This window comes from Nuphar pumila, chromosome 4 (assembly GCF_984573655.1).
Source record: "Nuphar pumila chromosome 4, dmNupPumi1.hap1.1, whole genome shotgun sequence".
Classification (NCBI taxonomy): domain Eukaryota; kingdom Viridiplantae; phylum Streptophyta; class Magnoliopsida; order Nymphaeales; family Nymphaeaceae; genus Nuphar; species Nuphar pumila.
In genome coordinates this window covers 22,037,073-22,154,870 of record NC_143252.1, presented here as the reverse complement: position 1 = coordinate 22,154,870, position 117,798 = coordinate 22,037,073, and the positions used below count along the sequence as shown (strand labels likewise).

General features: G+C 37.3%; 3 protein-coding genes across 6 annotated transcripts; all 3 read right to left on the bottom strand.

The window, feature by feature from the left end:
- Window positions 1–8,285: 8,285 nt before the first annotated feature.
- LOC149839621 (zinc finger CCCH domain-containing protein 66-like) lies at window positions 8,286–11,272 on the bottom strand. Of its 2 annotated transcripts, none has more exons than XM_090002686.1 (2): window positions 11,074–11,272; window positions 8,286–10,602 (listed from the first exon to the last, which is right to left on the bottom strand). In XM_090002686.1, the coding sequence occupies exon 2, from the start codon at window positions 10,589–10,591 to the stop codon at window positions 8,549–8,551; it is 2,043 nt and encodes a 680-aa protein (XP_089858812.1). In that variant the 5' UTR covers window positions 10,592–10,602; window positions 11,074–11,272; the 3' UTR covers window positions 8,286–8,548. The 2 variants fall into 2 exon arrangements, with proteins under 2 accessions (XP_089858812.1, XP_089858811.1); XM_090002685.1 differs by having other exon boundaries at window positions 8,286–10,607; window positions 11,074–11,270.
- Window positions 11,273–40,654: 29,382 nt separating this feature from the next.
- Window positions 40,655–44,104, bottom strand: LOC149839620 (omega-3 fatty acid desaturase, chloroplastic-like). 2 transcript variants are annotated; one of them, XM_090002684.1, is made up of 9 exons: window positions 43,682–43,927; window positions 43,282–43,528; window positions 43,064–43,153; window positions 42,702–42,768; window positions 42,508–42,600; window positions 42,198–42,383; window positions 42,026–42,106; window positions 41,149–41,286; window positions 40,655–41,045 (listed from the first exon to the last, which is right to left on the bottom strand). In XM_090002684.1, the coding sequence occupies exons 1-9, from the start codon at window positions 43,761–43,763 to the stop codon at window positions 40,854–40,856; spliced, it is 1,176 nt and encodes a 391-aa protein (XP_089858810.1). In that variant the 5' UTR covers window positions 43,764–43,927; the 3' UTR covers window positions 40,655–40,853. The 2 variants fall into 2 exon arrangements, with proteins under 2 accessions (XP_089858810.1, XP_089858809.1); XM_090002683.1 differs by having other exon boundaries at window positions 43,282–44,104.
- Window positions 44,105–60,667: 16,563 nt separating this feature from the next.
- On the bottom strand, window positions 60,668–100,578 carry LOC149839619 (U-box domain-containing protein 43-like). 2 transcript variants are annotated; one of them, XM_090002682.1, is made up of 6 exons: window positions 99,921–100,540; window positions 99,044–99,835; window positions 98,371–98,677; window positions 66,087–66,566; window positions 61,327–62,031; window positions 60,668–61,177 (listed from the first exon to the last, which is right to left on the bottom strand). In XM_090002682.1, exons 1-6 carry the CDS (start codon window positions 100,356–100,358, stop codon window positions 61,131–61,133), a joined length of 2,769 nt encoding a protein of 922 aa, XP_089858808.1. In that variant the 5' UTR covers window positions 100,359–100,540; the 3' UTR covers window positions 60,668–61,130. The 2 variants fall into 2 exon arrangements, with proteins under 2 accessions (XP_089858808.1, XP_089858807.1); XM_090002681.1 differs by having other exon boundaries at window positions 60,668–62,031; window positions 99,921–100,578.
- Window positions 100,579–117,798: the final 17,220 nt, after the last annotated feature.

Below are 117,798 nucleotides of genomic sequence, written 5' to 3'. Positions count from 1 at the left end.
TCCTTAGTACAAATCATTATCGCTTTAGCATTTAACTTTCATTAGTGTAAATCGTTGTAATCTTTAGCGTTCTTAAGTAATGATCGTTGCATGATTTTGTCTTTTTTAGTACAAAGCGTTAGCGTTTTAGCATTTAACATTCGTTATTATAAATCATTGTAATATGTAGCATCCATTAGTGTAAATCATTTTAATATAAATCACTCATTAGTAACAATTATTGTAATATATTTAGCACTTGTTATTATAAATCATTTTAATATTTAACATTCATTAGCATGAATAATTATGTCTATACCTAAACCATAATCTCCAATGTACATGTTGTGTAGAGACCGTATGAAGATGGGAAGGACGAGGACCAAGAGGTTGTTGCTGAGGCTGCGATATTTGGTTGTTTAGTAAATCTGAAGCCGAGTTGCAGCTTGGTAGTCAAGTTCTCCTATAAGCTGGCTTGGGACAATCTACCCCAAAACAACATGTGAAAGTGAGAAGGATGATGAATAGTGGTGGGGCCAGGAACGTGAATTGGCACGAACGCTTCAGAGAACAATTGGATAGCTAGTACAAAGGAGGTGTTCGTGCCATAACATATAATTATAAAGAACGACAATATGACCCCAATTATTTAAAAAAATATTAGGAACCCATGCATCGAAATTTGGAGATTGAGAATAAGCAACGTGGAAATATTGAGAACCCATGCGTCCCTCCTATTCCCCATCATGTCGTCTTCAAGCATAGAAAAAACGTCAATCATTTTCCTCTGGCTACAACAATGATTCCCTCAGTTGCAGTACACGATGGGGAGCAAACACAGCTCACAAAAAAGAAGGTAGTCTCTGCCACAAGGTTAGAGATGTTGGAGAAGGAGAATAAGGAGTTACGAAAGCAGGTGAGAAATTTGGAGAGACAAATGCAGTTATAATATGGTACACTTGTAGAGATGATTACCAGTGGTTTTAATAAAATCAAGAGAATCAAGAGGCCACCGATGAAAGAGAGTTCACCAAGGAAAAGAAAGAGACGATTTGTATGTCATAGTCCATCTGAGTCGTCAAGTGCCACTGAATAAACATTATGTGATTTTTTTATCCCGATAATTATTTGTTGTAATTTTATAATTCTTTATTGTAATTCTATAATTTTTTTATAACGTGACATTCTATAAATGTATAATTTTTTTTAATAAGTGTAACACATAAGTGCTACCGAACAAATCGTTGTAATGTTCGGCCTTCATAAAAAAAAATTAAAGAAGCGTTTAGTGTTGTGTACTGCAAAAATTATGATTAAATATCGATATTACATATCGATAGCGTTCACAAATACAAACAAAGATATATTGTTGTTATCGTAACTTTATAAATACAAATCGACGTTCCAATAATTATTTTTTGTAATTCTGTAATTCTTTGTTGTAATTCTATAATTCTTTTGTGTAACTTGACATTCTATAAGTATATAAATCCTTTGTTGTCCTATCATGATTTGCTTTTACGAGCGTTGTCTATATGAACGATATATCGTATCACAATTTACACAATGACTGATTTATAAAAGGCGGAAAGGAAAAACAATAAACAAATCGACACGATGTTTAGACTTAGTAAACTATAAATTGAGGTAACTTCATAAATATAAATCGACGTAACTTCATAAATACAAATCAACATCGTTCACAAAGACAAACAAAGACATATCGTTATCACGATAACTTCATAACTACAAATCGACGTGATTTATAACCACATTCATTTACAAAAAATATGAGTATTTAGTTACAATACATCATGACCAATGGTTTGTCATAGATACAATATTTGACCATCATCATCAAAGAAAACAAATATTATCATTAGCATCACCCCCACGTCCAAATAGTGATGTGCTTCGAGTGCAATCCAGGTGCGTATGAAATCCAGCTTGCTAGTGCAGAAAGCTTCAAGGCAGAACTGAACAAGCTGCACAAGGTATGGATCCCAATAGGAAGATAAGATGCAGCTCGCACAATTAGCATATTTATCATGAAGTATATTGAATATTAGACAGATATTTTTCCAACTGTGAAGGATGGTTTGCGAACGATGGAGGGTACGACAATAGGAATAGATCAAATAGATGGTCATCAGCATCACTCCCTATCTATCATGCAGAATATCAAGAAGCAAAAGTTGCGCTGCCGCAGAAAAGATGAAGAGTTGTTAAATAGATTAGGGTTTTAGACATGGACCACGATTCGGGTTGGGTCAGGTCGGGTAGGGTAGGGTTTTACACATATTTATATTGGGGTTTTACATAGGGTTTTATGCACATGTACACAAATCAACACGATGTTTAGACTTAGTAAAGTACAAATCGAGGTAACTTCATAAATACAAATCGATTTACAACTTGAGACCGATTTAAGTAACAATTGCAAATCGATTTCACAGTTTCGTTCATAATATTTTAGTAACACTTGCAAACTGATATGAGTAAATCGTAATATTAAATATCAATATCGTTCACAAATACAAACAAAGACATATCATTATCGCAGTAACAATTGCAAATCTATATATGAGTAAATCGCTATATTACATATCGATATCGTTCAGAAAGACAAACAAAGACAAATCGTTTAGGGTTTAGGGTTTCGGGTTCAGGGTATAGGGTTTATAGTTTAGGCTTTAAGGTTTAGGGTTTGTGGTTTGTGGTTTGTGGTTTTTGGTTTGTGGTTTGTGGTTTAGGGTTTTAGAGGTTTAGGAGTTTAGGGTTTAGGTTTTAGGGTTTAGGATTTAGGGTTTTAGAGGTTTAGGCTTTAGGCTTTAGGGTTTAGGGTTTTAGGGGTTTAGGATTTAGGGTTTAGGGTTCAGGCTTTAGGCTTTAGGGTTTTAGATTTTAGGGTTTAGGTTTTTAGGGGTTTAGGGTTTATAGTTTAGGCGTTAGGGTTTAAGGTCCAGGGTTTGGGGTTTGGGGTTTAGGGTTTAAGTTTTGGATCTATTTAAATTTCAAATGGATCCTACTTAATATATATATATATATATATATATATATATATATATATATATATATAATAGTTTAGATTGTGTTTGGATTTGATGAAAGCTAAATGGGTCTCACAACCAACCCAATCCAATCACTCCCCCACCTAACCCATCAATTCAATCAAATGCATCCCATCCCACCAAATCCGTTTGAATATTCTATTGCGATTTACCTATTTGAGCTTTGTCTATGTGAACGATATATCGTATCACGATTACACAATGACTGATTCATAATAGGCAAAAAAGAAAAATAATAAACAAATTGACACGATGTTTAGACTTAGTAAACTATAAATCGACACCAGTTATATTTTTTTTTTTGTAAATGGCAAATGAAACAACGTTTTTAAATTAATGCGCAATGTAATTTATTTGGGCGCAGTTTTTGAAAATGAGCGGTATGTGAAATGACGTTTCCTTTATAAATGAATGACACATCGCACAAGTTTAAGAGAGTGTCGCTTCACTTTGCTTCGTTAGTAAGGAACATACAAACCGATGTTTTCATTATAAACGACGTGTTCGTGGGTCGAACATATAACCTGCTTCGTCACAAAGTGGGTATTGATTCAACTATAATATATGTATAACGATTTGTATACGTGAAAACTAGTTGAGACAATGATTTTTTCTAATGGTATAAGTACTGAATAATGACGATTTACCTACGATATCAAAATTGTAGCTCTGTAAGCTAGATGAGACAACGATTTATACATGTGAAGGATACATATTACAACGATTTATACATGTGAAGGATACATTATTAAACAGAATTCACACGCGATTCCTGTGTTTCATAACTCACTTTCGAATTGAACTAAGCCTGTCATGAAATAGAACAATATAAGATACTACATTTTACAATCACAAGAAATGCAAACATCCTCCAAACATTGATTACATACCAAAAGACTTGTAAAACTGATGCTATCGTTCCACTCAAACTGGTCGGAAGGATTGATGATTCCAACATTGTAGTGCACGTCTGTAAGGTATTGCTACATGTTGAAAATTACACAAGTTAGATATTGATAAACTACACGTAATGCAATTTACATGAAAAACAATATAATGTATTATATACCTGTTCATGCGAAGGGCTTGGTTGTTTCTTAGACCTTTTTTGCCAACCAATTCCAGTGCACCCTTTGTCCTCCGACGACTGCGATCAGAGGCAAGTTTTCTTTTGATAACCTTCGTTAGGTGAATTTTTCATCATAATCTACAACGTTGACTCCTGACTTGGTAAAGATGATGTTTACTCTTCGATACAACTTCTCATGAGTGTCAAGGAAAGCATGATTTTCACCTCCGCTGTTCACTCCCATTTTCTTGGATTGGTCTTTATAAGCTGCAACGAACTAATGGTGAATTAACTGCATATTTTTAAGTAACTTCCTTGATACTTTTCTCATGCATACATAGGCTTCTTCACTTTTCGATGCCAAATCTGCAACATGCATAAGTGACCTATATAGTTATGGGTAACGGGAGGCTATGTGACACTTCTCATCAACACCAGATTGACTGACATAATCTGTATCCAGCAGTTCAATCTTTGCTTGTCTCATCCATCTTCACATTAAATATGACTCAAGTATTTCTTGTATCTTCTCTTGATTAAGTGCCTTTAATGCATGATGACATAAAATACCTTTGAATTCATACATTTTGCACATACATTCAATTGTTCTGTTGTTAACATTGTATGTAACATGTGCTTCTTGCCTTTTCGGATGCTCTTCGCCCTCTCATATAATATGGTATTTATGCATATTCTCCTTCTATGTTGCAATTCATGACCTGTATAACCTCCTTCTTAATCCATTCAAATACAATTAGTGCATACAGATCTGCAGGTCGCATCAATATTTTCATGCCTAAAGTTATAGGGCGTGTATTGAAGTATTTCACATCATGTTCAAGTTCATTCTGTTTAAGACCATTTACAAATAATTCATATTGTTTCATGAAGTGAAACATTATTAAACATGGATACAAGGTTTTCTTTAGTGTGTCATGCATAGATTCAACTCTTTGTGTGCTTATCATACCTGCACAAAAGTATTATCTTCCATATGCTAATGCCCACTTCTCTTTGTCTGCATAAAATTTTTGTAACCGCACATAGTCTTCAAGGTCGTACATCTGAATCATTTCCTCTCAATCAGACATAAATGTGACATCGTCTACGCTCTCAAGTACACACATTGTAAACTTTTTGTCAAACCCTGTCTTCTAATTAAATATGTGTTATATGTTCTTTGCTGCATTTTGAAAGATATGCCACAAACATAGGCGATGTGCATCTATCCATACATGAGACACTACAGTCGCAATTATGTGATCACCATCTGTAAGTATAACTTCAAGTTACTTTCTATTCATTGCCTGTGTAAATACTCTGAACAACTGCTCAAAGCTTTCCTTGGTCTGATCATACAAAAAAGCGTCGCCTAATATACAACTCTGTGAGTGATGATTCACTCTGATAAACTGCGCAAATGACTACTGTTCAGTATTAATCTTCACTGTCGTATAAAAAACAAGCACATCATTGAAGTATTCATAATCTACTATTGACTTTGAATCCGCCCAAAACATATTCACAGCATATCCATCTTCATCCAGTTGCATTGCACTAACGAAACTAGGGTTATTGTTTGATTTCTTTTGTAAGTAATCAACCAAAGAACATATTTCTCTATTCTTCATGTTATCTGTCATCTTCCTTCTCAAATAGTTTCTTAGATCCATAGGTGTGAATGACACATTCTCGCGACCATCATTTATGTGCGTGAACAAATTATATGTCTTCCTTGGTGCAATGCCAGCACTATCAGCTATTTTAACAATTACAACATGCACTTCAATTACTTTACGATGTGACCTTAACATAAGAGTTATAAATGAAGTTGTTAATTCATGGTTATGATCATTGATTAAAGTACGAACTACATATTTCCCGTTCGGAAGTCTTCTTAACACCATTCTCGCTAGACATCCACATCTTAAATCCGGCTTGCTCCTTGTTGAATTTTTACTTGACTTCTTCTAACCTTCCTTAGAACAAACATGTCTTTCTCACCACGATACTCTGTGCATTTTTTGACCAAGAATACCTTCTAACACTGAAGCCAAGTTTTAAGGCATAATCATTATAAAATTTAAATGCATCTTCCTCATTATTAAATTGCATTCCTTCCATGAGAACAAAGTCAAGTGTACTATCATGTACATTTTCAGTGCCTGCACTTTTATTAAGTGTACTGTCATGATCGTCTACCTCATTATCGAATTGCATTTCTTCTGTTGGAATATTCAAGTTAAGAGTGAATCCAATGCCTGCACCTTTCTTATCATGTGCATCATTAATGCACATATTCACTTCTTCAGGTGCATCATTAGTACAAATGTTCACTTCTCCATAACTTTTCAATGATTGAGATACATCATCTTCACTGCAACCAGGTGATAAGCTCACCATTGTCATAAAGAAGATATCAATTTGTGTTAACTAGCACATACGTTTACTATGATTTATTCAAGATGCATATAACAACGTATACCGATAAGGTTAAGCAAGTCAAAGAAATGATTGAATGAATCACAGTATAAAAGCAACAACAATTTGTTATTTGCTTATACTATGCATCGAGTTGTTATTTACCATGCCAATAAAAGAAATGATTTATCATATATGTGTGTTGACGATAGCGATTCATGTGACAACGATTTAATTATATCTACGACGCTGTGAAGCGATTTCAATAGAAATCATTATATGAGCAGTGATTTGAATATGCAAATCGCTACCGCAAGCGCGCAACAATGTATTTCCGCATGCACATGTTTTAAAATCATACTGTAAATATCTTAAAAATCGATATTAGAAAATACATAATATCTTACAAATCGATATACATATCGCATAATATATTACAAATCGATACGATAATTCAACATAATAGCTTACAAATCGACACTACAAAACACATAATATCTTACAAATTGTTATACATATCGCATAATATATTACAAATCGATACAAAAATTCAGCATAATAGCTTACAAATCGATATTAACAAACAAAACAATATCTCACAAATCGGTAGTATGTTACTACAACGGCGATTTGCGTTACATTGCATATACTGAGTGAATGGACGATACCGGATGGGGTAGAGGCCCTTCCTCGCATATGTAAACAAGCATTCTTGCCAACATGTCCCAGCGTCTTACAAATATCTTTAATTTTTCAACCATTGAAAAGACAACATCTACCTGCAATAACAAAATAACGCCTTAATGACACTCACGATGACATACGTTCTTCAACAATAGCATGATGACATGGAAAGGTACTCACGACGCCTTAATGACACTTGTTGAAATGTTTGTGCGTCATTGCTTTTTTTCATACTGTCTAACAAAAACAAAGAAGAGAAGACTGTAAAAAGAGATAACCGACAAATGCTCCTATGATGCCCACCAATGATCGAACCAGTCGATCGATTTATAATTATCTCCACGAGGTAGGAACAAACTCGAAAATGTTTTATAACACAAGGCAAGAACGAGAAGGCGACAATGTGTTGTAACACAAGTTAAAAACCAAGGCGAGAACCTGAACTCGAGACGATGGCAAAAGATGCTCCGACGACAACAAACGACGGTAAATGATGCATCGTCAAAAAGAGCTCCTGTTACAGCAGATTGTGCGTGGACAAAAGGTAATTCATTGATAGCATAGAAGTTTAATGCTTAAGGTGAAAACAAAACGTTTAAACTTTTTGAATAGTTAAGATCATCCTCCCTTTTCTGAATGAAAGATATTTTTGTCTTTTTCTCAATTCATTGTTTCACGACAAGAATGGCGAAAAAGAGTACTTAAGTCTTTGCAACCACACCGAACTCCAACGCTAAGTGATGTCAACACACACGAAAATACGAGCCCCACGTGCTTATGTACATGACGCTCATTCGAACCCCCGAACACGTAGCAAAACCTGCATCTTCGGGAGAGAACACGCTAACACCCTCCCCACAATGAGCTTCTTCATTGTTTTGATGGCTGTCGGCCATTTATGTTTAACTCAAGGATCTCGCTCGCATCTCCGAAATAGAAAAGACAGAATAAATTTTTTTTAACATAAAAGATTGAATTATCAATATGTATATGTACATTTACAAATTTGCTAATTAATGAAAATACCGACTACATCCCTTGGTGATCAGCAACATACGGAATGAAACAAGCGCCCTAGAACAAGACAGAGCTATATGATATTTGACGAACAGCTACAAATGTTGAATAAAAAAAAGTAAAAAAGAAAAAGAAACACCGTGAACATCATGATGACCATGGGCGAATTTCCCTCCGAGACAATGCCCCCCACTTCCTTAAAAGGGCTGCTCCAGAGTTACCTATGTTCCCTCGGTAACAAATATTTTGCAATTGTAAAATTTAACGAATTGATTAAAAAGAAAAAATGTGGGAGACGGAAGGCCGTTTAAGCCACCATCTGCTCCTGCTCCATATACAACTGATCAACCCAAGGCACAAAGGGGGCAGCAGAAGCCGAGACACCCGAGCCATGAAAACCGTGCTGCAGCCCACTCTGGTTCAATCCCTCGAGCCCATAGCTTGTAGGTCCGTCCTTCACCAACGACTGCACCCAAGATACATCTGGCTCCTCTGCCATGGGTTCGTTAGCAGTAGCCCCCCCGCTGCTACGGATGGCAAACGACGCAGACTTCCTCAGCTTGTTGAGCTCCTCCCCCTGAACCCCCCAATCCAGTTTCCCATTGGGAGAGCTCCAATCAGACAGCTTCGATGATGTGGAAGGCGCCCTTACAGCAGCAAACCCCGCTGCTCCTCGATCACAGAAACTCTGGCTGCGCTTTGCAAACGCAGCAGCCCTCGACGAGTTCATGACCGCCGTGGCCAATGCAGGGGACATCGACGAAGAAGACCCGCTGCAAAGATCCACTCCTAGATGGGGCGAAGAAGTCCTCACAGGAGAAGAAGGGACACCGTAATTGAGATTAGGACGCATCGTCGACTGGATTTGGGCCATGGCAGCTGCTGCCGCTGCTGCTTTCAGAGACAGAGAAGAATCCACAGCGGCCATTTGGGACAGCACATCAGAGGTAAACATGTCTTCAAGGTTAGCAGATCCGGATGTGTTCCTGAACTTCCCACTGCGGCTGCCCACAGATGAAGCAAGCACACTAGCAGCAGCAAGAGAGCCAATCCTGGATTGTTGAAGCTGGGAGGAGGCCACAGCTGCGGCGGCGAGATCGTCAAGAAGTTGCTTCTGACCCTCCAATTCAGCAAGATCATCCATCGTCAAGTCACGAGCACTAAGCGCCGCCCTAAGCCTGCTTGCCTGCAGGCCACTAGAACCACCTAATTGCCAAGCAGAGCCAACGCTGGCGGAGGGTGACATTGGCGGAGTACCCAAGAGAACAGAAGGCGAATTAAGTGTCAATGGGCTCAATACGGGCGAGTCGAGTGCCATCGACCTCGGAGAAGGCAGGGCAGAGCCGGTGGAAGGATACAGGGATCGGAGCTCTTCTGGCTTATGAGCAAAGAAGCAGACGCGCCTGGTGCAGTTGGTCTCATCTTTGCACAACCTGGTTCGATACTGTGCAGGGTGGAGCCAGCACTCGAACACACCATGAGCGTATTCACAAGCATCACCCCTGCGACAAGCACCCTTCCTGAAGTCAGGGCACGGGACGCAGCTGTAGTGGTACCTCCTGGGGTCCCTCCGCCTCGCGTTCTCGCCCGGGTGCGCAAAGGGACACTCGGTCCAGTCGTGCGAGTAGGCCCTGGAGCAGGGTTTCACCTTGAAGGTATACATCCTGAACTCATCCGTGGTGTACATGCCATTCTTGATATCAGGCATGGAGAGATCGACGGGGTACTCCTTCTTCTCTGCCCCCGATTTGAGCGTCCGAGCCACCGGAGACGACTTCCCGTCACCGTTAACATTCAACAAGGAACTCAGATCATCTATCGAGTCCGACAGCACCGGGGAAGAGACTGCAATCAGGTCCCCTGGCCGGTTTCCATTGACATCAACAGAATTAACATCGGCCGAGGCCTCGAGCAGAAGCTTGACGATCTGCACAGATGCAGGCGAGCCACTGGCGGCAGCACAGTGCAGGGCGGTGGCTCCATCGGAGACAGAAGCGCGGTTCACGTCGATGCCGCAGGTGGAATAGGTGGAGAGGATGTACTTGAGAATATCGGTGCTGCCGAAGAGTGCAGCGATCATCAGCGGCGTCCTCTGCAGGAAGCCCATCTTCCTGGGGAAGGACTGGACGTACCAGAAGCTGGCCTCGTCGATGGCGGAACCGTCCTCTTCGACGGCCTGCTTGAACCCTATCAGGTCATCGGAAGCCGATAGCTCGAGCAGGGCGGAGCAGGCGCTCGCCTTGCAGGATAAGTCCTCCATCCTGCCTCTGTTGTCACCGCAGAATCCCATCGCGCCCTCCATCCCACCCTCAAACCCCTCTTTCTTCACAAACTCTGGCCTTCCGCACATGCCCTCTTACCCTGCACTGCAATCAACCGAAACAACTTTATGATCAGACCAACCACCAAACCGCACAAATTTCTTACTCAAACACAAAGAGAAGGAGCAATGAAGGGTGAGCCTTCTCTCAGATGGAATTTTACGGTTTTTGCAGGTGAGAGTTAGGATTGACAAGGGTGAGGAACAAGGGAGGACTGGTAGGGTAGGCAATAAAAGAGCCACCATGTCGGTTCGTGAACCTAATCCACACCAAAAATGACAGAAAGAAAAGCAAACGATAAAAAAAAGGGGAAACATAACACAGCCATCTCCTATTTATCCAATCCCCCTATCGAAGAAGCAACGTAATCAATCTGTCCACAAAACTTTACTTATAAGGTAAGCCCTCCATGCGTTATGATTCATGTAACACAGCATCACAAGTTCAACGCAAAAGAAATGATGGGTATCCACGGGAAGAGGAGGAGAGAGAGAGAGGAGTTGGGGATTACCTTGAAGGGAGATGACGGTCTACAAGCAAATCGAGAACGAGCGGTTCTCTCTATCCCTCTCTGAGCCTCTCACACTCCAGTCCACGCACACCTCACTCTCCACCTCTCCCCTTCTTCTACCTCGAGCAGAGGGAAGCAGGGAGGAAAGAGGACAACAGGACGAAGGAAGGATCCCTCCGTCTTCCTTTTCCGCTCTCGGTCAAAGAACTAAGAAAAAAAAAATACTAATAAATAAAAAAGAAAGCTTTTGGGGAAATTACAAATTATCTGATTCGTTGAGAAAAAGGTGAGAAAGAAAAAATGTAGGATGTGGGAAAAATGGGGTAAGGGGGACCGACTTTCTGAAAGGGACGGGCGAAACGAGGAGATGGTTTACTCGGGTGGCGTTTCGTCTCACGTGCGAGATGAGATCGAAGCACAGAGCAGGCAGCAGCCTGGTTCCTCTTTGAGGAGTGATTGAACAACGTGGTAGCGACCCACACGCGTGTGACCGCGGGTGGGCGACGTTGCCAGGCGAACGTGCGAAGGTTCCAGTTACACGCCTGATCGGGTTCCCGTCGTGCTGACGTGGGTGTCAGTATCCGCATCCCAACCCCCCGTGTGGTGTGGATAATGCCTCTCTCAGTCTTTCTTCAACCCCCACCGTCTATCATTGGGATACATATCTTATCGGCAGAAAATCGATAAGTTTTTATCTTGAAACTAAAAAACTATTTAAAATTGTTTTTTTAATATTGTTTTAATGACTTTAACATATGTTACAATTTGATTGACATGCAATATATTTTTATTTTTTGTCCCATTCAAAATAATTCACTTGAGTATCGGTACAGACTGATCATGCATGCGTTCCCATGAAACTAGGTTAGGTTCAGAGTTAAGTCAAAAAAGTTAATTCAGGTAATAGAGTAGGTTCGGTTTTTTAACCACAGCTTGCCTTTAAAAAAAAAAAATTTATTAATAATAAATGACTATGGATATATTTGAAAATTTTACATGACAAATTTAGGTACCGCCTGTATTTCAAAACTATTAGAGTAGGGTCCTATGTTTTTAGCATATGACTAGTATTAGGTTTGGTGGTTGTTAGACGTAAAATTTCCTTTTGTTTTATATTGCTTGGGACTTAATCACAAGTGAAAATATCAGGTGCGATATGATTGCACAAATATTTGTGCATTAAGCACCTGATCACCCTCCATCTTGGAAACAGGCCTGTCAGTTGTGGGGCCCCAGGCTTGATGGAGGGCAGTCAGGTGCTTAATGCACAAATTTTGTGCTATGTGATTGCATCTGATCCAGACTAATCCTGAGCAAAGCCAAATAGATTTTGGGTCTAGACAGGGCATGTGATCTAGGTGGGAGATACAAACAACATTTGAATCCAAAGTTTGTTGGACTGTTTTGGTTCAAGAATGGGTCTCATGGTAACACTAAGCTCACCTTCATCTTTGGATGAACTTAGGCATGGAAAATTACCTTTATCAAAGATAAAAAATAGAGGCGAGTTATATTTGAAAAATGCAATTTTTGGGCTAGTCGTAACTCGATTTTAGAAAAATGAATTTTCAACATTCTCAGAATTTTGAGACGCATCTAATGGTATACTTGTCTGAATTTAACCCGAAGTTTGCTTTATTTTTGCTTGATTTTAAAGGTTAAAAATAATTCAATAATAGTTAAACATAGATATTCTCAAACCAATATTCATTTCAAAAACCAAATGATTAAAGCATCAATTAAATGAATTGAATTTCAAATAATTCTTAAATAATTAATAGTCATTGTACATTTTCAAACTTTCACAAGACATAATAAAATCTCTAGTATCATGGTGCCACCCGCAACAAACTCTCAATCACTCTGTGTTGATTCTTCATCTGAAAAATCATAAGTATAAAGCGGTCAAATATACTAAGAATGCAAGTGATCATATAAACATTCATAGCATGTAACAATCACAATTCATGTGTGAGCAAAGATCATTCATGAATTAATTTAAGGCCATGCATACTGCATACGGGTGCATGCTTAAGCTTAAACCAAATTACTACACTACCACATTCACAACATCAAACCTCTCGAGTTTGTTATGCTTTATTATTTAATATACCCAAGTATCCTACAGAAGCTGATCCAATGAGGACAGTTGGTGATCCAGATAGTACTTTCTAAGACCAAACCAATTCAAAACTTTTATATAATCTATCACGTAAGACCACTCCAGACCTCCTAGACGTGAATAGGAGAAGAAACAAGAAACGAAAAAAGGAGAGAGAGAGAGTATTTTTTTTATCTTTTTTTTTTCTAAAATAGGAAGGTCGTAAGAGAGGGGGTTTATATAACCCTCCCACCTAGCCCAAAATCCTAAGGTGGTTAGAACTCTCTCCTCCAAAATCGAGTGGAGGGGGAGAGGAGTCCTCACCTAGATGAAAGTCTATCTCCTAGACTCCTTTCTCATTTGGTTATTTAATTTTTCAAAAGTTCTAATTGATTAGGATCCTTTATGTTTGACCATTCCACAATTAACAATTATCCAGCTTTAATCTATTCAAGAGGTGTGGGACGTCCCACACTCTTTATTATCTTAATTAATAATTTAATCTAATTTTCTAATTAAAGTCTTAATTATTTTTTTTATATTAAAACTAGATTAGATTTTAACCCACGTGAACTCTTGGATTCAAATGGAGTCCACATAAGACATCCCCTATGAAGGTCACAACCGTTGCTATTAGATTCAATTAATATTTTAATTTGGATCCCATCCAAATGTCACCTCATATCTATATTGGATCTAAATATTAAGATTTAGAACCAAAACCAAAGTTCAAAATCTAAAATCAATTACTTTCTTATTTAGTTCATATATTTTAAATTTTACAATTATTTTTTTATTTTTTTATTTTTTTATAACTCAAGACATAAAATCATAATTAGTCGAAATCAAAAAAATAAAAAATTCACACCATAGTTATAGATGCACTAATAATTCATCATTTCTTCACTTTAATTATCAAAGAAAAATCTCAAGCTTTACAATCTCATCTAAAAGAAACCCACCACCGACACATACACACCCACATGTTTACGATCCTAGACATTGTGTTGTTGACGGTGCAACATAGTGGCAGCTCATTTGGGGGCTAAGGTGGTCTGGGTCGATGAGGAGGGAGGAGGGAGGAGGTTTGCCTCTGGTGGGTGTTGCCGGATGAGATGAAGAGGAGGGCGAGCTGTGGTTTGAGTCGACGATGTTGGATTGGAGGCAGTAGGTCACCATGCTGTTGATGGTGTTGCCGGAGGTGGTGATGGCAAGTGGTCACAGTGCATTGTTGCTGAAGTTAGATTGTTTGGATCACCGGATCGTCGATGGGTGGTGGGTGGTGATGGTGAGATGGTGGGAGGTGGAGAATGTAAATCACTATTCTCACCAGAGGCGGAGCTGGGGGGGGGGGGCTGTAGTCCAGGCCTGCCTCCCAAAATAGTTAATTTTTTTTTTAAAAGCCCAGTCCTAGCCCAGCCCTGGTTGCAGCAAATAGTTTGATTTGTCCATATGAAATAGATTTTTATTAATAATTGTAGCCATTTTTTATTTTATCTCAAATTTTTTTTTCGAGGGTGCTGCCCTCAACCAAAAGCGTTTAAAAGGGTTGGTCTCCTTCGCTGGCTCTTCTTCGCACGTCGTATAAGACGGCTAGGGAAAAGTCAAAAGGTCCAAACTTGAAACCCATTCAAACACAGACGATGGCGAGGCACGTGTGACTCGGATGGGTTTAATCAATCATTCGGGTTAGGGTGGGTCCTACCCGACCCTGTCACTGGCAGGCAACCCAGGTCAGGGCTACCCAGGATTCACCTTAATACCCTTCATCTCTTGAACGACTTACAAGAAATGGATGGCATGCATTGACCAGGGGTGTCAACTGGTCGGGTTTGGTTCGGACTCGTGGATTCAGACTTTGAATCAGATTTTCGGGTATGGTATCTTATCCAAACTCAGGTCTAATCGAGTCTACTATAAAAAAAAATTTTATACCCGGACCCGATAAGAACTACATGAACCATACTCACTAAAATCACATTTTTTATCATTTTTACATTAAAAAATTATGGGTCAGGTTTGGGTTCGACACAAAATTCCATCGGGTCTATGTATTAATCGGACCTTCTTACATTTTTATCTCTGTTTTTGTTTCAGTAAAAATACAATTTACCCGATCACGCGTTTGAAAATTGGGGTGGAGGGGTTGCCATCACTTTTTTTCTTCTGCTTTTTTTTTTGTTTTGTTCTCCACTTGTCTTTACTTTTCCGCCCACTTTATGAATGGGAATTTTAGTGGGTCTTCCTTTCTTATTTCTTTATTTAAAGCGGGGCTGAAAATAGCAGCAGATATCATATCCTAGAAAGCTAACTAGGCATGCTCGGTTTCCACATCTTAGATATCTGTTATTTTCAAGGACAGTTACTAAGGAAATATGATTACTCGAGCACTTAGGTCATCTATATTGTACGATACAACCAGATTTTTCAGTGCTCTGGTGGGCCAAACAAGAAGAAGGTGAAAGAAACAAATAAAGTAAGTGCAAACTCTGTATCTGGCGTGTGGTTTTGATTGAAGACTAGCTGTAGAACAACCCATAGGTTTGGTCTGACCTGGATCCCGACCTATGTCTGACCAAAATGGTCAATATTTTGAATCCGGATCTAGATCCTGGTCGACTCCGGACAAGTTTCAGGTTTGGGGCAATTCAAACGTACACACACACACGGAGCTGACATGTTCTGGTGCGTAAAGTAAACAACCACCCCTTTATTTTATTGTTAATGTGCGGGTCGCCTAACTTGATGGGAGAAGGAGCGAATGTTGTCAGTATCGGTATAGGCACTGAATCTCGTTGGGTCACCGATATGAATCGTTCTCGCACAGAAAATAATAAAAAAGTATTGCATGTCAAATGTACAGTCTGAAAATATGATCCAGTCTGAAAATATTTCGATATTTTCAAAAACTTACTTTTTAATTTTTTTAGTTTTTATATTTTTATGTTATTAAATTTTTTTTTTTAATTTTGGGATACTGTTTTTTTTTTTAGACAAACAAAAGCACATGGTTTATCGCAAGATTTTGCCCTTGCGAGAAAATGCCAACACTACTGATATTTGTGATCTTGAGGATTCTCATTGAAGGTTTGCTGTGGCGCTCAAAGAGATGCAAAACTGAGACATGATTAGTACCAACTTTTTTTTTTTTTAATGGACGGAGTGCTCCACCCAAGCTGATAATCTCCAGGTGGGGACACCCAGGCTCTTACGAAACCCACCATTGAAAGGCACCTGCACCTAAGGATGGCAGTGGACCAGGGGAAAATGGGCCCCGCCCAGCCTCACCCTGTTTGGACAGGGCATGAAATGGGGATGGAGGCCGGGATGAAGGTTAAAATCCATCCCTGTGCGGGGATGGACTTATGCCTTCCCCTGACCATCCACGTCCCAAAGACAATATATATATATAATGCTATGAATCTATTAAAAAACAGAGACAATATATATATTTCATTATTTTATTCATGCAGAAAATCATATTCAAGCATCAAGAATGCAGAAAATATATATGTTATACCACTACAAGAAAAATGTTATTTAGCGATGAAAATTTGTGACGAAAATATTTTATCGCAACGTTACGACGGATTAACGAGAGAAAAATATCTGTCCCTAAAATTTAAATTAGTTGCAGAATTTGCGACAAAAAAAATTCATCGCCAATGCTGTCGCTAATTTGCGACAGACAAATTTTGTCTCACACTCCGTCGCAACTTCGCAACGGATGAGCAACACCATTTTTTTGTCGCTACTCTATCGCAAATTGGTGATGAACTTTGTCCATCGCTAAATAACCCGTAAAACCCTAATGTGAGCCCCTTTCTTTTCTCTTTCTGTTTCATTCTATCACCCGTCAGCCATCGTTAGTTGCCCGTCACCCACTGCCCTCTCCTTCACCTCCTCCTTCTTCCCTCACTTCATCTCTCGCCGTCGTGTGTCGTCGCAGCCGACCCCCGAGCACCGATGTTGTCGTGTGTCGTGTGCCACCGCCACCAACCCCAGATCACTAATACCACCGTGTACCGTGTGCCGACGACACCCAAACAACCCGATTCGTTGACAACGCCTCGTGGTACGACAGGGTCAGGACATGATTGGGCTCTCATCCTCTCCGGCGCCGTGTGCTGCCGTCGATGACCCCCGAGCATCGACGTCGGCGTGTGCTGTGTGCCACCACCGTCGACCCCCAAGCACTAACGTTGCCGTGTGCCAATGACCCGATTTCCCCCAAACAACCTGATTCGTTGATAGCGCCTCGTGGTGCGATAGGGTCCAGACACGACTAGGCTCTCACCCTCTCCGATGCCCCCGTTCAGGGGACTTGGGTCCAGTCCATCGGTGAAGACACTTCTACAGACTACAATTCGGTAGGCGAAGCCTACCGATTCTCAAACTGAGCTATTCCCGGTTCACTCGCCGTTACTAGGGGAATCCTTGTAAGTTTCTTTTCCTTCGCTTATTGATATGACTAAACTCAACGGGTGGCCTCACCTGACCTGGGATCGCTAAGCTGAGATGAGTAATCGCCTTTAGAGTTCCAGCAAACTTTTGACGCTTCATGTGAGCTGCGACAATCCACCACACATAAAGTGCACGACTATGGTAATCCCCAGCTTGCCTCACCACATCGTGCCGTGAGCCAACATTTCGGTCGACGACATACCGATAAAAAAGGCACTGCAGGCCAATCCTTCCTTTGTACATTTGTGCTTTGCAGGTGCGTAGCTGAGCTAATTTCACGATGCTTAGTGCTAAGCATCGCATGCGGCTAAAAATGCCATGCAAAAAGAAATAAGAAAAATGCAAAGGCAAAAACATGCAAATCGGGTAAATACCCGTGGTGAGTAAGTGATGCAGGCGCATCATAGGTTATTTAATTTTTTGGATGCAACACTTTTTTGATCACACACTCACTTAGTTGTGGATAGCTAAGACTGCTTTGATGGAGTTCGGATATCATGTTGAGCATGATTTGAATGTATGAAAATAGAAGTCTCTTATTTTTGGAGTTCAGATTTCATGCTAGTCATAGTAGTAGTTAGTTGGATATTGGAGTATGTTTGCCACAGATATATATTTGACATTGTTTTGATATGAATAATTTGAATGTGTTGCAGTGTTTGATGTGGATGTATCCATGCTTGCATGAAGTTATTTTCAATTTGATTATGCCTTCCATGTGAAATTGTATCATGAAAATATGCTTCAAATGAATGTATCGTGTTGATGAATGTGATTTCATCATTCTAAATATCCTTGTGATGAGTGTAAATATGATGTGATGATTTTGTATATGAAAATATTACGTTATCAACGTTTACATCATAGTTCTTATGATTGAATGACATCATATATATATATATATATATATATATATATATATATATATATATATATATATATATCAAATCATTACATCCACCATCAATGCATGATAAATTAAATATTTTCTTCATCATAGCATTCTTATAATTTTCTTTTAACTGGTTAGGATAATATTCGTAACATCATAGGACAAAATGACTGCAAACCGTGAATAGATGTACCGTAGGATAGTTGACAATGAGGTATCACTTGAATATATGAATAGTGTTGACAATTTTATTGAATTTGCAATGGCAAGTGCCAGTACAGTGAATCTCACTTGTCGGATGAGGTGCTCCTGCATGATGTGTAAGAATAATCGATTTGTAGAACCTCATGACGTTAGACATCACCTATACAGGAAGGGTTTTGTGAGTGATTATCAGAATTAGACGCTTCATGGTGATGAATTGTGTAACAATTTTGATGCATGGGTGGATGTGGTGCACAATAATCTATATGTGGATTTGATATGTGATGCCGCAGGACCAGAACTAGGTTCTGCTATGGGTGCTACTGATGTATCAAATTAGATAGAGGAAGAAGCAACAAACGATGCAGCTAGTAGATTTTATGACTTACTTAGAGATGTTGATGAGTCACTTTGGAATGGTTGCGAGAGTCACACTATCTTGTCTGCAGTTCTTTAATTACTGAATTTGAGGTCTGAGGATAATTTGAGTCAATCATATTTTGACCGTCTGTGCAATATTGTGAAGATTATGTTGTCTAAAGATGAGAAATTGCCATAAAATTTCTATCGTGTGAAGGTTATGGTCATCACTCTAGGTATTGGGTATCAAAAGATAGATGCTTGTCCAAATCATTGTATGTTGCATTTCAAACAACAAGAAAATAACAGTTCATGTCCGTCATATGGGCATTCTCGGTTCAAGCCAAAGACAAGAGGCAATGGTAGCACGCGGTCAAAAGAAGTGTCATACAAGTCGCTCTGCTACTTCTCTCTCACTCCTAGATTGCAATAATTGTATATGTCTTCGAGGACAGCTAAACACATAAAATGACATGTAAATAAAGTTCGACATGATGAAGACAAGATCACACATTCTGTTGATGCGGAAGCTTGAAAGCAATTTGATCATAGTCATCAGACCTTCGCAATGAAAGTGAGAAAAGTTAGGCTCGATTTATGTAGAGATGAATTTAATCCATTTGAGGGTAGATCAACTCCATACTCGTGTTGGCCACTATTTGTCACCCCATACAACCTTCCTCTAAGCTTGTGTATGAAGCGTCAAAATCTTTTTTTGTCTCTATTGATCGCTGACTCGACCTCTCTGGGCCAAAATCTTGATGTATATTTAAGGTCATTGATTGATGACCTGAAAATACTGTGGGATGACAGTGTTCTCACGTACGATGCCCACAAAAAACAAAGCTTTAATATGAAGGCTATTGTTCTATGTACAACCAGTGACTTCCTTGCATATTGTATATTATCTGGTTGGAGCACGCATGAGAGGTTAGCATATCCATACTGCGAGGATACAAAATCTTTTAGATTGACGCATGGAAGAAAGTTGTGCTGGTTTGATTGTCACCGTCGATTTCTACCCAGCGACCATCCGTTCTGACGATAAAATAATGTGTTTCGAGTAGGCACAACTGAAATAGAAGGTCCACCTACACGGTTGTCTGGCATAAAGATTTTAAGACGATTGTGATACTTTTCATATAGACTGACAGATGCCTGTAGTTCGATGCCCTTCCTTGGATTTGAGAAGGATCACAATTGGACAAAGAAATCTATATTTTGAGAACTACCATATTTGTCGACCTTATTAATACGACATAATTTGGATATGATGCATGTAGAGAAAAATATGTTTGATAATGTGTTCAATAAGGTAATGAATGTCAAAGAAAAATCGAAGGATAACCCGAAGGCCTGTATAAATTTAAAAATAATATATAAAAGACCAAAATTGAAACTCAAAAAGTACAATGACAAAGTATTGAAACCAAAGACAAGGTATATGCTTGGACCAGATCAAGTAAAGCAGGTATGTCAATGGTTGAGACAATTGAGATTTTTAGGTGGATACGTCTCTAACATTGCTCGGGCTGTAAAGATAGACGAGGGACAATTATATGGGTTGAAGAGCCATGATTGTCATGTCATTATGCAATGGTTGATTCTCCTAGCATTCTATGATATGTTAGACAAACCTATATGGGGGTATTATCTGAGTTGAGTAGATTTTTTAGAATATTGTGCGTATCGAAAGTTGTAGTAACTGAGGTAAAAAATCTTGAAGATTCTGTCATCACTATTATTTGTCAGTTAGACAAGATATTTCTGCCAACATTTTTTGATGTTATGAAACATATGATCATACATTTGCCATATGAACTTAGGGTTGGTGGTCCTGTGCAATATCGGTGGATGTACCTATTTGAAAGACATATTTTTTTTATATATTTTTCTCTTCGATGCTATTAGAAATTTATTATATTACGAGATGTATATTGTTGACAGATGCATGTTTGACCTCAAAAAAAGGTTTAAAATAAAGCAAGAGTAGAGGGTTCAATTTGTGAGGCATACACTTTAGAAGAGATTTCAAAATTTTCATCTATGTAATTTTAACTTCACATTCCAACATATTACACTTGTCCACCTCGTAATGACGATGGAGAACAATTTACTGTGGCTGACAAACTATCGATATTTCAACCACTTGGGCATGCCTTTGGCAGTTGTCGGTCAAGACTCTTGGAAGATCGAGAGCAAGATGCAACGCAAATCTATATCCTTTTTAACTGCTCAGCGATCGACCCCTACATCGAGTAAGTATACTTAATATGTAACACTAAGTTCTATATGTGCGTACATAGTTCGGTAATATAAATATTTATTAAGTGCAAACGATTTGATTTGGAGTTGCAAAGAGAAATTTCATATCTCACTGATTCAAAAGTACTGAAAGAACGTGAAAATAGGTTTGAGGCACGATTGAAAGAGTTGGTAAGGACGATGACATGCATTCTTTTTGTGTAAACAACAATATCTTACTTAATTGGTCGTGATTACAGTCATTATTCATGCTTGTAGGTCCGCCATGGTGATGTTAATGACCAAGAAATATGTAATTTACAAAATGGTTTGACCAAAGTTATGCAATGTTACAACGGGTATATCGTAAATGATTATTGATTCCATACAAAAGACTACAGTGCAAACAAGTCAACGATGAATAGTGGCATGTGTGTCAAGGGTAGCAGCTACGGTGAAAATAAACATTACTACTACAATATTATAGAAGAAATAATAGAGTTGACTTACTTAGGCATAAATAATAGGGCAACTTTATTCAAGTGTCATTGGTTTGATCCCACAACAACAAGATTCGACAAAGCCTCAGGCATTATGGAGGTGAATTATAAATCAAGGTTTGAAACATATGAACCATTCATATTAGCCTCGCAAGTTCAACAAGTTTACTATACTTCATATTTGAATACAAGGAAGTCAAATAAAAATGAATGGTGGACAGTTTGCAAGGTGAAGTCTAAACTATACCCCGAGTATGATCAGTTACAGGAAGACAAGATTGCTGAAGAGGGTGATTACTATCAATCAGATGATATATATGACTTTTCTTATGGTCACGATGTCGCACATGATTTGCATGTCACATCTCCATTGTCCAACGGCACACGTATAAAAGAATATAATCCAAATGATATACCAAGTGGATGGGTGCCCAATAAAGAAGAAGACGAAAATGACGAAGAGGATGAGGAGGAAGAAGAAGAATATGAAATTCAAACAAGTGATGAGGAAACATACTCGAGCTAATGTAATGCATCTTGTAATACATACCATATAACTTTCTTATGTGCTCTTATGTTTGTATTTCGAAGACCATGCTATTCACGATTGTAGTTAGCGGGATATTAGAGTGTGTTTATTGCAGGTATATATTTGACATTGTTTTGATATGAATGATTTGAATATATTGTAACGTTTAATGTGACTGTATGCATGCTTGCATAAAGTTATTTTTGATTTGATTATGTATCCATGAATATATAGAGTTGTGTAACTGATCCAAATAAATTTTTTATTTGTTACAATATGGTTCATAGAGGTCACAGTGGTCGAGCACCCGGTGGTAGCTAGTCTCAGCCTTCATCTTCATGGGCTGCTTCGATAGGTATATCATTTAACTAATTGTATACTTAATTAGTTTAAATGTTCATTGTGTGAATTTCTAACTCATTTTTCTATAGATGATGTTTCGCCTGCACATGACCCACCTACACCAGCTATTCATACACGTCACAAGACAATGTCGGATGCAGGGTGTTCTCAGTCTGACACACGATGACTCATTCAAATAGTGTGTATCGATAGTCGACCGTAAGTATTTTATTTTCACTTATCCAATACTTATCTTATAAATAATGTATATCGATAGTCGATTGTTAATATGTATCAATTCATGTGCAATGCGAGGTTCGAGCTATAAGAAGATAGGAAATTAGGCAGTCACTTGTTCAATATCTTTGAGGACCGGTCGCTCAATGAAATGAGTACCGGAAGGAGGTGTTGGACAAATTATGGTCTTCATTCATGGTATACAATCGTTTATTATAGCTAATGTGTTTCATATTTAATTTTTTGTTATAGTCATGTGTACTAACTTTCTAAAATTATTTATAGGCTTCGAATCACTTTACGAATGAGGAACAAGACGCAAGGCAGGTGTGGCAGAAGGTGGCTGTCAATCGATTTGCAGACATGCTACACAATATGAAGACTGCAATAATAAAAGCATCTGGTGGGATAGATGATCTACTGCATTGGAAGGGCTATGACCTTCCTACTATCTGGTCAGATTATTGGAATGTAATGTACGACAAGTGGGCGGGTCATGAATTTCAAAATCGCTCAGCAAAAGCTGCATAAAACCGAACAAAGATGCTCGATGACCATCTACATACAGGTGGATCTAGGACTATATATGGTAACTCATCAATATATATTGTCAAATTTATAAGTATTGTTGAATACTTTTAAATTAATTTTTTTTATCATTTAACCTTGCAGAAAGCATAAAAAAGAGGTCTTGTGCCTTACAAGGATGTATTTGTTGAAACACATAAATGTAAGAGCACGAGAGAGTTTGTATCAGAGAAGGCGAGAGCGACACCGATATGTATTTATTGTATTAATAAATATTATAATAGACAAGTTATCATGAATATTGTAATTCTTAATTATTAATTCATACTGTAATCATTACTTTATATGAGTCATACGAGCAACAGATGGTAGAGTGATATGACGATGACTCCACTCAGCATCTGCCTTTTGATCATGCAGCATGAGTGACTGCAACCGGTGATCCCAAAAATGGTCGTGTGTTTGGGTTTGAGAGTAATATGAACACCACACCAGTCATTGCATTCTCTAGCCAGGGCTCTCAGAGTTCTCCTGCCAGCATCAACTCCCAACGTCTGATTAACCCTGCTAATTCTTGAGATGGTGTCTGTCAACTTGTTAAGGACATAGTGCATGACTATTTACATGAAGCTATTTTTGACATTGTTCGTAATGAGTTATGCAACTTTTTTGGGGACAGAAGAACTTTGTCTGTAGGTGCCTGTCAGGTATAAAAGTTTCATGTCATTTGTTTCATGTCGTTAGATTTTAAGATAGTATATGCATGATTTTTTCACATATGAGCATGATTTCATCATTATGAAAGTTTTTTGACTGTCTTATAACACATATAAGCATAATTGAATCACTATGAAAGTTTTTTGACAACCTTAGAACACATTAGCATGATTTCATCATTATAAAAGTTTTTTGATTGCCTTAGAACACATATATGCATGAATTCATCACTATGAAAGTTTTTTGACAATCTTAAAACACATATAAGCATGATTTCAATACTATGAAAGTTTTTTGACTGCCTTATAACACATATATGCATGATTGAATCACTATAAAAGTTTTTTTGACAACCTTAGAACACATATATGCATGATTGAATCACTATGAGAATTTTTTGACAACATCAGAACACATATAAGCATGATTTCATCACTATGAAAGTTTTTTGACTGCTTTATAACATATATATGCATGATTGAATCACTAAAAAATTTTTTTGACAACATTACAACACATATAAGCATGATTTCATCACTATGAAAGTTTTTTGACTGCCTTATAACACATATATGCCTGATTGAATCACTATGAAAGTTTTTTGTCAACCTTAGAACATATATATAAGCATGATTTCATCACTATGAAAGTTTTTTGACAACCTCAGAACACATATATAAGCATGATTTCATCACTATGAAATTGTTTGACTGCCTTATAACACATATATGCATGATTGAATCACTATGAAAGTTTTTTGACAACTTTAGAACATATATCTGCATGATTGAATCACTAATTTTTTTTTACTGCCTTATAACACATATATGCATGATTGTGATACATAACACATTTATTTGACAGCCTTATAAACCATATATGCATGCTTGAATCACTATGACATTTTTTTGACAACCATAGAACACATATCTGCATGATTGAATCACTATGATTTTTTTTGTCAGCCTTAGAACACATATCTGAATTCTGTTAATGTATTTCACTTTATTGCTAGCTAGTTAATGTGTAATTCATTCATGTTGCTTTGATTGCCTTAGATTAGGTGCATTGTATACAATTTATTTCATTATATTTTGTTTATCATTACTAATCTTTCAGTTATCTTGTAGGATGCTGGAGATAATCAGTGTAGAGAAGTTGATGGAGGCATGAATGAAGGGGCAGATCGAGACAATGAAGATGATGATGCTCAGAATCTTGGCGATGATTAGATTCATGTGTTGAATTTGTTGCACCTTCTTGTTGTTTCAAACGAAACTCTTTGTATATGTTCACTTGTAAATAATTAGAACTTGGCGAGGATTATAATGGATCAATAATTTTTTTCACCTTGTATCTTGTGTTAAATTTGTTTCACCTTGTATCTTGTGTTAAATTTGTTTCACCAACTTTGTATATGTATTTTTTATGGGTACTTTATTTTTTATAGACAAGATATATAAATTGTATAACGAGAAATTTTTTCTTGATATTTATATTTCAAACATTTTTTTTGGAATAGATTAGCGACACATAATATCCGTTGCTAATTAGTATCAGCCGCCAATTTAGCGATGAATTAGGGATGGATATTTATCCATCGCAAAGCTGAATCAGCCGATGTTTTGCAATGGATTGTAATCCGTCGCTACAATAGAGACATAATTAGCGACAGATGTGTATCTGTCACAAAACCAAATATCTACGGATTAATGACAGCCTCACGATGAATCATGTTCGTCGTTAATCTATCACAAATTTGTGATGAAAGTATCAACAAATCAGTTTTGTCGCTAATTAGCTACCAGAAATATACGATGGACGCTATACATCACGAATCCGTCACCAATCCATCACTAAATTGTTTAGCGACGGATTAGCGATGGATAGCGTTTATCGCTAATCCACATTTTTCTTGTAGTGTACATGCAGAAAATTGCAAGTATGTTCAAGAACACAAAAGATCAGATTCAAGCATCAAGAATGCTGAATATATATATTTTATATATGAATAAAATCACAGGCATGTTAAAAAATGCAGAAAATCATATTCAATCATTAAGAATGCTGAAAATATATATTTTATATATGCAGAAATTGCATGCATGTTCTAGAACACAGAAAAATCAGATTCAAGCATAAAAAATGCTAAAAATACATATTTATACATATAAAAAATCATATTTGATTTTTCCTTAAACCCATGCGATTTAGGCCATGCTAAACTCTCGTTCTATCGGAAAAAGAGAAGAACCCATACCTTTTTACTGCAAATACGCGAAAAATAAAAGAATAAGAAGATGAAGAAGAAGGTGACTTCCCTCTTTCTCTCTTTATCAATCTTTCTTTCTCTCTCTATTTTTTCCTCCTTATAAAGGAAGAGGGACTCCTCTTATCATACTGTATCGCACGATACGAGTGTGTATCGTATTGCTTTTGCCCATAATAACGATATATATTGTATCTTAAGATAGATACTTACAACATTGCTTATGACTTTATTATGCCTCATTAAGTTATCTTCTTTGTTTATGAAAGGGTAACGTTTGTACTTTTATCATTCACTTAATGGTATAAATAGAATAGTCCATCACACAACCTCTCATATTGGCAATGTGTAAAGCCTCATTCCAACCCCATTTTCTCTTCATTTTCCGCTTTACATGTGTATGTGCTAGGGTTTTCTCCATTAAAGATACCAAAATCTATCAATGTGTTCCCATGCGATTGTCTCATGACAGTATCGAGTCAACTTCTTCCTTTTGACCCCGGTTCAACACAAAAGAATTTCTTGCCACCACCAAAACATATGAATCTCTAAAAGGTGATAAAGAAGCCATCTTTTCCTCTTTTGATCTCTCAACCCCCAATCACCAACCCTTGTGTGAATAGGTAGGATCCAATAAGTCTAACATGGACGTGTCAATTGGGAAAATACATTCAAATGGATGAGACTCTTAAACGAAATCTAGCAGTTCGTCCAGTCAATCCTCCAGGACTAAAAGAGCTCGATTTACGCCCAGGAACTATTTGTCATTCAAAAGCCTTTAACGAGCTCTTCAACTTTCACACCATCCCTTTGACAAATCCTAGCACTCCTATCGATGAAGCGACTCAGATTAGCTATCAACCCCTGGTTTACTGTTCTGTAGTCGCCAGGCAATAAATGCCAAAAGGACCTCAAATGAGAATTCCAATAGCAAAGCCTTTCTTGTGACCTGGAACTGGTCATAGCTCCATCTCTCTCTCTCTCTCCTATATATATATAGGAGAGAGAGAGAGAGAAAGAGCTTCCAGGCCACGTATCTCTTAGACCGTCCCAGACTCCTTTGAAAAACATGTGTTTTCTGGTTTAATCTAAGTCTTTTTGTTTGTTTAGATGTGTTTTTAGCTCAACAAAAAAATCAATTGTGTATATTACACCAAAAACTTGATAAATTAGAAATCAAGAATTCTTGTTAAATTGATAGGATCCAAAGCATTGTTTTTAGTAAATAAGCAATGATAAACCCATCTACAGGCTTGATTTAGCAAAAAAAACACATGCAATTATATTTTTTAAAGAGGCCTCAGAATTAAATGGTCTAGAAGATACACATCTCTCTTTTATATATATATATATATAGTTTATTTAAGTTGTGAAAGTTAGGCAAGTTTGACAATTTTGTACGTCTGATGGGAAGATAGAGTCTAGGTAGCATAGGATAGAAAAGGAAGTACATTGAAAGAATCCAATTTCTTTCCTAGATTCCTGTGCATCTTTTGCTTGTGCATTAATCTCAATGCTCTTCCTTTCGGTCTGATTAAAAGGGCGTAGGCAATGAAGAGATAGATTTATGAAATGATAGGTTGGATCCGTATATTTTGCATCTTCCCAGACGCAGCAGCAGCAACTTCTGAGAATAGCAGATGGTCTGTTGATAAACTGTAAAAACCTGACAGATAACTTGATTATCTGAGCTGGATGAAATGTCCCTGAACTTTTCCTCGGAGTAGGTGGTTGAATAACTAGCAAATGCTAGATATATTACTTTTTGAAACAGCAATTATTTACTTTATTGTTTTTAGTTAACTCTTATCTTTTGGCGAACTAGTAATAATGGGTTGTTTGAAGAGAGTGTGTAATTGGTGCTTAATGCCGATTGGAATTGGTATAAGCATAGTTGGCAAACCCGTGATTCGGGCTCGGATTGCCCAACCTTTAACTCGCAGGTCAGCGGATCAACTCGGTAACTCGGACGGGTTAGAACCAATGTTTTTACTATTTTTTAAATAATACTTTAAATATTGTCACGAGCCTTTGTTTAAAATATTATTTTAAAAAGTAATGCTCACATCACAAAAAGAGAAAGACAAAGACAAAGAGAGAGATAATGTGGCTGCGTGGGAGATCGTCAGTGGTCACAGGCGTTTATCGACGGTAGTGATGGCCACCGAAAATGAAGGGGGCCTAGGGTTTTAGAAATAGGAGGAGAGGAGGGAAAGAGTCGAGAGACTTGAGTGCCCCCTCAAAGGGCGTAACTAGGATTCATGTGAGGGAGGCAAACAGGGGTGTAGAAAAAAAAAAAAATGGTGTGATAGTATGGGGTTGGGGGCAGCGGCCCCGAAGTTTTTTTTTTAGATAAAATAAAAAATGGTTACAATTATTAATAAAATCTATTTCATATGAACAAATCAAACCATTTGCTGCAGTCAGGTTGGGCTAGGACTGGGCTAAAAAATGGATAAAAATCTATTTCATATGGAATCAGGGCTGGGCTAGGACTGGGCTTTTAAATTTTTTATTTATTTTTTAACTGGGCTGGAGGCAGGATTGGGCTACAGCCCAGTTCTGCCCCCCCCCCCCCCCCCCAAAGCTCCGCCTATGGCCCCCTCCCCCCTTTATGTTTTAAATCTGGTTAGCCACGGAACGAATCAGTACATATGTCAGTTCATTTCGTAAAGAACCAATATGCTTACTGGTTCGTCCAGATGAATCGGGTCAGAACTGGCTGGCTTGAATCGGACTTGAATCGTCCGATTCAGCACTTAATCGGCGAGTTGCCGAGTTGGGCGATCCCTTAACAATTCCAGCCCAAACCTTGTTAAAACAGGTTTGGGCTGGATTGGTGGCCCAACTACTGGGCGATCCGATCCAATCCGACTCGAGAATCATCCAAGTCAGATGGTTGGGTTTGCCAACTATGGGCATAAGTAGTCTAATTGGCACTCAAGTAAAATGATGAGTTGGTGTGTGAATGTTTTCTTTTAACATATCTTGCTATATTTCATTTCTATGGTTGGGATCTTCGTTACTTCCACAAACCATGGTACCATTTTGTTGCACCGCATCTTTAATAACTTTGTTGAAGCACATAGTGACCTACAACTTCCTTTTTTGCAGTCTCATTGGATTGGAAAGAAGTATTACAAGCGAGGCCCAGATGGGAATGATATTCACAAGACCAACGTCCCTCTCATCCGAGTAGAATTTAGTGACATGGTATGCTACTGATTCCTAATTATGCCCCTTTTTTTTTCATGTCAAGTCCAGATGATGAAATTTAATGGTAATTCGGAGAGTGTTTTCCAGCACCAAGATGGTGGTTTAATTTTTTTTTTCTTTTTGTTATTCCTGAATATTTTTTGGGGAAGAGTAATGGAGATAAATGTTTAACAACTTTACCATTTTCCACTTTCTTCTCCACCTTGTTCCAATTTTTTCATTTGATTTGCTGATAACCATATCCTATTCAACTTGTTGGTTCACATTAAAACCCCAAACTCAAAGAAAATGATTACTTCTATGTTCAAGCTACAAGAATTTGATCATAAAATAAAAATATAAATTTAATATTCAGAAGACTTAAGGTCTGAATTCTTATCTAGAATCTCAAAGCGAACAATAAATTAATCTTGTTTCAAGCCCACCGCTGAACTGGTTAATAATTTGTCTGAAGACACTTCTTAGATCTTCAAAGATGAAGAAAACACTTCTCAAGAATATGAAACATTAAAAGAAATAAATGAGTTTTTTTCCTCATAATTTAAATGAATACCTTATTACATAAGACCAACATATGTTGCCTTCCAAATAGAAGAAACCAGAGAAGCACCTATGCTTACTCACTTTGATGGAAAATCAATAATAGTTGGATTTACATGAAATTATGATATCAAATATTTGCAGTTTTCCATAAAATCTTAAAGTAACCTCATAATTTTTTGATACCTAAGTTGCCATTAGAACTGGATTTATTGAATAACTTGAAAGCTGGTGGAACACTTACCTTAACAATGAACAAAAAGAGAAGGTTGATTACTCAAAAATTCATCAAATGTCAAATTTTGCTGTCATGATATATTATGTCAATTTTTAGAGGTGGATGATGTTTATAAGAGAAACAGAATTGTGCTCATTAAATGTTACTCTCTAATTTCAAATGTTTATAAAGATATTTTTCTATCTAAATTGTACCAATTAGAAGGCACAGATAATGATTTTTGGAAGGAAAGGTTTGTTTCTAGATTACTTCTTTATTTGCAGAAGCGGTTCGGAGCTGATTACCTTATGAAAGAAATGATACCCCGCGGCAGCTTTTTATCGTTTTGATTATCTATCCCAGGTCTAAATCAAATCCATTCAAGCTAAAGGTGCTCTGCAAAGGACTGCCTAAATCGGGTGAACTTACGAACTCAAGTCCAATTGGGATTCCAATTAAAGTTGGGTTGCCACTTGTTGATAGAAAAATTCACCAACACAATTTGAAAATATTTTGAAAAGATTGAATTTTTTTTTTGAAAACTCACCTCCATTTAAAAGGTAATAGAATCTGCCTGCTCAGTATGAGGTTAAGTCATTCCTTCTCAAATGACCAGAAAACTCGACTAAGATTGAGATCTGTTACCTGAGAAAGTTTTTTTTTTCAAACCTTCTTAAGTCATTTTGTTCATATGTGAGGTAAGCTCGGATGGTGGACCCTCTCAACCAAACCCAATACAAGAAAGTGTGTTTGGATTAGAAAATGTATACAAGCAATCAAGATTCTCAAGAAATTTGTATTGAACATGACAATTAAAGAGCAGCCCATTTGTTTTCTAACAAGCCCTAGAACTTTGAAAATTGACTTACGATGAGAGAGATATGACTTTGCCAACCTGACAGTATTCAACAGGACAGAAAACAAAAAACAGGATTATGGATTCGAGGTGAATCCAATATCTAAAAATCATAAAAACAATGAAACTACTAACCTCGCAATGCTGATTTTTAGCAACTTAGATCTTAGAGTTAAACGAACGGTACCACCATGATTGCCATTTTGTTGATCCCAAAATTTTTTAAAACAAAAACAAAGGTTTTCACTAAAGAAATTTGTTTTTGAAATGGGTCTGAAAACTGGATCTGAATTTGAGAGAGTGCGCAGACCATTCTTCAAGTAATGTGCCTTTCTTTCTCCATTGATCAAGGATCAGCCAAACCAGGAACCCTCGAACTTTGTTTTTGGAGTGATAGCGTTATGAAAGCTCGTACCATGTATGTGAATCCTATAAAAAAGTGAGTTCGATGGTGAGAAGCATCAAAACTCAAAAAAAAAAACATGAAACAACCATTATACGAATGTTAGGACTATCAAAACTTAGAAAAACATACAAAATAAATGAAATACGAACAAAAATAAAAAATTAAATCTCACCTCAAGCTTAGGTAGTCATTTCTATGACTGACGAGCATGGAGAAGCACATATGACACTTTTTCTAGGCGTGGGCTCCAAAAAGGGAGTAAGAAGATCTGGGTCCTAGGCTAGGCTAGATGGATGCTTAGACTAGGCTAGATGGCTAGGTTAGGGTCCGAGATTTGGATATAATGATAATGTTAGGAGGAGAACAGACCAAATCCTAAAATAGGGGTGGCTCCCTATTTATAGAGATTTAGGTGGATCCAGATATATTTTTTGTATATCTAAGATCCATCTAGATGGGCGACTCTTAAATGAGTTGCCTTTGAACAAAAGGCTCAGATATGTCCAAGGTTTATTGCCATAGATGGAGGGTTTTTCTAAGTAAAATGGTTTAAGGATTTTAAAGCTTTTCAATTCTGAATTTGGAAGGCTGAAGAGGTAAATCTTGTCTAAGAGTCATGCAAAAAAAAGGCGGCTGAATGCAACTTCCACTGATGACAAGTTTCTCTAATGACAAGTTATGCTGTTGTTAGAGGTAAACGCTAACGACAACTCATGGTTATTGATGACAACTGAAGGTGGTGTTAGGGATAGATGATGTCACCTTCCAAAAGAGAGGTTTCTCTGACGACAATTCAAAGATTGGTGACAATCTAGGGATACAAATGACAATTCAAGATAGGGCCGGTGACAAGTTAAGTTGTCATTAGAGACTAGGAAGTTATTTTGACTATAATTTTTTATCACGATGTTGGATAAACCTAAATTTTGGCTTATTGGAAAGCTAAGAATCTCTTCTTTAATTATTATTTTGGTTAGAAATCTGAAAGAAGTTACTTTTAAGGTCAAAAATTGGATTGAAGTTATCTTACTTTGGGACGAAAGACAAAAAGACATGGATTTTAGGTATGAAAACATCATAGTAAAAACTTGTGTGTCTACACTACTTCAAACCCTTGTATTGGATTTTAAAGTCATATCTCATGAGCTTGAAGACTCATCTTTGCTGGTTGACAATGTCGATACTCTGACCAATAGATATTTAAGACTTTGGTGATCGGTCCAAATGATGAAAATGCACCCAAGGAGGCAAGGTGTCAATTCTCCACCACAAAAACTGTTACAAGCATTCCCTTATCGTAGATAGACAAGGCATGACTTTGGTTAGGCAAGGCCTTTGCTCATGAATGTAATGAGGTGTTTCCTCTTGAGAGGACAACACTTACCCCGCTATCACATGCATTTGTCACCACCACCCCTTAAAAAAATCTAGCAAGGCAAGTATAGGTGCTCGTCACTTGGCCACCTTCAACCTCTTGAATTCATCAGTGGTTTTGTCAGTTCACACAATGCTATCCATCTTTAAGAGAGAGGTAAGGGGATGGAATATGAGACCATCCTAACATAAAAAAAAAATCATGATTTTTTTTTCAAATTTCGCTAATTTCTTTTTTCTTTTGAAAACACAACGGAAGGCTTTCAATTATGCAAAAAGACATTTCCTTTCCAAATCAAATAAGTCCCAGAAATGGATCCAAACACAAAAGAATTGCATACTTATGCAAAATATCATTTCATTTACATTCAACAAAAATTCATACATTTTTGTTATATTTATATATACACAACACATCTCAAAATGCAACCCAAAAATACAACCAAAAGAGTCCCAAATCCATCCTTTCAGGTCCATAAGCATATCAAGTAGTAGGGTGAGACAACACATGTCTTAGTAGGTTTTGATAATTACGAGTTCACGCCATGGTATGTAGGATAACTTAACTTCAACATCAAACAAAGTTGTCTGGGTGTTTATTATATTATATATTTTTGTGTGCTCAGAAGCTTGAGTAATCATGTCCATAGTAGGGTGACAAATCTTGTCGGGAGACCCCCCACCAGGCTAGTTCGGATGCATCCTTCTACTGCAATAGTGAGGTCTATCCTTAGGTCTTAAGGATAACCCAACCTTCTAACCTCAGAGTGACTAGGAGAACTCTTTGGTTCATAAGATAAAGTAGGATTGCCCGCCTATGATTAAGTTGAAGCCATTACCAGCTTCATTCAAGTATGCATTTTTAGGAAAAGACTAAACATTGTCGGTCATCATAGTTGCAGACCTGACCGAGAGTCAAGAAACAATGCTACTAAAGGTATTACAGAACTACAAGACATCGATAGGGTGGTCAGTGGCAGACCTCAAGGGGACAAACCCATCTTTTTGCATGCACTGCATACATTATGAATAAATTGTCAAACCGGTGCGAGAAATGCAAAGATGATTAAATCCTAATATGAAAGAGGCAGTGAAAAAGGAAGTCATTAAATGGTTGGATATAGGGATTATTTTTCCTATTTCGAATAGTCAGTGGGTGAGCCCTGCACAGATAGTGCCCAAAAAGTCAGGACTCACCATCGTGCAAAATGCGAAAGGTAAAAGCATCTCCATGTGCACGACTACCAGGTGGCGAGTTTATATAGATTATCACAAGTTGAATGCAGCCACAAGGAAGGATCATTTTCTGCTGCCATTATTCATCAATCAAATTTTAGAAAAACTCGTGAGCTAGAGCTATTATTATTTCCTGAATGGTTATTCAAGTTATAATCAAGTGGTCGTTTACCTAGAGGATCAAGAAAAGACTACATTCATGTGTCTTTATGGTACTTTTACATTTTGAAGTATGTCATTCGGATTATGCAATACCCTAGCTACGTTTCAACGATGCATGATAGCTATCTTCTCCGATATGGTCGATAAGGTCTTGGAAATTTTTATGGACGATTTCTCTGTTTATGGTTCATCATTTGAAGATTGTCTCAACAAGTTAGAAAGGGTGTTACAACGGTGTACTGGGATAAATTTGGTGCTTAGTTAGGAGAAGAGCTATTTTATGGTCCAACAGGGCATTGTTCTTGGGCATATCATATTGGCACAAGGCAATGAGATAGACAAGACGAAAGTCGAGTCTATTTCCCAATTATCACTACTAACTACAGTGAGGCAGGTAAGGTCATTTCTAGGGCATGCAAGTTTTTACAGATGGTTCATTAAAGACTTTAATAAAATCTTGAGATAGCTCTGCAACCTACTGAGCAAAGATGAGCCCTTTGATTTTGATGAGAGTTGCCTCAAGGCCTTCCAGATCTTGAAGGCGACGTTAACCACTGCACTAGTTATTCGACCCCCTGATTGGACATTACCTTTCGAGATTATATGTGATGCTTCTTACTATGCCATTAGGGCTATTTTGGGTCAGAGAGTAGATAGAAAGCCTCATGTGATTTACTATGCTAGCAAAGCTTTTACCGAGGCCTAGATGAACTATACCACGATGGACAAAGAGTTACTAGCGATCGTATTTGCATTAGAGAAGTTTCGCTCCTATCTACTGGGATCTAAGGTGGTTGTCTTCTCGAATCATACTGCATTGAAGTATCTTTTATCCAAGAAAGATACCAAACCCAGCCTCATTTGTTGGGTTCTGTTACTCCAGGAATTTGATCTCGAGATTCGAGATTAGAGATTAGAGCGGGAGTGAAAACGTGGTAGTAAACCATTTGTCTTGCCTGACGATAGAGACCACGTCAAATCAGGAGCCGATAGGTGAGGCATTTTTGGATGAGCAATTGTTGGCAGTCCGGAGCACACACATTCCCTAGTTTGCACACATAGTTAATTTTCTAGTAACCGGAAGCATTCATGTGTATTGGACCAAAAGTGAACAAGAACACTTTAAGGCGCAGGCCAAACATTACTTCTGGGAGGACCCAAAATTATTCAAAGCATGTGCAAACCAGGTAATTCGACGTTGTGTCCTAGAGGAAGAGGTCAAATCCATTTTAAGCTTTTGCCACTCGTATGCTTGTGAATGTCATTTTAGTAGCCACAAAACAACTGCTAAAGTTTTGCAGTCGGGATTCTTTTGGCCAACCTTGCATAAGGATGCCACTGAGTTTTGTCGCAAATGCATTCGGTGTCAGCATATGAGAAACATGTCTAAAAGGGACATGATGCCATTGATCTACATTCTTATCATAGAAATCTTTGACGTCTGAGGGATTAATTTTGTGAGATTGTTTCCACCTTCGTTCAGGGATGTCTATATCCTTGTTGCAGTGGATTATGTTTCTAAATGGGTAGAAGTCATCGACACTAAAACTAATGATCATAAAGTAGTCTTAAGTTCACTAAGCATAACATTTTTAGTCAGTTTGGTGTCCCATAAGCTCTCATTAGTGATAGAGGAAAGCACTTCAAGAATGTAGATTGCTTCCCTTCCAAAGAAGTACTCTGTCACCCACAAGATAGCCACCCTCTATCACCCACAGACGAGTAGCTAAGTGGAAATCTCAAATAGGAAGATCAAGTGCATTCTTAAGAAGACGGCTAGACTAGATTGGAATGATTGGTCCCAGCAATTAGATGATGCTTTATGGGCCTATCGCAATGCATTCAAGACTCCCATTGACATGTCGCCCTATAAGCTGGTATTCAAAAAGCCATGACATTTGCCAGTTGAGCTAGAGCATCATGCATACTGGACCATTAAGATATTTAATTTTGATATGGCTCAAGCAAGAGTAGAGCGTCGGCTACAACTCAACGAACTGGAGGAGCTACGAAATGAGGCATATGAAAATGCCAAGATCTATAAGGCTCAGATAAAAGCATTTCATGATAAGTATATTCAAAGAAAATCGTTCGAGGTGAGTCAAAAGGTTTGGCTTTTCAACTCGCGACTCTAGTTATTCCCTGACAAGCTTAGATCTAGATGGGACAAACTTTTTGTGGTTCAAGAAGTGTTCCCATATGGTGTAGTGTTGATACATGATCCTCGTATGATGGCCTCATTCAAAGTTAAGGGGCAAGGGCTAAAGCCCTACATTTCGAATGCCTCGATGGAGCATAAAGTTGAGGAGATAGATCTCATCGAGTGTCGGGACTAGGGCAAGTAATTTTCTTTGTATATTAATCATAACTTAGGATTAACTGGTTTGTATCTTGTTCTTTATTTTCTAGATAAGTTTATAATAAGGTCATGTTTATATTGAATGAATTTAATGTGCTTTTTAATGTCTATGAGTCTTTAAGTTACATAATAACATGGAGTCATGATGAAGCAATTTTAAGGCTAACTCGGCAGGAAAGCCTTACATCTGAGCATATAGGGTAATGGTGCAATGATGAAGCGTTTATCAGCTTGCAAGGGTTCTAGAGCTTTCACGATCAAGTTGTATCATTCCTTCCATTTATTCGTTTAGTTCTTCAGTAATGCATTCATTCAGTTTGTATATAAGCAGGAGGAAGTACCACTGAGGACAATGACATTCAAGTATGGGAGAGGGTGTGTTTTGACCCATCAAAAATTTTTGATCTTGTGGATATTGCTTGTAGTAGAATTAGAATTTGAAAAAGCATACATAGTCAATAATTAGTAGTTGTTGAGGGTCAAAGTGTCTAATTGATAATTTCAAAGAAACATGTTGAGAATTTTCATGGTAAACCCGAATGATTAAGTTATTTGCATGTATTTTTTAAGCCAACTTTTGCATACAATATTCACTTATTTGCTTATACACATGTTCTAGTATAAAAATCTTACATCATAAAAAAAAAATTAAGTGAAAAAGAAGAATAAAATAATATTTGTTAATTAGCTTATTTATTTGATCTAATAAGGGAGTAACTTGCACTGAGTAGCTGGGCTTCAGCAACTTAGAAAGTGTTTAAGTTCACGCGAAAAGTGCAAGTGATGATGACCTATTAGACTTTGTGGTCTAGTTTGCATTCGTAGCCTATGAGGTTTGAATAAGTAAGCTCGAGGGTTTTTCTATACCTAGTGCCCTAAGGTTGTCTGGTCTGGGAGCCATCGACCCAAAGCTCACTATAAAGACCTCATAGAAAGATCGAGGGGTGCAGACATTGCACATGGCCATGAAGAAAATGAATAAGAATAAGTGTATCCTGATTCAAAGCTTTATTGACTAAAGTGATTAAGTCTGAGGAGTACTCTGTACCTAGTGCCCCAAGGTCGTCTGGTCTGTGAGTCACTAACCTAAAGCTTGCTACAAGGGTCAATAAGAAAGCCCAGTGGGTCAGGGTAACAGTCACTTTGTGCTTTAAATTATGTTGATGCATTGTTTGAAAATAATTATTCATGTACATGAGAAGATATGTGAAGAAAAAAGAAGTTGAGCAAAGATGTGTTTTGAGTTATTTGGATAAGGTGCATGCAAGAATTTGCTTGTTTTAGGAATACTCGTGAACTTCTTATACTATGGGGCAGAGAATTGACATTAGATACTCAAACGATACATAATATTGATTTATTGCTATAGCATCTCTTGAAATTCTAAGATGGCTAGAAAACATTGATATACATGGCAAAGATGTTCGTAGGTAGCATCACTGGAAATCCTCACGAGACCTCACTCGTCCACTGAGGTAACCCAACAATTTAAAAGACTTGTTACATACGCTAAACACAACCATGATTCCTACGAAAGTGAGTTAGGCTAGTTAGATGTTGTATATTAGTTTATTTTGCATTTATGATTATGATTTAGTATGCAAGTCTTGTTTTGTTTCTAGCTTAGAATTAGTTTGCTCAAGGACTAGCAAACAAGCAAGCACAGAGGCATTTGATAATGCATGAAATGTATACAATTTTTAATCATGAATTCATGCATTTATATATTAAAAAGTGGTTTAAAACCCATGTTTATATTGTTTCAAGGTGCGAGAGAGTGGTGGTTTGAATTTCATCCAAATCGAGCAAAAAATGAGCTCGATAGAGCCATTTTAAGGTATTTGGAATGAATCTCAAGAAGATCTAGGTCCAGATCACGATCTGGTCGTCCTTGGTGCAAAAAGTTTAAAAAGCCCTCTTAGGTGATGCCAACCTTGTTTTTAGAAATAGTTCTAGTTTTAAGTGGTTATTCAAAAATTATTTTTTGTAATGTATGACTAATTTGTACTATAAATAGAATAATTAGGGTTAGGGGCTGACATATTTTGCCTGGGAAAACCCACCCCCTTCTTCCTTTCCCTCCTCTTCAAGAGTTTTTACCGAAGTTGTCTTCTTCCACCGTTTTTCTTTTTCTTCTTCATTTTTCTTCGTGGCATCATCCTTCTTTCTTGTATACCCCTGAATCTCTTTCCTCACGCATGGAGCAACCTCGTAAGGGGCGTGAAGAGCTACACGTAGTAAGGAGAGATCACTATAGCCTCCCCAATCCGACTGAGAACTAGTTGCCGGTAAGTTCCTTCTTTTACCTCTTCTTTAATTTTTTTTTTATTTCTTACATGTAGATTATATTTTTGTTTTATTTTTCTTGCATATCTAAATCTACTTTATGTAATTTTTTGTGTATTAGGATTGTTTAGGGTAATTTAGATTAATTGTTTTATGTTTTAAAAATTTTATGGTGGCCGAAAAACTCTTTTCTTCACCTATCAAATTTTACCTGAATTTTTCAGTTTGATAAACACATTGTTCCGACCGATCCAAAAAGAGTTTAAGGCTGAAATTTTAGTATGTGTTAGTTGTACATGTTTAAAGTATACTCTCCAAAATTCAGTTCAATCCGACTAGGGTTGGGATTTTACGGCCATTTTATCGAAGCCACATTTTTTTTTTGCATAAATTTGATTTTCGGTTCTGGTTGGAGTGATTTATAGAATTTAATTCTATTCTCTTTTTTTGTAAGTTAGTAATTAGAAGTAATTTATGTTAGTTTATTTATGTTCGTCAGTGGGTTAAATTAATTTCCAACAAGTTATTTCATTATTTTATGAATTAATTAGTTTAGGGTTTTATTGTTAATTGGGTAGGACAATTTAGTAATTCTTCTTAGTTCTATGTATAGTTTCGTATTTACTTTTGTATTTTAGTTTAATTAAGATAATTAAGATAATTAAGATATGTTATACTATATTTTTTATTAAAAAAATAGAGGATTTGATTTGTTTGAATTTAGTTTAATTAAGTCTTTTTTCAAGCATAGCTTCAATTGTTTTTAGTTTTAGTTTAAAGTAGTTTAAATTATATTGTTTATTGGATTTATTTATTGTTACTTACTTGCTTTTTAATTGAATTAAATCAGTAATTTGTTACTTGCTTTTTAAGTTTCTTTTAGTTTGATTTGAGTTAACTAACAAAGTGTTTGCTTAATTTGGTTGGTTTCGATTCTTAGTTTTTTAAAGGTGTTGACGGGCGAGGCGACCCTTGGTGAAAAGTGAAAAGGCTATTTCAATTAGAGTAATTGAAGATATTCCAAGCTAAGGGTTGAAGCTGAGCGAGCTCGAACAATAGAAGATTGTTTTTGTTTTCTTTAGAATAGGGCATTAGGCTGAATGTATTTTATTTCGGGGTATATAATTTTAGGTTTTTACATGATGTTTTTTTGTTTGGAGTACAAAAGTTTTTTATCTCGTTCTTTGTATTTGACCCAAACTTCACCACTAGTATGAACCAGTATTTATAATTTAGTGCACGGTTTACATTAAAAGTATCTTTTAAAAATACCATTAAGAAAAGTGCTACCAAGTGGTTCATCTTGTTTTAAAACCTTAGGGACAGGTAACTAGAGCAATGCAACTTGTCTAAGGCCTACATTTGACGTAGAAGTAATTGTTAAATTTGCTTATTTAATAGGAAAATAAAGAAGAGGGTTGGTCATGAAAGATAGGTAAGCGGATTGCATACAAGTTTTCCCTTTTCCTTGCAACCAAGGATGTGTACGAAATGAAAACCCTTCTTTCATCAAAGCTTTCAATACCGAGACATGAAAAAATATTCAGCACAAAAGAGCCTTACATTGATAACTAAATGTAATCACCAAGTACAATTGACATCATCTTATACATGAGGGCATTACTTCTTGGTATGCATGACAAAGAATGAAGTGCGAGAATGTAGGCCAAGCAATGTTTCTAACCTGAGATTTATAACATAATTGAATATTTAAGTCACATCTCCTTCCATGTTCGGTAGCTTATTCTGATGTGTTCTCCTTGGAACCAGTGAACCGAGGATCAGTCTGATAATAGACTACATCTCCGTGGTCACTGACATAGTGATCATATCTCAAACTTGTGAATAGATTTCCTACCAAATGAAATGGCATTGGGCCGGATTTCGGTGGCTGTCGGTAATACTTCCCCAACACAGGCTTCACTGCCTCTGTCTGAGAAACAAAAGTGAAACTTTAGAAAAACCTTGCTACATTGTGGACTAGATAGGTGTGCATGAGAGAGAGAGAGAGAGAGAGAGAGAGAGAGATGGCTTACCGCTTCCACCAAATTGTAATGAGGTATTTGTGGAAAGAGGTGGTGTAGGACATGAGTTCCAATGTCGTGGTGGATGTTATTAAATATACCATAATCACGATCTAATGTTGTAAGCCCCCCTCTAAGATAACTCCATTCCTGTTGGTATATCACCATTAGTAATTCTTTCCGTACCATATAACAGAAATCAGATATTCAAACACAGCAAGCTTCATCCTTTTCGTTTCAAAGTTTACGGGTGCCCTTGAGATATTTTCAATAATTAGCACAGGTCTACTTGAAATGTTTTGTACAGTGGAATCTCCTGGAAAGTGTGTGAATGAAATCGGATTGTGAAGATTCAGGCTGAGCGAGGTGTCAGGGGCTCATGGCCCTTGATGCAACTCACCATGCGTCCAACAAATCATACCAGGTCCTTCACAACTCAACCATCAAATAGGATCTTGTGGTATGGAACCAGGAACTATGATCAAGTCATTTGTGTCCAAAAACGAACTAACTCTAATTTGTCCATTAATCTATCAAAGTTGTTGGACAAGTCACTGTTTTCCAACAATGGCAAAAGCTAATGGATGTAAAATGATGGGATAATCTGCAAGGATGTTATGTTCGCATTTATGCAATTTTTTTTTCTAGAACTTCTTGACTTCTTGAATTAATTACAACGGAAGGCAGGGCAAAAAATACAGAGGGGGAAGTTAAGTTTAGATCCAATCAGAGCACAATGAGTGCAGGAAATATGGCATTCCTAGTGTCCAAGATTTATCTTGGTTTGTTATTTTTCTTCAAAACAAGAAATGCCTAGTCTCAATTCTTAACAATATAGCACAGCTAAATTTTCAGAAAAGAAAATCAAGTCTAATGATTCTCCTCATACCTTTCCTCTGTACCATGGAAGTTTCAGCTCATGACCATGATGATGCAGATAAGTTACAAAATCCAACCACATGACAAAAATCTGCATTACATGTCAAATGCAAAAAGGGTTATAACCAGGACCATCTTAGTGAAAATTTCATACCCTAGAAGGAGAGAGCATCTGAGAGTACCCAATAGGGGACACCATAGAGCTTAAGCATCTGAATCGGACCCATCCAGCATGACAGTCCAACTAGCAAGGCCACCATAGCAACCCAGCATGTGGTTGACACAAGGACATCTTTTTTCTCACTAGGTACAAAGAGATCACTATCGGGATGGAAGTGGGAACCCGTCTTTCCTGGACTTCTCCCCCACTGTAAAATCAATGGCACTAAACAACGTAAGGAAATTGCATTGCACAATTGAAGCAGAAAGGAAAACGAATCAATAGCATTAAAAGGAATCATGTCCAACTGTAAACTCCTTAACAATACTCACCAGATAGAAAGGATATGCAAACATAGGAAATGGAACGGTGAAGCGAAGCTTCTTAGAAGCATCATCCAAATTCTTGTACACCTTCTCCGAGAGCTGGAGAAAAGTACAAAGAAAGTTAGAAAGTGTAGATTTGCATTTCAAAATTTTCAATTTATAGATGTAATACAAAAGGAAACATAGAACTATGCACATACAGGGTGCCACGATTCATCATTCTCAACATGGCCATGATTCTGATGATGAGTTCTGTGACTGATTCTCCTAAAGTTTCCAACAACAAAAATGGGTTCGGTCAGCACAAAGGAGACAAAGGAAAGAACACTGAATTTTGCAGAAGAACAACTTTCGTTGACGGAAGATTTCTTGTTTGAAACAGGCAATTTCATCTTCAGAAGAAAGATCATTCTGATCCAGAGGCTACAAACTCAACAGAACAAACCAAACAAAAGAGAAACTCGACGAAAGAAGTGAATTGCACGTTCACAATTTAATAAAAGAACAGAAAAATCAAATGCAAATCAGCTTGTAGTCATCAAGAAAAGGATGATGTGGATACCAGCCATGGTAGGGCACAAGAATGGATGAGTGAAGCAGAAGGCCAACCACGCTATTGAGCATCCGATTGTTCGAGAAGCTTCCATGCCCACTGTGCAATTTAGTTCTAGTTACTTGATGATCATTCCGCTAGTTATCGAAAAAAAAACAGAGAAAAGGGAGGGATGGGGTATCACAAAGAAAGAAGGAAAGAAAAGCAAGAGAAGAAACGTGGGTTACCAGTCATGGCCAAGAACAAAGAGAGCCCAGAACATGGTGCCCTGAGCAGCCCAATAGAGAGGCCAGACAAGCCAATTGTTGAGGTATGCTGCAGCTGCCGCCAAACCGAAGACGGCGACAACGTCGCGGACGACGTAGCTCATAGACCTCCATGAATCCTTCACCCAGCAGTGCTTGGGAATGGCAGCACGGATCTCGCCCAAGGTGAACGGTGGAGGCGCAGCGGGGTCAAAGGAGGCCTCTTCACCTTCAAAAACAGAAGAAACTTTCAGAGGAGCACTCACCTTCAATCCCCAATCTCTGCATTTAGGGGAGACGCCATTCGATAAAATAGAGGCTTCTTTCCCATTCAAACGGAACCCCAATTTGGGGAGGGCACCACCATAGGCTAATAGCTTACTGAATGGTGCATCGATTCTCCTATACAGAGGAACTTTAGGAAGGGGCCTCAACCCACATTCTGATAGCACCAAGGAAGCCATTTTTTGTCTCTAATGAAGGAGAGGAGGGCAACAAACAATTGTGTAGCTTTTACTTCTTGGGCATTCGAAGGTAGGAATGAAATCTAGACGGCGGTGGATTAGTGAGAGAGAGAGAGAGAAGGATGATGGCTGCTCTCGGGATGCTCTCTCTCTCTCTCTCTCTCTCTCTCTCTCACACACACACACACACACAAGTGTATAGAGGAGAAGGCGACTTGGCTCTTTTTTGCCGTCTTGGGATGGGAGGATTCGTTCTCACGAATGGATATGCAGCAAAAGGGAATTCGTTTTCCCCTCTTGTAAAGAAAAAGCAAGCGGCGTCTTTGCAACCTTGGGCTTCAGATGATATCATAGTTATAGGGCCGGCCTCCAATGGGCGAAATCATTGTTTTGACCCTCACGGCCCCCACGCAACACCCTCCTGCAATTTTACACGAGATTCACACGCCCGTGGGAATCAATTAACTTTGGAAGAATGGACGGTGGTCCAACCATTGCAAGGCCTCATTGGTTAGTTTGGTGACGGGCCACTATTTGTTGGTTTTTTATTCAGGCTAGGAAAACTCTCGCTATCAATTGGCTCTCACTGGTGCTGAGCTTTGGCGAACCACCAGCACTGCTTGGCTATAAAATTTCATTCGTTGATCGTTCCGATCCCGAGCTGTTGTTGAATTGAAACAACTTGGAAGGGTTTGCTGGATGATGTGCGCTCACGGGCGGGGTTGAAGTTTTGGTGGATGCTGGCATCCTGTGTTTATTATTAGTGGGTGAAATTTAATACTCTCTCACTTCTTTCATCCACTCCAGAAATCAAACTTTCAATAATCGTAGCAATCTCCTTTAAGAAGGAGATGGCAACTTTTTGACTCTTTTTTTTATGTCAATAATTCTTTCTTTTATATATATTTTATGTAATCTATAAAAGAAAGAATGCATGAAATGTATATAAAAAAAGAAAGATGAATGAAAAATATATCCATAAAATATAAACTATTAAGTGTAATTTTTATAAAAAGTTATATATATTTTCAAGTATAATATATAAAAATGTATAATATTATATATACATAACATGAAATGTTTTTACACGAGTCGAGCTCGAGCTCAGCTGGGCAAAACAGGGTTTTACTTTTATTACTCATTTTCTATGTGATATTAATTTCTCGTTTTTCTTATGACGTAAAACATCGTGCCATTAATCCCAAGATAGGACCCACATGTACGAACCTATTTGTCAGATTAAGAAGAGCGGTAGGCCTACGACTCTCATGTGAAGGCAAGGGATCAGGTGCAATCCCATCAATGTGATTGCACCTGATCTGTCTCCCAGTCTCTATCATTACCCAGACCCATATCCAATCAGGTCGGATTAGAGTTTGGAAACAAGAGAAAAGGTCCGATTAACTAGCCAAGTGGGACCCTTAAACTCTTGGTTGGCATACAGAGCTTGGCATGTTTTATGAAATTTCATACCAAACCCAGTTTCGACCTGAGTTTTGGTTAACATATTATGGGTCTGGTCACGTAATCCTTGTCTAATCCAAATCCAAGTATAGTTTTTCTACGAAGGATCCAATCGAATCCGAATTGGAAGCACCCATTTCTGGTGGAGGTACAACCCGTTGAGACCCTCGTGATAAGTATGTTGCGTAACAAATATTCAATTCCAACTAACTTTAAAAGCTTGCCGGTCAAAACTCTTCGCGTATAGAAATTGATTTCTGTTAATGTCGATGGCTGAACTTGTTCTCTTCTCTCGTTCTGCTCCACCTGTATGATAAGTCTTTTCTTAGCCCGTCCCTATTTTTATTTTGCCGTACACCATGCTTTTCAATTAATTGATCTGACATGAAACCTTTTTTTTTTATTATTATTATTAACCAACTTTTGGTGGGTTGAACATCGACTTTTAAAGCCTTAAAAACGTGCACGAATGTCAAAATCTCTCGGCCGATCACAAGTAGTTTAATAACATCGAACGATCAAATCCACAAAATAGCATGCAAATAAAAATCGACGGTGCTACTAGGTTATAATATCCTTATATCATTTTTATAGGATAAATAGTTGGTACTAAATACTAATGGAGGTATTCAGTATAAATCTCTTTATTTTATTTTTAAATTTTTCATAATTATGAGTAGGCAAGATAAAGGCCAAGTTTAGGTCAAGGTTTTGGGCCCTGGCGTATTAGCCACCGGGCCGAAACCCGACCCTTTATATATATGTAGGCTAAGTTTGGGTTGGCTAGCAAGGCTATCGGGTTGGCCCATGGGTTATGGGACCGGCCTGATGGGCCTAAGTTATTTATTAATTTTTAATAATATAAAATTATAATTTTTATTAATTATATATTAATTTGGTAATTATTATTATTTACTTAATTAGTTACATTAATTTTATGAAAACTAAAAAGATAATATGTTGGGTATATGGGAAGTTGTTAATTATTTATTATTTACCTAATTAGTTGCACTAATTAGTTGAGTTTGGGTCGGATCGAGTTAGGCCGGCTTCACATTGGGCCAATGAGCCCGTTATAGGTTGCTCTTCAAACCCAAGCCCGTTAAGAATCGAACGTCCAACCAGTTAGTAAATGGGTTGGACCATCTCCAAGTCAGGCCATGCTTAAAGCTGTTAGAAAAGTTTTAAAATTGGTGATTTTCTTCCCACCAAAAGTGCTTTAAAAAGTTTAGTCTCATATCTAAGAGAAATCAATTTTTCTTGTGGTTTAAATACAGGTTATGTTCTCTATTCTTTACTTTGGTATGCCTTGTGTCTTTGGGTGGCTTGCAGGCGTTGTTGCGCATCATGCAGGAACGGACGCACCGTTCATGCACACATGCGCGCGTGTGTGCGCAAGGGTGCACTTTGCATGCTCGCAGCGGTGCGAGGTGCATATCAGGTGCAACCATTTTGTTTTTTCGGTTTCAGATTATTTGGCCGTTTGAAAGGCTTTAAGTTGCATGTATATTGGGTTTATGGTGCATTGTGATTGTTGAACAGTTTTGAAGGCCTTTGATTGACAGTCAAAAGTGGGTGACTGTTCAAGTACCTTTTCGTCCTATTTTCAAACCGTCAGGTTTATGACCATTAATCTCATTTATCACAAAACGTTTGGCCTATATTAAACATCCATGTAACCAGTATGAATTTAAAGTAAGAACAGAATAATCAAGCACATATACACAATATTCCATCGGGTACACGTGGGTATAACATGAAACAATCCAGACCACTCGGGTATTTATTATGTTGTGTTTTTTTTTTGCCTGAATGACTAACTGAGTCGAATCCACCAGGAGCAATCCCAGAATGAGAAAAAATCTCCTAGTTGGTTGCGGCCTCAAAAACTGATCAATCCTATATTTCTACAAAAAGTTGGGTGTACCACTTATGACTTAAGATTGGTAGTTCAGGCCCCTAACTCCCCTAAACCTAAAGATCAACCGAGTTATTGTCACTCGCAGCATATTTAATAAATTCACGGGTCCAAGAAGTTTGTACCACCTACCCTCACCAAGGTCAACATATGATTTTCAGTTCAGCATACCCTTGTGGGGCATACAAGGAATCCAAAAAACGGTTACCTTTATTAAGCCATGGGTTAATGCAGTTATCACACAAGAATAACCCATTGTATCAATTTAATCTTGATTCCCCATTCAGAACCCCAGGTCACGCGTGCAATATAATATGCATGCATAATACTTTATGTATCTCATATGCACTGTAACGTCCCCAAAATTTTAACCTTAATTATTGTTCAAATTTTGAAATTTTGAGGCCAATTTTTTTTTTGATAAGTATAAGTAAATCAGATCTTATAATGCAGAAAAGATTTTAAAAAATGGTTAAGACTTTGGGTGAGGTTATACTAAAGATAACAATCAAATCAAAATGTACGAGATATACACATTTCAAACCGCGTATAATATAAGACTGAAATATGAAGAGTTTTAATTTCATTTCAAATCATAGCATAAAAACAACACTTCAGTCTCTATATTATCAAGTACTTAAAATGAAAAGATCATGAATACCAAGATCGCAAGGTAAGAGTGGAACCTTGAGGATGCAACTCGACCAACCCTTTGCTCTAACTACTCATTATACTTTACTTGCATTACTTGTCCCTCATAAAATAGGGTCAGACTCGCTAAAGTTTGGTAAAGCAACCCAAACTCAAACTTAAAGAAAACATATCAAGCATTTAAAAATAAAGACATGACATATTATTCATCAATCGTTAGGTGATATACAAAGGAACAACGTCCTATGAGTCATTCATTTCAAGCATTCGAACATAAAGCATTTCACTACTTAATATTTTATTCAACATTAACTCACACAATAAAGCATAATCAAGTCATACAAGTCATCGCATATATATATATATATATATATATATATATATATATATATATATATATATATAAGACATTCATATTATTGCATCATTTTCATATGCATTCATAATTCTTATAAACAATAAGTCAAATCACATTTGACCATTCTAATGTGAAACACACACACATATATTCTAAGTAATTTAGTTAGATATTTATGATACACATCAATCATGATACATAGGTATGATATATTCACTCAGACAATCATAATATAATAATTTGCAATGAAATTATGTAGGCGTGATGTATCATTCACATAATAAGTCAAAACTAGTCATTTATTAGCATGTTACATATACGCTAATATAAGTGTCATAATTATAACCTCATATCAAGATCTAAAATCAATAAGGATTTGATTCTCACATCTGAGTTCAGCATATAATCATGATATAACAGAAAAGTCAAATCTATAGATTCATAACTAGCTATATCAATCAACTTAGAAGATCAACATAATTCATCATAATATTTTGTTTAATCATAATAAAGATTTACTAGATCCACGCCAGATCACCTGGTTTGAAAAATGTACAACCTCACAAAGAGTTACCGCCCAAGACGGATAGTCTGTCTGGACTTGAACAATGTACTTCCTCACAGAAATATATTGCCTTTGTGGGCTACCCGCTCTTCGATAATGCATTTCCTCACAGAGACTTACCACTCTAGCTGGATTACCTGATCTGGTCATACACACCCTCATAGAGAATCCTTTGGAAATAATTCCTCAACGGATATAATATTCAATGAAAACTATTATGATACATGCATCAATACAATTGACTACTCTCAGGGTCGATAGCCACCAACACGGCACAAGCATGTATACAATCAATATGCATTACATCATGCATCATTTCATATGGCACTTAAATCATAAAATCACGCATTTAACCAATAATGTTTCATGAACCATAGTTTACTATTAAACTTAAACATTTATCGCATGCCTTTATAATTTTATATCACATGGCATTTAAATCATATCATACATAAGCATATTATCCTACGTACCATATCATCTCCACAAGAAACATTGTATTTCATAAATTAAACCTCGAAACATGCGTAAACAAAACATGAGTTCTATGCATGCATACGTGAACATGTGTATTTCATAATATGAAGCAACTAAACCTCAACATGCATAACTCCTACATAGATCGAGATTTGCACACACGATAAAAGTCATATGCGTTTTTTACCAGATGAATCAATATATCATCTTAGATATAATTGTACAAGGGCAGGTCAAAATCTCATTGATCATCTCACTGTATATCATACACATATATTTCTCAAGCAAATAAGACATACAAGTTCAAAACAATTTATAGCATTCACAGTATGCATCGAACACGACTTACACACATTCATAGTAGTTATATGTGTACCATGTATCAAATTCATATAAACATACAAAAAAACATAGTATGTGCAAACCAAAGTATAATGACACACATTGCGTATATACTATACATTCATAAGTGCATGTGTCTTCAAACCCCCACACAGGTGTACCTGCAGCAAACACACTGCATATTCTACTAACTACAATCATGACAAGCATGACCTCTAAACTACAATCACAAGAGTCCTAGATATCCACAACTAAGTGAAGTGTGTGAGCATAACTTGTGTTTGCAATTTATTTAGATATTCAGTGCAACAACATCATGCTTACACAATTAGTGCCTAAACATGCTCTCTATAAGTTCAGTTAAAGTATCTTACCTTAATAATGTGAAGAACAATTAATTGATACCCAAATGACTGAGGGGTTTTGAAATCCACAAAGATCGCTACCCAAGCAATACAACAAACTCTTCGTGTGCAATCGTAAATTCCAAAAACTCAAAAAAATACCAATTATAACAAAATTAGCTAAAAATAGCAAATTACCCTATAAACCATTACCAAGAGTCACATAATACACAAATACACTCTAATAATTTATAAACTTCATCAAAAATATATTTAAATATAATATATATATAAATAGTGATTTATAGTCCAAAATAATTCTATAAATACAAATTATGCCCTGATTGACTTGAATAAATAAATGAACATGGAATATATCAATCAATAAAATTCAAAAGCTAGAAACGCATTTCTAATTTAGAGATAAAAAAATAAGTTTTTTATTTATTAATAATCCTTAAAAATTATGTGTTTTACATGCACACTATTTGTTATTTAATTATGTGCATCATGACATTGCATACATATCATAAACATGTTATTCATCATAGACACATGTAGTAGAACATAATATATATTGAGCATTAAATGAACATTCATACATAATCACATGCAATATAACATTGTCATATACCAAACAGCATAACATAAAAGCATGTCTAATCTTCATATTGCATTACATAAGCATCATTAGAATTACACACTGATCTCTAATAATTAGTGTGTTTAGTTGGTACAGTTCTAGATTAAACCATGTCCCAGCGATCCACTTTCAAAACCAGAATACTGAAATCACAAGAGTTTTAACTCGGAACAACAAAGACTGAATATTATCAGTCGGTATAAATTCTATGTTGGTCAGATTGTAGTTAGAAAAAAACTAAAAATTTAACAGTAAATGTATGAATGTGTTAGATAAACACAGCCATAAACCTTGCCTCAATCAGAGTTTGGAAGAAGGATAAATAAATATTTTACTGAAATTGATTTTTCTGCTCTAAGACGGATCTGTCTCATCTAGTCCCTCTAAAGAAGCATTAATTCAGTACCTTTACAGAATGATAAAATTTTTATAAAAATTATTGTAGATAGATGGACATGTCTGAAATAACCTTTCATAGAGATCTAGTCCAAAATTCATCCAAGCTATGAATTTAAACTCAAGATTGCAGTTTGTTCAAGTTCTTAGAAAGGAAGTGGTCTAGAAATTTTTAAGTTTCAGAGGAAAATTTCATGATTTTTAATTCACCGATCATAATGAATCTATGTATCAATTTTTTATTGGAGGTTTTTAACTTATAGATGGACTTAAAAAAAATTCAGCCCGATGTGAATCATCTAGAGGGATAAGAGGGGGCCCACCTAGGGGACATCCCACCCTCGAGATAGTCCTATTTAATTTATAAGTTCTTAATTAAATATATTAATTAACTACATACTAATTTTAATTAATTAAATAATTAAATTCATGAAAGTTCTAATTAAAAATAGAAGATTCACCAAGTAGGATGGGCCCACCTAGGGGGACGTCCCATCCTATTGGTTTTCTATATAATTAACATACTTTAAATTTTTATAAATTAATTAATTATTTCAATTTTGATTTGGATCGAGACTCCATCCAAATCTAAATCCATATTTGTTCCAATTCCATATATTGGATCCTAATTGACACTCAATTAGATCCAAATTCAGATCAATAACTCAATTAAAACCAACTATAAATTTGCGTTAAATAAGATTTTAATTTTTTTTATTTTGAATTATTGATTTTCATCAAATTAAATTGCAATTAAATTTAGTTGTGAACAAATCTCACTCATGATTAACATTCATACCAAATTAAAATTTCAATCAACTCAAACCCATAATTTAGACATACAATTTTAATTTATTTTATTTAATAATTATAAAAAAAATATGAGGTATTCTATGCCCCCCCTAGGTGGGGCCCTCCCGTATAATAGGGTGTCTGCTTAAGGTAGGCTCAGCCTATTAATTAAACCAAGAGGGAAGAAGGGTTGGATCGCCCCCCCTTACCTTTCTTTGAAGAGAGAAAATAAAAAAATAAGTCAAACAAAAGAAAGAAAGAGAGGGAACTTACCTTGAGAGGGTCACCAACATTGGAAGGTTGGTGCACCTCTTTCTCTATTTCTCTAATTGAAGTAGACTCTTCATGGAAAGTTGGAATCCAATGTGGGGGGCCTATATAGAGGAGAGCATCACACGCGTCTCTCTCTCTCTCTCTCTCTCTCTCTCTCTCTCTCTCTCTCTCTCTCATGAGTGGGAGGAGTCTCCATTGAAGGATAACCAACTGTTGTTCAGAAGAGTGCAAACGGCCAAGGAGGGGATCTATCATCGTACAGGAGACATCGACCCACACATTTTCAATTTCTTGAATCAACCGATTTTTTTGAGGTAGGTACATATGAGTCTATGACCATCGCCTATGAGCAAAGAGCCAGCATGCATGACCATGCGTGGGTGAACGTCAGTAAACATATCGGTCCATTGAAATGATGAGACCGATACTGAACATGGGCTTGATCACGCTATAATGCGTGCAGGTTATGTGTAATATAAAAAAAAAAGTGAAGAAAAATGTCCTAAGGGTATAGCACGATATTGATGCATGAAATCTGCATTTCTTTAGCATATGATATGACAGACAGTTAAATTCTAAAAGTTTATTGGATCTGAACTTACTGAATCTGAACTTTCTTTTTAGCATCCTATGACAGACCTAGTAAATCTGGATTTTTAACTAGGTATGTTGGGTATAAAAATCTGTACCATGATGTCACAGATCCATTAAGTCTCTTATTGGGGGGATGTACTTGTTATGTACATGGAATCTGCATTTTTTTAGCCCGTTGTGACAACTTTATAAAATCCCAAATTTAACTAGGTATGCATGGTGGGATCTAAAATTTAAAGCATGTTATTAAATCTGAATTTTTTTTTGGGGGGGGGGTCTATCCGACACCAGACAGTTAGTGCGCGTCACCATGGGCAGGACGTTACAGGTAGGGGTCTGTCCAACCCCAGCCTGTACCTTTCTTTTTGTGACAGCCTGTTTACAGCTAAGTACTTGTCCTCATGGGCTGAACGTTGCAGGTTAGGGTTTCCCTTTCGTGACAGCAAGTGCACGTCACCCTGTTGGATTGTGTGAGACGCACTGTTTGCTACACTCCCTGTATGGGGTCCGAACGAGTGCGACGTATATAAGCATACGAGGCTTGTATTTCTGTGCGGCATCACTTAGCATCGGAATCCAATGCGGTTGCAAAGACTTAAGTACCATTTTTGTTATTCTTGCCATGAAATGATGGTTCAAGAAAAGGACAAAAATGTTCTTCATCTAGAAAACTACAAAAAAAAGATAATGTTAACCCTTCAAAGTTCAAACGTTTCGTTTTGCACCATTTGCTGTAACAGAAGCTCTCTTTGACGATGCAGTCTTTGTCGTCGTCTGCTACCATCGGAGCAGTCTTTGCCGTCGTCTCGAGTCCAGGCTCTTGCCTTGGTTTTTAGCTTGTGTTGCAACATATTGCCACCTTCTCGTTCCTGCCTTGTATTACAAAACATTCTCGGGTTTGCGATCGACTGGTTCAATCATTGGTGGGCATCATAGGGGCATTTGCCGGCAATCTCTTTTTGCAGTCTTCTCTTCTTTTTCGTTATCGTTAGAAAGTATGGAAGAAAGCAATGACGCACAAACATTCCAACAAGTGTCATTAAAGCGTCGTGAGTACATTTTCATGTCATCATGCTATTGTTGAAGAACGTATGTCGTCGTGAGTGCCATTAAAGCGTTGTTTTGTTATTGCAGGTGGATCTTGTCATTTTGATTGTTAGAAACTTAACGATATTTGTAAGACGCTCGGACTTGTTAACAAGAATGCTTGTTTACATATGCGAGAAAGGGCCTCTACCCCATCTGATATCGTCAAGTCACTTAGTATATGCAATGTATCGCAAATCGCGGTTGTAGTAACATACTATCGATTTGTGAGATATTGTTTTGTTTGTTAATATCGATTTGTAAGCTATTATGTTGAATTTTTGTATCGATTTGTAATATATTTTGCGATATGTATATCAATTTTGTAAAATATTATGTGTTTTGCAGTGTCGGTTTGTAAGCTATTATGCTAAATTGTAATATCGATTTGTAATATATTATGTAATATGTATATCGATTTGTAAGATATTATGTATTTTCTAGTATTGATTTGTAAGATATTTGTAGAAAGAATTTTAAAATGTGTGTGTGTGTGTGAAAATACATTGTTGTGCGCTTGCAATGGCGATTTCGAATTGAAATCGCTGCTCATTTAGCGATTTCTATTGAAATCGCTTCACATTGTCGTAGATATAATTAAATCATTGTCACGTGAATCACTATCATCAACAAATATATGACAAATCATTTCTTTTATTGGCATGGTAAATAACAACTCGATGCATAGTATAAGCAAATAACAAATCGTTGTTGCTTTTATACTGAGATTCATTTAATCATTTTTTTTACTTGCTTAACCTTTATCAGTATCTGTTGTTATATGCATCTTGAATAAATCCTAATAAACGTATGTGTTGGCTATCACAAATTGATATCTTGCTTATAATAGTGTTGAGCTTGTCATCTGGTTGTAATGAAGATGATCTATCTCAATCATTGGATAGTTATGGAGAAGTGAATATATGTACTAATGACGCACCTGAATAAGTGAACATGTGCACTAATGATACACATGATAAGAATGGTGTAGGCATTGGGTTCACTTTTGAATTAAATGTTCCATCAGAAGAAATGCAATTGGATAATAAGGTAGACGATCGTGGCAGTAGACTTGATAAAGGTGCAGGCACTGGGAATGTACATGACGGTACACCTGACTTTGTTCTCGTAGAAAGAATGCAGTTTAATAATAAGGATGCTGCATATAAATTTTATAATGAATATGCCTTAAAATTTAGCTTCAGTGTTAGAAGGTATTATTGGTCAAAAAATGCAAAGGGTGTCATTGTGAGAAAGACATATATTTGTTCTAAGGAATGTTAGAAGAAGTCAAGTGAAAATCCAACAAGGAGCAAGCCAGATTCAAGATGTGGATGTCCAACGAGAATGGTGTTAAGAAGACTTTCGAATGAGAAATATGTAGTTTGTACTTTAATCAGTGATCATAGCTATGATTTATCTGCTTCATTTATGACTCCTATGTTAACATCACATCGTAAAGTAACTAAAGTGCATGCTGCAATTGTTGAAATAGCTGATAGTATCGGCATTGCACCAAGGAAGACATACAATTTATATGCGCACATAAATGGTGGTCGCGAGAATGTACCATTCATACCTATGGATCTAAGAAACCACTTGAGAATGAAGAAGACAAATAACATAAAGAATGACAAAACATGTTCTTTGGTTGATTACTTACAGAAGAAATCAAGCATTGGCCCTGGTTCTTTAGTGCAATGCAACTGAATGAAGATGAATATGCTTTGAATATGTTTTATGCAGATTCAAAGTCAAGAGTAGATTATGAATGCTTTAATGATGTGCTTATTTTTTATACGACAGTGAAGATTAATATTGAACAATGGTCATTTGTGTAATTTGTCGAAGTGAACCATCACTCACAGAGTTGTATATTAGGTGGCGTTTTTTTGTACGACCAGACCAAGAAAAGCTTTGAGTGGTTGTTCAGAGTATTTACACAGGCAATGAATGGGAAGCAACCTGAAGTTGTACTTACATATGGTGATCAAGCAATTGCGGTTGCAGTGTCTCATGTGTGACTATATGCACATCATCGCCTATGTTTGTGGCATATCTTTCAAAATGCAGCAAAGAACATAAGACACATATTTAATCAGAAGACAGGGTTTAACAAAAAGTTTACAAGGAATGTACTTGAGAGCGTAGACGAGGTCACTTTTATGTCTGATTGGGCAAAATGATTCGGATGTACAACCTTGAAAACTGTCTGTGATTACAAAATTTATATGCAGAAAAAGAGAAGTGGGCATTGGCATATGAAAGATAATACTTTTGTGCAGGTATGATAAGCACACAAAAAACTGAATCTATGCATGCCACACAGAAGAAAACCCTGTATTCATGTTTAATAATGTTTCGCTTCATGAAACAATATGAGTTATTTGTAGACAGTCTTAGACAGAATGAACTTGAACAAGATGTGAAATGCTTCAATACACGTCATGTAACTTTGGGCATGAAAATATTGATGCGACCTGCAGATTTGTATACACTAATTGTATTTGAATGGATTAAGGAGGTTATGCAGATCATGAATTGAAACATAGAATGATGCATGCAAACCGAGAATATGCACAAACACCATATTGTATGGGAGGGCGAAGAGCATCCAAAAAGGCAAGAAGCTCATGTTACGTATAATATTGACAACAGAATAGTTGAATGTACGTACAAAATGTATGAATTCAAAGGTATTTTATATCGTCATACATTAAAGGCACTTAATCAAGAAAAGATACAAGAAATACCTGAGTCATATTTAATGTGAAGATGGACGAGACAAGCAAAGATTGAACTGCTGGATCGAGATAATGTCAGTCAATCTGGTGTTGATGAGAAGTGTCACATAGTCTTCCGTTACCAACAACTATGTAGGTCGCTTATGTATGTTGCAGATTTGGGATCAAAAAGTGAAGAAGCCTATGCATGCATGAGAAAAGTGTCAAGGGAGTTACTTAAAAACGTGCAGTTAATTCACCATCAGTCTGTTGCAGCTCATGAAGAACAGTCTAAGAAAATGGCAGTGAACAACGGAGGTGAAAATCAGGCAACAGGTCTGACAACATTCCTGATCTAATTGACCTGTACTTAGGAGAGTGATTTTGTTCTCCTATGACATATATGCATTAGTTTGCATAATGAAGATCTATCTACTGTAAAGGCCAATAGATCAATAACTTGAAAATGAAAGTAATTGAATAGCTTCCTCTTGGTCAAAGATGATCATTAAACGAAATATCAAGTTTAATTTCTCCCAAGTAGCAATTAAGTGCTTGTTTGGATTGGTTGATAAGCCCATCTTTCTGGGATGGCATGTCCTTTCCAACTGAAATGATCATTATATATATATGGGCTGGTTCAAAAAAAGAAAGAGACAGTGAGCCCAACCGACTATCTTGACTGGGCAGAACCAAAAAGAAAAAAAATATAATAAGAAGAAAACTGGTACAACACTGGGTAAGGATTTTCTTAGTAAGCCTAGTCGACTGTATTGGCTTGGCAAAATCATAACAGAATCAAACAAAAACTGGACATATTTAAAATCTGGCAAGCCCAGAGGACTGCATCGGCTGGGTAGATTCAAAAGTAAAATTCAGCAGTTTGCATGCCCTGCTGAACCCAGTCGGCCTGCAGTTCGGTTGGGCAGGTTCAAAACAATTCTAGGCAGATTCAACCAAAAAAAGAGGAGACTGGGCAATTCTTTTAGAAAGAATAATGTAATAAATATGCATGTTAAATGTCCAGATTTACATATATGTGCAAATTTACATATATAAGTGAAGAATTATATATATGTTCAGATTTGGATGATTGTTCATATTTAATGCTCATGTTTATGCCTATTAGATGTCCAAAATTTTATATGTAAATGCTCATGATTATGTTCAGATTTACATATGTTAAATGCTTATGTTTAAATCCAGAATTGCATATGTTAAAAGTTCAGACTTGATATATATTGAATGTATAGATTTATACATGTGTAATATGGAGTTTTGTGTGTTTGTCCATGTCCAGGTTATGCATGTTTATGACTTAGACTGTTATGCATGTTTGCATATGAGCATTGGAATATTTGCATGTGACTACCAGTGTTGTCCCATGTGCGGGCAGCATGGCTTAGACTCGGTAGGTATGTATTATACCCTGAGCTTGCCCGAAATGGCAAAAATAATTATTGATTTTTTATGCTTATAAAATTCAATATATTGTTTACATACATATGCATGTAATGAACATGTAAAATTCTGAAATTTATATGGTTGTTGCACTCGCATAATCACATGCATGTTTGCATATTGTGCATGAGATTAATTAAAAAATAAATATGTATTTTGCAATCATGTGATCATATGCATATGTGAAATGGTGATACATGTACATTCTCATTATGGTTTTTGCATAAGGTGCATCAGCGGTCAAAAGTAAACCACTATAGGCTATATGGGCTACGAGCAAGTGTTGTTATATGTTTAATTATATGCATCGCAAAAATCAATTTGATATTTATTGAGTTCTGAATTACTTGAATTGTTTCGTATTATAATGAGCTAAGATCCCGAGTTGTGTTTTGCATGCTGATTTGCAAAATAAATTTTAGTGCTATATTTTGCATGTGGATTTTCAAAAAAGAATATTGAGAAATGACTTTTTTATAAAAAAGATAAAAAGAGAAAAATAATATAATTAATGCTTATTCTTGGATGTCCTTTCTATAGTATGGGAATCTTGGATTTGGGTTTTTAGAAAATCGTGAAGATACTAAAACTCTGTGTGTGATTGTGCCCCTAAACCCAACTAGGTGATTCACCTCTTAGACACGGTTTTAGAAAAATGTTGTCACTTTGCCTGGGGCTGGTGTGTAGACATAATTGTTGTTATTGGTATATCAAAAAAGTAGTATTAGTGGATGTTGATTTTTCTAGTGTCCCAACATTAGATGCTAAATTCTAATGTTCTGATAGATGGTGTTGATTCTTGATATCGGTTGAGGACTAAGTGTGGAACCTAGTAATAAGATACAAATTGTGTATTAAGCTATAACTGAGGATCTAACTTGACCTCAAAAAATTATTGTATATGTTTTGAGTATCCACGGGTTTTAATGAAAAGTGAAATTAAAATTGTGTTCGTATAATAGGGACATGCATACAAAAAAAAACTATGATAAAAGATAATAAATCAATCATGCATGTGCATTGATATCATGAATAGCCTTGTTCTGCATTGGATCATGCATTTTTACCTGCTCTTGTAATTATGATATATTGTGGTTGCACGATAAATGTTCGCTAATGCATGAATGGTTATTTGAATACTGAAATTTATTGTAGTTGTATTCTTCTAAAAATGTTGCATGAATTTGATTTATGTTTTTCTTGCCTGTTTGAATTATTAGAGAAATTCATATATAGGATTTATTATTCTGACACTGTATACTTTATGTTTTTCATGGCCTTTGAAGCCAGTGATGAGACCAACTGATATAGGGAGCTACGATGATTGTGTGACTGCTTTGATATTTTATTTTGGGACAAAGTAACTGTATTTTGTTTTATTGATATTCATTTGCTTATTGTTTTCAGACTTTAATTATTAATGAATAAATATATTTGGTTGGGTTGATGGTGGTGTAAGATCCCTTGTGGGTTTAGAATGTGTGGTGTCTATAAGGCCCTAGGTCTCTGGTTTTATTTTTGCAATTGTTTTAAAAAAAAATCTACTTTTCAATGGGGATAAGTTAGGGTCGTTACAAAATGAGGTCACACAAAGAGCCATCTCATTGCTATCAGTCTTCAACAGTTACTAGATGCTTCTTGCTACGTAGAGAAGCTCACTTTGAAAGTAGAAAACTTTGTGTTTCCCTAAAAGGAGGAGAAGCTTTGGAAAACCCAATTCTGAAATATGAGAAACTTGATTTCTTTTAGTGGGAAGACTACTTCCTTTTCTCCTAATGTTTTCCTCTCATAACTCATTTCTCACTTCTCATTCACTTTATACGGTTTTTATGTTTGAAGATAAATAAATTTTTATGACAAGTTTGCATGTTGGTTTTATGTTGTTTTATACTTGTGTTCAAATTATTTCTTATTTTCTTCCGGTTGTGCTTCATATTACTTTGTGTTTTCTTTTCATTTTTGGCACGCCTGCATAATCGCTTCACAACCATATCCTGCTTCCCACTTCATACTGCCGCATGGATAATCACTTCAGTCGTATCACATCTGTTTCCTGCTTCATACTACTTTTTTACACTCGTTTCACTGCTTATGCTTCTTCTTCTTCTTCTTCTTCATGGATTGTTTCTTGCATCCAATTCATCTCTCTCTCTCTCTCTCTCAACATGTATCAGAGAAGGCACAAATGTTCATTTGCAACGGTGTCAACCACAGACCTGGGAAAGACAGTGAAAGCCGAGAAGCAGCTGACCGCACCAACTACTACGACGCCCCTAACTAAAATACAAGCACCTGATCCATCCCCAGAAGCAAACACATAGACGTGATTAATATGGAGCCGCATCTGGACCAACTCTCTAAATAGAGTTTGAAGTGGACTTTGTAAAACTTGCACCTCCAGATTTCAGACCGAACAAGCAAACCAGTTACTTAGACATTTAGCTTGGCACAAAGACAAGAACATGCAAATTATTGATGAAACTGCAGCCTCAACAGGGTTTGTATCTTGCACTACGGATATTATCATGCTATCTACTAACCTCATTGGTAGTCCAACAATTTATTGAGTGATTCACGCATCAGGCCCTACAAATACGATTTCTAAACTTTATTTAGCAAGAAATGCATATTTCATATCATCATAGTTTAACATTTTAAGAGGTTTTCATCTGACAACCACAATGCACAAAAATTAAGTTCTTAACGTCGAAAGGATTTTATCCAAATCATGTTTCTAGTAAAAAAGACCATGGGAAATGCAGAGGTTTAGTAGAAAACACCTGCAACTATGACTTTCGGCTTGATAGTGCAGCATTGTTGTCAATACAAAATATTTACCCATATGAATAAAGAAAGCAGATCAATACATAAAATATCGACACCTTTTAAAATTACAACACCTTTGCAGATGTCTTGGTAATAAAAAAATTATAATCATAGAAGAGCCGCATGCCACTATGCATGAATCCCTGCAGCTGCAGCTATACAGAAGCATTACATTTGTGCATATATACAGAACTACGGAGAGATTCTCACTACTTGATGTGGGCGGAACGACGAGTGATTTTAAAATCATCTTCCTTGAGGTTGATAGGAGTTCCTCCCACCAACTCCTGACAATTGCTTCAAGTTAGTGAGAGAATCTTGTGCAAGCTTCTTGGTGTTTGCATTTCCATATTTGAAGGCATCTACTAAGGCCTTTACCAGCCCTTGGTCAATTGAGTATGCCTGTGCTTGGCTTTCGACTCTCAAGATTTTCTCCACCATCCAGATGACCTTCTCATGAAGAATACTTGGTCTGAGAGATGTGAATAGGCTCATTAATGCCTCCACAGCACCCAAGTGGTCAAGCTCCTGTACAGTTTGTTTTAGATTATGTGGATCAGATACAAGTGTAGACAGCGCCTCCACTGCTGCCTTCTGAGCGTGACTACTCTCATCATTTAAAAGTTCCACGAGCGGTTTGACTGCATTACCTTTTAGCAGGCAGAAGGTGCTATCTTCATCACATGCAGCATTGTGCACTGGGCATGCTGCAGGTAGTGGAGGTGGCTTACAACATACAAAAATCAACGAAAGGGAGAATTCTTTTGGGGGTTGAGGTTCTGCAACTCGAATTGCAACCCATGACTGCGCAGCCTCTGACAAGTACTGCAACCCATGAGCAGCTCGTTGTTTGACTCTTGCTTGTGAAGAGAGGCAAAGCAACCCTATGAAAACAGTCATGAGATGGTTTTCTTTAATTCCACTGAGTATTTCAGGGTCAGAACTTCTAGTGAAGTGAGCTAAGATACCAAGAAGGCCTTCCACCAGACTTGAAGATACCCTGAAACTCCTCCCCACCAAACTGTTATGTTGCTCTTTTAGAATAGAGACAACCCATCTCATCAGCCTGGAACCAAGGACTATTTTCACCTCATCATCTGACAGGTTAAGATTGGCAAGTATACATGCAGCCAAGGCTCTCTCTTCATCTGAACTGTCTTCATCCAGTAACTTCCCTTTGAGAAATGTCAGCTTGTTAGCATTTCTGAGCTCAAGCGCCAGAGCCTGCTCCACCTTTTCAGACAGACCATTTGCAAGTCTGAAAGCATATAGCCTATGTTCAGCTTCAGGATGCCCAAGAAATGATGTAATGATTGAAATCCCATTGCCGCTGTTTATATGTGTGGCTGCAACTTCTGCATACAAAGAGAACAATTACAAGATTAATATGGGCTAAATCAGCAGATGGCATTGCACACTTCTGATTTCTCTCTCTCTCTCTCTCTCTCTCTCTCTCTCTCTCTCTCTCTCTCTCTCTCTCTCTCTCTCTCTCTCTCTCAAATGCTACAAATAAAAGGTTGAAATGCGATAGAAAAGTATGTACCTTATCATACATAGATGTGTTTTTAAAAGCATAGACATCTACGTAATCTGATATATAAGATGTGTGGTAACAGATATCATGATATTCTGAACAAATTCTCAACTTTTCATGAAATCAAATATTGGAAAAATATTTTTGCAATATTCACAAGACTACGGCAGGATTTACGAAATCTTGCGAAACCTCATAGGTAGTTTTTAAGAGTGTTGCTAGAGGCATTAAAGGTGTAAGCCCCTCTAGTTTAAACGAATCACAATTTATTATAGTGAAAGAGGCCCATGCCTCTTTTACGAAGAGGCCTAAGCCACTTTATGAGGCTTAAGCCTTTATGAGAAGGCGTGGGCCTCTCAATTAATGGTTATGTGCTTATGCATCATAAACAAGGAACCATTAATGTTTATCTCAAATGACAATTAAACCCCTAATTGATAATACCATTTATTTGTATTATTAATTAAGTAAATAATAAGAATAAGTAGTATGCTTTAGGCACCCTTTTAAAATAATATTACCTAAAATCCATTCAAAAGTATAAAAAAGATATAAGAGCGCACTGCAAGAGAAGAGATAATATGCAGCAAGGAGAAAAGAGAAAGATGAATGGCAGCCAACAAAGGAGACGTTCCAATGAGATAGATTCATGGGGTTGTCTCCTAGGGTATTATATTAATATATTGGGCATGACAAAAATACCCCTGATTAGTATATATGTTTACTCTCATGTCCTTTTAACTTGAATGACACATATACTCTTGTCACCATTACACATGTATGACATTAACGATAAGAACATACGAAAATATAGATCCAGACCCAATCCTTAAACTGTAATGCCTCTAACTTAAATGGCTTCTCCTACTTGATTTTTATCCATCATACTTTGTAGTTTTAGATTAATTTGAATTGTATTTTAGGCAGAATTCAATTTGGATTAAGGTTTTACTGGTGATTTTTCTGTTCATTAAAGATTCCCTCACTAGTTGACCTTCACGTAGCCTTAACCTCACAATATTGACCAAATACAAAAGTAATATGTAAGAAACTCATTTAATGGAATTTCTTTTGGTATGGGTTAAGAAGAGAGAGATGAATCGGAGAATTGGTGGATGCAATACGGTGAGGGAGACCAACAAAGTAGTAAGTAATATCTATGTAGAAAAACCATTAGGAAGAAATTGGAAAAGATGAGCACAAAGAGAGAAGAAATATAGGATAAAGAAACATGAATGAAGAAAGATTATGATAGGTTAAAGGGAGCAACTTAACTGGAGAGTAACCTTTGAAGATTCAACAGCCACCCATTATACCAGGTCAGAAATTCACGAAGTTAAGGAAAGAAATGAAAGAGTGGGCACAAAAGTCCAGAAACCATCTAACTCTACTATCAAATAGGGAGGACATCAATCCATTAGCATAATCTGTAGAGGAATTAGTTGATTACAGAAACAGCCCCTGGCATGATTATTAAACAATATGCTACAATTTACAGAAGGCATAGCAAGGACAATCGCAATATGATAAGGACAATCCAACAATATGCTACAATTTACACAAGGACAATCACAAGATAGACATAGCAACAAGCCATTCTTGAATGTCTTCCATAGAAAACCAATCTTATGCTTTTGGAAACACAGATCAAGTGATTGGATTAGGTTTCTTTCCATATCTAAGTAAACCCTTCTCATTTATTTGATTAACATTGTCATGACTAACTGCATATTGCTCAGTGAAGAGAAATGTTATAGTGCAAACATTGTCACAGATATTTTGAAAACATCAAGACATTATTGCAATATGATAAGAAAATGATTAATAGCTATAATATTTGAGAATATCAGAAATTTGAAAATATCTCAATGATGTCATGGCATTTTCACTTCTTATTTGTCTTATACATTTTCAACATGATTTTCGTCTTTCTTTATTTTTTATATTCTAAAAACTTCTAAATCATGTCCATGCAATTTTGAAAAAAATATAAAAACTATTTTTCTTTTTTTTTGGTTAATTTTTTCATATATTTCATCTTTTAAGTGCTTGACGGGCCAGACCTTAAATGCCAGTAAAGACAGACAAGATTGATTAGAAAGGCTCAACCCCCTTCATTGCCCTTTTTATGCCCAAAAAAGCACAAGTAGCCCTAAAAGATTTTATCACTCAAGACCTACCTTTCCCTTGGTTTTCTGTTCGAGTTTGTTAGGATTCTTTCAGGCACTTTTAGATTTGCCTAAAATTTTCATGAGATTTATCACGAGCCTACACTATCCAGAGATTTACTTTGCTGAGATACAGGCAAGAGTCAACACCTATGTCACATAGACATGGCTATTGAGCAGCCGCTCCCAACATGGCCTGACATGGGTAGGGGTACCGGACGCAGCACAGGTACCTGCTGGTCCGGATCTGGTCGGGTCCAAGCTTGATCCAAACCATTTTTTCTTATTTGATGTCGGTGTAAGGCAAGGAGCTATGGCACCTGGAAACTCCATTTTGCCCTCCGTACCCGTGTCGACACCCGGACAAGCCATTTTACCCTCCTCCGTACATACAAGTTTGTATTCAATTTATAATTTATAATTATATTTTCAGTATATAATATATATTTTAGATATAGCATATATACTTAGATTATATTCAGTTTATTTTGAATTTATTTTGTATTTATGTGATATATATAATCGTGTCACCGTAACCACATTTTTTAGAATTTCCATACCGTACCCTCCATACATGTACCCGTACCCGCAACCGCACCCACACCCAGGTGACATAGGCAAGGAGGAAGAAGAAGAAGAAGAGGAGGAGGAGGAAGAAGAATAAAAAGGAGAAGGAAAAAGAAGAAGAAAAACAAGAAAGAGAAGGAAGAAGAAGACGAAAGAGGAAGAGGAGGAGGAAGAAGACGAAAGAGGAAGAGGAGAAGGAGGAAGAAGAAGAAAAAAAAAAGAGAAGGAGAAGAAGAAGACGAAAGAGAAAGAGGGAGAAAAAGAAGAAGAGAGAGAGAGCATATCGGACCCGGTTGTTCTCTTCAACCTTCTTCTTATTCCAATCTGCCCGAGAGAGAGAGAGAGAGAGAGAGGCGGTGGGGCTGGGTCCTTCTTATTTGTCTTGTCCTCGTTCTCCTACGTGGAGAAAAAAGACGGTGGGGAAGGGGGTTACGAGATACCCCTTCCCCTTTTATAATAAAATTTCCATTTTCCCTCCCCTTTTTTTCAAAAATTACACTTACAGATTTTTAAAAAAAAATAATTTATACCTTAATATGGATCAACATATGATCCAAACCCAAACTCTCTCTCTCTCTCTCTCTCTCTCTCTCTCTCTCTCTCTCTCTCTCTCTATCTATCTATCTATCTATCTATCTATCTATCTATCTATCTATCTATCTATATATATATATATAACCATGTCCCCCTATTCTCATTTTCTGAAATTGCCATGTTGTACCCTCCGTACTATAGCCGCACCATTACCCATACCCATGTGATATATGTCAAGACCAACATGTGTGACTATGATTGCAACCATAAAAAAGCATGTCTTCATAGGGATTTTTTTTCTCAAAAAAAAATAATAAAAGATTGGTGAGGCAAGGCAAGTTTAGTCCAAAATAATAAATAAGTTCTTTCTTATTGGTCCTCATGGAAAAACAAAACAAACATGGTGTATCGTAGTCAGCTTAGCAAATGAGATACAAAATCCTCAGATAGAAATACAAACCATGCACAAAAATTGACAAAGAAAATACTCAAATCTAACTGGGCCGAAAAAACTGAAATATCATTGCTAAACACAAACCATGCACCCAAAATGAAAAACACTCAGCTCACTGGGCCACACAACTTGCTAAAACATAAAGAGTTGTACCTGCAGCTCGTGGTGAGGAAGCAATTCCAGAAAGAATGCGCAGAAAAGCCAATTGATTCTTCGGCCCAGAATGAGCTACAAGTTGCAAAAGCTTATGTATAATATGCTCTGACTGCATCAAATTCCCTTCCTTATCTGCAGATGATAATTCCCAATGCCCAGGTTTGGAGACTATGTTTCCTAGGGTTAATGCTGCCAATTCTTTCATATCCAAGGCCAGAAAATTATCATCCAAGTGTTCTTTGAAAAGAATATCTGCCAGAGCTGACAAGACACCTGAATCAACAAGGATGACAGCATTATCATCTAAAGATGATAGATTGTTTAGAGCTTGTAAGCTGGCAAGTCTGGCCTCCAGTTTGGACGAAAGCATTTTCACTAATATTTTAGCACCATGCCTTGCAATATGCTCTTTTCCGTTGTTTGCAAGGGCCATCCTTCCCACCATGGCTGCCATCTCTAACTTTACTTCTAAACTACCTGATTATGAGAAAATTACATTTAGACCAAACTGCAACTTGTACCACAAAAAAAGAAACAGAAAAGGAAAAAAAAAAGCTTTAGATGATTATTCAGATAAAGATTGGTAAAACAAAAACTTTCACAGTGAACAATTATCAAATAGTCACTAAATGAACATAGCAGAAGCAAAAACATCTAATATCAATTGCTTTTATTGACAAAGATAATTTATAAGATGAATATCCCATATTGGGAATCCTACAATGGTTGGAACCTGGACGATGGATGCCATCTAATCAACCTCCTCAAACTGAGCCAAAGGTTGCAATCTTAACCATTTATTTTAAGAATGAACATTATCATTCTACAGACAAAAAGAAACAGAATGACAATATGTCATCTTACACGGCATCATAACTAATTTTTCCATAGGGATTAGATGCACTACAAAGTTGTCTAAGTTAAATATCATAATGTCTTAATCTAGAAGTCAGAAAATGAAAATTATTACTTGATTATTTCAGAATGAAAGGAATGGATACACATGAAAAGTGCCTTGTGTATCAAAGATCAACAGCTAAATAGTTATGCATCTCACCATGCTATCTTTCCTGAGCACCAGTACTTTGCTTCACCACTTCCTTGTTCACCAAGCAACACCACCCAACACTTCTAACCTCTACTTTCTAATGTTACTTTGTTCTAACACATCCACTTCCTACACCTTTTCAACAGTCACATCCATTCTGCGTACCACCCTCGTTCAAATTCCATAACAAGTGCGCTACAAAGCCCACTCATACTTGCTCTATCCAACATTGTTACTATCGCAAAGTATCACATGATATATTACAATGCAGGACTTTATCAGTCTACCCATGATACAACACGAGGTAAAACTAGTTTCAGGGGTGTATCAGTCCTGTGTTGGGTGTTGTACAATACCAATGCCACAAGAAATTGCTCCTTTCAATTCCTTTTTTTTAAGAGGTCTGGCCACCTTTGGCTGGACCGTTAAGACATGTACAAGTAAATTTTGACCCCCAATCACATCTCAATACATTTTGAGTGCTTTAGAAGTGAGATTTGGGAGTTTCAAGAGTGCGGTTTGAGAGTTTGATTAGTTTGTTTTCTTTGTTTGGAACTCACAGCACTGGAAGTTTTACATTTTTCTTACTAGTCGTGATTCATGAATGTCATTAATAGCTTATTATCTTGATCCCATGGTGCTTAATTTTTTATGTGGTTAATTATTACTTTTTACGTGATATTTTTGACTTTTTGTAGTTAATAGCCTCATTTCTTGTACTATGAATTTTTTAGAATTTTTTCTTTTTATTTAACTTTTTAAATTTTTAAGTAAAACTCTATGATTTTTACAATATGTTATAATGTATTACGATGCAGTGCTTACTGTAATATTTCAAATACAAGTTACAGTTACAACCTTGGTTCTCTGGATTGTGGTTCTTAAAATTAAAGATATATTTCTTCACTAATAGTAAATAAAGGTACGTCATTAGCATAAAGGAGATGAATGAGTGGGAATGACAAATGTAATTTCACCTTCCATCGCTACACTCTCCAATGCTAGCAACTACAACAGAAGGATAAGATGCAAGCTCAAATCTGTTCTCTACATTTTTATTCAAAGTCATTCTTTTTGTCACCATACTAACCTTATGAAGACCTTTTCATCTCCACATTTAACGTAAGAACTTCCAAATTAACATGAACAACTTCAGTGTATGACTAACATAACATCCTTCGTATGTGTTCATTTCAAGGGCATTTGAATTGTCTGATTTGGTCAAAAACTCAAATTTGACCCTTTCTGCAATCCCCTTGGAGATCAAGTTGTTAGGGTTAAAAATGGTCTCGAATTTTGTGAGGATTTGCAGTTAGATATTTAAATAGCAAGATCTCTCTGTGGCTCACATAAAGATCTTCACATTTAAATCCCAAGCCTTTCAAACACCTCCTTCAAGAATGCCCCACAATTTGGTCTATTAATTTGAAGATCTCTAAGGACTAGGGGTGTCAATGGGCCTGGTTTACCCGGACCCAACCCGAACCAAACCCTATAGGGTCCAGGTATGGTGATAAATAAGACGACCCGATTAAGACCCGGGTTCGGACCCGAAGGTCCGATTAATACATGGATCCAGGTATAGTTTGTGAAATTTTATACCAGACCCGGACCCGAACCGAGTTCCAATTAAGACCCACAATTTTTCAATGTAGAAATGATAAAAAATATGGTTTTACCGGCTATGGTCCGGGTTTGGTTCATGTAGTTCTTATCGGGTCTGGGGTATGGTTTTTCTTATAGTGGAACCGATTAGACTTGGGTCCAGACCCGATATCATACCCGAAAATCTGGTCCAAGTCTAGTTCCACCTGGGTCCGAACCAAACCCAACCCGTTGACACCCTTAATAAGGACCTCAGCGATTTTCCAAACCGATGAATGTCTTTAGCTCCATTGACCCTCAGAGTTGGAACAAGGTTATATTGCAAAATCCATTGATGTGGAACTCTTGGAAGAATACAATGAGGTCATTCTTACATATTTAATAAAATTTCTTGAAAGAAATATACAGGCTAGCCATATAGGCTGATGCCTAATCTTCGATCAGGGCCCAAATCCAATTATTATTTCAACTTCCAAGAATGGATCTTCCAAAAGTTCCTTATTTATGCTCTTTATAGTGGAACCGTGACTTATAAATCTTGTTCCAAGATTTTTGCAAATTTTCTTTTGAAATGGTAGGTTGCAGCATTGAAGATACTGCAATCTTATATGCGTTCTTGTTAAGCCACAAGAAGGTGACCTGATTCGTTATACATCTCACAAACACCATGAAATGGATTTTGGTCATCGGGCGGATTTTGCGGTTTGCAGTTTTTTTTTCTTTAGCTGGAGGTTTGTACCCTCATAAGAACCACATTGTTCATGAGTTTAAGATCCTAAATACTACTTAAAGCTCTGTTTGGGAACCAGTGTTGGAGAGATTTGTAAGGAGTTAAAGGAAATACAAAAATTAGACTTCAAGAAAAATGGGTTTCAAAGGAGTTCTGAATTCCTTCTATTGTTTTGAAGCATAACTCATTCAAGGATTTAGGTTTTCAACTCCTTTTGATTCCTCATCATGCTTGGTTGTAGGTAACCATAGTTAAATCCTCTTGAGTACAACAACTAAGTAGATTGGGTTTAAGGAAAGAGACATGGTGAAAAAGGGATTTACCGAGGTAAATGTGGTGAAAATTTTGAACATTGAAAATTCAGAGACCCACCAGAATCTGTGATTCAAGGAGTTGTAAATACCTCTTCTTTATGGGAGGAGTTAAAATTTGAAGTTTTTAGGATTTAGAGTTGGTCGATTTCCAGCTGATATTTGATGCCTCCCTTCGCTCCCTTCTTCCAAACACAGTCCAAATCCTTTTGGACCCTGCCACATCACGTAACAGTCTCTGATCCCCTCCCATCTCTTCCAGTACCCTGCTCCGAAACAGAGCCTAAGATGTGTTGGTTAGCAATAGAGGAAAGATGAAAATTTTAACTCTAAATACTTCTGTTCAGCTATGGTAGTTTTCCAAAGGCAGATTCATATCCCAGCAAACCTTTCAAGTTAGTCGCCTCTTTGGACTTTTTATGTATTTTTCACTATTGTGACTGCTTGTTCATTGTGGACTCCATTGATATGAGCGTTGAAATGTATTGCCATTTATTTATATTAATGTTACTACTGCAACCAATGGGGGCTCCGCTTGTTTGGTAGGAGCTGTCAGTGCACGTCACCATGTGTTGGGACGTTGCAAGTTCAAAACCTAATGGTATGTTGTGTAATTGGTGGGGGTCTGACTAACCCCAGCTTGCCTTTCAAAAAAAAATGCTACTACTGCCATTCAAACACCCCTTAAAAAGGCGAGGGCTGTAATTGCTATTTGCTGTTTTGGTCATCAGGCAGATTTTGGCAAATTGTGGGGGTTTTAGGGAAACACGTCATTTTAGAGTACAGTCATTTTCCAATTTTTTTTTTGTATTCCTATTCTTTCGTGATCTTTCTTTTGTACTATACCAATTGTTTTTTGTCCTTAAATGTGTAAGTAGACTTAATATGGATAGAATAGGAAATTCTCATTTGTTATTCAGTCCTGAAAACAGACCAACTAAAATCTCTCTCTCTCTCTCTCTCTCTCTCTCTCTCTCTCTCTCTCTCTCTCTCTCTCTCTCTATCTATCTATCTATCTATCTATATATATATATATATATATATATATATTCAGTTCTGAAAACAGTCTAACTGAAATATATATATATACTGATACATATATAAATATATATACATACATCGGAGACCAGTTTGGTGGATAAGCATGAGCTCTTTGCAAAAGAAACGCAGATTCAAGGATTAAGGCCAAATAAAAATCTGTTTCATACAAGAACACCCTTGAACCCAGCCTAACGTGAGTCTAATGTAAGGCAGTCTACCATAAATTTAATTTTTTAGTTAATTGCCCTTTGGGAACAATGTTTTTGAAATCGATTGATACATCAAGTAAAATATGCAAATTTGCGTTTTGCATTGTTGAATGATATTGTTAGGAGGAGAATGTGGTTCAAGTTGTTACCGATAATGCCTTCAACTACGTCAAAGAGGGTAATTTGTTGATGGATAAGAGAAGACATTTACTTTGAACTCCTTGTATTGGAAGATATAGGAGAATTGAAAGAGTTGAACATTTTTTGAAAAACATGGCAATTGGTAGTATTCATAATACTCAAGTGTTGAGTATAATGAGAACACACACACAAAAGGACTTGCATAGGCTTGCACTGACGAGATTTGCAAATAGATTTTTGACTCTAGAAAGCATATATAATTGCAAAAAAGGCTTAAGGTACATGTTTATTGGAGATGATTGAGCAAAAAGTAGTTTCTCAAAAACATCAGTTGGCAAAAAATGTGAAAGCATGATTTTGACTTGAAAATTTTGAATGGGAGTGAGTCGTACTCTGAAAACAATGGCCCCTTTGATAGACGTGTTTTGATTGGTTGATAGTGATGAAGAGCCTGCTATGGGTTACATCTACAAGAAAATGAACGGTGCAAAAGACCAAATCAAGGTATAAATTAATTTGTTTTTGTATTCTACTAATTGTAAATTTTGTTTTTAAATTTCAACTTAGCTTTTATAATGATTATTTTTAATTATTTTACTTAATAGGTAAATTTGTGCAATGATGGAGAAAGGTATGACTCGGTTTGGGAGATGATCGATAAAAGATGGAGCAATCAATTGCACAAACCTTTGCATACAGCAGGCTTATATTTGAATTCAGTCATATATTATGAGTATGAAAATATCGAGTTCAATGAGGAGGAAATAAAGAATGGCTTATATGATTGCAGCGAAGCAGATCGAGATGCACTAGTAGAAAAACTCATAAGATATAGAATGGATAATGGACCTTTCAGGATGGACTTAGCAAAAAAGAAGAGAAAAGTGCAAACACCAGGTAAGATTATTAAATTTTATATAACTCGTTTTACATTAGTTTTATATCTCACATGTTTTATTTACATCTAATTTGATTTTTTTTAGTTGATCAGTGGATTTCTTCTGTCATTGGTTGTCCCCAGCTCCAAACTTTTGTTGTTCGTTGTTCGAGTCTTAGCCCTCACATGCAGTGCATCTAGTTGCGAACGTAACTGGAGTACTTTTGAAGCGGTAAAATATTATTTACTACTAATTCGTAATTACTAAATAATATTTATTAATTTGTAATTTATATATATTTAATTTTATATATTTTTTTTGCAAATCCATACCAAGAAAAGAAACAAACTTTTGCACAAGAAGTTGAATGATTTGGTTTGTGTGCAATATACTTAGAAATTAAAGGGAAGGTATAAGGAGCGAATGAACAAAGGAGATATCGACCCCATCGTCTTAAGAGAAGTCGATGATAATGATTTGTGGCCAAGTGAAGATGAGGCAATCTTCGAAGATGACACGTCACTTACATGGGGTCGTGTTTGTAAGCCATCCAGAGGTCCAAGACATAGGGCAAGGATAAGAGCGTGTGCTACTAAAGACCTAAGAAAGAAAAAGTTTAACAAAGGAAAGCATGTGTGTAATGAAACACTAGTGCAAAGAACAATGTCGCAAGATAACTACAAGAGATGCACAAGTATACAAACAAGAAGCTATTAATATGCAAAATACAATAAGCCACAAAGGGGAAAGTGACAAACACATACAATATGAGAGAGAGCTTAAAAATATAAAAAATCTATTATTGAAAATGCTTTTAACAAGCACTAAGTTATGGTGGGGCAAGACCCCTTATTTATACAACAAATGGAAGCAAAGGGGCTCCCATAGAGTCGTTGAGAGCCCCTCCAATACTCACATTTGTGATCGTTGGAGAGGGTCCCAACGGCTCTTATGAGGGCCCATTTAAAAAATAAAAGTAAAAGAAAAACAACAACAACTACGCCTTCATCCCAAAACAATTGGGGTCGGCGATATGAACCAAAAAAGAAAATCATTCAGGGTCCTCCACATGAATCCTTTTCCTCCAATCATTTCTATCCAATGCCATGTCCTCGGTGAGGTTCAAAGCATTCATATCCTTTCCTATCATCTTCATCCAAGTCTTCTTAGGCCTACCTCGACCTCTTTTGACTAATATATTTTTCCATTTGTCTATCCTTCTAACTGGAGCATCATTAGGCCTTCATCGAATATGTCCAAACCACCATAAACGATTTTCTCTCATCTTATTTTCAATGGATGCAATGCCTACCTTCTTAGGTATCTCCTCATTTCGAATCTTATCTTTTATTGTATTTCCACACATCCATCGAAGCATACGCATCTCAGCTACATTCATTTTTTTAATATGATGTCTCTTGGCCGCCTAGCATTCCGTACCATATAATAAAGTGGGCCTAATTGTCGTCCTATAAAACTTTTCCTTCAACCGCAATGGCATTCTACGATCGCACAGCACTCCAGTTGCACTTTTCCATTTCATCCACCCAACCTTTATCCTATGGTTTACATCTCCATCATTTTGAATGATAGGACCCAAATATTTGAAACAGACATCCACCGATATTTCTTGCTCACCAAGCTTCACTACACTCTCATCACTACTGAGTTGCTTACTAAACAGACATTCCATATATTTTGTCTTACTCTTACTCAACGTAAAACCTCTTGCTTCCAATGTCTGTCTCCATAATTCTAACTTAGCATTAACCCCAGCTCTAGACTCGTCAATCAAAACAATATCATCAGCAAACAACATACACCACGACACATTTTCTAGAATTGATTTCGTAAGTTCATCCATCACTATAGCAAATAGGAAAGGACTTAAAGTAGATCCTTGATGTAACCCAACTGTTATAGGAAAATTGTTTGTCACCCCTCCACAAGTGCGGACATTGGTTACCACTCATTCGTACATATCTTTAATTATACTAATGTACTTGAGAGAAACACCTTTCTTCATCATTGTCCACCAGAGAACTGTAAGAAAGTGAAAAATACGCTACAACAAATGTCTCTCAACAAGCTCTCACAAATACATCATAAGAACCACAAAGGTTCACAAAGAGGACTTAAGAATACACACAACCCGAAACGGGTATAAAAAATGAAAAATAAACAATTTTATTGATTTGAGATAAAAACCCAAAACAAGAGTAAGTATTTACAAGGGGAATAGCCCCATATTTATAAAGAGGTAGAGAGAAGCCTTAAGAGAGCTGTTGGACTCTCCAACGGCTCTAATAGAGCTGTTGGGGAATCCAACAGCTCTAATTCTAGTTGTATTTTAACTAGAATTAATTAAACGAAAAATCCTAACTAGAAAAGAGATAAAACATTACATGTCTATGAGATTACATATGAGATATTATATGAGATTACATATTTTAACACTCCCCCTCAAACTTACGGTTGGATAACCGAAAGTTTGCCTAAGAGAAAGTGAAACCTAAGAGCAACGAGAGGCTTGGTGAAGAAATCGGCCAGCTGATATTCTGAAGCAACATAGGGTAGATTGATGGTGCCACGCAAAAATTCCTCTCGAACATAATGGCAATCCATTTCTATATGCTTGGTGCGTTCATGAAATGTCTGATTGCTTGCAATATAGATAGAGCTCTTGTTGTCACAACACAGATTTGATGCTTTTGGACTTTCAACTCCCATATCGAAAAGTAGACGTCGAAGTCAGACTAATTCCATAGTAGTTGTAGTCATTGCCCTATATTCAGCTTCAGTTGATGAGAGAGAGACCTTTTGTTGCTTCTTACATCGCCAAGACACCAAGTATTCTCCTAAAAAGACACAAAAACATGTAGTTGAGTGGCGGTCATTTGGATCACCACCCCAATCTGCATCAGTATAAGAAGCAATTCTAAGTTAGAGGAAGCGGATAAAAATAATCCTCGAGAAATAGAATTTTTGATATATCTAATAATACGCAAAACTGCTCCCATATGAACAGAAGTTGGAGCATGTTGAAATTGACTGGTTGTATGGACCGCATGTGTAATGTCAGGTCTTGTGATAGATAGATACGATAGAGCCCCAACAAGTTGCCTATACGGAGTCGGATTCTCGAGTGACTCTCCATCATCAATCTTCATTTTGACATTCACAAACTCAGGAGTATCAACATGTCTTTCATCCGAAATACCTGACCTGGCAACAATATCTAATGCAAACTTAGATTGAGTTAGCAAGTAACCTCTAGGTGAGTAGGCAACTTTTATACCAACAAAATATTTCAAAAAACCCAAATCACTCATTTCAAAATGTGTTTTGAGAAATTTTTTAATATCATAAACTCCCTGTTTATCACTTCCAGTGATGATCATGTCGTCAACATAGAGTATAAGGATGATAATACCTGCATCAGAATTCTTAACAAACAAAGTTGTGTCAGTAAGACAAAATCGAAAACCAAAATCAAGCATAACCTTACTAAACTTATCATACCAAGCTTTTGGAGCTTTCTTGAGACCATATAAAGCCTTGTTTAGGCGAAGTGTTTTCCCTTTAGGTATATTCATTCATGGTGGTGGGTCCATGTATACTTCTTCAGCTAAAGTTCCATTTAGAAAAGCACTTTTAACATCCATTTTTTGAAAGATGTCATCCCTTTATTGATGCAAGAGCTATTAGGATTCTAACAGTGGTCATTCTAGCTACTGGGGTAAAGGTCTCTTCATAGTCTATTCCATATTCTTGAGAATAGCCTTTTGCCACCAACCGGGCCTTGAATCTTTCAAGAGTGCCATCACTCTTGGTTTTCACCTTGTACACCCAGCGACGACCAATAGGTTTCCTGTTGTTTGGAGGATGGTCTTGAATGGTCCAAGTATTTGCTTTTTCTATGGCTTCTAATTCGACTTTCATAGCCTTGACCAATTCTGGTTGATCCTTGGCTATATCATAATTGGGAGGTTCTTTATAGGAATGAATTAGAGCAATAAAGGCTTGATGTTTTGGTGAAAAAGACTAATATGACACAAACTTTGCAGGAACCCTCGAGATCCTAGTGGATTTTCTAGATGAAGAGGAAGATTCATGTTCCCTTGTGTATTTATCCAGGGCACACTGTCTTTCTAAATTTCTTCGTCTAGAGTATTGAATACAATCTTGACTATTTCTATGAGGATCAGAATCAATCACATCCATCTGATCATCTAGATCAATTTCTCTTTCACTATCCTTTGGAACTAGATCCAACAAGAAGGAATACTCATCTATTTCAGTAGAATTTTTGTTTTCAAAAAAACTTTCATTTTCTAGAAAGGATACATTCCTTGAAACGTATAACTTGTTGTTTTTAGGGTCAAAACATCTGTATCCTTTTTTATTATTTGCATATCCTAAAAAAGTACACGGTATAGCACGGGGAGAGAATTTATCATTCTTATCTGTAAAAACAAAGCACTTGCACCCAAACACCCTCAGTCTAGAATAATCAGGTTTTTGTTTATAAAGTTTTTCAGGAGAAATATTCTTTATTGAGGATGAGGGCATCCTATTAATAAGATACACAGCAGTTAAAATAGCTTCGGCCCAAAAAACTTTAGGAACTTGATGTGTGATAAGTAGTGTTCTAGTTGTTTCTATAATGTGTTTGTGTTTTCTCTCAGCTAACCCATTTTGTTGAGGGGATAGGGACAAGATTTTTGGTGTGAAATTCCATGTGAGTTCAAATATTCTTTAAATTCAGTTGATAAAAATTCTCCCCCTGAATCAGTGCGAAATATTGAAATATCATTCTTAAATTGATTTTTGACCATATTATGAAATATTTGAAAAAAAAAAACACTTCAAATTTGTGTTTGAGAAAGTAAATCCAGGTATATCGTGTAAAGTCATCCACGAAAATTACATAGTATAAAAATCCACCTTTTGACGTAACTGGTGCAGGACCCCAAACATCAGAGTGAATTAATTCAAGTGGTCGAGTGGAGACAAAAGTTCTTTCTTGAAATGCTAATCGTTTCATTTTTCCAAGAATACATTTTTCACAAGTGAAAGTTTCAAAATTACAAAATTTTTCCATGTTTGGAAAGTACTGAAGCTTGGATATACAAGGGTGACCAAATCTTTGGTGTAAAAGATCCAAGCCTACTTTTTGAACATTACAGCATAATGTTTTCTTGGGTAATTCCAAAAAATCCATGTAATATAAGCCTCCTTCTCTATGGCCTTCCCCAATCAGCTTCCCTGACTGGTGATCCTATACTTGACAATCATGAGAAGAGAAGGAAACATTACACCCATGATCAGTTAATTGAGAAACAGATAAGAAATTTAGATTAAGTTTGGGGATATATCTAATCTTTGGAACACAAAATCTTTTTGAGTTTTGAGAGTTATTTTCGAAATTTTCTATTCCTTTTATCTCAAGGGATGTTCCATCCGCAGTAAAAACACTCGATCCACTTGAGTCATAACAATGCGACAGTAATTTTAAATTTGGTGTCATGTGAAAAGAAGCACCAGAGTCAAGAAGCCATAGGGGTTTACCTGGATCGGAGGTGCCAACAGAAGAGATCGCAACTCCAGCTGAGGGAGAAGTTCCTTTAAGAAGAGGTTGTAGAGCCTCCACCAGCTGAGACAGGGACAAGTTTCCAATGGATGTCTCATTTGATTCTTTTGATTCAACAGCAGCTACCTTCTTCTCATAAGATTTTTTCAACTTTGGACAGTAAGTTTTAATATGTCTGGGTTCATGACAGTAATAACAAATAACTTTTCTCCTTTCAAAATCGCCTCCTTGCCTTTCATTATTTATTCTCCCAATATGTGGAGGTTTGTATGTGCGAATGTGATTACCTGGTCTAGATACAACTAAAACTGTATCATCATCGCTTTTGTCGACTCGTTTCTTGAGTCTATTTTCTTCCATACTTAGCTCTTCAATGGTATCTTCAATAGAGGGAACATTTCCCCGATGTAGAAGAGCGGACTTGGTTGATTCAAATTCGGGTCTCAACCCATTTATAAATTGAAAAAAATGCTCCGCATTTACTTGATTTTGGCGAAGCTCAATGTCTTGTGGACAATGTCACTTTGGTTCAAGAAGAGCCAACTCTTCCCATAGTTCGGATAAGCTATTGTAGTATTCTCTAATACTTCTCTCTCCTTGAACCATATTCCGAACATTTTCTTGTAAGTTACATATATGAGCAATATCTTTAAGAGAATACATTCTCTTAAGATATTCCCACGCATCATTAGCATGTTCAAATTTTGCGAGACTTGAACACTTCTTTATGTCTACACTAGAAATTAGCCAAGACATGATCTTGGCGTGACCCATTCTCCATTCTTTCCATTCCTTTTCATATGTGGAGATGGCCTTAGTTTTTTCCACCTCTGAAAGAGGTACTTCTCTTCCACCTTCTTTAGTGAGCGTTAGTTTAGGTTCCTTATCGGTTTCATCAACTAAGCCCCATAGACCCTTTCCCCAAATAAGATGCTTCATGATTGAAGCCCATGTTACATAGTTTGAATCATTGAGTTTTATGGACTTAATGGTGACATTATCATTGTCATCCATTTTACAAGCTTGGGAATGAGAGGGGAAGAAGAAAACCAAGTGAGAAGAGGAATATTTTAACCACAAAGATCGGAAATAAGTAGCCTTCCACGCCCTTCAAGGCTACACACGAGCACTCCTTCAAAGAGACTTCACTTTCTTGAATAGTTGCATGGCACGCTTCCCAATACACGTCCACCGACCTTGCTTTGATACCATGTAAGAAAGTGAAAAATACGCTACAACAAATGTCTCTCAACAAGTTCTCACAAATACATCATAAGAACCACAAAGGTTCACAAAGAGGACTTAAGAATACACACAACCCGAAACGGGTATAAAAAATGAAAAATAAACAATTTTATTGATTTGGGATAAAAACCCAAAACAAAAGTATTTACAAGGGGAATAGCCCCATATTTATAGAGAGGTAGAGAGAAGCCTTAAGAGAGTTGTTGGACTCTCCAACGGCTCTAATAGAGCTGTTGGGGAGTCCAACAACTCTTTTTGGATTTACCTTTTTGACTTGGTCAAAAAGGTAAAGGCCAAATCAGTCCAATGATGGACTGGTTTGGCTAATTCTAGTTGTATTTTACCTAGAATTAATTAAACGAAAAATCCTAACTAGAAAAGAGAAAAAACATTACATGTCTATGAGATTGCATATGAGATATTATATGAGATTACATATTTTAACAAGAACATCTCTAGGTACTCTATCGTATGCCTTCTCTAAATCAATAAAAACCATATGCAAATTTTTGTTCCTCTCTCTATATCTCTCAATAATTTGTCTAAGAAGATGTATAGCTTCCATAGTTGATCTTTCAGGCATAAAACCAAATTGATTCTCCGATATCATGACCACCTTCCTCAACCTATGCTCAATCACCCTCTCCCAAAGTTTCATAGTATGACTCATGAGTTTTATACCACGATAGTTTGTGCAATCTTGTATGTTACCCTTATGCTTATATAGAGGCACCAAAGTACTCTTCCTCCACTCCTTAGGCATCTTATTTGTCCGCCAAATCTTGTTAAAAAGATTTGTCAACCATTCTAAACCATTCTCACCCAAGCATTTCCAAGCCTCGATGGGTATACCATCTGGTCCAACTGACTTTCTTGATTTCATTTTCTTCTTTAAAGCCTCTGTAATTTATTTCTTTTGAATCTTACGCATGAAGTCATGATTCATCTCATGAGAAGGAATGGAGAAGTCTCCAAGATCCTTAGCATGACTTCCATTAAAAAGCTTATCAAAATAATCTTTTCATCTCTCCTTAATCTCCTCATCTTTGACTAAAACCCTTTGAGTTTCATCTTTAAAGCATCTAACCATACCCAGATCCCTCAATTTCCTATCTTTTATCTTTGCAAGCCTATAAATATCTTTCTCTCCCTCTTTGGTATCCAACTTGTCATAAACTTCCTTATATACCTTATCCCTCGCGTTTCGAACTACTTTCTTAGTTTCCTTCCTTGCTATCATATACTTTTCCAAATTCTCATTATCATGACTTTTACTTAGATTTCTATAACACTCTCTTTTAACCTTAATAGGTAATTTGACATCCTCGTTCCACCATGATGTATCCTTACCTAGCAGTGCACCGCCTTTAGACTCACCCAATACCACCTTAGCCACCTTTCTCATGCAACCCGCTATCTTATTCCACATTGATTCTGAATCCTCCTCGAGACACCAATCAGCTTCCTTAACTACTTGCTTTACAAACATTCCTTGTTTAGCTCCTTTCAGTGCCTACCACTTAATTCTAGGATCTATCTTATGTCTATCCCTTTTGCGGCATTTTCTAATTCTAAGATCTAAAATTAAGACTCTATGTTGTGTAGCTACACTTTCTCCTGGTATAACCTTACAATCGATGCAACAACCCCTATCTATCTTTTTAAAAAGGAAAAAAATCTATCTGACTCGTATTAACCCCACTTTTAAATGTTATTAGGTGAGACTCCCGCTTACTAAACCAAGTGTTGGCTAAGATCAAAACCAAAATCTAAAATCCTTTCTCCACTTTCGTTTCTTTCTCCTATACCATAGCCTCCATGAATACTCTCAAATCCATCCCTACTAATGCCTACATGTCCATTAAGGATGAAAATCTTATCTCCATGAGATATCCCTTGTACTGCTCCGTCTAAATCTTCCCAAAATTGATGCTTAATGGAATCATCTAAACCTACTTGAGGTGCATAAACACTAATAATATTAATGATATCCATACCTAATACTAATTTAATAAGTAAAATCCTATCCCCCTTCCTACGGACCTCAACTACATTATCTATAAACTCACGACTAATAACAATCCCTACTCAATTCCTATTCTTATTTATTCCTGTATACCAAATCTTATATCCCCAAGAGTCTATCACTTTTGCTTTCTCACCTACCCATTTGGTCTCTTGTAAACATAAAATATCAATCTTTCTCCTACATATAACATCTACTAACTCTACCAACTTACCAGTTATAGACCCTATGTTCCAAGTGGCTAACCTAATTTTATGGTCTTGAACTATCGTCTTTACCTTCACCCGTCCAACAAAGTGAGGCAACCCTTGCCTATTTGACACCACACTCGGGCACCGGTATGACCCGACGCTCCTAGGCGATGACCTAGCAACCCTTGGCCATTTATCACTGCCTCCCGGCCTATAGAGTACAGCGCGTCGCTCAGTAGGGAACGTCCCAACGAAATTCTCATATTGGTTCATATTCAAAGGGTGTGACTAAGTTTTTATGTTGGCTGTCATTGGCCTACCGCAACCCTCCTCCTATATTAGGGCTTGGGACCGAACAGAAAGAGAAAAGGGATTTACAAAAAAAAAAAAACTTGATGATGAATCATAACCAAAACAGAAATGCAGCACAATGATCACAGATAAATCCTATTTGTGTGAGGAAAGCATACCTGGAGGCCTCAACAGTGCCTGGAAACCGAAGATCGTGTAGGGTTCTCCGACGAACAGTGGTCGGTGTTTCCTGAAAAAAACAAAACAAAACAAAACAACATAAAGAAACCACCGTGCAGAAAAATGCCCCAATCGTGAGGGAAGAGTCCGGAAACCACCGTGCAGGAAAAGCCCCAATCTTGAGGGAAGGAAGAGGCCTCTTTCTAACCCTCCAATCGTGAGGGAAGAGGCCAGAAACCACCGTGCAGGAAAAGCCCCAATCGTGAGGGAAGAGGCCTCTTTCTGATCTGACAGGCCCAGTATAGATGGGAAAACCAAAAAGAATGATCTGTTGAAACAGAGGGCTCAAGCAAACTCTAGAACGAGAGAGGCCTACTTCTTGAGACGCCACTCTGCATATCAAGTCAATCCCTGACCAGATGCACTTGTTGGAGACGACATCGTGGGTTCTCCGGTGAGGGTCGGCGGCGAGTGCCGAACGGGGTGTTGCCGAAAGATGTCGCAGGGGAAGACACCGGCGCAGGGGGTTCGGCAAATCGAGGAAGATGGGGGAGAGGGGGTTCGACTGAGGGTTGTCGGTAGAAGAGGACTGTCGACGAGGGTCGTCGGCGAGTGCACAGGGTTCTCTGGCGAGGGTCGTCGGCGAGTGCACAGGGGAAAGGCAAGGTGGACGACGCAGTGGGAGACACCGGTGCAGGGGGTTCGGCGAGGGTTTGAGAGAGAGAGAGAGACACTCGGCGAGGGTTTGAGAGAGAGAGAGAGAAAGACCCTAATGGACATTTGTATTTACAAGTGAAAAGTCCCTAATAGACATGTGTATTTACAAGTGAAAGGACTAATTTGCCCCTAATGGGCATTACAAAAGATATACATATATATAGACATATATACAACAACAACTACGCCTTCATCCCAAAACAATTGGGGTCGGCGATATGAACCAACAAAGAAAATCATTATGGGTCTTCCACGTGAATCCTTCTCCTCCATTCATTTCTATCCAATGCCATGTCCTCGGTGAGGTTTAAAGCATTCATATCCTTTCTTATCACCTCCATCCATGTCTTCCTAGGCCTACCCCGACCTCTTTTAACTAATATATTTTCCAATTTCTCCATCCTTCTAACTGGAGCATCATTAGACCTTCGTCGAATATGTCCAAACCACCGTAAACGATTCTCTCTCATCTTATTTTCAATGGGTGCAACGCCTACCTTCTTACGTACCTCCTCGTTCTGAATCTTAGGCCCGCTTTACTATATAGTACGGAATGTTGGGCTGCCAAGAGACATCATATTCAAAAAATGAGTGTAGCTGAGATGCGTATGCTGAGATGGATGTGTGGAAATAAAGATATATAGACATATATATGATATATATATATATAACAACCATATATTTTAACACCTCCCTTCAAACTTACAGTGAGATCACCGAGAGTTTGCTTAGAAGAAAGTAGAAACGAAGTGATGGCAAGGCTTTGGTGAAGAAATCTGCTAGCTAGCTGATAGTCTGAAGTAACATATGGTAGTTGAATGGTGCCCCGTAAAAATTCATCTCGAACATAATAACAATCTATCTCGATGTGCTTTATTCGTTCATCATGGAAGGTGTGATTACTAGCAATGTAGATGACACTCTTATTGTAGCAACACAACTTCGAAGGAATAGAGATAATGACTCCCATATCTTTGAGCACACTTTTCAACCAAACAAGTTCAGTGGTAGTTTTGGCCATCGCCCTATACTCAGCCTCCGTGGAAGATAGAGACACCTTATGTCGTTTCTTACATCTCCAAGAGATTAATGATCTTCCAAGAAAAATGCAATAACCTGTTGTAGAAATATTGGGATTACCACCCCAATCAGAGTCACTATAAGCAATTAAATTAGGAGATGAAGAGGAAGATAAGAATAGTCCTTTGGTTATGGTTTCCTTCAAATATCTAATAATTCTCATAACGACAACCATGTGAATGATAGTAGGAGCATTTTGAAATTGACTTGCACTGAACAACATGAGCAATATCTGACCTAGTAATAGACAAATACGTTAGTGATCCAATCAATTGACGATAAGGAGTGGGATCTTCTAAAGGAGTTTCATCATTGGCTTTCATCTTAGCGTTGATTAATTTTGGAGTCTCCACTTTCTTTCCGTCAGTTAAGTCAGACTTAACAATAATATCTAATGTAAGTTTCATCTGAGACACAACATATCCCCAAGGAGAATGTGCAACTTCGATCCCTAAAAAATACCTTAGAAATCCAAGGTCAGACATATCAAAATTATTTTTAAGAATATTTTTAATAAGTTCAATGCCCTTTTTATCATTCTCAGTGATGATCATGTCATCAACATATAATAATAAAATAGTTATGTGATCACATGCATACTTAACAAAAAAAACAATATCAGTATAACAAGAGATAAAACCATTATCAAGAACAACTTTACTAAAGCGATCATACCAATCTTTTAGAGCTTGTTTAAGACCATAAAAAGCTTTATTGAGTTTAAGAATCTTTCCCTTCTCAATCTCAAGACCCGACAGAAGATCCATATAGACTTTTTCACAAAGATTCTCATTTAAAAAGGCAATTTTAACATCTAATTGATAGATATGCCATTGTTTAATAGACGTTAAGGCTATTAAGGTTCTTACGCTAGTTATCCTAGCCAAGGTTGTTAAATGTGATGAGGCGAAGCGAGGCGTTGAGCCTGTTATGAAGCGAGGCGTTGAAGCGTAATCTTCATGATCAAAATAAAAATTCTATATAAACAAATAGTTGCACACCTCCATTGATGAACGTAAGCGTAAACATCATCTCTGGGCGATAGGAACAAATAAAATTCTATAGTTTCCTGTGAGACGATGCCTTCGCAAAGCCCAGAAGGTTCCAAGATAAGATCTTCATTGAGCTGGAGATCAGGGATTCTCGGGCAGCCAAATCCTTCTTCAATGCCTTGACCTTGCTCTGCAAATTGTCCCGGTCCAACTCAAGCCCCTGCATCTTGCTGTGGAGCTCGTTGATGTAGGAGACGGCATCACCGAGAAGTGATGCCTTGTCCATCTTCGACACATTGGGGACGACGGCTCGCAGGGCATAGAACCTCTGGTTCAGCTTCTCTCGCCTCTGTTGCTCCGCCTCCACATGATTCAGCGGCTCCTGCCCGTTGGCTGGCTTCCTGCCCCGCTTCCTCGGTCGCTTCTCGAGATCCACCCGCCAGCTCTCTGTCTCTCGCATCGACGCCTCGAGGTCAGAGTGGTCTGAGTCTGCCCCCGACTTCACCCCGGACTGAAGGACGATCGCAGAGGAGAAAGACAACATTTTGTCTTCAACATTGTCGTTCCTTGACAGCCCAGAGGCCGACCACTTCTTCTTCTCATCCACTGTAGTTGCTAGCACCGCCATCTTCAGCTCCAACGAGCCGCCAAAAGTTAAGGTTCCGGCCACCGCGCACCGAAGAGGGAAGAGTAACATGATGTGTACGCCTTAGAAGCGAAGCGCGCTTCGACACGAGGTGTGCGTTTCGAGACTCAAATGCCTCACTACAGTGCCTCGGTACCTTGAGCTTGCGCTTCGCCTCTGAGGCGTACGCTTCAGGTACTGAGGCGTACGCTTCAGGTACTGAGGCGTACGGCTCTCACAACACTGATCCTAGCAACTGGGGCAAAGGTTTCTTCATAATCAATTTCATATTCTTGTGCATACCCTTCAGCAACTAACCTAGCTTTGTATCTTTCTAATGTCCCATCACTCTTGGTTTTGACTTTATAAACTCATCTACATCCAATAGCTTTTTTTCCTAAAAGAAGACCTACAATTGTCCAAGTGTTACATTTGTTGAGTGTTTCTAACTCAAGTCTCATAGCATCAATCCAATGTGGATGTTGCTTAGCTTCTTTAAAATTTGAAGGCCCATGATAGGAATAGATCATCATTAGACAAGTTCTATAATTTTGAAAAAAAAGAATCATATAACACAAATTTTTGAGGAGGTCTATTATTCCTATAAAATCGCCTAGGTAGGGATTCTTCAACTTGATTTTCTAAAGAATTGTCTTGAGAGTATATATCAAAAGCATTTTGATGTTCATTGCCCTCTCACCGAGTATACACATGTATATCATTGGGATTCTCATTGTGTGAATCATCATTTTGATAAGAATTGTCATCACAAATAGTATCATTAAAATCTTTAGACTTATTTATAGGCAATAAGTCAAAGAGGAAAGAGTAGTCAATTTCTTCCTTAGATTTTTTAAACTCAAATTCATTTTGTTCTTCAAGAAATGTGTGAAACATAAAGTTTGTTATTTTTAATATCATAACATCTATACCCCTTTTGATTTTCACCATAGCCAATTAAAGCGCATTCAAGAGCTTTTGGTGAAAGTTTATCTTGTCCTTGAAAAAGAACAAAGCATTTACAACCAAAAATTCTTAATCTTTTAAAATCCGGAGACATTTTGAACAATTTTTTAAGAGGAACATTTTTTAAGGATGAGGAAGGCATCTAATTTATAAGATAAGTTGCAGAAAGAGCGGCTTCGGCCCAAAAGTTATTTGAAACATTTTTAGAGTCAAAGGAGTTCTTGTTTCAATGAGATGCCTATGTTTTCTTTCGGTAAGACCATTTTGTTGAGGAGTTTTAGGACAAGATATTTGATAAATAATGTCATTTTGTTTATGTAACGACCCCAACTCCTACTTTTGAAAAATGCGGAATATTTTTTTTTCTAAGAGTCGCGGAAAACTTCCCAGAGACCTGGGGTCCCTACAGTTCCAATTTCAGTTGGATAACCACACACCACAAAGCAACTTACATTTATCAATCATAACCAATCCACTGAACTCTTTTATTAATGAATCAATAAGAGTAATATGTTCAATGTCAAAAGTGAAATATCAAATTGCAGGAAATCAGAAGAACTAAAAGAAAACACAGGTAGAGCCACTTTGTTCGTAAGTGAAGCCGTCTGAAACAAATGTGACCCTCGTATCCCTCAGAAGCGAGTCGACTTCACTGATCACCTATGCCTGGGAAAAACCAATAAAATAAGAGGGTCAGAAATCAGAAGAATTCTGCATACAGGTTTCCCTAATGAATCAAATAAGAAAAAGAGCATAAATAAGATCCATGTAATATTTTGAGGAATACGATTATAATCAATTCCTAAGTCAATTAACCATTCATGCATAATTAAACATTTAACAGGAGGGAACACGAAATATGTAACATTGATCACAACTTAATCAATAAGGCAATTAAATGCAAAAGAGCTCAACATCATACAATGATCAACATAAACAACCAAGTGAACATGCATGAACTAATGCATAGCAAGAATATGCATGATTTATGTGCAATGCATGAACCATTTATTATCTTCCATTTAAGTTTTCCTCTTTCCATATGCATGTCCTATTAAATGCACACAATCTTTAAGTTCCTCTTTTTAATTTATCATTGCCCGCGGATACACCAAACGGGTACAGTCCCCGAGGTCAAGTAGGGTTCCCGGGGTAGCTTAACACACAATTTGTATTTTATTACCGGGTTTCACACTTAGCCCTCGACCGATATCAGGAAACAGCACCATCTATCGGAACCTTGGAAAACAGCATCCAAAGTCAGGGACACTAGGGAAAACAGTATCCACTGGCGCCACTTTCTTGGTATACCAAAACAAACTCACAGCTGTGACTAACACACCACTCCCGGGTAAAGTGGCGGACTCTCCCTAAAACCGTGGTCAGGAGAAGAACCTCAATATCGGGTTCAGGGGCAACAAAACGCACACGGAGTTTTTGTATCCTCACGGTTTCCCCCAAACCGCAACATCCAAGATTCCCACGCCAAAGCAGGGACATCGAGGAGAAAGTGAATTACACTGTTCTTTATTTTCTTTTTATCTGGTTATTAATTCATCTCTTTTTCATTTGCAAATTTACATGCAGAATTAATAACATAAGCTTGCACATCAGCATGCTAAGCTTTTCACGGGACCACAGCCCGTGACAACATAGAACAGTGCGGTAAAACAATCCTATCACATTAGATTTGTTGCAATGCATCAAAATAACTACAACAGAGAACGACTGGTTCTCGAGGCTTACCCAGCCCCTGATGATCCAATTTGATCATCACTGCATTCATAAGCAAAATCATAAAGAGTATGTCACTTATGCATTCTTTTCACACACTTTTCAATGCACATTCATCTGCGACAAAATCAATAATATTTAAATACATGAGCACGAGTTCCCACACCAACAATGCAATGCATACTTTCATTCATTGCACAATTCCTGCCAGATGCATGATTTCATTAATGAATTATTCCAATTAAAACGTACGAACACTCATGCCATTTTGATCTTGCAAAAGCACCTAAATTCCGTATATGTACTTGCACAAGTAAGCCTGCTTGCAACAACAATTTTGAATAAGTATCACACAACAAGTTCAATCAGATAAGGAACAACACCCCTTTGTATGCATATGATTAAGCTCAATACACTTAGCATAATTTGTAATATTCGCATGCATAGCCTAACCAATTTATTTTTCATAAACAGAAAATTTGGGCCTGTCCATACCAAACTGCATATATATATATATATATATATATATACTTATATATATATATATATTTTTAAAGGGAGACTGCTCCAGCACCCAGCCGACCGACGGTCGGTTGGGACTCGGCTCCAGCCCAGCTGACTCAGTCGGCTGAGCTTGGCAGTCACTATACACGCCCAGCTGGGCCAGTGAGCACCCTGCCAAGGCCTGGCAAGATGCTGCCCAGCTTGCACCAGTCCAACCAGGATGGACTAGTCCTAGCAGGGCCTGGCATGCCCCAACCGACCCACTCGGCTGGGCTGCCAGGTGTCCAGCTGGTACGAAGATGGGTCTGGTTCAGCCTGACCAGACCCCAGCTGAGCCATGTACACGGCGAAGCCCCACAGGCTTGCACAGGCTTTTGCATCCAGACTTTTTCTACAAGTACTCCAAAGGGGATAAACATACCACTTAACACCAATGTTCTCAACTAAACCAACTGCCCAGTGCATGCACATTTAGATATCCCAGCAAAAGTAAGTTAAGACCAAAACTGAAAGCACATAAACATACTGTATTTCAAATCCTAAAAAGAAATATTGCCCATATGTCAAGATAGATAATACTCATGCAGTTAAATTTTACACTAAGTGGACGGTGAGTCTTATTCAAATTTGAAAATTTTATGCATAAACTGAAACAGACTCAAATGTGCCTAGAAAATGCCTTGTGTAAAATGTCTGCCATAGGCTGCCAAGCGTACCAGCCGATTGGCTGGCCTGGCAGGCCTGTTAGACCTGCAATAGGTCTGCCCATGGTTGGCTTGGCAGGGCCGACAGCTGCCCCAACCAAGCCCAGCTCGGTTGGGCTGCCAGGCACCCTACTGCGGCCAACAACCCACATTAAAATGTGTTTTTTTTTGTAGCTGACAACATACCAAAATCCCTAAAAAGTTTCAGAATAGCATGTATGCTCACATAACTCAAGTATACACATATTTACAAAGTTCATAACCATGTCATGAAATAAATATCAGTCATAAACATACGTTCAACAACGTTTTTGGCCTTATTTCCAGATTTACATGTCTTACTAATCCACAACATGGGTTCTTCAAAGAAAATTAACATCACCATGGGGCACACACATGACAATCCCTATTTTGCACAGATAAAAATTCTGTTTTACTATAAGAATGCATCCATATGTACGTTGTTTCAAATAACCTAAAACAAAAGACCATGAAACACATGGATTTCATCAATGGATTGTAGAGTAAATGCTTAGATTTACTCACCCACATGGTTCTACACTAAAATACTTCATGGAAATCGAATCCATGTTCGTTTTCCTCACTTAACCCAAAAGAAAACCCCGTACCTTGTTGAAGATTTCTCCGGCGGTCTTTCCGGCAATCGAAGGCTGCCGTGGCGGAAACAACGAGCTAACTGGAGTCGCCCCTTCCCTGCTACCGTGACAGGGAGTGTGGCTGTTTATTGCCGCGGCCCTCGGTGGTTGTTGGTGGCCAAAGCTCGCTGGCGACCTCCACCACTCCGATGCACGCCCCCACGAGAGAGAGAGAGAGAGACGAGGGAAGGGAGAAACGAGAAAGATGAGGGAAGAGGGTGAGACCCCCTCTTCCACCTCCCTTTTTATTGCCGAAACCCCCCTCTTCCGAGAGGCGCAGGGTTCGGTTACACCAGCCGACCCCCCCTTTCCTTGTACGCGATCGGGGTTAGGGTTCTCTCAGAACCCTAACGCCTGCTAAAGATATCGGGCTTATGTTTCACGCCCCCCCTTAATAAGCGATATCGGGTCCGGGTCCGAGCCCGTGACCCGCGACGCTGGGTCCATTTTAATAATGGACCCGGTCTCGCCTATGAGTGTCGGATCCTCAGTTGGATCCGTGGATCCAACTGTGGGTCCGACCCTATATACTAAAGTTTATTTATTTATTATTATTTTTTTTTTCTTATAAACACTGTTAATTATTTATTTAAATATTATAAGTATAGTTTTAATACCCCATTGTGGGTTATTTACGCGTTCTTTTATGGATCCGGTAACGGATCCGAGGCCCAAATTTAGAAAAATACTCGTTATTTTCAAATAAATTTAAATAAATAAATTACAAAAATTGAGGTTATTACAGTTTAAGATAGTTTTGAAATTCATTTGACATATATTCACCTCTGGAATTGGATCTAAAAATGGCTATGTTGTTTTCAAATTGATTTTGAGTAAGGATATGAAATTCTTTAAAGATAGAGAAAACATCGGATTTGTTTTTAATAATATAAACTCATGTGTATTTAGTAAAATCATCAATAAAGACAACATAGTATGAATATCCTCCTTTAGACATAACGGTTGTTGGTCCTCATACATCATGTTAAAATGTAAACTGTAATATATATATATATATATATATTATTTAATATTATTATATTTTCTTTTATTATTTTCTTTTTCTATTTTTCTTTATTTTCTTTTTTAGCATCTAGTTCAATAGAAACTAGATATTTGATCCAGTCAAGTTCCTGTTGGAACTTGACTGTGCAAATAGTTGTTGGACTGTAGTCCAACAACTATAATAAATGATGTTGGACTATAGTCCAACAGCTATAATAATAAATGTTGTTGGACTGTAGTCCAACAGCTATATTAAGAGACGTTGGAATCCAACGTCTCTTTTGGAGAGCTCAAAATGAGCTCTCCTCTCTCCCACTTTTTTGTATATACAGGGGTGAACCCCTTCAATGTAAATAACCATGCTTCTTAAGCATTTTGTTCATGAATAAAGTATTATTTATTTTTCAAGTGTTCTTCCTTTTATACACTTTCAAGGGTCATGCTTGTAGTGTCTCCAATAGACACTTGTTTGTGAGTTATTTGTGCATTTGTTGAAGACCACCATTTCATTACATGGTATCAAAGCTACGAAATCCTTAGATCTTGAAGTGCTTCCGCCTCGATTTTTGTGCCACATTTACAAAAGGTGTTTCATCACCTTGTTCTTGGCTCAAGAAGATTTGTTTGAAGAAAGGCGAACTTGTGCTACAAAAAAAATTGGTTTTGTATCCTCTCTTATTCCTTTGTCTACTCTTTTTCTTTTCTTTTTATTTCTCTCTCTCTCTCCTCCTATTTATTCCTCTTACCCTTGTAAAAGATGGATGACAATGATAAGATCACCATCATTCCTATGAAGCTAAATGATACTAACTATGTAATGTGGGCTTCGATTATGAAGCACCACATTTGGGGAAAAGGTTTATGGGGTATAGTGGATGGTTCCGATTTGGAACCTAAACTATCTCTTACCAAGAAAGAGGGTGATAAAGAGGTTCCTCTAACGAAAGAAGAGAAGAGTAAGGCGTTAGCCACTTATGAAAAGAAATGGAAAGAATGGAGGATAGGGCATGCAAAAATTATGTCATGGCTCATCAATAACATAGACATTAAAAAATGCTCTAGTCTAGCTAAGTTTGAGCATGCCGATAAACATGTATTCCCTTAAAGATATTGCACATGTATGCAATTTACAAGATAAAGTTCGGACAATGACTCAAAAAGATAAAACTATTCGAGAATATTATAATGAGTTGTCCGAACTTTGGGAAGAGTTGGCTCTTCTTGAGCCCAAATGGCATTGTGCCGAAGACATCGAGCTTCGCCAAAAGCAACTCGATATGGAACATTTCTATCAATTTGTGAATGGTCTAAGGCCGGAGTTTGAATCCACCAAATCGGTCATTTTCCATCGTGGAAAAATTCCTTCTATTGTTGATACTATAGAAGAGCTCACTATGGAGGAAAATAGACTTAGAAAAAGTACTCCAAAAGTTGATGATGACTCCGTTTTAGCTGTATCTAGATCGGGGAATCATACTCGTACTTACAAGCCGCCTCATTTTGGAAGGCAAAACGGCAACTTTGATAAATGAAAAGTTATTTGTCATCATTGTCATGAACCGGGGCACTATAGGCCTCAATGTCCAAAGTTAAAAAGAAGAGAAGAAAAAAGAGTTGCATCTGTTGAATCTGAGTCAAAAGATCAAGATGCACCTGTGTCTATGGCTCAACTGATGGAAATCCTTCAACCTCTTCTCAAAGGGGTATCCTCCTCAACCGAAGCCTCAACTGGAGCGGCAGTTGCATCTTTCTCCGGTCCAGGTAACTTTCCTTGGCTTTTAGATTCTGGTGCTTCTTTTCATATGACCCCAAATGTTAATAGTCTATCTGAATGTCTTAAAAATAACTCAAGTGTGTCAAAGGTTTTTACAGCCGATGGCACATCTCTCGAAGTAAAAGGAATAGGATGTTTTAAAAATCTTCAAAAATCCAAAAGATTTTTTATCCCAGAAGTTAGATATATCCCTAAACTTAATTTGAATCTCTTATCTGTCTCGCAAATATCTGATTATGGATGTAATATCTCCTTCTCTTCTCATGGTTGTTTGGTACAGGATCGCCAGTCAGGGAAGCTGATTGGGGAAGGCCATAGAGAAGGAGGACTTTATTACATGGACTTTTTGGAATTACCCAAGAATGCATTTTGTTATAATATTCAGAAATTAGAATTGGATTTATGGCACAAAAGGCTTGGCCATCCTCATATGTCTAAAATTCAATATTTTCCAAGTTTGAAAAATTTTTGTAATTCTGAAAATTTTTCTTGTAAAGACTGCATTCTTGGCAAAATGAAAAGGTTACCATTTCTTAGTAGAACTTTTGTTTCCTCACGACCACTTGAGTTAATACATTCGGATGTTTGGGGCCCCGCACCAGTTATTTCCAAAGGTGGTTATACATATTATGTCATTTTTGTTGATGACTTTTCTAAACATACTTGGATTTATTTTCTTAAACATAAATCTGATGTATTTGCTAACTTCCAAATATTTCATAAAATAGTTAAAAATAAGTTTCAAAATGATATTTCTGTTTTTCGCACTGATTCAGGGGGAGAATTTATGTCCAACGAATTCAAAGACTATCTCAATTTACATGGTATTACACATCAAAGATCATGTCAACACACTCCACAACAGAATGGCCTAGCCGAACGCAAACATCGGCACATTATGGAAACTACTAGGACATTGCTAATTGCAAATCAAGTTCCAAAAAGTTTTTGGGCTGAAGCGGTCCTAACTGCCACCTACATCATTAATAGGATGCCATCTTCCTTATTAAAGAATACAACTCCAATAGAAAAGCTTGTTAATTTAACTCCAGATTATTCTAGATTAAGAGTCTTTGGATGCAAATGTTTTGTTTTCACCAACAGAAATGATAAACTCTCTCCTCGTGCAATCCCATGTGCCTTTTTAGGATATGCTGATAATCAAAAAGGCTACAAGTGTTTCGATTTTCAAAAAGACAAATTATATGTGTCAAGAAATGTATCTTTTTTGGAAAAAGAAAGCTTCTTTGAATTTGAAAAATCCAAGGATGTCACTGAATACTCGTTTTTAATTGATCCAACTTCAAAATCCAATGAATGTGATGTTGGATGTGACCTTGACAATGATCAAAGTCCTATTGTTGTTGAAAATGATGATAATGAAGAGCAAATCCATAGGGATGTTAGTCTACAATATTCAAGACGTAGAGAGCAAAATCTTCCATGTGCATTACAAAAATACTCTGAAGTCTCACCTAGAAGAACGTCTAGAATCTCTAAACCTCCAGAAAAATTTGTGTCTTATGAATCTTTTTCATCCACGTATAGGGCTGCCATTACATTAATACAATCATATGTTGAACCATCATCCTATTCTCAAGCAAAAAATCATATAGAATGGATAGAAGCCATGAAAATAGAATTGGATGCACTAGAAAAGGCCAATACTTGAACGATACAAGATATTCCTCCGGATAAGAAACCTATAGGTTGTAGGTGGTATACAAAGTCAAAACCAAAAGTGATGGGACCCTGGAAAGATATAAGGCCCGTTTAGTAGCAAAAGGATATGCTCAAGAGTATGGCATCGATTATGAAGAAACATTTGCTCTTGTGGCCCGTATGACCACTGTTAGAACTTTAATAGCCTTGGCCTCCATTAGAACATGGCCTATCTTTCAATTAGATGTCAAAAATACTTTCCTGAATGGGAATCTCGTTGAAGAAGTATACATGGAAGCCCCACCTGGTATTAGTATCCCTAAGGGTAAAGCTCTTCGTCTAGAAAAAGCTCTTTATGGTCTTAAACAGGCTCCAAAAGCCTGGTATGACCGATTTAGTCATGTTATGCTTGATATTGGTTTTCAACCTTGTTTAACTTACACTGCTTTGTTTGTTAAGAAATCTGATGCAGGCATCATTATTCTTCTTCTCTATGTGGATGATATGATCATCACCGGAGGCGACAAACAGGGAGTTGCAAATATCAAATCTCTTCTTAAAATTCACTTTGAAATGACTGACTTAGGTTTATTAAGATATTTTTTAGGCATTGAAGTTGCTTATTCCCCTCGGGGGTATTTGATATCTCAATCTAAATTTGCTCTTGATATCGTTTCCAGGTCTGGAATTACAGATGATAAGAAAGTAAACACTCCAGAAGTTGTCAATGTTAAAATGAAAATTGATGATGGAGAACTTCTTGATGATCCTACTCCTTATAGACAGCTTTTTTGAGCTCTTTCTTATCTTTCCATTACTAGGCCAGATATAACTCATGCGGTTCATACAGCCAGTCAGTTTCAGCATGCTCCCACCTCCGTGCACATGGGAGCGATTTTGCGTATTATTAGATACTTAAAATCCTCTCTTTCACGAGGACTCTTCTTGTCTGCTTCATCTTCATTAAATTTAATTGCATATACTGATGCTGGCTGGGGAGGTGATCCCAATAATAGACACTCAACTACTGGTTTTTGTGTGTTCCTAGGTGAAACATTAATTTCGTGGAGGTGCAAGAAGCAGCAGAAAGTCTCTCTTTCCTCCACCGAAGTTGAATACAGAGCCATGGCAACCACCACTATGGAGGTTGTTTGGCTCAGACGATTGCTAGCGGATATGGGAGCTAAAGCAATGCAAGCTTCAAAGATGTGTTGTGACAACAAAAGTGCGATCTACATTGCAAGCAACCGGACATTCCATGAGCGCACTAAACACATTGAGATGGACTGTCACTATGTCAGAGAGGAATACTTACATGGAACCATTGATCTGCCATATGTTACATCAGAATATCAATTAGCAGACTTCTTCACCAAGCCTCTCGCTGCTCCCAGATTTCACTTCCTCTTAGACAAACTTTCGCTCATTGTACCGTAAGTTTGAGGGGGAGTGTTAAAATGTAAACTGTAATATATATATATATATATATATATATATATATATATATATATATATATATTATTTAATATTATTTAATATTATTATATTTTCTTTTATTATTTTCTTTTTCTATTTTTCTTTATTTTCTTTTTTAGCATCTAGTTCAATAGAAACTAGATATTTGATCCAGTCAAGTTCCTGTTGGAACTTGACTGTGCAAATAGCTGTTGGACTGTAGTCCAAAAGCTATAATAAATGTTGTTGGACTATAGTCCAACAGCTATAATAATAAATGTTGTTGGACTGTAGTCCAACAGCTATATTAAGAGACGTTGGAATCCAACGTCTCTTTTGGAGAGCTCAAAATGAGCTCTCCTCTCTCCCACTTTTTTGTATATATAGAGGTGAACCCCTTCAATGTAAATAACCATGCTTCTTAAGCATTTTGTTCATGAATAAAGTATTATTTATTTTTCAAGTGTTCTTCCTTTTATACCCTTTCAAGGGTCATGCTTGTAGTGTCTCCAATAGACACTTGTTTGTGAGTTATTTGTGCATTTGTTGAAGAGCACCATTTCATTACACATCCGAATGCACTAATTCAAATGGCCTCTTAGAAATAAAATTGCTATGTGTATAAGGAAGAGAAAGCATCTTTCCAAGGATACAATCATTGCATGTAAATTCTTTTTCATTACAAAAAAATTTTAAAAAAAGAAAAAGATACAACTTAGAAATACTAGGGTGACCAAGCCTCTTGTGCCAAGTAACAATATTTTTATATTGGACATGTTTACAAAATAATTTGGATGGTAAAGACAAAAATTCCATGTAATATAGATCTCCTCTTCTATGGCCTTGCCCAATCCGCTTCTCGGACCGAAGATCCTGATTGGTGAAAAAGAAACACTACATTCAAAATCGGTTATCTGAGAAACGAAAAAGATATTTAAGTTAAGTTTTGGAATAATCCTAATTTTTGGAAAATAAAATTCTTTGCCTTGACTAAAAACTTTTTCAAGGTTTGTCATCCCTTTAACATCTAATGATGTTCCATCGGCCATAAAACCGAATGATTTAAAAGAATTACGACTTTGTTTGAATAAAAGAGATGCATTTGGAGTCATATGAAAGGAGGCACCCGAATCAAGGATCCAAGAAAATATACTGGGAGTTGATGAGATTGCAGCACCAGAGGTGGAAGGTGTGGAAGAGTTGATTCTTATGAATTGTTGGAGAGTTTTCGTAAGTTGAGCAATGGAGTCATTTATGTCTTCATCTGTCTTTGATTCTTCATTTGAATTGCTTGGACTATCTCCAACGGAAAGCCACCTTCTTTTTAAGCTTAGGACAATCCGGTCTAAGATGACTCAGTTCATTACAATGGTGACAAATAATGTTTCTCCCTCCACCATTGTTATTTTTTCAAAAATGAGGAGTTTATATGTCCTCTTGTCATTTTCCGGTCTAGATACCACATGGACCTCATCAAAGTCCTTTTTAAGAGCCAAGCGAGTTTCTTCTTGGCATAAGTTGGCAAGGATTTCACTAAGAGGAGTAGAACCCTATGAAGAAAGGATCATCTTAGTTGTTCAAATTCGAGACGAAGCCCATGAATAAATTGAAAAAAACTCTCTCTCCATTTACTCTTGCCTCATGGTAATAGCACTTCCTTCCCATTGTGGTTCGAGGAGGGCAAGTTCATCCCATAGAGGGGATAGAGTACTATAATAGTCTCTAATACTCATATCCCCTTGCTTGGTTCCTCTTATTTTTTCTTGTAAAAAGAAGTATTGGTCTATCTCGAGGTCGATACTTTTCTGTGATAACCAAAGTGTAATCAAAATCTCATTGAATACTATTCAGCATGGAAAAACCAAGCACATTGAGATAGACCAGTACTTCATTAGACAGAAGATAGAAAATCTTGAATTGGAGACGATGTTTATTGGTACTGAAGATCATATTGCAGACATTGTTACAAAGGGGCTCATCATGCAAAGATTTTGGCTATTGAAGTCCAAATTGTCCATGATTGTAAATCATGTACAACTTGAGGGAGGCTGTTAGAATAGTGAGACATGTACATGTGGGTCGTCTTGTAATTTTTTTATTGTTTTATCCACTTTTCTCTTATCAGGGATATTTATAATCTTGATATAAAAGGAGTTCTAAGGGACGTCCCACATTGGGAAAACATCCACTTTGTCTGCCCCAACTCTAGCTTTCATCTTTCTTCGTGTGTGGTTGATCTTTGGGTAAACATATTTGATATCAAAGTCCAAGAGTAATACCCCCCTGTTAGAGCAATATTTTCCCACTCTTCACGGATAATGAAGTAACACATTATTTACCCCCTGTTAGAGTAATATTTTCCCACTCTTCATGGATAATGAAGTAACACATTATTTCAGGGAATAGTGATATTTCATGAATTATGCACCAGTACCCACTTTAGCTTTTACCACCAGGGATAAGCATTACAACCAAATCCTGGAATAAAGAATGATCTACATTTGGTTCAAACGGAGTTTACTATAAGAAAAATCTGATTAAATTATTAATTGGCAGACCTTTTATACAGAAAACATATGCCACAGAAAGCATCTTCCCATGGACATCAACCTTGTTTATTTGAGCCACGGCCAACACTAGAAGAATCAGTTTCCCTACCCCACATCCCTCTGTAATTGCTAAAGGCATAATGAGTTACAGTTTCTCTTGCCTCCATCACTACCATAGAATTGAATGAATATGTAAAAATGATGCTAAAGTGAATTCGGTCAAAAGAAACACAAAATAAAAGCAGGTTCATCAGTTAGAGCATTTTTATTAATGCAAACAATATTTTTAAAAAAAGAATAGATACTTTTTGCGATCAAAAAATAAATTAGGTTCTTCAATAAAATTAGTTGCAGTAAGCGATTACATACCTTCAGACAGACGGTACAGTAAAGGTTGGAATCTTCCAGCAGCTGCCAAATGTTGAACATTGGTCTCTACTTTCTCAATATTCTTTAGGGTTTCTTCAGCAAGATTAGCTAAGGAGGGATTGTCGGCATCTCCAGTTATACTTGTAAGAAGTAGGAGTGCACCTTTCTCCTGGGCCAACTTTATGCAGTAATTTTCGTCACCAGAAAACTCAAGAAGCAACTTCAATGCATATTCACCCTCCTTTTCTAGGTTCCCGATGAGACTATGTATGGCTAATCTAGTCACACCTTCTTCTATCATGATAAGCTACAGAAAAAAGAAAAAAACATGAACTTTATAAAGTATCCTCCTAAGTGGAAAAGAAATTCACTCAATTTTGCACATACTGAATTTCCAACATGAATTGAATACCCTCGTAAAGCACACTCTTCCCTTATAATTAGTAATTATAGTTACCGTAGATAAATAATGTTCTTCTGTTTTGATGGTTCAAACAAGATTATGTCTTTCACACACAATTATCACATGTGATTGTCGGTTTTGTCGAGAACCAAGTTAACCAAAAAAAATGTGATGTCCATCTTCATTCAAAGATATTGATCTTGGTGAAGAGAGGGATTAAAAAAAAGAAGCCAGCAATTTCAAGGAAAATAAGAGAGAAGAAACAATTACCCTGCTCTCCTCATCTTTTGCCATGCTAAGCAGGGTCATGAGAGCTCTGAGACGCGTATGGGAAGCAACACTCCCAGAAGAAGAATCCTTCAACACCTTGGCAACGAGGGGAATAAGCCCTGCATTTCTCACATTGTATAGCCTAGAAGGATGCTCCTCGGAGATCCTATGCATGTTCTTGAGCGCATTGTCGATCGATTCCATCGGAGACGACTCCACGCTCAGTTGCTGCACCGCCGATCTAATCTGAATGTCGATGTTCCGACCAACCCATTCGTCAATCGCCCCCGCGAGACCGATGTTTGGTTTCTGATCCAGAGTCTTGAGCACCTGCCCGGTCACAGGGCAGGTCGGATCGCGCCCGTCATCGATGCACCGCTCGAACCAGTACTGAATCGCAGCACGCTCGTACGTCTGCGATGACTCGAGGACGACGGGATCCTTCATCACTTGCTTGGTCAGAGGGCAGATGAAGTTCTTGAAAGGCGCAATGTGAGCGTCCTCTTCGAAATCGGGGTCCGAATTCTTGGTGACCGACTTGGGTTCTATCGTCCAGTTGTCGAAGATCCTCCCCAAGCAGACGGAAATCCTCCGATCCGTGGGCGTGACGGAGCCCGTCATGTCCTTCTTGAGAAGATCGATCTGTTGAGCCAACTCGTCATGGTTCTGGGACTCGATCCCCAGAGCGCGTGCAAGGTCCAGGATGATGGCGCTCTGCACGGCCTTGGTGCTGGGCCTCCCCTGCGCCTCCTTCTGCAGCGTGCAGTACACTCGCTCTTCGTTCTCAGACACCTATAGATATATAGATATATATATATACGACGACTCAGCAAACGAGAGGAGACCCTAGCCGAAGAGGAAATTTTGGGGAACAGACCTTGAACTGAGCGAGCTGCATCTCGGAGGAGAGATCGGCATTCTTCTTGCGAAGGTCGGCGCAGGCGGGGAGCGAGGATTGGAGGAGGGCGAGCCATCGGCCGATGCTGGTGGAGCAGTCGCGGAGGGTGTCGCACAGGGTTTGGCAGTTGATGAGGACGAAAATCTTGCTCCTGCTGCGGTAGGCGGCGAGGGTTTGGTTGGCAGTGGAGGTGTCGGCGGCGATGCCTCTGAGGGCGGTCTGGGTGGAGGGGGCGAGCTCCAGCAGATCTGGGGTAGTGGACGACGACTTGAGGAATTGGTTGAGGAGCAGGTCGAGGCGCTTGGCGTAGCTGGAGAACCTCCTGGGGCACTCCCACTGGTAGTCGGAGTCGCACATCTCCGACAGCGATCTGGTGATGGTCTCCACGACTGCCCCAAGCTCCTCCGAAGGTGACATCTGACTCCTCCGCTCGGAATCAATCAGGCGGTGGCAATGGCGGACGTGAACGTCATCAGGCTCCGGCGTCGCAGACTCCAGACTCCACAGCCATAGGAGAGAGAGAGAGAGAGACGTTCACGTCACTACCAATAGCGGAAGCGTGTTGACTAAAAGAAATCAATGGAGGGGGCGGCTGACACAAGACGAGGATCAGGATCAGACCACTGTTCGTTTGAATAAAAAAAAGTCTGAAGTCTGAACTGAATTTGAAGGGCTACAACCATCTATCCCGGGATCCAAAGGTTGATTATTTCAGATCCATATTCATGGCAGCGGTTCCATCCGGGTTCGGATCATAAAAGATCGCCCCAACCCCAATACCTGACACGATATTACCCACTGCACTATCTCGTTCGTTATACGGGAACGAATGGGAATATATAGGTCCAGATAATGCTAGGATTCTGTTTTGTTTCAACTCCAACAGTAGGGCCCATTCATAAAGCTCCGAATCTGACCCGCATGTACAAAACGGGAACCCCCCTGTTTTTTAGCTGGTTTGACGGAAATTTGATTCCTACTCTATTCGGGTCAAATGTCTTGATAACTTCGGGTCAAATGTCTTGCTCATGGCACGACCCACCCGTTTTCACCATTTTATTTATTTTGGAGAGTGGGAGTCTCGCGTCGGTGCTACTTGGGTCATGACGTGACTCCTGCTTTTAGACAGTTGGAATGCAGAGGTCACGGCGGCCCAACCAGAATGACGGTGATGTAAGCCACCTGGGATGTGGTGAGGCCATCACTTTAGGATTGATATGAGGGCTAATGTCTTCTTGAGTAAAATCCTCAAGAAAACCATGTGCGGACCGATGCTCCAAAACCAAGTTAAGGTGTCTAAGTTCTTGTGTCTTGGTTGTTGTGGATGAGATAAAAACTAGCCCTAGGCTAAAGAATTGAAAATTACAAGGCTTTAGGGTTGGTTTTGTTTAGCCGATTGTTAGTTCTTACAACTTCTGATTATATGTTTGTGTTCTTTGTTATATATATATATATATATATATATATATATATATATATATATATATATATATATATATATATGTTTGCATTCTTGAACTAGGAACACAGTGGATTTATAAACTTTTAAATTTGTAGTTGGGTTTAAAATAAAAAAAATTGGTTTCTTTTATACGAGTTTTGAAAATTTGAATTTCTAATTGGGTTTAATATAAGCATATATTTTTTGTGTGTGGGATGATATTCAGAATTGTTGTACATGGTTCAATATGCATTCATCAAAATTTTGTGATTTTACCATGAGTTGTTTTGTGAACATGAAAATTTGAATATCCATGTTTGTTTTATGTTTATTAAGAATTTTGCAGTGTACCTTATTGTAGTAATATAGGAATCATTGATGGGCCTTTTGAGGTCATGAGCATGTATTACTTATAAAATGTTAAATTATAATTAGCATTGCAAAGATTTGTTGAAAAAATAAATTTTGAAATAATTACATTGTTTATGTGATAGGGCAAGGGCTCTAAATTGTTATTGCATGATGATTTGCACAATTATTCTTGTGTAAAGAACTCTCAGTTGATTAAGAAATGTAAAAGAGATCAAACTGTGAAATAATTTTCTTCTCTAATGTCCCTCTAAAATACTGAGAATCTTGGATGGCGGTCATGTGAGACCGTAAGGATACTAAACATCGTGTGCATTTGTTATCCCCAAGAACTAAATGTGTAATTCATGTTTTCAGCCACAGTTGTAAGGAACTTTAACCATTTCGCTTGGAGATAGTGTTGTTGACTCAGTTATGGTTATTGGTATACCAAGAAAGTGGCATCAATAGATATTGATTTTCTTGGTGTCCGACATTATGAGAGGATTCTTAATGTTCTAATTAATGGTGTAAATTATTGGTATACGTCAAAGAACAAGTGTAAAACCCAAAAATTAAAATACAAATTATATGTTAAGCTACGACTGAGAATTGTCTTAAACCTCAAAAACTTTGACTATTTTTTTAGTATTCGCAGGTTTATAAGAAAGTAAAAATTAAATTTGTGTGTATTAAATAGGAACATGCATGCAAAAGCAATTATGATAATTTAACTTAAAAAGTTATTCATGCATGTTGCATTGATTCATGCATCCCTAAGTGTTTGGCATTGATTTCATGCATCCCTAAATGTTTAATACAATATAAAATTATGGATTGCTTGTTTGAACTGCTTAAATTATAAGTTTATTCTGAATGTGTGTTGGATGTAGAGTCCTCTTAAACTTGTATTTGATTTAATTTATGTTAAATTTCTTATTGTTGGATTTTGAGAGGGTCTCGTACGAGACCTTTGATTCCTATTGAATTTTTTTAAAAATCTTTTTCAGGTATTGAGACACTATGATGGAGAGACCAGTTGGTTGGAGGACACAAGAGTTATGATCTGGTGGCCCAAGTTCTGACGTACTCCAGATGTTTTATTTTGAGATACTTTGTAAACCCTTAATGGAAACTATTTGATTTAAATAAAATTAATTTTAATTCATAATTTGATTTATGTTATGTCTAGAGTTGTTATTGTGTTGTGTTAATTAAATATGTAATGTGCCCCGGATCTTTAGGATATTTTTCATAACATTTGAAAAATATATATTTTTTGAGGGTCAATTTGGGGTCATTACAGAGTTGGTATCAGAGCTAGTAAGAACCACCACCATAAAGATCATAAACTCACACTCTAGAAGTAGTTTTCACATCACTCATAAGAGGTATCTTATGAAATTTTATTTTCCTATGGTCTTGTAATTATGAAAGTTTATATTTTTTACTATATGGATAATTATAATTAAATGAGTGTGTGATTATTTAAATTATATACTTGATGAGATTATGTGTCTCTGTCTGGATCAATCCTAAGGGGGTAGGCTTGATCTAGGGGTCTAAATTTAATAATAATTTCTAGTTGATTTTTATATGTATACTCGTGGTTGTACGAATGCTCCTAAAAACTAGCAAGAACTCAGGGATGTTCTGACAAATGCCCTTAACAATTTAGTGGAGACAATGACTACGCATATCCAGACACAGACTACTCAGCCTGCGCCACGCACCCTGTATCAGTTGTGACTCCTAACACTGGTATAGTGACATGTGAAAAATTCCTGAAGTTGGATCCACCAACTTTCTCTGGGAAGGCTGACCCTGAAGTCGTTGAAAGTTGGGTTAAGGAGATTGAGTGTTCTTTTTGTGTCATGTATGTACTAGAGGACAGACAGACTAATTTTGGCACTTACCATCAAAAGGATGATGTCAAAAAGTTGTAGGACACCATGAAGAAGGTGAAATACATTATGGATGAGTCCAATTGTTCCAACAAACTTATTGGATTTCTGCCTTACTTAGAGATTGAGTTAGTGTCGGGTACGATACCGGTGTTATGAGCACCATATCGTATGGCACTTGTTGAGCTCATGGAGTTGAATAAACAATTATAGGAGCTTATTGGCAAAGGTTTTATCAGGCCAAGTGTGTCACCTTGAGGTACATCAATTTTATTTGTCAAGGAGGACGAATCTATGAGACTCAGTATTGATTATCGCATGTTAAAACAGGTAACTATAAAGAACAAATATCATTTGCCCAGTATTGATGACCTGTTTGATTAGTTGCACACAACAAAGGTATTCTCAAAGAATAATATTTGTTCGGGATATCACCAGTTGCAGATCAAGGCAGATGAGATCCCAAAGACAGTTTTCAGGTCCAGATATGGGCATTACGATTTTTTTGGTGATGTATTTTGGAGTCACTAATGCCCCCAACAACTTTTATGAACTTAATGAATCAAGTCTTTTAGTTATGGTTAGATTAGTTCGTCACAGTGTTCATTGATGACATCTTGATATGCTCGAAGAGTGTGGAGGAACACAAAGAGCATCTCAGGATCGTTATGCAAATACTAAAAGAACATAAGATTTATGCTAAGTTATTTAAGTGTGAGTTCTAGCTCGACAAAGTAATGTTCCTTGGTCATGTCATACCAAGAAATGGTGTGGAGGTATATCTAACTAAGGTGGAAACAGTATTGTCATGGGAGCAATCGAAGACGGTCATAGAGATCAAAAGTTTCTTAGGATTAGTAGGGTATTATCGTCGATTCATCTAGGACTTCAATCGTATAGGTGCCCTGATGACGAAGCCACTACAGAAGTGAGCGAAGTTTGTTTGGACACCACGTTACCAAGAGAGCTTCCACGAGCGGAAGAAGATGTTGACCTCAGCTTCAGTTTTGACATTACCTTCAGGATCAAGATGGTTCATGGTGTATAGTAATGCCTCAGGAACCAGACTATTCATGCATTTTCGACTCTAATGATTTCCTGTGATTTTTTGAGGTAGGGGGTTCTATCCAATACTTATAGATCAGAGCTCGTATGCACGAGCATATTCAGAAGCTGAATAGGGTTGAACCCATACAACAATCATTATACATGTGAAGGCCGATGTTGGTTCAGACCTATTGAGCATCCGATTGGTACCTAAAATCGATCACCGATTTCATGGATTGATTCAAGTATGGACCGGTCATGAGCATGGTTTGGTATGAATCTAAGCATCTATGTTATATATATATATATATATAGAGAGAGAGAGAGAGAGAGAGAGAGAGAGAGTTGTTCAAAAATAAAATATGATTTGATGGTGCACTATGAAGCTTAGTCGGGTACTTCAAGCATGGCCGATTGGTTAAAATCGGTCGTGCAAGGGATCAGTTCTGATCAAACTTAGGAAGAAACTTGACCAGACCTTAGTGGGCTGGGTTGGTTTAGTTCCCAATAGAAAAAATATATATAAGTATATATGATTCAATGTGTAAGGTGCTAGGCATGAGAGTTGAGTAACGAGGCATGGCTGGTTTCATCAAGCGGTCTTGTCGAGTGATCCAGAACTGATCTACTTATGGATCAGTTTTGATCCAACTTTTAATCATGTCTGGTGAATCAAAATATAAAATAAATAGCCTAAGATATATTTGTATATATGATCATTTTTTTTAAGAATAAAAAAAGAAACATGAATTTTTAAGAGATAACAGTTTGGGTATGGTTTGAAGAACTAACCCACCTATGGATCAGTTCTGAGCCACACCTATTTGTGCATGTGTGTGTGTGTGTGTGTGTGTGTGTGTGTATGTGCATGTGTACATGCACACGTGTTGTAAATAATAATTGATATGCAAGCCTTTTTCTTTATTTATGTTTGAAGAATTTTAAGGGACACTTGTTATTTTTGTTATGTATTTATGCATACTATGATGTATCTATGTGACTTTTTTAATAAACCTTAATGAAGTATATCAGTGCATGTGTTTTTGTTGTATCCTCGTTTTGTTAGATCCTTCGCATTTTTATTTGTTAGCAAATGAATAATACAACGTATACATATATATACATGGAAATATATATATAGAGCAAACTGACTAGGGTTTTCCCAATGCCCACTCGGCTACTCTTATGCCTTATAGACCCCATGGGTCATGGCCGACACAACACTCAAAGTTGTTGTGCTGGTCAGGGTGCAGGCCTAGCTGCACCTGCTAAAGTGACTAGCAAGGAGTGACCTTGTTGGTTCACTCAAGTCGGACTGCAACAAGTTTAGGACTGCTCTGTGCTTGCCGCAACTCAAAGATAGTTTCAACCCTAAGAAACAAATATACAATATATATTTTATATATCATTATTGATTTAAATCATAAATTGTTTGGATGTCTACATAAAAAGAAAATAATTTACATGTGTTAGTAGTTTCACATAATTTATGTTATTTATGTCTATGTGTGTTAAATTAGACATTTGTCCAGTAAATTGTTTGTATCTTTCTCTCTAAAGGAGTTTTTATAAACAGTTTGTGGCATTGGAAAGCTGACAAAATTTTATACTTTTTATATAATTTTGAGCTTTATTCTGAGTTTGTGCATAGAGCAGTGATTGTCGAAACAACAGAGTAGATATGGGCCTAAACGGGTCACAAACTGGTTATGGACCGGTTAATCAATGCAAAGAATGAATGTCTGAACTGAATCTATATTTTTAAACGCTAAATTTGCATGCAGATGTAACATGCAATGTTGTGTATATGTAGGTTCTAAGTACCTAATGAGCATGACACTGAAAAAGCTTAATATCTCATTGTTATCATGCAAATTTTTACTTTTGCAAGTCAAACTGACTTTTTGAAAAAGTTTTGAAAATAGCTCACCTCCATTTTAAAATACAGAAAAATTTTGAGGAATGAGACTCACTTGTCGGTACGAGATTCAACCATTCCTGGCACCATAACCAGGGGTAATCGAACCAAAAATTGATAATGTGTTTTGCTTTGCTTAATCGTCTAAATCGTTATTCTATTCCTAAATACACGAAGAAGCAGGCATGTGCTATGAACTTTAGAAAATGCAGATTGAAAACATGATGTATGCTTGTTGAAAATTGTTGAAAATACTTTTGAAAAGGGAAGCTATTATGAGAAAATCAATTTTTGAAGATAGAAAATCCCGATGTTTTTGGCAAAATCGATTTTTGAAGAAAACTCGGATAACTTTGAGAAAATTGACTTTTTTAAAAATGAACTCTGAAATATATCAAAAGGGATGGGCGTGTGGCCCCATGAACTCTTTCATGATGCAATCTAAACCTAGATGATGCATGGATGCAGATTGTGAAAATATTTTGTAAAAACCCCAAATAAAAAAAAAATCGGTTTGGACCCGGGCCGGGTCGGGTCTAGACCCGACCCGGGCCCCCTTTTATTTTAGGGTTTTCAAAAAACCCGAGCAGTCGGGCGCCGCAACCCCCCTTCTCCCCCTTCGTTTCTGGGCTGGATAGAGAAACCCATCGAGGATTTCCCCATTCGGGTGCCCCTGCGCCTTTAAGAGAGAGGATGGAGGGCGAGGGGGGGGGGGCACGCCTCCCTCTTCTCTTCTCCTCCCTCTCGCAGCCCTCGCCCCCCCTCCACGCCGGTCTCCTCCCTGCTGCGCATGTCGCCGACGCCGGCCACCGCCTCCCAGGTTAGTACTCCCTCTTCTCCTCCTCACCCCCCTCCCTGTCACCTCGCCGGGAGGCCGGCAGGCAGCTCACAGCCGCTGCCGCGGCCTCCCACCGCCTCCCTGTGCCATCAGGGCCCCGACAGATGGCCTACGCAGCCCTTGTCGTCCCCTTTCTCTCGTTGAGGGTGCGCCGGAGTGCCGGCAGGGGACCAATGGCCCCTGCGACACTCCCTCACCTCTGTGGGTGACAGGGAAACTGACGGGAGGTCGGTTTCCCTCCCTGTCACCCCCATTGCGGTCTCTCTTTCGGCATGGGTCAGTTCCCATGCCACCTCTCGACCACCTATAAGCAGGGGCATTTCCCCCTGCCGCTTCTTGTTTTTTTCTGCAGGCGGGGGCTCGCCCCGCTGCCTCTTGTGTTCTGGCGCGCAGGGGTAGTGCCCCTGCCGCCTTCCTGTCTCGGCTGGCAGGGGCAATGCCCCTGTCGCCCTTTGTTTTGATGGGCTGGCAGGGGCTCACCCCCTGCCGCCCCCAGGCTTCTGGGAGGGTAGGGAATACCCCCTGCCACTCTTCTTTTGTTGGCAAGGGCTGAGCCCCTGCCACTTTCATTTTGCCGGCAGGGGCTCAGCCCCTGCCACTTTCATTTTCGAAGGCAGAGGCTGAGCCCCTGCCACTTTCATTGTTGCCGGCAGGGGCTGAGCCCCTGCCACTTTCATTTTCGCAGGCAGGGGCTCAGCCCCTGCCACCTAATCGGTTCTGGCAGGGGCTCAGCCCCTGCCACCTAATCGGTTCTGGCAGGGGCTCAGCCCCTTCCACTTTCATTATTGCAGGCAGGGGCTCAGCCCCTGCCACTTGATTGTTCTTGGCAGGGGCTGACCCCTCTGCCGCCTCAGTATTATTTTCGACAGAGGGCTCAGCCCTGTCACCCCGCGGTTGTCTGCAAGCAAGGGCTCGCCCCTTGTCGTTTTTCTGATTTCGGCCAGCAGGGGCACACCCCTGCTGTCTCTCTCTTTTCATGTAGACAGGCTTGTTCCTTCTATTTTTTTCGCATGATAATTAACGTAGCACTGTTGCAGACCTCGCATCGGACCCCTCGCTCTGGCTCCGTGGCCCGAGTCTCGTATCATCTACACGCGTAGACGCACGCAGCTGCACGACATCCCGAGGTAGAGGAAAGTCGCACGAATAGTATGTATGAATAAAATAAAATAAGACTTCTGAGATAGAATAGTTATTTTGCATACTTGCGTATCTGAAGAAATATTGACTGGTCAAAGTTTACTCTTTGTGATTCTTTTGAAATTGCATAATGTAAATTCTTTGGGTAGACTCATCAAGTAGTTTAATTGGCATGCCTATTTACGTGTAAGATTACTTAACTGATAATTGTCTGATGTCAAATCAGAATGAGATGTCAAACAACAACAAACATTTGTAAAATTTAATAGAGAGAAGCTAGATAGATCAATAAAAATAACTATTTTTACAGATCGATAATATGATTTTCGGTTAGGGAGATACAACTTCGGTAAAACGCAATTGAATATGGCTCAAGCATAACGATACAAGAAAGATAGACCCCGGTTTTAGTTTAAATAAAAATAACAAAAACTAACAAAATTCATATATATTTTTTCAAAGATAAACTAGATATAACGACAAAAAAAACCTTTTTACGTATCAAAAATACGATCTCCGGTGAAGGAGAAATCATTTCGGCAATATGAGCCAGGGTTTGAATCTTGCCTGATGATTCAATAAATATAGACTCTTATTTCGGGTTTCAATAAAATAGAAAACAATAATGAAAAATAACAAAAATCACACTACAAAAAGTAGACACACAAACAAATTGGTCACTTTTTACGGATCGTCAATACGATCTTCGGTGAGGGAGAAATCGCTCCAACAAGATGAACCTAGACTGAACTGTGACTATCGGTTTAAGAAACATAGGTTTTGATGTCAGGTTAAAAAAAATAGCAATCGATCATAGACAATCATGAATATTTTACAAAATAAACTAGACACTCTGATAAACATGCCGCTTTTTACGGATATGAAATACAATCTTCGGTGAGAGAGATGTGACCCCGACAAGTAGCATCTAATTCTGCACAATGTTTTAACGGTGTAAGAAACGAGTTCCGACTTTGATTTTTGAAAGTAGGGTTACAGAACTCAAAAAAAATCTATCTTTTTTACTGAAAGCAATAGGCATATGCATGATTTTACCATAAAAAATTCAGATTTAAGTAACAAATATACATTGGTAAAACAATTGCATAAATAGACGACCAAAATTCAACACTGTGAAATCTAAATCCCTAGAACAAAACAAATCTAATTAAGCATGCTAAAAGCAATAAAATGTGTAACTAAGGCCATTAATTATGATTGAATGCATGAATAACTGAAAATAAACATGAATACTGCAAAATAAACAATAAAATATCAAGAAACATGGATTGGAATTCAATTTTGCCATCAAAAGAGAGATTCAATCCATATAGGGGTCGCATTAACAAAATAAACAAAAAATATAAGCATGATCCATAGAATAAAATTATAAAAAGGTTGATCAAGGCTCAACTGATCATCTTTTTGAAGCTTTCACATGATTTCTTGAAGTAAAAAACAAGAAAAAGCTTGCTACAAGGGGGCGGCAATGAAGGATTCAATGGAAAATAATGAAAAATAAATAAATTAACAAAAGAATAAGAGAAAGCTCACCTTGGGGCTGCAATGGTGGAAGAAGAGTTTCTGGAGGAATGAGGACTTGAGGGAGAGAGAGAGTACAAAACGGCATTAGGGTCGACTCCCCTATAGGTCTCCTTTTATAGAATTTTTGGCTTTGTTAATTAGAGAGTTCATTTTAGTCGGAACTCTATTAATTAAAAGGGATAAACATGAGAGGGGGGGGGGGGCAATTTTTCTAAAGAGCCCTAGTTGGATTGGGTTTAGACTTTTTAAACTTCAACTTGATTAAAATTCTAACTAAACCTAAATGAACTTAAATACCCTCAAATGTGGCACCACCCATGTGGACCTCATTTGGTTTTTCAAAAAAGATTTTAAAAGGGTAAAATAAAGGGATTAAAAATGAGATTTTCAAGAAGCTTTAAATGACACCTATATTTGTAAATTTTGTTGTATTTTTTAAATAAGAAAAATATGGAATAAAATAAAATTTAATGAAGATAGAAAAATTAGGGTTGGCGTCCCCTGCAGGGTGGGCCCCACTTGAAGAAAATTAGTAAAATGTAAAAATCGATTTAGAAATCAAGTTTAAAAGAATCTATATCATTTTTCTAAGGAAAATGCTTTGAAATAAGGGGATGTAAAGCCCTAGGGGTTGGCTGAATGGCGAGAATTGGTTATAAAACCCAGGTTTTTGAAATTGATTTCGAAAGAAAGGTTTTAAAATTGAGTCTGAATTTGATATTTTGAAAACAAGAGTGATGGATCTCAAAAATGATATGCAATGACATGGAATGCGATAAAATAACATGAAATGACATACGGAATGCAAACCTAGGATAAGGGATTTGAAGTCCCAGACCCCTGACAGCGACATAATTGAAAATTCTCGTATGAGGATGAAAACTGGGTATTGGATATCAGATTCGATATTGGATCCAATCCAAATGTGAATTGGATCTCGGATATAACTAAAATTTTAGAAAAGAGATTGATCCCAGCCCAGATTGGGAATTATATCAGGTTGGAAAATGATAGAATTGATGTTTTGAATAAAATGACATGAGAAATGATTTTGCCCCTGCAGGGCAAAGAGTGACACTGAAAAATGAGGTTTGAACTAGTTTAAACTAAATTGAACTGAATTCTAGGGTTTCTAAACTCTGATGAACTAAAAAGACGCTAACTCAACTAAAACCCTAGACTGGTTGACCTAGAAATGACATCATTCTCAGAAGAATGATGACAAATGAACGCCAGAGTGAAGTAGATCACGAAAATGTACTGGGTTTGAGCTGAAATGAAGGTCAGCTATACTGAGATTAACTAAATCTGGAGCTTAGACACTAGCTAGGCTGACTGAACTTAGCTCAATTTCAGCTGAAATAGACCTAACTAGTGTCTTAGTTCAATTTACACTCTTAAATTTTGCCTGCATTTAACCTGAAGTTATTTTGAATTTTCTCAAATTTAAAAGTTAAAACAAAATTCTTCGATGTTACAATAGTCATGTGAACATTAACACTATCGGGCTTACAATGAGAAAAAAAGTGGTACTCTAGACTTCGTGAATAATTTTTTTAGTACGAAAGATTTCTCCTTTCTAACCACAAAGATAGCAAAAAACCATTACATTAGTCGCAGAGTGGTAGGTCATGGAACTCATGAGCAAAGTCTAATGCATTAGGATGGTGGTATTGGGAACTCTCTCTCGACTCGGTCATCCCTCACCTGGTACTAGTGAAAGGTGTCTGGCTAGGGTTACACTATACATTGTTTGAAAGTACCCTCTCAAGTCGTGGTCCTAACTCAGGTTAAGCCTGTGTAGTACCCACGGGACTAAGAAGTAAAAACCATAATTGTTTGTGCATTTATTTAACTATGGCATGCATTATATAAAAAGTAAAGTAAATAAAAGCAATGACAAGTCACTCATGTCTTGGAGTCTCACGTACCACTTAAGCCTATGGCTCCTTTACCAATAAAAATACTATTTCAACTTTTCTTTGACTTTAAAATTTACACTACCAAAGAAAAATTATCTCTCTCCTTTATTTCTCTCTCTCTCTCTCATATATGTGTGTGTGTGTGTGTGTGTGTGTGTGTGTGGAAAAGTGGTAGTTTCCTATCACTTTTTTAGCATATAACAAGAGAACTATATTTTTGGGTTTTTATTATAAATTTAACCCTGCAAATATGTTTGTCATGGACGATTTTCTAGGGGATCATGATTTTATGATAAAAAACATGATTTTTCAAGCTTTAAATATCTATGTAAATCTTAAACTATTGATTTTCAAACCTTATAGTAACCTACTTGTATATCAAAATAAGATGATTCAAGAGTCGAGTCCTATAAAGTCAATAATGTAAAACACATTTATACTATCAAATTTAAGAAAAATATGAAAAAACCTAAAAAAGCTTGGTAGGCTGGTGGTAGGCATCTACCACCTACACACACACACACATATACATAAACAATGGATAGGCTAAACGTTGAACGATGCTTAGATGTGCAACCGCACATCACATATAAAAAAGTCTTTTTAGCAGCGGTAAAGACCACCGCTAAAAACTAGTTTTCACCCAAATCTTTAGCAATAGTCAAGATCACCTCTAAAAACCATTTTTCAGTGCAAAAAAAAATTGCACCATTGATCATGCATGTGATCAGCGACACAAAACGTCCAATTATGTCAAACAAAATGTGAAGCTATCTGTTCAACATCGGTAAGTGCATACACTATTTACCTATTCATGCATAAAATTATGATTGTTTATGAAGGATATTTTTGTTATGCACAGAAATGTTATGCATGCATGAAATGAATAATTTCTTGAGTAATTATGTGAAATTATTGGAATATGTTCATGTATATACGTTTTGATTTACCTGCGTAGAATAATATCTCCTATTGGGGACTCGATGAATTTGACCCCAATATATCATACTGGTACTCAGTAGAGCACCCTTGTGATGGCGGGACATTGCAGCGGAACCAGAACCAAGTCTTTCTTTTTCTACAACGTTTTGAATTTGAACATTTATCTGTCATTTGGACATTTGTAACTTAAATGTTATTTTCAAACTATGAGACCGAATTCAATTAATTATGTAATTATTAGATTCAATTTAATATGGTGAATGGTTTGATAGATCTGTAACCCGCCCAATCGCTTTATCTAATTTTATTGTAATTGATTTTCGCTGTGATTTCTAAACCATTTAAAAAAGAAATCATGATTTTCAGGATAAAGTTTTGGGGCATTACACTATTGGGTACACAAAGAGTAACTATAACTCAATCCAAACCACTCAGAGTATATTATTCAATGCATTTTAATTAAAATTGAGTGACTCACTCAAGTGAAATCAAGAAGGGCAGTTGGCCCAGATGGTATACCTATCGAGGCTTGGAAATGCTTGGGAGAAAAAGGTTTAGAATGGTTGACAAATCTTTTTAACAAGATTTGGCAGACAAATAAGATGCCTAATGAGTGAAGGAAGAGTACTTTGGTGCCTCTATATAAGAATAAGGGTGATATACAAGATTGCACAAACTATCGTGGTATAAAACTCATGATTCATACTATGAAACTTTGGGAGATGGTGATTGAGTCTAGGTTGAGGAAGGTTGTCATGATATCGGAGAATCAATTTGGTTTTATGCCTGGAAGATCAACTTATTGAGAGAAATAGAGAGAGGAACAAAGATTTGCATATGGTGTTTATTGATTTGGAGAAGGCATACGATAGAGTACCTAGGGACGTTCTCTGATGGACAAAGATGAAGAAATGTGTTTCTCTAGAGTACATTAGTATAATTAAGGATATGTATGAAGGAGTAGTAACCAATGTCCGCACTTGTGGAGGGGTGACAACCAATTTTCCTATAACGGTTGGGTTACATCAAGGATCTGCTTTAAGCCCTTTCCTATTTGCTATAGTGATGGATGAGCTTACGAGATCAATTCAAGAAAATGTGCCATGGTGTGTGTTGTTTGCTGATGATATTGTTTTGATTGATGAGTCTAGAGCTGGGGTTAATGCTAAGTTAGAATTATGGAGACAGACATTGGAAGCAAGAGGTTTTTAGTTGAGTAAGAGTAAGACAGAATACATGAAATGTCGATTTAGTAAGCAACGAAGTAGTGATGGGAGTGTAGTGAAGCTTGGTGAGCAAGAAATACCGGTGGATGATTGTTTCAAATATTTGGGATCTATCATTCAAAAGTATGAAGAAATTGATGGAGATGTAAATCATAGGATAAAGGTTGGGTGGATGAAATGAAAAAGTGCAACTGGAGTGTTGTGCGATCGTAGAATGCCATTGCGGTTGAAAGGAAAGTTTTATAGGATGACTATTAGGCCCGCTTTACTATATGGTATGGAGTGTTGGGCTGCCAAGAGACATCATATTCAAAAAATGAGTGTAACAGAGATGTGTATGCTGAGATGGATGTGTGGAAATACAATAAAAGTTAAGATTCGGAACGGGAAGATACGTAAGAAGGTAGGCGTTGCACCCATTGAAAATAAGATGAGAGAGAATCGTTTACGGTGGTTTGGACATATTCAGCGAAGGCCTAATGGTGCTCCAGTTAGAAGGATGGAGAAACGAGAAAATATATTAGTTAAAAGAGGTCGGGGTAGGCCTAGGAAGACATGGATGGAGGTGATAGGAAAGGATATGAATGCTTTGAACCTCACCGAGGACATGGCATTGGATAGAAATGATTGGAGGAGAAGGATTTATGTGGAAGACCCAGAATGATTTTCTTTTTTGGTTCATATCGCCGACCCCAATTGTTTTGGATGAAGGCGTAGTTGTTGTTGTTGTTGTTATTGTTGTTGTTGTTGACTCTCTGAGTTAAACCCATTGGGAGCGGTCTAATGTCGAGAGAAGCTCCCCTAGTTTAATACTTGTAAAATTTGTTTAATTTAACTTTTAAATTTGAGCAAAATTTAGGTTAAATTTGGTTTAAAATCAAGTTAAATTCATGGGTTGAATTTGAATCTGGACCTAGTTAGATTTGAATTGACTCATGAATGTTGTAGGAGATCCAAATTAACAAATTTGGATTTTGGTTAGATTAGAAAATTTATTTTTTAAAATGGATCGACATTCATTTTATTTTTTTTTAACTTGGATTGGATCAAAAAACAAATTCAAAAAAATGATCAGACCATATTTTAGACCCAACCCAGAGTCCCTGTAAGATGCCACATGATATGTGAGGCCCAATGGGTCATGCCCCGCCGAGTGGGTCACCACGTGTCAATGTGGGGGCCCACGGGGGGTGTAAAGATGACCACAGGTATAGTGGTCTTTTACACTCTCTCCACGCTAAGTGGCGAGTGTATAATATGTAGAGATTCTTTAGGTGGGTCTCATGACATTTGAAATTATGAATAATTATCTAAATATAGATAATTAAGAAATTTGGTAAAATAGAGAAATTAGAGTTTGGTAACTCTTATCTTTAGTAAATAGGTAAATGTAATAGATTTCAAACCAATTAAGAAGTTAGAGATATTACCAAATTAATTAATTTAATTTGAGGATTCTAGAAGAGGGTGGGACGCCCTCCAGTAGACCCCACACGATAAATTTGGTTAGTTAATTAACTAGTTTAGTAATGGTTAGAAAACAAAAAAGAGAGGGAATAGGTGGGTCGACCCCTAGTGGGGCCCACATGAATAAAGATGAGAGGTGGTTTTATCCCCTATTTTGTGGATTTGGCTGGGCACCCCTCCCTAGCAAGGCCCACTAAAGATATAAAGCGGTGGTTTCCACTCCATGAAAAAGGGGGAAATCCCCTTGGACATCCCCACTACCTCTCTATCTCTATTGTTCTCTCCCCCTTACCATGAGTTTGCTATCTCTCTCTATTGTCTAGAATAGAGAAGGTGTGCAGCCATTAAAGTTGCACAGTTTGAAGCTTTTGCAATAACTGACGAAGGTACGAGAACCTGTACACGCATGTACGAGGTAGGGTTCTTGTTGCTTATAGATATAGTTGGAATCCAATGTATAGATCATGTGTTTTCTATGGTGGGTTCAATCAAAACTAAGGTTGGATAAGATCAGTAACCTTTTTAGATTTATAAGGATTAGAATTTGAATTTTTATAAAAATAAAACCAGGTCTTATGGTACTTGGTTACAATTTCTTTTAAGGGTTGACAAAAATGTGTGATTTATGTTAAAACCTATTTTTTTCCATTAAAGTTACGTTATCTGGATTATGTTTCAGCATATCTTATGACTCATATGATGATTCAAAGTATGTTAATGTGTTTTTATGTTTATTGACTTGATTTGGTTGCGTGAGTGCTTGCATTTTGTTTTAGGAATGTGTTTTAGCATGATCCCAATATTAAAGAGAATATGGAATCATGCTTAGGGTTTAATTTTTTTGTTGTCAGACCATTAGCATGTTGATCATACTGAAAGCATGAATATCAGATGTTGAGCATTGGTTTCATGAAGGGTTTTTATGTGTTTTATGATATTAACCATGAAATGCTTTAAGTTTGCAAAGTGTTTGTTTGTTGTCTTATACAATAATAAATTTTCTATCCGATAAGAGTCGGTAGAAAAATATCGGATAGAAAAATCACAAAAATTAGCGACAGTGTCAGACAATCATAAAAATTTATGGGGACTACCTAGATGTGTAGGAGAAATCCTAGAAAAAAAAACAAAATCCAAAAAACTAATACTGGAACAGGCAACAAATTTGCTATTTTATGTGTGAGACCTATTTTGGGCAAACTTGATGGAGAAAATTCAAAAAACCAGTTTAACATGAATGAATCTAATTTTTTGATAAGGTCAACTTGACTCGATAATGGATTAGAGAAAAATAAAACAAAAATTTAATGCCTTACTTGTGAAGTCCAAAAGCTATCCCAAATTAGGTGAGTTTGGATTTTGTAGAAAGTTGGAATTTGAACTGTGCTCGTACAGGTTTAGTGCAGAAGAACTAGAAAATCAAAGGTAATGAGTTTTTCAACAAAATATGATTTATTAGAAAAATGTTGAGCAAGGATATCATAAAAAAATATATTTTATAGATTTTGTTTGCAGGATTATGATTTGTTCAATAATTGTTTTGAAAACTAGATTATAACATGTATGATTAGGACAAAAAAACACACTGCAGTCCATAAATTACTACGAAAAGCTAGGATAAAATTTTTAAGAGCTTTCACTTGGAGATGAAAGCTGACATCCTCAATTATGTCCTAAATTTTTGATGTTCCTGTGTGAGCTCTATCGGAGAAGTTGCAAAGCGTGGTTCGTAGGAAAATGCTTCTGTACATAGCTTGAATGTTATGTGTTTTGACTAATAAACCACGTTCTAAGTTAGATGATTTTACTTAGACAAAGTAAAGTTTAGCTTACATGTTTTTATTGGTTGGATTATGACAAAATATTTATATTCATATGGCATGTAAGTATTTTGTTTTGTTTGTGCATGATTGCATGTTGGTCTACATGATATATAATGACTCAAAAACTTAACCTGATTTTTAAGATTTTTTTTTATAATACAATGAAACAACTTAATTAGTTCCAGGTTAACCACTTTGGGTATGTCAAAGGGCATTCAAACCAATAACAACATTCTCATTACCAATAAAGTTTAACAAATATAAAGTATTAAGTTCATTACAAAAGCAGAAATGAA

Bases quoted from the DNA above. Each gene is read 5' to 3' on its own strand.
- LOC149839621 (XM_090002686.1), bottom strand. From the start codon at position 10,591: ATGTGCGGAAGGCCAGAGTTTGTGAAGAAAGAGGGGTTTGAGGGTGGG.
- LOC149839619 (XM_090002681.1), bottom strand. From the start codon at position 100,358: ATGTCACCTTCGGAGGAGCTTGGGGCAGTCGTGGAGACCATCACCAGA. The intron at 98,678-99,043 runs GTAATTGTTTCT...TTTTTTCTGTAG, and splicing joins CAAAAGATGAGGAGAGCAGG to CTTATCATGATAGAAGAAGG. The intron at 66,567-98,370 runs GTATGTAATCGC...TCTCATAATCAG, and splicing joins ACTGTACCGTCTGTCTGAAG to GTAGTTTAGAAGTAAAGTTA.
- LOC149839620 (XM_090002683.1), bottom strand. From the start codon at position 43,763: ATGGCTTCCTTGGTGCTATCAGAATGTGGGTTGAGGCCCCTTCCTAAA. The intron at 42,769-43,063 runs GTATCCACATCA...TGGAAACTTTAG, and splicing joins CTTGTGCCCTACCATGGCTG to GAGAATCAGTCACAGAACTC. The intron at 41,046-41,148 runs GTAAGCCATCTC...TTTGTTTCTCAG, and splicing joins ATTACAATTTGGTGGAAGCG to ACAGAGGCAGTGAAGCCTGT.